The sequence below is a fragment of the Microcaecilia unicolor genome, chromosome 3, assembly GCF_901765095.1.
Source record: "Microcaecilia unicolor chromosome 3, aMicUni1.1, whole genome shotgun sequence".
Classification (NCBI taxonomy): Eukaryota; Metazoa; Chordata; class Amphibia; order Gymnophiona; family Siphonopidae; genus Microcaecilia; species Microcaecilia unicolor.
Window position 1 is genome coordinate 256,288,909 of NC_044033.1, and position 128,588 is coordinate 256,417,496.

Consider the following 128,588-nt stretch of genomic DNA (forward strand, 5'->3'; position numbering starts at 1 on the left):
ATCTTAAAACTTTTGCTCAGTTACAAGCTGAGTTTAATATTCCTAATTCTCAATTGTTACAGTGGTATCAGTTGTGTAGTGTAACTAAATCCAAAAAATGGAATCTAAACCATGCAATGCATGATATGGCTCTTACTGGCTTTATTGAAAGTCATTGCAGGTTGCAGCATAGGGCCTCATTTTATAAAGCAATGAAATCTAACATTACTGTTTCTTGTTGTTCTACACATGTATGGGAATTAGATCTCAAAGATTCATTGTCAGATACTCAATGGTCTCGTATATGGTTGACTGGCCCAAGGGCATCTTTGTCAGCTGAGCTAATACAGTCTCTTTTCTTTATGTACCACAGGGCCCTTTGGACGCCTAGAAAGAGTAAACTGGGTCCTCTAATAGTGATCTATGTTGGTCTTGCAAAAAAAACCAAACAAACAAACACTGGGACAGTGTCCATTTTTTCTTTCAGAAGATGATAAACTATTGTTTGATTTCTTAGTATCTGTCGCATTAAAATTAATTATATCGAATTGGAAAGATAACTCTCAAGTGAATGTTTACCTTTGGTGGAACTGCATCCTATTATACAAAAAGTATGAATAGTCTGTTACATATTCCTTGCCTGGTCCTAAAACTGGTCTTATGAAATGGAAAACTTTAGCCCTTTTTCTTTCTTCTATTGCCTAATTGTATAGTATTGTTTTTAGAACTCAGTTTTGCTTATTTCATTATGTTGTATTAAAGTATATGTTTTTCTTTCTTGTTTTTAATTTCAAATGATTTTTATTGAAAACTGTTGCAGATACATATAATATCAATTCCTCCACTTTAAGACAAATATATGCCCCTGAAGATCTCATGCTGTGAACTGTTTCCAAGAAAATTTTTTAACATTATAACTCTATTCCCTCCCCCTACTATGCATTTGAAACAGTTGAGCGTTTGCTCTATAACAACAAGTCAGTTACCTGTGACCTATGTGCGGCACTTCATTCCTAATACACATTTTATTTCAGAAAGGTACCCCCCCATATTTATCTTCCATGGAAATCTACTTTAAGACAATGATTATCATTCATCCAGTGTTCTGGTATTACTCACCCTGCCAACCTCTCCTTCTCCCTCAATCACACTTACACTCTCTAACAAATACAGCATACTAGTGCAGTAAATCTGCATTAATTAACAACTTCATTGCACCATCTACTTTCTTCTGTTTTTAAAATGCTTGTTGTATCTTTAAAAATTTTTAATAAAAATATTTGGAAAAAAAAAAGATATGCTATCTGCTTGCTGTCATCACATCCTCCAGCAGTGAGTTCCAGAGCTTAACTATTCTTTGAGTGAAAAAATATTTCTCTGAGGACTAGCAGGCTGCTTGTTCCCACATGTGGGTCGACGTCCGCGTCGGCCCAGGAATTGGCATTTTGCAAACAAAATATTAAAAAATGTTTTGCCAGACTTCTGGCAGGCGTGCAGCGCACACCGCGCAGACTGATTTCTCACCCGTTGCGTGAACGCGTTCCCTCAGTTTTCTTTTTTCCGTGTTGAGGTCCGGCAGTTTTTTTTCTGCGCTTCTCTCAGGCCCAGGAAAGAGTCTTTGACTTTTTGCTTTTTTCTCCTAATTTTTTCTTTATATTATGTCATTAAAAAAAAAAAGTTCCCATAGTGTACTTTTACTTTTGTCTCCTTTCAAGTTTCCTTTGTTTTTTCGTCGTGGCAGGCTTTTGGGCCACACAATCGGGTTATTCCCTTATTTTTGTGCCCTTTTTCTTTTATCAGGCACAATTGCGTGTTTTGATTTCGCCGAAGCCGTTTTCCCTTCCATGTCATAGAAGACACCCAGCGGCTTCAAACATTGTACTCGGTGCAACCGGACCATCTCAGGTACCGATACTCACGCCTGGTGTATCCAGTGCCTTGGGCCCGACCATAGCCCAGCTGCTTGCAGTCTGTGTCTTCGTATGAAGAAACGGACCCAAGCGCCTTGAGAAGCCCAAGGAGAAAAGCTTTTGGCACCCAGAATATTTATAAATGCCTAGCTGTAGTCACAGCGTCTCTTCACCAGCCAATCATTGAAATAAGGAAACACATGCACTCCTAGTCTGCATAGAGCACCTCGAAGGAAGGTGCTCTGGAGTCCATGCAAATGACTATTCAGGTGCTGGAGCTACTGGGGTTAATCATAAATTATCTCAAGTCCCATCTCACCCCAGTCCAAAAATTGGAATGCATTGGAGCTCTGCTGAACACTCAGACAGCTCGAGCTTATCTCCCCAAGGCAAGGGCGGACAACCTTCTGTCCCCGGTGTCCATGGTTCAAACGTCTCAGCAGGTCACAGCTCGGCAGATGTTGAGACTTCTGGGGCACATGGCCTCCACAGTTCATGTAACGCCCATGGCACGTCTACATATGAGATCAGCTCAATGGACCCTAGCTTCCCAGTGGTTCCAAGCTGCAGGGGATCTAGAGGATGTAATCCAACTGTCCACCGCCTTTTGGATCTCTCTTCAGTGGTGGACAATTCGATCCAATTTGACGATGGGGGTGATCATTCCAAGTTCCTCAGCCACGAAAAGTGCTGATGACAGATGCATCTCTCCTGGAGTGGGAAGCTCATGTAGATGGGAGCCTGGTCCTTTCAGGAAAGAGGTCTGCAGATCAACCTCCTGGAATTAAGAGTGATCTGGAACGCTCTAAAGGCTTTCACAGATCGGCTGTCCAACCAAATAATTTTGATTCAGACAATCAGGTTGCCATGTATTACACCAACAAGCAGGGGGTCAACCGGATCTCGCCCTCTGTGTCTTGAAGCCGTCCAGATGTGGCTTTGGGCACGCCATCACGGCATGTTTTCCAAGCCATTTATCTGGCAGGCGTAAACAACAGTCTGGCCGACAGTTTGAGCAGGATAATGCAACCTCACAAGTGGTCACTGAACATGGGCGTAGTCTGCAAGATCTTCCGAGCGTGGGGCACCCCCTCGGTGGATCTTTTTGCTACTCAGATCAATCACAAGGTCCCTCAGTTCTGTTCCAGGCATCAGGCCCACAACAGACTAGCGTCAGATGCTCTTCTTCTGTATGCATATCCTTCCATACCTCTGGTGGGGAGGACTTTGCTGAAACTCAAGCAAGACTGCGGAATGATCCTGATTGCACCCTTCTGGCCGTGTCAGATTTGGTTCCCTCTTCTTCTCAAGTTGTCCTCCGAGGAACTGTGGAGATTGGAATGTTTTCCAACCCTCATCACCCAGAACGAGAATGCACCTTATATCAAATATCATCACAACAGAGTAGTCCTCCGCACGCGCACCCTAAATTCCTGTCAAAGGTGGTGTCGGAGTTCCATCTGAACCAGTCAATTGTCTTGCCAACATTCTTTCACCATCCTCATACCCGCCCTGGCGAAAACAGTTTGCAATCCTTGGACTGCAAGAGAGCATTGGCCTTTTACGTGGAGTGGACAAAGCCCTTTAGACAGTCCGCCCAGTTGTTTTTCTTTCGATCCCAACAGGAGGGGAGTCGCCATCGGATAACGCACAATCTCCAATTGGCTAGCAGATTGCATTTTCTTCACTTACGCCCAAGCTGGGCTGACTCTGGAGGGCCATGTCACGGCTCATAATGTTAGAGCCATGGCCGCATCGGTGGCTCAGTCAGCCTCCATTGAAGAGATTTGCAAGGCTACAACGTGGTCTTCAGTCCACACATTCACATCTCACTACTGCCTTCAGCAGGATACCCAACGTGACAGTCAGTTTGGGCAGTCAGTGCTGCAGAATCTGTTCGTGGTTTAGAATCCAGCTCCACCACCCTAGACCCATTTTTGTTCTGTTCCAGGCTGCACTCTGTTAGTTGTTTATGGTTTCAGGTCAATCTAAGTTATGTCCTCCCCATTGCAAGGCCCAATTGACCAATGTTTGTTGTTTTGAGTGAGCCTGGCTGCTAGGGGTACCCCACATGAGCCTGCTTGTCCTCGGAGAAAGCGAAGATACCTGTAGCAGGTATTCTCCGAGGACAGCCAGGCTGATCTGACAAACCCGCCCACCTCCCCATTGGAGTTGTTATTGCTTCTTTTTATGCTTTTTGATTCAACTGAGGGAATGCGTTCACGTGACAGGTGGGAAATCAGTCTGCGCATGCATGCTGCATGTGCACCATTAGACTCTGGCAAAAATTTTTTTATATTTTGTTTCAAAATGCCGATTCCTGGGCCGACGCGGACATCGACCCACATGTGAGAACAATCAGCCTGCTGTCCTCGGAGAATACCTGCTACAGCTAAGTATCTTCGCTTTCCTCTTATTTGTTTTAATGAAGTTACATGGAAATACTTTTAAGTGTCCCCTAGTCTTTGTACGATTCACTTCTACTCATTCTACACCACTCAGGATTTTATAGACCTGAATCATATCCCCCCTCATCAGTCTCTTTTCCAAGCTGAACAGCCCTAACCTCTTTAGCCTTTCCTCAAACAAGAGGAGTTCCATCCCCTTTATCATTTTGGTCCCTCTTCTTTGAACCTTTTCTAATTCCACTATATCTTTTTTGTGAGAGATACAGCGACCAGAATGGAATGCAATACGCAAGGTAAGGTCACACCATGGAGTGATACAAAGGCATTATAATATTTTTGGTCTTATTTTGTAGGTTACAAAGCTGGATGGATGCTCTGGTGGTCCTAACTGGGCTAGGCCTTCTCCACTCTCGTGCCACCTTGCTCTAGCTGAGCTAGGCTAGAACCCTTGACTTTCTGTATTGGATCACAGCCCTTTAGCTACTGAGTGTTCTTTGTTTCTTCCCCATATCCCTTTCATTCCTTGATTTGGCTTTAAAATTCAAATATCTGGTCAGGCAGGGGATTTGAACCCTTGACCTTTAATAAAGAGATCACAGCCCTTTAGGCCTTCAGCTGTTGAACCACCACTCAGTTAGCTGCTGGGTGTTCTCCGGTTTCTTCCCCATGTCCCTTTCATTCCTTTGATTTGTGTTTAAAATTCAAATATCTAGTTAGGCAGGGGATTTGAATGGTGACCTCTAATATAAGATATCACAGTCCTTTAACCACATGTATTCACTGAAAGGATTTGAACTCACAACCCTTTGTTCCAAAAACAGGTGTATTTACCACTAGACCACCACTACCTTGACAATGTGTTGGTTGAATTTCCAACACCTTATTCCTCTCATTGCTTTGATTTTTCCAAATGAATAAAGACATTTATTCACTGAAAGGATTTGAACTCTCAACCCTTTGTTCCAAAAACAGGTGTATGTCCCACTAGACCACCACCCCAGTGGGACAGTTGAGTTTCCAATACCTTATATCACTCATTTATTTTGATTTTTCCTAATAAACAAATATTTATTTAGTGAAAGGATTGGAACTCACAACCCTTTGCTCTAAAAGCAGCTGTATGTCCCACTAGACCACCACTGCCTTGACAATGGGTTGGTTGAATTTCCAACACCTTATACCTCTCATTTCTTTGATTTTTTTCAAAATAAATAAAGCTAAGTTTCTTACCTAAAGCAGGTATTCTCCGAGGACAGCAGGCTGGATATTCTCACATGTGGGTGATGTCACATCGGCCCCGGATGATTTTCAAGCAAAAGCACCAAAAGTCTCTTCTAGAGCGTTCTGTCGCGTGAGGCGAACACACTGTGCATGCACGTGTACGATTTCCCACCCGCCGCGCGGACACACTCCTCAGTTGAATCCAAAAGTTGAAAGAAAAACAACTCCAAAGGGGAGGTGGGAGGGTTTGTGAGAATATCCAGCCTGCTGTCCTTGGCGAATACCTGCTTCAGGTAAGAAACTTCGCTTTCTCCAAGGACAAGCAGGCTGATATTCTCACATGTGGGGTATATCTCTAGCCCCCAGGCTCACTCAAAACAACAAACATTGGTCAATTGGACCTCACAACGGCGAGGACATAACAAAAATTGACCTGAAACAAGAAACATCTAACTGAGAGTGCAGCCTGGAACAGAATAAAAATGGGCCTAGGAGGGTTGGAGTTGGATTCTAAACCCCAAACAGATTCTGCAGCACCGACTGCCCAAACCGACTGTCACGTCGACTGTCCTGCTGAAGGCAGTAATGAGATGTGAATGTGTGGACTGATGACCACATCGCAGCCTTGCAGATCTCTTCAATAGTGGCTGACCTCAGATGAGCCACTGATGCAGCCATGGCTCTAACATTATGAGCCGTGACATGGCCCTCTAAAGTCAGCCCAGCTTGGGCATAAGTGAAGGAAATGCAATCTGCTAGCCAATTAGATATGGTGCGTTTCCCGACAGCAACTCCCCTCTTATTGGGATTAAAAGAAATAAACTGGGCGGACTGTCTGTGGGGGCTTGTCCGCTCCACGTAAAAGGCCAACGCTCTTTTGCAGTCCAAAGTGTGCAGCTTGCTTTTGCCAGGACTTGTATGAGGACGGGGAAAAAATGTGGGCAAGACAATTGACTGGTTCAGATGGAACTCCAACACCACCTTTGTTAAGCGGAAGACTACTCTGTTTTGATGAAATTTAAGGTAAGGAGCATGAACCACTAGAGCCTGAAGCTCACTGACCCTACGAGCTGAAGTAACAGCCACCAAGAAAATGACCTTCCAGGTCAAGTACTTCAGATGGCAGGAATTCAGTGGCTCGAAAGGGGGTTTCATCAGCTGGGTGAGAACGACATGAGATCCCATGACACAGGAGGAGGTTTGACAGGGGGCTTTGACAAAAGCAAACCTCTCATGAAGCGAACAACTAAAGGCTGTCCACAGATAGGCTGACCTTCTACACGTTGATGGTAAGCACTAATCGCACTAAGGTGAACTCTTAAGGAGTTGGTCTTGAGACCAGACTCTGATAAATGCAGAAGGTACTCAAGCAAGGTTTGTGTAGGACAAGAGAAGGGATCTAAGGCCCTGCTGTCACACCAGACGGTAAACCTCTTCCATTTAAAAGAGTAACATCTTTTAGTGGAATCTTTCCTGGAAGCAAGCAAGACTCGGGAGATACCCTCAGAAAGACCCAAGGAGGCGAAGGTTGGTATGCAGAAGCGCAAAACAGTCCAATCTCCATGGTTCTTCAGAGGACAACTCCAGAAGAAGAGGGAACCAGATCTGACGCAGCCAGAAAGGCGCAATCAGAATCATGGTTCTGCGGTCTTGCTTGAGTTTCAGCAAAGTCTTCCCCACCAGAGGTATGGGAGGATACGCATACAGAAGGCCTGTTCCCCAATGAAGGAGAAAGGCATCCGACACTAGCCTGCCGTGGGCCTGTAGTCTGGAACATAACTGAGGGACCTTGTGATTGAATTGAGTGGCAAAAAGATCCACCGTGACCACTCGTGAGGTTGCATTATCCTGCTCAACCTGTCGGCCAGACTGTTGTTTACGCCGGCTAGATAAATGGCTTGGAGAAACATGCCGTGTTGGCGAGCCCAAAGCCACATCTGTACGGCTTCCTGACACAAAGGGCGAGATCCGGTGCCCCCTTGCTTGTTTGTGTAGTACATCGCAACCTGATTGCCTGTTTGAATCAGAATAATTTGGTTGGATAACCGATCTCTGAAAGCCTTAAGAGCTTTCCAGATCACTCACAACTCCAGGAGGTTGATCTGACGACACTTTTCCTGAAGGGACCAAGCTCCTTGAGTGTGAAGCCCATCTACATGCGCTCCCCACCCGAGGAGCGAATTCGAAGAAACTTTCACTCCGGGGACCCAAAGAAAATGTGAAGTGCGGAAAGACAACTGAGGAGCGTGTCCGCCCGGTGGGCGGGAAATCGTACGTGCGCATGCGCAGTGTGTTCGTCTCGTGCGACGGAACGCTCTAGAAGAGACTTTTGGTGATTTTGCTTGAAAATCCTCCAGGGCCGACGTGACGCCACCCACATGTGCGAATATCAGCCTGCTTGTTCTCAGAGAGACATTTATTCACTGAGAGGATTTGAACACACAACCCTTTGTTCCAAAAGCAGGTGCACTTTCCACTAGGCCACCACTAACATCATAATGTGTTGGTTGAATTTCCAACACCTTATGCCTCTCATTTATGTTGATTTTCCCAATAAAGATTTATTCACTGAAAGGATTTGAACTTGCAGCCTTCTGTTCCAAAAGCAGGTGCATGTCCCACTAGACCAGCACTAACTTGACAATGAGTTAGTGGAATTTCCAACACCTTATACCTCTACTTCCCTGATTTGATTGTCCAAATAAATAATATCTATAGGCTGAAAGGCTTTGAATCAACCCTGCATTCTTTTAGATTGTAAGCTCTTTGAGCAGGGACTGTCCTTCTATGTTTAAATTGTACAGCGCTGCGTAACCCTAGTAGCGCTTTAGAAATGCTAGTTAGTAGTAGTAAAAACAGACATATAGCCCTTTGTAAAAGGGGGTGGGTGGAAATGGGTCAATTGGGCTTTGTTGCAGTGTGTATTTAATGTTATGTTGTTTTAAACATTTTATTTATTAGGATTTATTTACCACCTTTTTGAAGGAATTCACTCAAGGCGTTGTACAGTAAGAATAGAACAAAAATGAGCAATAGACAAGTACAGCAGTAAAAATATTCAAATAATACAATGTATAGCATAGTATTCTACTTACAATGTCAACACAATGCACAATAACAGAGGAATGGCCTAGTGGTTAGGGTGGTGGACTTTGGTCCTGGGGAACTGAGTTTGATTCCCACTTCAGGCACAGGCAGTTCCTTGTGACTCTGGGCAAGTCACTTAACCCGCCATTGCCCCATGTAAGCCGCATTGAGCCTGCCATGAGTGGGAAAGTGCAGGGTACAAATGTAACAAAAAAAAAAAAAAAATACAGCATTTTAACTGACAATGTAGGGTATAGGCAAAGATGGGTAAGAAATAGGAGTTAGAAGCAAGGTGAGTAATTTAAAGAAAAGTGCACATAAGGTCAGAGAGATGGTTAAATATTATCTCCGCTAGGGTAGGAGTGGATAAACATGTTCTGCTGCAGTATGATGTTGAGAACTTCTGTGTTTACGCTTTTTTTGATAATAAAGATTAAAATTTAAACAAGGATCTCATTCATGAAAGGATTATACAGCATTAGGAGGAAATGGGGGGGGGGGGGGGGGGGGGGGTCTTACCTTACTGCACCACCATAGCCATGGATCAGCTGCCCTTTGATTTGTGTTTTGATGATGAAGAAGCTACAGGCACTGGGTAGGACATTAGGAGGATTAAAACAGATCTCTTCCAACTGGAAGACATCCCCTCACCTCCTACACAATCCAGTTGTAATTAGTGGCGGCCTGTTGCTGGTGTTCTGCCAGGTGTGACAGCCCTGTATCTTGCTGGGCTTTCAGAGTGTGGCTAGCTCCTCTCTAGCCTTTACACTGATACATCTGCCCAGGGTGTCAGAGCCATGCAGTTGCTTGATGGATTTTCAAATGCCAACCACGTAGAAGTACTTCAGCAAGAACTTATCAACTGCACCAGGGAAAGGACCCAAGGACACGAGTTCCCAACTTTTTGGTGGCAGCACAACCCCTTTCCAGCATCCAAAAGTTTTTGGGACCCCTCCCCTTCCTTCTCATCCAAATCATTATCACACATAGAGCCAGCCCAAGTGTATCTGATGCCCTAGTTAAGCCTAAAACCATACACATGCACCCTTCCCCTCAGGTGGCATCTCCACTGTCTCTTACCCTTCCAAGCCCTCTGGGCCAGCACTTCCCCTACCCATCTAGCTCCCTGGGCCAGCATCATTCCTTCCCCTCCCTCCAAAGCCCAATATCTCCCCCTCCCCTCCTTCCAGTCTCAGATCTTTGGGATGTTGTGCTGAGGACTTACAGTTGTTTGAATTCTGCTGATTCTTTTTGGAAAAGGCATTGTGTGGTGACCACAACTGACTGCTAGAGAGTGCCGCCCTAGCGAGGAAACCCAACTGGTGAATGTGTAAAGAGGGCAGACAGAGAGAAGAGGCAGACAAAGGGCCCTATGTGGTCTGCAACGCAAGACACACTTCCCTGCTCTTTCATCTCCTTCCAGATTGTCTCTGCACTCACTTCACAATATTTCTGCTTTACCAGTACCAGAAGATAAACGTCCTTGTGGCTCTGCTAGCTCAGAAAGGGGCATCCTTGGTGAAGGTCTGCAGCGTTCTGGTAGCTATGCTGCGCAGACTGAAGGTAGGCACTGTAGGCTGGAAGAGGAGGAAAAGTTGGCGCTGCTCTGCCTGTAGCGCGTAACACTTGTGACTGCTGGAAGCAATGTAACACTCTGAGGCACTGTGAGAATATCCAGCCTGAAACTCCTCCAGAAGAGGAACTGTAAGGAGACAGAAAGGGGTAAAATGGTCATACTGATTTCCAGTGCCTCTCCTCTAGTCCCTCAGACGTGATCACCACTTTACAAACTGCAGGCAGTGATCTGAGGTACAAGTTAAAGGCTCTGTAGGCTGGGGCTGGTCATTTTTTAACACCTCCCTCCAAAATCCAGTACTAGGCATACCGAGAATACAAAACACTCAGGACCTATAGAGCAATTCTAGCATACCATAAGCAGTAATTTCTACGAGTCACACAAGGAAAAGGAAAGCATCGTAAACATTACAGTGAGCACTAGAACATCAATTCACTTATTGTAAAACGAAACCAGACAGAATAGTACAGATTGTCGATCCTGCACCGTCAATGCCAACTGAAAGCCATGTCTTTTTCACAAACACAGATACACCCTAATCCACTATAGAATAAGTAATCATAACCTTTCTATTTAGACAAAAATTAAACTGAACTCCCAGGATACCAGACTCTGCATACAATGCAACACCACAGAAACAGAAAATGTCCCCTAGTACTGTGCAAAATATAAAGACAGCAGATGTAAATTTGAAAAAACTAACAAATACCAATCACCACTTTACAAATTAACAAATAGAAATAAAACAAATATCCTACATAATAAAACACACCTCCAACGTTTGAAGCATCGTGCTCTCTTTAAGGTTGTATCCATCTCCTGAATTGACGTCATCATTCTTCCGGGTACGTCACACGCAACACTGACCAACCACAGGTGGGAGGGCGGGCACACGGCGGCGATTGGCTCTACCGTTCAGTGGGCGTGCACGCTGAGCTGTGCATGGCAGTGGAGGTTGGGCAGTTGGCAGAGGGGCAGAGATTTGGGCGGTGTGGTGCTGTAAGGGGAAGGAGAATCGCTGGGTGGCTGTGGGGGGGGGGGGGGCAGGGGAGATAGGTCAATCGCTGGGTGGCTGGAGGGGGGGCAGGGGACAGAGGAGAATCGCTGGGTGGCTGGAGGGAGGGCAGGGGAGAGAGGAGAATCACTGGGTGGCTGAAGAGAGAGCAGGGGAGAGAAGAGCATCGGTGGGTGGCTGGAGAGGGGAAAGAGAAAAAGTAGAATCGGTGGGTGGCTGGAGGGGGGAAGAGAAAAAGTAGAATCGCTGGGTGGCTGGAGAGGGGGCAGGGGAGAGAAGAGCATCATCGGTGGGTGGCTGGAGGGGGGGGAGGGAAAAAGTAGAATTGCTGGGTGGCTGGAGGGGGGGGGCAGGGGACAGAGGAGACACACTCGCACCCAGCAGTCTCACTTTCTCTCTGTCGCACATTCACTCTCTATTTCTCATACACAGTCAATCTCACACATACTCTCTTAAACATACACACTCCGAGGAAAACCTTGCGAGCGCCCGTTTCATTTGTGTCAGAAATGGGCCTGTTTTACTAGTAGAAAATAATACCATTTTATTGGACTAATACATTTAGCTGTCAGAGGCCAAAACCTTCTTCCTTAGGCCAATACAGTATAGTGCTGTTACAGTATCCTATCCTGACCTGAGGAAGGGGGGGTTTGTTCTCCAAAAGTTAGTCAAAATGTATTAAAATTAGTCCAATAAAAAGATTAACTTATTTACATGTTCTATTATAAACATTAACACAGCTACAATACTACTTTATCCTAAAGCAAAAAAATAAAAATATGTATTTTATTTACAGTTTGTTGTCTCTGGTTTCTGCTTTCCTCATCTTTTCACTGTCTTCTTTTTTTTTTTTTTTTTACTGTTTAAATATTTTATTAGGTAACATCACAATACAAACATTGTAGACATGAACAGTTTTATCCCATACATTTCTCCCTTCCCTCCCTCTCACTGTCTTCTTTCCATCCAGCATCTGTCTTCGCTCTCTCTCTGCCATCCAGTGTCTGCCATCCCCTCCATCCAATGTCTGCCCTCTCTCCCTGCCCTCTCCCTTCCATCCAAATCTGCCCTCTATCTCTGCCCCTTCCATCCACCCTCTCTCTCTCCCCCTTCCATCCACCGTCTGCCCTCTCTGCCCCTTCAATCCACCATTTGCCCTCCCTCTCGCTCCCCCTTCCATCCAGGATCTGTCCCCTCTCTCTCCGCCCCCTCTTTTCAGCCCCCAGTTTCAGCCCCAGCCCTTTTCTCCCACCAGTCCCGAGCTTCAGCCCCCAGCCACTTCTCCCTGTCCCCTTTTCAGCCCCTAGTCTCAACCCCAGCCCTTTTCTCCCACCAGTCCCCACAGTTTCCGCCCTTGCCCCTTTCAGCCCCCAGTTCCAGTACTAGCCCCCTTATCCCATCTACCCTCCTTTTCAGCCCCCAGTTCCAGTCCCCTTCATCCACATGCCTTGCATTATGGCCTCCCTTTTCAGCCCCAGGCCCATTCTCCCACCTGCCCCAGGCATGGCCTCATTCTCCCTCCTGCCCCTTCTCAGACCCAGTTCCAGGCCCCTTCTCCCATCTGAGCTCCCCCTCCCAGAGCCAGTCCCCCATCTAAGCCTCCCCCTCCCCAACCCAGACCCCATCTGCCTACCAGCTCCGTCGACAGAAGACCCTCTTCTCCTGCCACCCGGCACCCAGCCTTAAAAAGAAAAAAATTTGTGAAGCGCCTCACGTCTGCTCTGCTGTAATTGAAGCAAATCGCCTTGTCGCGTTGGCCCTTCCCTCACTGTGTCCCACCCTCTGATGTAACTTCATATTTCTGCGAGGGCGGAACACAGTGAGGGAAGGGCCAACGCGATGAGGTGATTTGCTTCATTTACAGCAGCGCAGACGCGAGGCGCTTCACTGATTTCTTTTTAAGGCTGGGTGCCGGGTGGCAGAAGAGGGTCGTCTGTTGATGGAACTGGTGGGCAGGTGCGGACTGCGGCACCAGCCGAGCACCCCCAACCTGCTGACACCCGGGGTGGACTGCCCCCACCGCGACAGTGTCCCCAGCTAATGTACAACCAGGTATTGAATGCCAGGCCATGTGTGCTTATCATTACTGAAAATTTGGGCCTGACCGATAGGAAGCAGCTGCAGATACCTAAGGCTGTCTCAGCTGACAACAAGCCAGGTATCTGGCCTTGTCCACACCCACCCCAACTGCAATAGCTACTCCTAACTAGAATCCCTCCACAGGCCTCTCTGGGCATATGTTTAAAATCCTTCTCTAGTGCAGTAACTGTTAATAGGTAGGTCCCACCATGGTAATAGTGAAATTGAGGCAATGGAGGGCAAAATGTTTCACCCAGGGTCACAAAAAACATTGGGGAAGGGGGGGGGGGGGGGAAAGAAACTTAATTTACCCTTCCAACATCAGGACACTCTGGAATGTACTATGTCCAGGTAAGCAAAACCAATGTTTCAGAACATGTTTCACTTATCCGGACAAAGCACAACCCGCCACGGAAGCCTAAGAGAACACGGGACACTCACGTGTTCTTTCATCCAATCGCTCAGGTGGGAAGTAATGTGTCACAGCTAACGTGTAGAAGGCACGCAGGACAGATCTTCGCTCTGGAAGGGAGAGCCCAACACCTGGGGAGAGGAGCCCAGATTAAACATAAAAAAAACCCATAAAAACCTGCACAGTCCATCCAGTCTTCTCAACGTGGCAGAGGAGAATCATCCTTATTAGCCAAGCACCCCATACCCCTGATCTTACCGTCTTTCGGTGGCTTTTCCCCTGGCTGAGCCTGCACCGTGAACAAGAGCCGGTTCTGATCTTGTTTAATTAATAACAGCCTAAAAAAGAACAAGACAGTAGCATGGACTGAGAAAAGACAGAGGTGATTCCAAAGAGCTCCATAAAACACAAACATATCGCTCTGACAGGACTTGCATTCATCTCTGTTCACCCACCCATAAAACCCTGGGAAACTAGGCCCATCCACATTACCCCAGAATTCCCTGGTGTAGAGGAATGGATGCTGGGAAAGATCGGAGCTGTACTCGCAGGCAGGCTTTCACTGGCTCCAGCAGGGGCTTCCAAAACACCTCCACCAGCTGCACAAAAGAATAACCCAGGGGGAAAAACAAACATCACGGCTGTGTTGAAAAAAAAAAATCAATAACCCACCAGATCCATGAACATTAACACCAACCTCGGTCTCCACTTTGTGCAGAGAGGGACTCGGCCCACACAGAACACAAACATCCACTCCAGGGACCAGCTGGAAGGTGAGAAGCCTGTGAGGGACCTGAGAACATTAGACAAAAAGGCAGGGAGCCTGTTAGGAACCAAGAACAAAATGATGACTCGCAACTGTTCTAAAAACCTAGTCACCATGTTTCGTTCAAACACAGCAATGATTGACTTGTATTTGAATTACTTTTGTATGGAGACTTATTTTGATGTTAAATGCTGATAGTGATAATAAGGAGTTTTGAAACACTGGATTTGAATTTTCCTGATTACAAATGTAAAATGTATGCACACTCAAAGGCTTATTTTTGAAAGAGAAGGACGGCCATCTTTCAACACAAATCGCAAGATTACTACTACTTATCATTTCTATAGCGCTACTAGACGTACGCAGCGCTGTACACTTGAACATGAAGAGACAGTCCCTGCTCGACAGAGCTTACAATCTAATTAGGACAGACAAACAGGACAAATAAGAGATAAGGGAATATTAAAGTGAGGATGATAAAATAAGGGTTCTGAACAAGTGAATAAGGGTTAGGAGTTAAAAGCAGCATCAAAAAGGTGGGCTTTTAGCTTAGACTTGAAGACGGCCAGAGATGGAGCTTGACGTACTGGTGTCCTTCTCACAGGGTCGCCCAAATCGGCATAATCAAAAGCCGATTTTGGGTGTCCTCAACTGCCTTCCGTCGCGGAGACGACCAAAGTTCACGGGGGTGTGTCGGAGGTGTAGCGAAGGCGGGACTGGGGTGTGCCTAACACATGGGCGTCCTCGACCGATAATGGAAAAAAGAAGGAAGTCCCTGACAAACACTTGGACGACATAACCTGGTCCTTTTTTTCTTACGGCCAAGCCACAAAAATGTGCCCTAAATGACCAGATGACCTCCCCTTACTCCCCCAGTGGTCACTAACCCCCTCCCACCCTCAAACATTTTTTTAAATATTTTTTCCAGCCTCTATGCCAGCCTCAAATACCATACCCAGCTCCATGACAGCAGTATGCAGGTCCCTGGAGCAGTTTTAGTGGGTGAAGTGCACTTCAGGCAACCGGACCCAGGCCCATCTCCCCCCTACATGTTACACTTGTGGTGGTAAATGTGAGCCCTTAACATGTAGGGCTATGGTAGTGGTGTACAGTTGTGGGGAGTGGGTTTTGGAGGGGGTTTGGGGGCTCAGCATACAAGGTAAGGGAGCTATGCATCTGGGAGCAATTTCTGAAGTCCACTGCAGTGCCCCCTAGGGTGCACGGTTTGTGTCTTGGCATGTCAGGGGGACCAGTGCACTACGAATGCTGCCTCCTCCCACGACCAAATGGCTTGGATTTGGTCATTTCCGAGAGGGAGGTCCTCAGTTTCCATTATCGCTAAACATTGAGGACAACCATCTCTAAGGACGACCATCTCTAAGGTTGACCTAAATTTCGCGATTTGGGCGTCCCCGACCGTATTATCGAAACAAAAGATGGACGCACATCTTGTTTCGATAATACGGGTTTCCCCGCCCGTTCGCTGGGACGCCCTGCGAGGACGTCCTCAGGAAAACTTGGGCGCCCCTTTCGATTATGCCCCTCTCAGTCTCTCAACCTCCCTCGGTTAGTCTTTCTCTTCATGCAGCCCCTCGGCTCCATTATATTTCACAAGGAGAAAGATTCTTTATGGCAAACTAAACTCAGAACATCCTCACTCCCTGCTCACACATTTTTTACGTAACCTGCATGAGAGCTGTTTCATCTTGTTCTTCCCATTCCTTGGTTCTGCAGAAGTAAAAACAGTAGCTGTATGGATTTGGACTAATGATTTACCCAGCTAAAAGGCCACATTTCAAAACAAACTATGTACCAGTGTGCACAGAAGCTACTTCGAAAGAATGAACAGAACGAGGCCATGCTGCCGCCACCATCTCCTCCTGGGGTTCGCATGGCTGAACACAGTATCTCCGCCCTGCATCGCCTTTCAGCTCCCTTGTAACACAGAAAGCAAGTGCCACTCCAGGCATCTGACTGCAGTGTCAGAAGCTAGATATCACCACTGGATCGTGGTAGGACAAATTTCAGTGTTTTTCAGTTATAACTAGGAAACCCAAATTCTTGGGGGTGTAATATCAGTGTTTTCTGATATAGCAGAAAATGAGAGCTTTAAACAGTAACACTGCAGGAGAAGAGCCTGTTAGGAAATACAAGAATTCGGTGTAGACAGAGCCGGGCTCTCTCTGGTTTCATGTCTTACTGTAGGGCTGCCATGTGGAAGGTACACCGGATAATCCCTTGACGAGCGTGGTGCCAGCGAAGCCACAAGCCAGGTCAGCAGCATCACTTCCTGAGCTGCCAGTCGCCACCATTTCTCTGTTGCCACCACTATTCTCCCCCGTGCCACCAGGCAGCCAAAGTCACTATCAGCAGCCCGGATGAACGCATCCAGGCACTCCTAGAAGATGAGATCTGCAGTCAGACGAAGCAGACACCCCTCCGCCCCTCCCATTCTATCCCAGAAGCACACACCATGCTGACTGGTTTTCTCTTACCTGGAGAACGGGGATGTCGTGTGCCATCACACAATCCACACACTGCACCAGGTCCCCAATCCTCTCTGACGCTAGCAGCAAACTGTCAATCAGTGGGTAGCAAGCCTACAGAAAAAGCAGATGGGCCTGGAACTGCAATTTTACTTCAGCATCAGTAAGAATATTTGAAAGACTCTGAATTCAATGAGTTGAGGGGTGAGCAGAGACGACTCCTATCTGCAAGAAGAGCAGGGTGTACAATACTGGAACAAACAGGCAGCCAAGAGCAGAGGGTCACTGTGCTTCTTATCTGCTACCAGAGGCCCCCCTTGATCTTTACAACTGCCGTCTCCTCCACCCTCTCAGGATCTGTCCCACCTAGGTTTAGTGAACGACCAGAAGAGATGTGCCCTAAATGACCAGATGCTCTACGTACATGCTGAAAGCTCTCGGGGAAATGCTCAGACACAGCAAACTGACGTACCCTCAAGTCTTTCTTCAGGCGCTCCACGTTCTTAATGTTAACCAGCTCGTCAAGGCCAATTACCATCACCTGGGATAGAAAGTCACACAGAAACATTTGAAAACACTGAAGGTACCCTTTATGTGAACAGAAATCGGGGTGACAGGTCACTTCCCCCACTGCAACTGATCTGTGCATCCCACTTCATGTCAGTTCTCATTGCTGGGTCGGTCACTGCTACATTAGGAAGTTCAGGGTGGGCATGCACATGGTAATGCAGACTTAAAGGGCAGGAGGTTTGGAGACACAAACTCACCATGGCATGAAACACGTTGTCCATAAGCCTGTGCAGATAATGGTCGCTGGCATCCTCCTCTGATGATATCACTATCAGGCTGATACTAAAAGTGAAAAAGCAGATCGTGTAAGAATGAAGAATGTCACAGAAGCAGTATCTCTCAGTTTCTTCATATCAAACGACTGTTTCATCTACACTCCATCATCTCTCCCACCTATCCACACCATTTTACTGGCATCTCCCTCTTCTTTCTTTCATACATGCGAGAGAAGCGACAGCGGTCAAGCAAGACATAGCTCACCTGTCATGGAAGGACTTCCAAAGCACCTTGACATTCTCAGTGCATGTGGCACTCAGCAACACGTCCTGGCTGTGACCAAACATGTGAACCCCATTTAGCGAGCCAATTACTGAGAAGGGGAGCTGTGAAATCAGGCAGGAAAAGAAAAAAAATTATGCCTGATCTGATCATTTGCTTTCCTTTAGTCCTACCGGACTAGTCCACGACCTGCGGGTCATGCCCATCAACCATCCACTAGTCCACATACTTAACCCACTTGTTCTGGTCTGGGCATTAAGGAAGGCACTGTTTATCCTGGTGCTTGCCACAGCTGCAATTTATGATCCACAAAGCCACTAATATGTCAACCTGAATATGAGTCAATCCTTCACTACACTGCATATTGCTAAACCTTAGAGAAAACAGCAAAGACTTCACTGCAAAACGAACCTGAAACACAATGTTTAATCCTAGGAAAACAAGGGGAAAGAGCAGCCAGAGCTGATGAATTCAGAGTGAGAAACAGCATCTGATTCTCCATCACTGTGCTCTTTCTAATTTTATTTTATTATTACTATCCTGCTGTACTGTGTAGCAGTACACACACACACACATATATATATATATACACACACACACACATGGTGTTGGGGGAGGAGTGTGTATCTCTGATGATGCAGAGCTGCCAAGTTACCCATTCCAGGAGGGAGACTTTTTGGCCGGTTCTGGTTTTAAACTTACATACCAAAGCAGCGCAGTATTTGCAGTCCATGATTCTATCCATTGATATTAGTGCTGCAGGTTCCATAGAAGGGGCGTAGCCAGACCTTGATGGGAGGGGGGTCCAGAGCCCAAGGTGGAGGGGGGCACATTTTAGCACGCCTCCACCGCCGCCTTCGACCCCCCCCGCAGGACATGCATGCAAGACGTCAGTCAGCAGTGAGCACTCGCAGCACAGATCAGCGAACATGCCAGAGACTGGTGCTGAAGACGACTAAGGCTAGCGGGGGTTGAAAGTGGTGGGAGAGGGCCGGCAGAGGGGGGGGGGGGGGGGGTCGAAAGTGGCCAGGGCTAAATCTGTGGGGGCACATGCCCCCGTAGCCCCACCTAGCTACGCTCCTGTTCCATTGTGCACCAGGATGAGGTTGGCAGGATTGGTCAAAAAGTCTCTCCTGGGATGGGTAACTTGGCAGCTCTGAATGATGGGTGAGTTGTGTCTATATAGTGCTGCTGAATGGGTGGGGGGGAGGGGCATATATAGATAATGATCAGGGACGCGTGTGTTTTAGTGTTCCCGGGTCACGGTGCTCCCTCCCCCTCCCTCCGTTCCCGGAAGAACCTGTCGCGCTGCTCCTCGGTGGCGGCTGTACACCGGGACTCCGCTTCCAGTCGTCAGACACAGCAAACACAGGCGCAGCCCCTCCATCCCGGCTCCGCAGCCTCATCTCCAGGCAACCAGGCACTGGCACCACCCCCCGCACTTCACTGCGCAGACTTAGCCCGGCAGCGTGCAACGTCACACACCCCGCCCCAAAAGACGGCCCCGCCTCCACTGGACTAGGCTGGTTCACATGAGTTTCTTCCTATTGTTGTCAGTGAGCACTTACGACGCCTAAGTTGGCCACGCCCCCGAATGACGTCGCTGCAAACGCATCTCCCTGCTTTCCGTTCTGAAGTCTCCGCCCCTCACTCACTAGCACTGCAGCGCGGGGGGGGGGGGGGGGGGGGGGGGGAAAGCGCTGTGTTCGTTGTCCAATACTGCGCTATTGCAACATCATACAGTGACAGACCATCCCCATCACGGCACTAGTGCAGCATTATTCACCTCCCAATCTCCATTACTGTACCGTCACACACCTCCCATTCACCATCATTGCACTAGTGCACTACTGCTTAATGGTTAGTACAGTAGAGTACCACTGCAGTTTCTTGTGACTGGGCAAGACACCTCTCTCTGTGGCACCAAGTACAAAATAACCACAGAAAGGCAGTATATCAAGTCCCATCCCCATTACTCCACTATCACAGCCCCGTCTTCCACTACTGCACCATCACACACCTACCATCCCCCATTACTGCACTAGAGCAGTATTACAAACCTCCCATCCCCCACTAGTGTAGCATTACACACCCCATCTCCCATTACTGCACTAGCACAACTTCATACATTTCCCATCCCCCATAATGCATCACTGCAGCATGACATACACCCCATCCTCCATTACTGCACTACAGCATCCCCCACCACTAGCCATACACCTCTCTCCCATTATTGCAACAATGCAGAACCACACACCCCTGTTCCCCATTACTGCACTAGTGGAGCATCATAAAAAAATGTACAGCTGATGGGTTGGGGAGGGGAGGTGGTGTATTTTCAATGGGAATTTTGTAGGGATGTGAAATGTGTGAGGGGGAAGTGGAGTTGGGTTTTAGTTAGTGAAAATTTGTATTAGCTTCAGAGGGTTGTTATTGTATTTTATTTGTTGTAATTGAACAGTGCACCTCTGGACATGGATTGTTATTTTCAATTTTTCAATAAAAATTTAAAGTAAAAAAAATGTACAATTATCTCCATTACTGCACTGTTGTAGCACTACTATATCACCCCTTCATATTGCCTAAGTATTATAGCACCACACACAACCCACCTCTATAAATGTATTTCTGCATTCATTCAAATACTACACAACTGCAGCAGTGTCTCACACACACCGTCACCATTCCAATATTACAGTACCGCAGTCACCCACCCCACCCCCAACATTACATCAGTACCTAACACTTTACTGCATCAGAAAAACACACACCTCCTCTATTACTGCACTACTACAGGTTCATATGCCCCAGTTCTTCATAACTGCTGCATCTCACAAAGCTTGACCCCACTACCAGCCCACCGGAGCAGCATCTAAGTGGCTGTGGGGTAACCCCAGAAGGGTGGCTAGGTGTTCCATGACACACACCCTCACATCTATTACTGCATTACTGCAGCATCACATAAAAACACACCCTTGCATTACTGCAGCACACACCCTCACATCTATTACTGCATTACTGCAACATCACATAAAAACACACCCTGCCTGGGGTTGCCCCACGGCCACTTAGACTGTCTATCCCCAGCATTTCCGCCTGCACCTGCCATTTGTGCTCTACAATTGCACCCTCCTCCCACTGACTGGTCACAACCTCCACTGGGCGAGTCTCCCGCTCTCAAATTATCCGCAGTGATTTCTAGGTTACTGGAGGCCACACTCCCAGTGGTCCCTCAGTTCCCAGACAGCACTCACAGACCCAACACTCAAACCACCAGGATTCTGTATCAGTTCAAATAGAGCGAGCAAACAATCGTGTTTATTCTCAGAACTTGGAACAGTGGACAAAAAAAAGTGCAAATAGCAAACAATAATAGGTAACTAAAATATTGATCAATTATAACACTAACTAAACATCTAGTACATAAGTAATGCCACACTGGGAAAAGACCAAGGGTCCATCGAGCCCAGCATCCTGTCCACGACAGCGGCCAATCCAGGCCAAGGGCACCTGGCAAGCTTCCCAAACGTACAAACATTCCACACATGTTATTCCTGGAATCTTGGATCTTTCCAAGTCCGTTTAGTAGCGGTTTATGGACTTGTCCTTTAGGAAACCGTCCAACCCCTTTTTAAACTCTGCTAAGCTAACCGCCTGCACCACTTTCTCCGGCAACGAATTCCAGAGTTTAATTACACGTTGGGTGAAGAAAATTTTTCTCCGATTTGTTTTAAATTTACTACACTGTAGTTTCATCGCATGCCCCCTAGTCCTAGTATTTTTGGAAAGCGTGAACAGAAGCTTCACATCCACCTGTTCCACTCCACTCATTATTTTATATACCTCTATCATGTCTCCCCTCAGCCGTCTCTTCTCCAAGCTGTATAGCCCTAGCCTCCTTAGTCTTTCTTCATAGGGAAGTCGTCCCATCCCCGCTATCATTTTAGTCGCCCTTCGCTGCACCTTTTCCAATTCTACTATATCTTTCTTGAGATGCGGCGACCAGAATTGAACACAATACTCAAGGTGCGGTCGCACCATGGAGCGATACAACGGCATTATAACATCCTCACACCTGTTTTCCATACCTTTCCTAATAATACCCAACATTCTATTCGCTTTCTTAGCCGCAGCAGCACACTGAGCAGAAGGTTTCAGTGTGTTATCGACGACGACACCCAGATCCCTTTCTTGGTCCGTAACTCCTAACGTGGAACCTTGCATGACGTAGCTATAATTCGGGTTCTTTTTTCCCACATGCATCACCTTGCACTTGCTCACATTAAACATCATCTGCCATTTAGCCGCCCAGTCTCCCAGTCTCGTAAGGTCCTCTTGTAATTTTTCACAATCCTGTCGTGATTTAACGACTTTGAATAACTTTGTGTCATCAGCAAATTTAATTACCTCGCTAGTTACTCCCATCTCTAAATCATTTATAAATATATTAAAAAGCAGCGGTCCTAGCACGGACCCCTGAGGAACCCCACTAACTACCCTTCTCCATTGTGAATACTGCCCATTTAACCCCACTCTCTGTTTCCTATCCTTCAACCAGTTTTTAATCCACAATAGGACATTTCCTCCTATCCCATGACCCTCCAATTTCCTCTGTAGCCTTTCATGAGGTACCTTGTCAAACGCCTTTTGAAAATCCAGATACACAATATCAACCGACTCCCCTTTGTCCACATGTTTGTTCACTCCTTCAAAGAATTGAAGTAAATTGGTCAGGCAAGATTTCCCCACACAAAAGCCATGCTGACTTGGTCTCAGTAATCCATGTCCTTGGATGTGCTCTGTAATTTTGTTTTTAATAATAGCCTCTACCATTTTCCCCGGCACCGACGTCAGACTCACCGGTCTATAATTTCCCGGATCTCCCCTGGAGCCTTTTTTAAAAATGGGCGTTACATTGGCCACCCTCCAATCTTCCGGTACCACGCTCGATTTTAAGGATAAGTTGCATATCACTAGCAGTAGCTCCGCAAGCTCGTTTTTCAGTTCTATCAGTACTCTAGGATGAATACCATCCGGTCCAGGAGATTTGCTACTCTTCAGTTTGCCGAACTGCCCCATTACGTCCTCCAGGTTTACCGTGAAGTCAGTAAGTTTCTCCGACTCGTCCGCTTGAAATACCATTTCCGACACCGGTAACCCACCCAAATCTTCCTCGTGAAGACCGAAGCAAAGAATTCATTCAGTCTCTCCGCTACGTCTTTGTCTTCCTTGATCGCCCCTTTTACCCCTCGGTCATCCAGCGGCCCAACCGATTCTTTTGCCGGCTTCCTGCTTTTAATATACCGAAAAAAATTTTTACTATGTTTTTTTGCCTCTAATGCTATCTTTTTTTCATACTCCCTCTTGGCCTTCTTAATCTGCGCCTTGCATTTGCTTTGACACTCCTTATGCTGTTTCTTGTTATTTTCAGACGGTTCCTTCTTCCATTTTCTGAAGGCGTTTCTTTTAGCCCTAATAGCTTCCTTCACCTCACTTTTCAACCAGGCCGGGTGTCTTTTGGACTTCCGTCTTTCTTTTCTAAACAGTACCTGGGAAGGTCAGGACATATACTTCACTGAGCCTCAGCAAAGAGATCTGTCTCTTTTTCTTCCTGGCTAAGACTGAAGCAACAGCCAGCATCTGCTGGGTAATTTCAAAACTCCAGGCCAATCAGAGCACAGAACAGTCAAGATTCAAATAAAAACTGGTTATATCACTACAGCCACTTCCTATTATCTGTGTGCCAACTAAAAGAAAGAGAAGTCAGTCCTCTGTAACAGCTTTAAGCATAAACATGCACCATCTGCTGGTCAAACAGGAGAAATACACTTCAGATACACTTCAGACATAATTAAAACAGGAAAATATCTATGTTACTATGTTATGTTACATTTTACAGGCTTAAAACACACTGTTTCTTTACACACACACACACACACACACACACACACACACACACACTCACCTCTATTACTGCTTTAATGCAGCATCACATAAACACATCCCTCACCTCTATAATTGCATTACTGCAGCAACACACACACCTTCACCTCTATTACTGAATTACTGCATCACATAAACATACACCCTCACCTCTATTACTGCAGCAAAACACACACCTTCACCTCTATTACTGCAGCATCACATAAAAACACACCCTCACATCTATTACTGCTTTACTGCAGCATCACATAAACACACCCCTCATTTCTATTACTGCAGCATCACATAAGCACATGTCACTTCTCTTACTGCATTGCTGCAGCATCACAAAAAAACACATCCTCCCATCTATTATTGCAGCATCACATAAACACACCCTTCACCTCTATAATTGCATTACTGCTGTAACACAAACACACACCTTCACCTCTATTACTGCATTATCACATAAACACACTCCTCACCTGTATTACTGCATTACTGTAGCATCACATAAACACGTCACCTCTCTTACTGCATTACTGCAGCATCACATAAACACAATTCCTCACCTCTATTACTGCATTACTGCAGCATCACAAATACACAACTTCAACTCTTACTGTAGCTTGACATAAATCAACAACTCTCACCCCCTTTGCTGGTGTTCTGCAGCAGGCCTCGTTTGTGAGACCTCTTTTTGCTCCTCTGATTGCTGTGGGGGTTTCATTTTCTGCTGCTTCTCTAGATATAATGAATGCACTCCCTTATATGCCCTCTGTCATCCCTGCCCCGGTGCCCCTCCGTAACCCTGGATCATTTCTGCCCCCCCCCCCCCCCCCATCCTGATATAGAACTGCTCAGGAGGATTACCACCAGAAAAAGACACACCACTCCCCCCCTTCTTCGGAATGCCTAATTCTTTCACTTTTTTTGTTACATTTGTACCCTGCGCTTTCCCACTCATGGCAGGCTCAATGAGGCTTACATGGGGTAATGGAGGGTTAAGTGACTTGCCCAGAGTCACAAGGAGCTGCCTGTGCCTGAAGTGGGAATTGAACTCAGATCCTCAGGACCAAAGTCCACCACCCTAACCACTAGGCCACTCCTCCACTGCATCTGTATAAAATGCCTTGTATTCAGCACACATGAGCTAAAATCACAAGGCACTGCTCTGTGTGCCCTTCAGTCTGGCACTCGTCCAACAGGAGTACCCACTCTCTGCTGTTGCCATCGCCAGAGTCCTGTGATCGGTCACATGGGTCCTTTCCCTCACAATCGTAAGAGACACTGCAGCCACAGTGGCATAAAAGACCAATCCGAGCCTGCTTGTGGTTGTACCAGGTCAAGGGAACTCCCCTTCATCTCAGAGCTAACACTCAAGAGCAGCAGAGGAGAGTGAAAAAGGAAGTTGGTTTCTCAGAGGCTTGAAACTTGCCAGGAAAAGAAATATGAAGTTCTTGCCATTCCTCTGCCTCATCCTGTCAGTAACGGCTCTGATCCGGTAAGTGAGAACTCACGAAGGGTTCTGTACCCACTGGCCCAGGAAGACAAGTTCAAGGCCACCTCCTGTCCTGCACGTCTGATGCTTCCTGTAGGTGGCTAGATGGGTTATGTCTGAGGCTTTGCTGTATAAGCTCAGGAAAGTACCTTTTAGGCCTTGGTCTGGGATCTGGAAACAGTACTCTGTGCTTAAGCACTGGGGGGGGGGGGGGGGGGTTACTGCTTGCACTCATGGCTCACTCGTGATGGGAGGGGGGGTCACTGCTTGCATTAGAAGCACACTGCTTGCACTGGGGGTCACTGCTTGCACTGGGGATTACTGCTAACACTGGGACTCACTCCTTGCACTGGGGGCTCAGTCTTGTACTGGGGAGTCACTGCTTGCATTAGAAGCACACTGCTTGCACTGGGGGTCACTGCTTGCACTGGGGCTCACTGCTAACACAGACTCATTTCTTGCACTGGGGGCTTAGTCTTGTACTGGGGAGTCACTGCTTGCATTAGAAGCATACTGCTTGCACTGGGGGTCACTGCTTGCATTATTATTATTATTATTACATTTGTATCCCACATTATCCCACCTTTTTGCAGGCTCAATGTGGCTTACAATTCATCGTGGATACTGTTATCAATAGAAATCAAACAAAATAAAACATGGAAAATAAAATAAGATGATACCTTTTTTATTGGACATAACTTAATACATTTCTTGATTAGCTTTCGAAGGTTGCCCTTCTTCGTCAGATCGGAAATAAGCAAATGTGCTAGCTGACAGTGTATATAAGTGAAAACATTCAAGCATAACACCCAACAGAAAGGACTTAACAAGGATCTGGGGTTCCTAGCCCATTATAAACCATAAAGCTGTATGTCTCTGTTGATCACCCCACCCCTCACCTATCCACACCCATCCTGTTAGAATATCAATGATATGCTTTGATGTCCCCATGCATACCTCCGACCCACCCCCATCCTCCCACCCTGTCAGACTGTCATAGTAATGCTTGAATGTTTTCACTTATATACACTGTCAGCTAGCACATTTGCTTATTTCCGATCTGACGGGCAACCTTCGAAAGCTAATCAAGAAATGTATTAAGTTATGTCCAATAAAAAAGGTATCATCTTATTTTCTTTTCCATGTTTTATTTTGTTTGATTTCTATTGATAACCTTAAGAGTGGACTAACATGACTACCACACTCCTCTACTTATCGTGGATACTGGAAATAGAAGAGAATGTACATTTGGTTTTACAGCGAGTTTTGGGTATATGATGGTGAAATACATAATATTAGAAATAGAAAAGAGTATACATTTGTTTTAGCAGAGGTTTTGGCTACATGATGGTAAAATACATAATAGTGTTAAAGCCATAGACATTAGGTGCATGATAGTGTGAAAGCAGAAGACAGTAAAGAACATTCCTGGGTAACTTAAAGAAAGTAGAGTTACGCGTGTTGTTCTTTATGATATATTTTGTTGAAGAGATAAGTTTTCAGGAGTTTGCGGAAATTGGTCATTTCGTAGATCGATTTCAGGTTACGTGGCAGTGAATTCCAGAGCTGTGTACTTGTATAGGAAAAGGTTGATGAATGCACTGATTTGTATTTCAAGCCTTTACATTTAGGAGGATGAAGATTGAGGAATGCGCGGGAGGATTTTTTTGCATTTCTGGGTGGTAGTTCTATTAGGTTCGACATGTAGGCTGGGGCGTCACCATGGATGATTTTATGGACCAAGGTACAGAGTTTGAACGTGATGCGTTCTTTGAGTGGGAGCCAGTGTAGTTTTTCGCGAAGGGGTGTTGCGCTTTCGTATGTTGGTTTGCCGAATATAAGTCTGGCTGCCGTGTTCTGGGCTGTTTGGAGTTTTTTGAGTATTGGCTCTTTGCAGCCAGCGTAGAGTGAATTACAATAGTCCAGATGACTAAGTACCAGCGATTGTACCAGGTATCGGAAGACGTTCCTTGGGAAAAATGGTCTGACTCGTTTTAGTTTCCACATTGCATGGAACATCTTTTTAGTTGTGTTTTTTGCATGGTTCTCAAGTGTTAGGTGTTGGTCGATGGTGACTCCAAGGATTTTTAGGGTGTCAGAGACTGGTAGACTTAGATTAGGTGTGTTGATGGTGGTGAATTCCTTCTTGTTGTATTGCGAGGTGAATACTAGGCATTGGGTTTTTTCGGCATTTAGTTTCAGTCGAAATGCATCTGCCCAGGAGTTCATAGTGTGTAGGCTTTGGTTGATTTCGTCAGAGATTTCTCTTAGATCTTGTTTGAAAGGGATAAAGATTGTTACATCATCAGCATATATGTGTGGGTTTAGGTTCTGATTCGATAATAGCTTAGCCAAGGGTGTCATCATTAGGTTGAATATGGTCGGTGAGAGGGGGGATCCCTGTGGAACTCCGCATTCAGGTGTCCATGTGGCTGATGTTGTCGAATTTGATGTCACTTGATATGAGCGGGTGGTTAGGAAACCCTTGAACCATCTGAGCACGTTACCTCTGATTCCGAAGTATTCGAGGATGTATAATAAAATTCCATGGTTGACCATGTCGAATGCGCTTGACATGTCAAATTGTAGCAGTAGTATGTTGTTGCCGTTTGCTATCAATTGTTTGAGTTTGGTCATAAGCGTGACTAGTACGGTTTCTGTGCTGTGGTTAGAGCGAAATCCTGACTGGCAGTCGTGCAGTATTGAGAACTTGTTTAGATACTCTGTGAGCACATTGCTTGTATTGAGGTCACTGTTTGCACTGGGGCAAATCATGGGTGGACAGAGGGGGTAGGTCATGGGCGGAGATGGGCAGGTCAGGGGAATGTCTCAGAGTTATGCAAGTAACTGATAGAATGAGTTATGCACTCTCAGGGCACAATCAGATGCCAACAGCTACAACAGCCATTGATTTGGCTTAACGGCACCTAAGACTGGGCACATTTTACCCTCTGAGGACTTGTTTTAAGTTTACGTCAGGGGCTGGATACCCCTACAGTGGTGGAAATAAGTATTTGATCCCTTGCTGATTTTGTAAGTTTGCCCACTGACAAAGACATGAGCAGCCCATAATTGAAGGGTAGGTTATTGGTAACAGTGAGAGATAGCACATCACAAATTAAATCCGGAAAATCACATTGTGGAAAGTATATGAATTTATTTGCATTCTGCAGAGGGAAATAAGTATTTAATCCCTCTGGCAAACAAGACCTAATACTTGGTGGCAAAACCCTTGTTGGCAAGCACAGCGGTCAGACGTCTTCTGTAGTTGATGATGAGGTTTGCACACATGTCAGGAGGAATTTTGGTCCACTCCTCTTTGCAGATCATCTCTAAATCATTAAGAGTTCTGGGCTGTCGCTTGGCAACTCGCAGCTTCAGCTCCCTCCATAAGTTTTCAATGGGATTAAGGTCTGGTGACTGGCTAGGCCACTCCATGACCCTAATGTGCTTCTTCCTGAGCCACTCCTTTGTTGCCTTGGCTGTATGTTTTGGGTCATTGTCGTGCTGGAAGACCCAGCCACGACCCATTTTTAAGGCCCTGGCGGAGGGAAGGAGGTTGTCACTCAGAATTGTACGGTACATGGCCCCATCCATTCTCCCATTGATGCGGTGAAGTAGTCCTGTGCCCTTAGCAGAGAAACACCCCCAAAACATAACATTTCCACCTCCATGCTTGACAGTGGGGACGGTGTTCTTTGGGTCATAGGCAGCATTTCTCTTCCTCCAAACACGGCGAGTTGAGTTCATGCCAAAGAGCTCAATTTTTGTCTCATCTGACCACAGCACCTTCTCCCAATCACTCTCGGCATCATCCAGGTGTTCACTGGCAAACTTCAGATGGGCCGTCACATGTGCCTTCCGGAGCAGGGGGACCTTGCGGGCACTGCAGGATTGCAATCCGTTATGTCGTAATGTGTTACCAATGGTTTTCGTGGTGACAGTGGTCCCAGCTGCCTTGAGATCATTGACAAGTTCCCCCCTTGTAGTTGTAGGCTGATTTCTAACCTTCCTCATGATCAAGGATACCCCACGAGGTGAGATTTTGCGTGGAGCCCCAGATCTTTATCGATTGACAGTCATTTTGTACTTCTTCCATTTTCTTACTATGGCACCAACAGTTGTCTCCTTCTCGCCCAGCGTCTTACTGATGGTTTTGTAGCCCATTCCAGCCTTGTGCAGGTGTATGATCTTGTCCCTGACATCCTTAGACAGCTCCTTGCTCTTGGCCATTTTGTAGAGGTTAGAGTCTGACTGATTCACTGAGTCTGTGGACAGGTGTCTTTCATACAGGTGACCATTGCCGACAGCTGTCTGTCATGCAGGTAACGAGTTGATTTGGAGCATCTACCTGGTCTGTAGGGGCCAGATCTCTTACTGGTTGGTGGGGGATCAAATACTTATTTCCCTCTGCAGAATGCAAATAAATTCATATACTTTCCACAATGTGATTTTCCGGATTTAATTTGTGATGTGCTATCTCTCACTGTTACCAATAACCTACCCTTCAATTATGGGCTGCTCATGTCTTTGTCAGTGGGCAAACTTACAAAATCAGCAAGGGATCAAATACTTATTTCCACCACTGTATATATGCAACCTTATACGCGCTTTAGGCGACTGCCTAGGTGGATTGTCTGTCCAGTTGCACCTTCAGATTTGCCCCTGAAGCAGACACTAGGTGCCAAAACATGTGGGGCAGATGTACTGTTATGTAAAGTGTTTTGGACGTAAGAATTCCACTTTCAATAAGGTTGTTTCATTAAATAATGTTTGAAAATAGCTCTGGGCTCAGTATTTGCTGCTCTGTGCTTTTTATATGATCGGACTGCAGCGTTTGGACCTCTTGTTTGTTTTTATCTAAATCTTAGCCCAAGTTGATTGAATTTGGCACCTAAGTGCGGAGGCTTCATTTAAAACTCCGGAGAACAGATGGCGGGAAAAGCTCCCCTTGCATTAGCCATGCGCCAGCCACGTCAGTCCTCATCTGAGAAGCCCAGAGCACCAGGCCACCAGATTCACTCATCTTTGATCTCCTCTTATTCATGAAAATTATATTTTTATTTCTGATACTAGACATTAGAGTGGTGAAAACTGCAATTGGAATTGGTATAATTATAAAAAAGAAGGTTCAAAAAAAGTTTAAAGTTTTTCACTCTTGAAGGTTGGGGTTAACTAGACCAGATGACGTCCCCCTCATCAAATATTTCAGGTGTTGTGGTGATTGGCCGCTATTCCGTTAAAATGTTGGACTGATGGTCCTTGATTACCAATAGAGGTGCTAGTCTCAAAACTTTAAAAAAATATATTTTTCTGTTAGTTGGTTGTCTTTACTAACAGGTGAACCTTCTTCGACTCTGTCTGTGCTGGGGCAGGGTGGGGTCAGATGTACGATCTCTCTGTGTTAAGTAACTGAGTTGCTCTTTGCAGTGTCCCCCTGAAGAAGTTCCGTTCCATCCGGCACACACTGAGCGACACCGGGCTGTCCATCGAGGGCCTTCAGTTAAGGGACAATGAGGTCGGCATTCCCGAGAAACTGACCAATTACCTGGATGTAAGTGCGCAGCCCAGGAGGTGTGAGGTTCACATAAATACTCTACAATTCGTGGCACGAGCTGACTCTATTCACCCTGGACATTCATTCAACACAGGCCAAACGTGTTCTGTATAAATGGAAAAAAGACCAGTATCTGTGCATAAAGGAGTGGGATAGAGGGAGGTGTTTTGGTTGGCTGGTTAGTTTATAACCACACGGGGGAAAGGATTTATCTCACAACCTTTATTAGCACTAGCTCAAGGGAAGCTACATCCAGGTACAGGAGGTATTTTCCTGTCTCGTGGGGGGGGGGGGGGGGGGGGGGGCTTATGCTCACGTTTGTACCACAAGTCATGGAGAGTTGCAGAACGGATTAGAACTCAGGCTTTCCTGCTCTAACTAGCAGCTTACTCCTTCTTGTAAATTGTTTCATGGCAGATAAATTGGTGATTTCAATCTACCGGGTGTCTCTTCTCTCTTTCCCATGATTAAACCAAGACCAGCTCCCTCCCCTCATTCATGTACCAAATGTATAACTGTGGTTCCTGGTGGCAGTGGCTTTTACCCTCATCCTCCCACTGGCCAGGCCTTTGAAAACTGCCTAGCAGGTTACGTCAGACCTCCTTGCATCCAGATCGGGTCCAGTGTCTCATCACCAGGCTTTGTGAACATCGTGTCATGCTTTCCTCCCACCCCCAGAGAGAGGAGATCACACAGGTGAAGCCCCACAGCCCCTCTACGAAGATTGCCAACTGGATCCAGATTCACCCAGCAGGGTTCATCCAGTCCTGGATTTATCCCATTGCATGCAGGGACCTGTAGTCTTGCTTTTCTTAGGGAATCCGGATTGGAAATCACAACCACAAGTCCCTGCATGTAATGGGGTAAACCAGGACTGGATCAGCCCTGGCGGGTGAATCTGGATCCAATTGGCAATCCTAGCCTTTACCTGGCAGCTCATTGCCCTTCTGCTCTTTTTTTAGGCACAGTATTACGGGGAAATCTCCATTGGCACACCACCTCAGCCGTTCTCCGTGGTGTTCGACACAGGCTCCTCCAATCTGTGGGTCCCCTCCAAGAAATGCTCCTTCCTGGACTTTGCTTGCTGTGAGTATGGAACTGCACAGGACACGGATGCTTGATCCTGCCCCTGGGTGGAAACTCTCTGCAGAGAGGTCGAAAATTACCCCTTGTAAACAGGCCCAGAAATTACCTTTATATACAGGACACTGGCCTTGAGTTCATCTGTATAGAATACCCCTCCCCTCCAGAAATCACCTTTTTCATTAAGGCTATAGGGTCTATCCATAGGGAACACACATTTACAGTCCCTTCGCCCTGCTAACTTTTTTTTTCATGGTTCTTCTTTATCATTCCACATTGTGAATTTTTCAGGGATCCATAAACGATTTAACTCAAAAACCTCCAGTACCTACAAGGAGAACAACACGGACTTCTCAATCAAATATGGGACGGGTAGCCTAACCGGATTCCTGAGTGAAGACACTGTTATGGTGAGCACGGAAATGTCCAGCTCTGAATCCCCAGACATCCCCTACATTGCTCTGATGAGTCTCTAGGTGGGGTTGAGAGGGATCTTCCCCTCTACCCTTGCACTGAGTCTGGGGTAAGTGATGGTGATCTCTTCTCCACCCACACACATCCTTTAGAACTAGCGAAAGGGTCCCCTCCCTCCTTCATCCTCACATCGTTTCTGGGGTAATTACAGATCCGTCTCCCCTCCTCACACTATCTTTGGGGTGAGAGACAGGTGGGAGTCACCCTAAAGCTGTTTCTGGGGTAACTATAGATCCATCTCCCCTCCTCTCTCACACTGTCTTTCGAGAGAGGGTGGGGCTCCCCCCTAATCAAGCTGTTTCTGGGGTAATTACAGATCTGTCTCCCCTCTTCCCTCACACTGTCTTTGGGGTGATAGGTGGGGCTCCCCCTAGTCAAGCCCTTTCTGGGGTAATTACAGATCTGTCTCCCCTCCTCTTTCACGCTGTCTTGGGGATGAGTGATAGGTGGAACTCCCCCCTAGTCAAGCTGTTTCTGGGGTAATTATAGGCAGGGTTTCCCCCCCCCCCCCCCCCCCCCCCACACCCATGTCTTGATTCCATACACCTCTGAACACAGTTAGGCTTAGGTCCATGTCTCTGCTTCTCATGTTACAGATTGGAGGGCTCAGCATCCTCAACCAGACTTTTGCAGAGGCAGTTAAGCAGCCGGGAATCACGTTTGTTTTCGCTCACTTCGATGGCATCCTGGGGATGGCATACCCCTCTATATCCGTGGATGGCGTGCTTCCTGTTTTTGACAATATCATGAAGCAGAACCTGCTAGAGAAAAACCTTTTCTCTTTCTACCTGAATAGGTGAGGCCCATGTGCAGGCACTGTTTGCCCAGGGCACATTTCAAAGGGAAAATCTGGGCGTATTTTCACTCTGAAAGTTGGTGCAGAATAAATGATTTGAAAATTACTCTCTAAGGGGGACAGTGTTATAAACCAGAGTATGTGTTAAAGAATAGTAAATTTTTAAAAATGGAAAATAAGGGAATAGCTTTTCACTGGACTAACGTAATGCATTTTTTTGGACTAGAGCACTCTGCCACTCAATTCTTTTGCAAGACTGATTACCCCAATTTATGGCACAATGACACCAGTACCGAAGTTAGCAGTCTTGCTTTAGAATTGCTTGGCAGGGTACAAGTGGCGTCACCAAATCTTTGAGGTCCCCCTTGAAATCGGAGCCCTCAAAATAGTGAAGCTGGAAGATTGGTGTGCAGAGATGCAGGCGATGCAAGCAAGAATAGATGTGCAGGAAAAAAGAATGAGAAAGAGAGGAGTTTCATAATGCTCAGGAAGAATAGAGACGGGAAACAGCAAGCATGGAGTGACATATGGAAACCCCTAGAACCATTGCTTGTGTAACCGGTGGTTAAACAAAGCAAAGCACCAAAGGAAAGCTCACCTTTCTGCAGGAAGGGCAGTGAGAGCCCCTAGGGTGCATCCTGCTGTTAGGGATCTGCCGTCCTGGTGCTGGAGTTGGGAGAAGCTGGCATCGAGGCAGCCACAGGCAGAGTCTGCAGCCAGCAGGCCCACGGGGGCTGGGGGGAGGCAGAGCCATGCACCAGCATCTGGAAATGACCTCAGAGGTGCAAGTTCGCAGCACTCCAGTTTCATGGAGAAGCAGGAGAGGTTTGGCATGGTCAGAGCCCGAAAGAGGGGGTCTGGTGAGTGGGAGAACCTCCAGGCCCCCTTGTGGTTAGAGGAGTGTCGGTTGGGTGGGTTTATGTGTTTGGGGGCCGTGGATCGGTGGGGGGCGTGATGTGTTTGGGAAGGTGAGGGGTATGGGGTTCACTGGACCACCAGAGCTGTGTGGGCCTGTCTTCCCCATTTCTCCCCTGCTCAACAAACCCCAACGCTAGCTCCGAGCTGGTGTAGAGTTTGTCACTGGAGCAGTGCCCTTGTTGAGTGCTCTGCCTGCTGAGCATTTGGGAGGAATGCAGGAGACCCTCTTTTGCATGCAATTAGCGGTCAGAGCCAGCGAGCTTTGCTTCATGTGCTTGCCGGCTCTGATCATCAAACGCTAGCCCAGTGCTAACGGCCTCCAGTGCAGAAATTAGCTAAGAAAGAAGAAGGACCTAAAGACTGAATTTGTGGCCTTTCGTTTCTGTTTTTATTAGCTGAGGTCCACGGTCTTATTATTGAAATTATTATATTTTCAGAGTTGTAAGTATATATTTTTAAAGCCTGCTCAACTTACAGTTTTTTTGGCTACTAAGCAGATCTAGCAGGAAGAGTAATGTCTGAGATTAGTTAGGTCTTTTTTCCTCTTTCGTCTATTCCTGGAGTGTTCTAAAAATCCTCCTTTTAAGTCTTGGATCTCCGTTATTGAGGACTTGAATAATAATATGCTCTGATTTGTTCGTAAAAATGTTTTCTTTCTTTGAAATTCAGTTCGTCCCTCAGATCTCACCCCTCTGCTGGAGCCTTACTGGGCTGGTGGCTGCTGTGCTGGACTTAGAGGGCTCTCTACTATCCTGCTTATTTTCGAAAGAGAAAAACACCTATAGTGCGACCTAAATCAGGAGATAGACGTTTATCTCACAAAGGCGCCCAAATCGGTATAATCGAAAGCCGATTTTGGGCGTTTCCAACTGCACTCCGTCGTGGAAACGAATAAAGTTGACGGGGGCGTGTCGGAGGCGTGGTGGAGGCGGAACTGGGGCGTGGTTATCGGCCGAGGAGAGATGGGTGTCTTTAGCTGATAATGGAAAAAAAAAGGCGTTTTTACCACGACTTTGGGTCACTTTTTTGGACCCTTTTTTTTCACGAAGAAGTCCCAAAAAAGTGCCCCAACTGCCCAGATAACCACTGGAGGGAATTGGGGATGACCTCCCCGGACTCCCCCAGTGGTCACTATCCCCCTCCCACCAAAAAGACCCCACTTTACAAACTTTTTTTCCAGCCTCTATGCCAGCCTCAAATGCCGTACCCACCTCCATGACAGCAGAATGTGTTCGATCCTGTCACAGCCTTTCCCTGGGTCAGATGTGGCTCTTGTGTGCAGTACAGGGTCACATCAGCATTGCATTGTGGTGGGTGTAGGGTATTGGGCTCCGTGATTTCATTAGCTTGTGTTGGTAGGTGGTCTCACGATGTTGGTAGGTGGTAGGCTCTTCTCCCATGGTGCTTTCCCCCTGCCTACTGGGTCAGAGTGTGCCCTGTTGTGTTTCCTGTTGTAGTCCATGCGGTAGTGGCCATTTTTGTAAGCCAGTTTTAGTTCCCTTTCCTGTGTTAGCCACGTTACAGAACTTAGTTCTTACCTTGAATGTGGCTGAAAGAGGGCATTGTACAGCATTCTGCCAGCTCTGACCTACTGCTCATCTCAGTACCAGGGAGACTCGTTGCCAGTGGGGCACAACCTCTGATCTGCAGTTAACTGTGAGTAAACGCGGTTATTCCAATAAAGGACGTTTTCGTAGAGATTAGTCTTCAGGTCTCAACTGGTGTGCCAATGTTATACAGCAGCAACAAGTCCTAGAGGCCTGCGTGTATGCAGGCCCCTGGAGCACTTTTAGTGGGTACCGCAGTGCACTTCAGCCAGGTGGTCCCAGGCCCATCCCCCCCCACTTGTAACACTTGTGCTGGTAAATGGGAGGCCTCCAAAACCCACTGTACCCACATGTAGGTGCCCCCTTCACCCCTAAGAGCTATGGTAGTGTTGTACATTTGTGGGGAGTGGGTTTTGGGGGAGGGGGGTTGGGAGCTCAGCACCCGTGGTAAGGGAGCTATGCATATTGGAGCTTTTTCTGAAGTCCACTGCACTGACCTAGGGTGCCCAGTTGGTGTCCTGGCATATCAGGGGGGCCAGTGTACTACGAATCGTGGCCCCTCCCACGACCAAATGGCTCGGATTAGGACGTTTTTGAGCTGCACGTTTTTAGTTTCCATTATCGCTAAAAAAAACAAACACCCAGCTCAAAAACGTCCATTTTTTTGAAAATACGGTTCGGCCCACCCCTTCATGGACCCGTTCTCAGAGATAAACGCCCATGGAGATAGGCGTTTCCATTCGACTATGCCCCTCTATGTTTACTAGAACCATCAGAGATAGTTTAGCATAGGATAAAGCTTCTAGAAAATCTTGGTCTCTATCAGGGTTGCCAGGTGGAAAAAGTTTTTCCCACCCAATCGAGCCCAAATCCTGCCCAAAGTCAAACCCCGCCCCTGACACCCCCACCCCCGCATCATCATCCCCGCCCCCGCCGTCATCATCCCCGCCCCCGCCATCATCAACCCCGCCCCCGCCATCATCGGTTCCGCCTCCCCCGTCACAGGCCCCACCCCCCGTCATTGGCCCCGCCCAAAATGTCATGAACCCCGCCCAAAACGTCACTAATCCCGCCCCCCACGGCCGAAAAAAATGCTTTTAAAACCGCCCAAACGACCCAAAAGCAGCCCAAAAAACCGCAACCCGCCGCGGGCAAAAATTTCCTGCGGCGGGTCGCGGAAAACCGCCCAATTGGGCGGTAAAACCGCCCACCTGGCAACACTGGTCTCTATCAGTGAATTCCCACCATGCCAGCAATTGCCCTCTCCCCTAAAGTCATGGGGGGCAGATCTTTCATTCCCTTTTAATTCCCTTAATCTGATCCTCCTCTCTCCATTCAGTGTGTGTGCATCATTTATTCCTACAAACTTTATTCCCTTCAGTGAATTAATCCCTTCATAATGCATGAAAGAGGCTCCCATCAACCTGTATATCAATATCTTAACAGCCTCCTGTACAGCTCATTTGCATGGAAAATAATAATATCTTAACAGCCACATTCCTGTACAGCTCCTGACATTTTACCAGGATTTCTTCTCTCTCCTTATTCTTAATAAAACCCACACTCAGGGAGGGTTCATTTATAGATTAGAAAATAATTTGAGAAATGTATTGCTCTTGATTGTAATTTTTCAGAGCATATAATCCTCACATTCAGTAACACCAATGGCCTTTTTTATTCTGTATCAGGCTGGCGTAATGTCCACAGTGTAGACCAGTATAAATCCTAATAAATAAATCATAATAATAAATAATAATCCTAATAATAAAATATCTGACCTCCATTACCCTATTTTAGTAAGAATCTACATCATGCTTGTCCTTAATCAGTTTTATAAGTAAATACAAAATGGGAAACATCTCTAAGCTACTTTCTCTTGTTACTTGTGCATAAAAAGCTGGTAATCATTATTATTATTTTTTTTTATATGTTCTCACAAAGGTCCTGTCTCAGAGGATATTTAACTACATCTACATTGACTTGGGAACCTAAACTTGCCAGACTTGTTGAGAAGTCCTTGTTCAAATGTTTCTCCCAGTTGTCAGCCTTCGCTTGCAGTTTCTGGGACAGGAGGGTAATAATCTCCTGTGGGTTTAGCAGAGGGACCTGACAATACCCACTGGGCATCATTGGTTGTCTGAATGTGAACCAACCTTTACTTTTCGGTTTCCACTGAAACCAGGCAATACGTTTCAGCTGCAGTTTTGGTTTTGGCCAAAAGTCTGTTTCAGTTTCGACCAGAAGTGAAAAAAGCAGGTTTTTATTTTGGTCTCTAATGTGGGATATCGTTACTTTTTATTCCAAGCTTACTTTTGAATAACAGGTTTCTCAAGTGACAAAGAAAGGCTTTTTCTGGCTTCATCGCATCTGTTCCATCAAGAGTTTCCTTGATTTTCCAGCTTTACCCACACTTATTCATGTTTTTGTGATCACTTGTATTGATTATTGTAATTCTATTTACTGTGGTATCTGGGGCTATCTTTGCCATCGTCTTCAAACACTCCATAACTCTGCTTGTTTTCTTTGTAATGCTAAATGATGTTACTATTAACTCGACACTTCTCTCCCAGCTACACTAGTTACTGATACGTTTTAGATGTTGGTTTAAGGTTCTCTGTTTGACCCACAAGGCTCTTTATCTTGGTTCTCCTTCTTATTTGTCTTCTGTCACTACAACTGGGGCATTCGGCACTGCTCGTTCGTCCACCCTCCTTTTACCACCAACAGAAGACACAGGACCAGCTGCTTCTTTGACAAATTTGGAATTTATTATGGCCACAGCCAAGCAGTTTGCATTACATCTCATAAATCGCATTTACTTCTGTTGCCAATTTCATAACTCATAGGAAACCCCTGGGTACACAGCTTGTCATTCGTTTCTTGCTCCTCGCGCTGCTAGTTGTGCCGTAAAAGCACACCCCCGGTGATTAGGGTGCCTCCCGTTTAAGGACGCACCCTGCATAATCTCAGGGTCCCCAGCCGTTTAAGCCAGGCGCCGACGCGATCACGCTAAATGGACTTCAACCTGGCCCCTTGCCGGTCATGAACTTGAACTTGACCTTGAACGTCAGCTCTTAGTTGCCGCCCCCGAGGAACTATTCTGTGCTGCCATGCTGTGTACCCGCCGTAGGTTTTTCTAATCCCTCTCCCTAACTGCTACAGCCCGCGGCAACGAAGCCTTGTTTGCCGGGGGCTCCCCCCTGTATGTGCTCCTTGGCTGCGGCATACCCGGTCCTGTAAACCCTAGTGCCCCTCCCCCCCAGTTTGTAGCTTCAATGTAATCCTGTAGGTCCAAATTAAAGATATCTAGCCCTATGTCTGATAGATGGACCCCGTCTGGTCTGTGCAACCCTGCAGAGGCTTCTGTGAGGAGGGGATGTGCAACAGCATGACCCTTCAGGGTGGCTAGAAACTTGGCCATCCACTTGTTAAGCTTCCTCCTAGTCTGGTCAACGGCCGCATGGGACCGCTCCCCTCGCCACACCCTGCGCGGTATAATATCAGACCACACCAACCGCAATTGTGGGTATGAGGATGCCAATTGTAACATATCGTGTTGCATTTTTTTTTTTTTAAAGGAGGATGCTATTTACCAGTGCTAGATCATTGCCCCCTAGGTGCACAATCAGGAGTTGATGGGGGGGGGGGGGGGGTGAGAGTTCAATCTCCATACCAAGGTTGGCAGCAACTGTGCCCATCGCATCCCTCGTAGTCCTAGCCAAGTGACTGTTACTTGCCCTCTGGGGAAACCCAAGTTCTCCCCGTGGGGCCGTACTGCTGCCCTCCTACGAGCCCAATGCACGAAGGAATGACCGCAGATCCATATTTCGCGCTCTTTCACCTGGGCACCTGCAATGTGTGAAGCAAGGTGTTATTGACAAGGGTAAATGCAATACATGAAATAAGTGATATTACAAGCAAAGCTAAAAGATGACATGAGAGCGGGCCCAGTAAGGCACAATACCCCTTTTGATAGGAAACCCCTTAGGCTTACCGGGTGCCCTGGTTGTTGGTGTACTAAGGTCTGATATAAGTCTTGTAGGCCTGCGACTTCCAGCGGCCCAGGTTCATAATTTGCTGCGCTGTCATCCCTTGGGCCGCCGCCGCCATCGCTGCTCCTATGAGAAAGGAATGGGGACTAAAACCGGTAGGCAACCCTGCTTGCTGTACACATAGAGCCAGCTGAAAACGAGTGAGTGGTGATCCGTTCTGATGGACTAGCAGCCACTCCCCCCTTGTGGGCCGAATCTGAAGGTACTTGGACAGTGACCGCACCGGGCATGTCCTCATGTCCTTTTGCTGATGTAAAGATAGGCAGGTTCCCTTAGACAGCTGGTCGGTTTTGGATTTTCTGATTGCTAAGGTTACGGAGCCCCCGTGCAAGGTGACATCCCTTAGCAATAGCCCCATCTCGGGGGAAGCGTTATGTGACTTAGCCACTAGCTCACTCACCCGCAGCGCCCCGAAAAATGCTAAAGAAAAGGCACAGCGGAACAGGCAAGTCTCATGGGGGGTGGCACATACTGCTCCAGTCGCCTGGGACAGTAGTAGCAGTTCGCCGTGCATAATGGGCCGCCTCCCATAGCGACGATGCCCTTCCTCCCTATGTCACCCTCGTAACAATCTAGTGACTACAAAACTGCGTGTCGGATTGTCTAGTCCCATCGCCTTTGCAAAGAAACCTATGGCCGCCAAGGTGACGGCCACTCGGCCCTTTCCGACCCCGTTCGCCCGGGATACCAGGAGATAGCGCACTATGGTGTCTACACTGAATGCCCTCGACTCTCCCTGACCGTCCAAGTCATCCAGGAAAGTCGCCAGGGCACTCAGGTATCTTCTCCTTGTGGCTTCTGACAGAGAGGACAGCATTAGTTCCCAAACTGCTACGGGCCAAACTGCCAGACGCTGGCCGGTATTGGAGTCGGCGATGGGTCCGCCGTCGGAGCTCGCATTCTGAATTCTGAAAACTTAAAACGAGACAAAGCATCAGCTACGGAGTTCTGCTTGCCTGGCACATGCTGCGCTTTGATCACTATATTCCCATGAAGACACTGCAACACTATGTCCCGCAACAAGTTAACTGTGCGTATCGTATGGGCGGACAACCTGTTGAGTGCTTCAACTACCGCCATGTTGTTTGAGTGGAACAGTAGTGCCTGATTTGCGAGTCTCTGGCCCCAAATGTGGAAAGTTGCCATAATGGGAAACAATTCGAGGAAGGTAATATCCTTCGTGGTCCCTGACTCCACCCACGTTGGGGGCCAGCGCGCCGCGCACCAGGCTCCTTGAAAATAAATGCCAAAACCTTCCCCCCCTGCCGCGTCCATGTACACCTGGAGAGCTGACAAAGGGGTAGGGGCATCATGCCAGAAGGAGATTCCGTTGAATTGCGTCAGGAATGTCTCCCAAACACTAAGATCAGCTTTGATGGCCTGAGTGACTCTTATGTGGTAATGAGGTTGTGTCACCCCCCTCGTTGCAAATGCTAATTTCCTTGCAAAGACTCAACCCCTGGGAATGACCCGCGTTGCGAAGCCTAAGAGACCCAGGACTTCTTGGAATTGTTGTAGCGTGGCTTTACGCAGTTGCCTCAGCTGCCACACTGCCGCCCTTAATTTGGCGATTTTGTCTCCCGGGAGCCGCGACAGTTGGCCTCTGACGTCTAATTCGATACCCAGAAAGGTGAGGTCCGTGCTAGGGCCGACCGTTTTGTCTGCTGCCAAGGGTATGCCAAATCTCTGGGCCACCTCCGAAAATGCTTGCAGCATGGCTGCGCACTGGCGGTTATCCCGGCCGATGCACAGGAAATCGTCAAGGTAATGGACCAGTGCCCCCCCTGGGGCCACCTGTTCCACCACCCATTGGACAAATGAACTAAATTGTTCGAAGTAGGCACAAGAAATTGAGCAGCCCATTGGCATATAGCGGTCAAAATAGTACTTGTCCTCGAAGCGAAAACCGAATAGGTGGAAGGAGTCTGGGGAAATCGGTAGCAATCGAAATGCCGACTCTATGTCGGCTTTCGCCAGATAGGCCTCGTGGCCATGTGCCCGAATGATTTTGATGGCCTGGTCTAAAGAAGTGTATTGCACTGAACACTCCTCCGGGTCAATAAAATCATTCACTGAGCGTCCTAATGAATAGGACAGGTTATGAATAAGCCTAAATTTACCCAGTTCCTTCTTTGGTATGATGCCAATGGGGGAAATTATTGCGGCTGAATAAGGGAGTGTGTCAAATGGGCCCGCTAACCGCTGGAGCCGCAGCTCCTTTTCTATCTTTTCCCTAGCTACCTGCTTGTAAGTATCTATGGACTTGGCATTTTTGGGGCACATGATCGATTGGAGCAGTTCCCCTTTGTAAGGAATTGGGTAGCCCATTTGAAATCCCTGCCTAATAGCGTCAGCACTCATCTCGTCTGGGTACTTAGCCAGCCAGTGCAACATGGGCTGCAGTTTAATGGGAGACGGGGCGAGCTCTGTCAAGCACTTGTGGGATGGGGTGCGAGGGGCCTCTTCTATCTTTTGGTGATCTGCACTGCACAAAAGGGTGACCGCCCCCACATTGTGAGCATGCATGGTGGAACTTACAGGGATGCCATGTACACTGTCCCCCGTTATATTGCCTGCATACCCCTTTACCTCCCTGGGGATTGATGGTTTTCCTCGCCCCCCCCCCGATCTGGAGAAAGGATTGCCCTTGCCTAGTATTCGTCTGCGCTGTTGTGTCCCAGAGACTATATCCTTTCTCTTGGGGAAAAGGCCGGTTAGTGGACATTTCTTCTAGCCATAGGTCCACCAATTTATGCTGCCATGTAATAGCTGGGTCATCGGCCATGCTCTTCCGGAATTTCGTATCATAATTGAGCCACGCCCACCCCCCATAGCGTTTGTGGGCTCCAATGATGGAGTCCATATATCGGATCAATTATTGGCTCATTCCGGGGTCTTTTTCGACTAACACTGACATGAGATATGGAACGTGGAAGTCCAGTTGTTAATGGACTTAACTACGCGCGGTTTTCTCTCCATACCAATGGTATTCAAAATTTTTTCCTGTACATTCCCGCCCTCCTCATCTGACTCCCGTAAAAGGAGCGAGAAAATATCAATGAACTCCCGTTTCCATATCTTTTCCTTCATTGTTTTAGAGACACATCTAGACAGTGTGAATACCTCGCAAACCACGTCAGCACGCGGATTAACCACCCCATGCTGAGAGACAGGATTGTCGAGGGCTTGAGCAGTGCGTGGGGCGAGTCTGTCCCGGCTAAGTGTGTCTTGGTCGATGCCGGGGTGGCCTCACTCCCTGCCTGGGACGGACTCAATATAGGGCGAGCGTCAAAGTCAGTTAGTACTTTCCTAAGGACCTCTATCATGGATGTATCCTTCGTGTGCTGTGGTGTATAGTAATTGGCAGACTCACCCGCTGCAGACAGCGCCTGAGGCACGTTGGTAGCTAAGGCTACCACCGGTGAAGGTCCATTTTCACGGGGCAGCAGCTGCTGGGGAGTCGATGCCGCTGATGTTGCTCCTCCCATGGACTGCAGCTTTTGTGTAACGGATGCCGCCCCGTGCTGATCAATACGTTTTTGTAGGTCGACCATCAGCGTGTCCGAGTCTTGGGAGTCTGCGTTCCGCGCCATCGTTGATCTCTTCCTGCTGGCGGGTGTCCGGGGCTTATTGGTGTGCTTCGCTGTCGCCGCGGTTCCTCCTCTGGGTTGCTGATTCCTGTTCGAAAGGACCTTTCCTTACCTGCTGACCCCTTTTATGTCTTCCCTCTCCGTCCCGCCCCCCCCTTTCCCTATTTTTCTTAACCCTTTCCTTCCCGCTGGCCTACAGCCCAGTTGTGTCCGGCCTCCCTAATTGGTTTGGCCTCCTCCTTTCCTTACACTCCTGCTCATTCATTTCAGTCCCTGGATTCTTACTGGCTAGTCCTTCTGTCCCCTAGAAATGCACACTACGAATTGATCCGGATATCGGCATATTATTTTTTTAATCCCCATCACTTTGGAATAGTCTCCCTCCGTATCTCTGTTCCGAACTCTCATTCTCTAAATGTAAAAGTTTACTAAAGGCTTTCTACTTTGAGCAGGCTTTTGGTTGCTCATTAAATTCTCTGTCTGTGGGGGTCAGTGGCTCTGCATTATTGCAATAAGTTTTAATTGGGGCTTTGGCTAATATAGGTGCTAGTATGCTTGTCATCCTGTCCTGTCATTTGATGGCGTTCTTTTCCAATTTTTATTTTTATACTGATTTTATTGTAATGCTGCCTTGACCTGATAACAGATTTGGTGGGATATCAAGCTCAAAATAAGCATAAACATAAACATACTGTTAACCTGTTATTAGCAACTAGGTTTTGTTGCATAAAATGAGACCTGTGTTAAAATAACCCGATTAACGGTAGCCCAGATTGGTAAATTCTCCCTTAAGAGTCCTAAGACAAATGGTGGATGGCGGGATGGATATAAGACTGATGGTGGTTTGGGTATATGACGGATGGCGGGTTGGATATGTGGGTTGGGTATAAGATGGATGGTGGGATAGGTATAGGGGCTATACTGTAGGTAGGAAGTATAACTTGCTTCTTCCATTTGTCTGAAGTATAACTTGCTTCTTCCATTTGTCTTTGCTGAAGGGATCCTACAGCAGAGGTGGGCGGAGAGCTGCTGTTGGGAGGCACAGACCCCAAGTACTACACTGGAGAATTCCATTACCTTAATGTCACTCACAAGGCTTACTGGCAGATCAAGGCTGACGAGTGAGTTCCTCCCACACCTCTTACTGTTCCCCTAGACCCATTATTTTATTATTTATTTATTGCATTTGTATCCCACATTCCCCCACCTATTTGCAGGCTCAATGTGGCTTACATAGATTTGAAACATTGTCATTGCAGGATATCAGATACAATTATTAATGTGTAATGATTAGGAGGGGTAAGAGAAGAAGGAAGAGAGTGATTAGGGTAGTTATAGAAGGTAGGCATTTCTAATTGAGTGGGTTAGTGGGGTGACTTAGTGAGGCTATAGGTTCTCATTGTGGGACTTGTAGAAGAAGAAGAAGAATGTCTTCAAGGATTTTCGAAGGATAAATGTTTTCATTGATTAGTTTAATGAGGCTATATGTTCTCATTGTAGGCCTTGTTGAAGAAGAATGTCTTCAGGGATTTTCGAAAGACAGTTGTTTCGCTGATTGCTTTCAGATCTGTAGGTAATGCATTCCACATCTGCGTGCTCATGTAGGAGAAGGTAGTGACATGCATCAGCTTGTATTTAAGTCCTTTGCAGCTGGGGTAGTGCAGGTTGAGAAATTTGCGGGATGATCTTGTGGCGTTTCTGGGAGGTAGGTCTACGAGGTTTAGCATGTAGATTGGGGCGTCTTTGTGAATGATTTTGTGTACTATCATGCAGATCTTGAACGCAATGCATTCCTTGAGTAGGAGCCAGTTTCTCTCTTAGGGGTTTTGCACTTTCATATTTAGTTTTTCCAAATATGAGTCTGGCGGCCGTGTTCTGGGCAGTTTGGAGTTTTTTGATTGTCTGTACTTTGCATCCGGCATACAGTGCATTGCAGTAATCCAGATGACTTATTACCATTGACTGTACCAGGGTGCGGAAGATGTATCTCGGGAAGAATGGTTTTATTCTTTTGAGTTTCCACATGGTGTAGAACATCTTTTTCGTCGTGTTTTTCACGTGGGTGTCAAGAGTGAGGTTTTGATCTAAGGTGACTCCAAGAATTTTCAAGTTTTGTGAAACAGGAAGAGAGCAGTATGGTGTGTTTATGGTGGAGAAGTTTTTTGTGTTATGTTGCGAGGTGAGAACAAGACATTGTGTTTTTTCTGCATTAAGTTTTAGTTGGAATGCATCTGCCCAAGTGTACATTGTTTGGAGGATTTGGTTGATCTCGTTGGTGATTTCATTTAGATCATGTTTGAATGGGATGTAAATTGTGACGTCATCTGCATCAATGTAGGGGTTAAGGTTTTGATTGGCTAGTAGCTTGGCTAGCGGTATCATCATTAAGTTGAATAATGGTGAGAAAGGTGATCCCTGGGGGACTCTGCACTCAGGTGTCCATGGAGGTGATCTGTCTGCGTTCGTTGTTACTTGGTATGATCTTGTGGTCAGGAATCCTTTGAACCATTTGAGAACTGTGCCTCCTATTCCGAAGTATTCTAGTATATGTATTAGTATATCATGATTAACCATATCAAAGGCACTGGACATGTCGATTTGCAGGAGGAGAATGTTGTTACCAGTCGCAATTGTCTGTTTGAATGAGTTCATTGCGGACACTAGTACAGTTTCGGTGCTGTGGTTCGACCGAAATCCTGATTGAGATTCGTGAAGAATTGAGTGTTTATTTAGGTATTCAGTAAGTTGTTTCGTTACTATGCCTTCCATGAGTTTGGTCATGAGTGGAATCGATTCTACTGGTCGATAGTTGGTTAGGTCCACTGTGCTTTTTTTAGCATCTTTCGGTAACGGGGTGAGTAGGATGTTTCCTTTATCCATGGGAAAGAGTCAGTTTTGAAGCCTGTAATTTATGTGGTTCGTGAGGTCTGTTTTGAATTGTTTGTGTGCGGATCTTATTAAACTGTTAGGGCAGATGTCTAATTTGCATTGTGATTTGGCGTATTTTCCGAGCCAGTGTGAGATTTCCTTTGATGAGAGCGTGTCAAAGTCGGTCCATGATCAGTCTGCTGGGCATTCTCCGGGGTTTGGGTCTAGACATTCAAGGATATTTGTGTAGTCCGTTGTGTTGGTGGGTATCATGAGTCGGAGCTTTATGATTTTTTCATTGAAATAGTTTGCCAGGTTGGTTGCTGATGGGGTATCTGAGTTGTTGGAGGTGACTTTGGTAGTATTTAGAAGATTGTTTACGAGTGAGAATAGTTTGTGTGTGTCCTTGTAGTTTGGTCCTATTTTGGTTTTATAATACATCCTTTTAGTTTGTCTGATAGCATATTTGTATTTTCTTTGTAGTTGTTTCCAGTCTTTGTGTGTGTTTTCGTCTTTTTTCTTGCTCCATGCTCTTTCTAATCTTCTGACCTGAGTTTTTAGTTCTTTCAGTTCTTCGTTGAACCATGGCATTGAGTTTTTTCTATGTGAGGTTCTGGTTTGAAGTGGTGCTATATTGTCTAGTATTGTTCTGCATCTGTTATCCAAGTTTTGAAGAAATTGGGGTGAGTCTGTAGGTATTGTCCCTTCGTCAGTGTAGAATTGTTGCCAGTGAGAAACAGGGAGCTGCCATATATGAGTGTGACTTGATAGTCAGAGATGGAGACTACAATGAAAGCAGCGGGGCAGGACGTCGTAGTGGTGAAGGTCATGGCTACTATGCTTGCGGGCCCTGCGATCTGTGAAGCTTTTGGTTTGACCCGCTGCAAGGACAAGTCCAGATTATCAGACTTTAAAAGTGCGGGAGGTCCCTGATGAAAACCTTCTGGTAGTATGTACTGATAGCAGGTTGTGTGTAAAATGTTAAGTGTTAATGTTGCGGTTATTAAACGGAACATACGTTGGGGAGTCAGGGAAGGGGAGGGAGGGGAAAAGGAAGGGGGCGAAGAAGCCGGAAGAGTTGGTGGTGTGTTAGGAGGGTGTGTGTGTTGTGAATTGGGTGAGCGAGGGGGAAAGTGTTTTGGGGGGGGGGGGGTTATTAAGATAGGGACCTGGATGGGGAAGAGGGAGGGTGGGGTTAGGGGGAGGGAACAGGGAGAGGGGGAAATGTTGGGATTGGCGGTTAATCAATTGAACAGCACTGGAATAACCACCAAGGGTTGGAGGTTTAGAGGATTAGTAGGTAGACAAGGCACAAGTTGGAAAGAGGCAGGAGCGAATGAATGGTCCGAGGGCTTAGCTGGGAGGCTCTTGGACTCTGCAAAGGGGATACATGCAAGGGGAGACGTTGAGTTGCAGTTGAATGGTTAATTTAAAGATTGTGACATTAAATGTTGACGGAGTGCACTCCCCAGTAAAGCGCACGAAAATATTGCAGGCACTCAGGAGGCAGAAGGCTGATATAGCTCTGCCGCAAGAGACCCACTTAAGTAAGATGGAACATTTAAAATTAAAAAGGGACTGGGTAGGAGATGTATTTTTTGCCTCCTACAATGGAAGACAACGAGGGGTAGCCATACTCTTTAAGAAATCCATTACCTTTGACTTACATAGAATGTACCAAGACCCAGATGGGAGATTTCTTATAGTAGCAGGAGAACTGCAGGACAAATGGGTGGGGTTGTGTAGTTTGTATGCACCCAATGTATGGTCCCACAGGTCCTTTACCTTGCTGACCGCTAAATTGGTAACATTTGATCAATATCAACTAGTAATAGGGGGGATTTTAACGTTGTCAGTAACCCTTCCATAGATTGTAAACCCCCAAGAAGGGTAGGCAAAGATCAAGACGATAGAGGGGTCAATCTTTTGATGAAGGAGTTAGATCTAGTGGATATATGGCAACATCAACACTTAGACAAGGCTGATTACACATTTTTCTCGCACCCTCATGGGACGCACTCTCGCCTTGACTATCTGCTAGTGCCTTACTTGGTAGCCCTGAGGGTGTGTCAATCGGGAATCGGACAGCCAGAGGTATCTGACCACTCACCGGTGTGGATGGAGTGGCAAGGAGGAGGACGGGAGGGGGCTGACCGGTGGCGTATGAACCTGACATTGTATCAAAGCAGGGAGTTCCATACTTATTTGAGAAAGAGCTGGATAGATTATATGGTAGAAAATGATGCACAGGATGTGACCCCAAGAGTATTCTGGGAGGCCTCAAAGGCAGTGCTACGAGGGAAGATCATCTCGTATATGGCCTCCCTGAATAAAAAACGAGGGGAGAGAATCCGAGCCCTTACCTCGCAACTGAGAGATGCTCGACGAGCACTCATTGGGTGTCCATCTGACTCCACTAGGAAGGCATATATGGAAAGTAGAAAAGAGGTGCAAAAAGTGTTGGAGGAAAGTGCACTCTATAACATCAAACTATATAAATACAAATTACACCAGTGGGGCAATAAAATGGTAAATTACTAGCATCCCTAGTGAAGCAGAGAATGGCAAAAAGATTTATAACTAAAATACGGAACAGGGAGGGTGAAGTCAGAACCCAGTTGTCCGACATTAAAAAAGAATTTGTTGAGTATTACTCAGCATTATACCAGGCAGGGGACTTCTCAGAAGACAAATGCCTGGAATTTTTTGAAGGGTTAGGGCTGCCCCGGATTTCTGAGGAACAGACGAGGGGGTTGAACGCACCTATTCAGGGTAAGGAAGTGCAACAAGTGATTAAGCGCCTCAAGTTGGCCAAGGTGCCAAGCCCGGATGGGCTAGGGGTGGAGTATTATAAAATCCTGCAGGATGTCATGGTGGCACCTTTTATAGCTATGTGTGAAGAGAGCAAGGAAAAGGGTGCGATGGGGGCGGTATTAAATCATGCGCATATTGTGCTGATCCCTAAACCGGGGAAAGATGAGGAATTGGTGGGTTCTTATAGGCCCATATCGCTGTTAAACCAAGACATAAAGATTCTGGCAGCGGTGCTAGCGGACAGATTGGGGAAGGTGGTTCCCGACCTGGTCCACCCGGACCAGGTAGGTTTTGTTAAAGGGAGGTATGCGTCAGCTAACATCCTGAAGGTGAGCCGAATATTAATGGAAGGTGCTGGCAGAAAGGGAGACGCCATAGTGGCAAGCCTTGACACAGAAAAGGCTTTCGACAAGGTCATCTGGCCTTTCTTGTTTTGGATCCTTGGACGCTTTGGCATCCAGGGAGACTTTCTGGGATGGGTTTGAGCGTTATACTGTCACCCGATGGCACAGCTCCTTGTCAATGACTCCCTGACTGACACATTTACTTTGGGATGGGGGACTAGGCAGGGTTGCCCCCTCTCACCGCTTACTTTCTCCTTACTTTAGAACCCCTGGCAGCAAAACTACGGCAGGACGCCACGTTGAAGGGACTAAAGGTGGGTGGGGAGGAATATATCATTAATTTATTTGCAGATGATATGCTGCTTTTGATGGATGAGGCAACTCGTACACTGCCACTGGTTATGTCATTTATCCGGGCATTTGGGGCTTTTTCGGGCCTCAGTATAAACTTTGACAAATCCGAGGCACTGCCGGTAAATGACCCGTGTATAAGTAGAACCTTACACTCCTTTCCATTACGTTGGGCCACAGAGGGTATTAAGTATTTGGGGATCTACATCAGTGTGAATCTGGCGTGGGTATACAAAAAAAAGTGTTAGACCGACTAGAAAAGATAAAAAACATATGCCAGAAATGGAAAGACCTACCAGTGAACTTTCTTGGACGCATAGCGCTGGTTAAAATGGTCCTATTGCCCAAGATACTTTACCCGTTACAAATGCTCCCTTTATGGATCAGGGCTTCGGAGGAGCGTTCCTATAAAAGTATTGTAGGCACCTTTATCTGGCATGCTAAATGTCCGCGGATAGCGTTCGCCAAGCTGACTAGGAACTCTGGGCAGGGGGGACTCCGACTCCCAGACCCACGAGTTTATAATGTAGCAGTATTGATGCAGTGGATACACGAACTGATCACAGAGAGGGTTTTTTTTTGCCCCCCTGGGTTTTTGGGAGAGCTGGTGCAGGCCAAATGATCCTTTTACGGTTTTAGAGTCCTGGGTAGTACAGGGGGCAAGAAAGAAAGTGGATAACCCCTATGTAGCAGCCCTTCAATTGGCTTGGAGATGGTGGAGAGGACAGGCGGGAATTACAGTGGGGGGTAAGCCTGTTCCTACCGCTGGTGGGAAATATGGCTTTCCCGGCGGGGATGGGAAGGTCAATCTTCTGTAAATGGAGGGACAAAGGTTGCAGATTTATAGGTCAGTTCCAGAAGGAGGGGGAAGATGTCTTTCCCACGTTTGCCACGGTGTGTAGTGAATTAGAGATCCCTGGCTCTCACTTCTTTGCATACCTTCAGGCACGAGATTACATACTGAGTGTGGAGCGTCAGAGCAAGGCTATAGCGTGATTTACACAGCTTGATCACACTTTTATGCAGACGACCCAGCCTCATAATAGGTTGACCAGCTGGTGTCAACTGATTAGGGAACAAATGCAATCCCCCCACTTAAAATCACTAGCGGCGGCATGGAGTAAGGATACTGTGGAAGAGATGTCGGTGGAGAGATTGAGTACAGTCTTCCGAGGTCTGCGGAGGCTCACTCCGAATGTGTCTTTGCAAGACACAGTATAGAATCCTTTACAGGGTACATATCACTAAAGTAAGGGGGAAAGCCCTGGGGATGTGCGATAGTGACACGTGTAACAAGTGTGGGGGGGGGGGGGCAGTGGGCACCTTTTTGCACTCTTTTATGGAATGCCCTAACCTGCAGGAACTATGGTCTGGGGCAATAAAAACCCTAGAAGAGATATTACAGCGGTCAGTGGAGTGGCAATATTCAATTACGTTAATGGGTTGTGGGCAGGCTCTTAAGGAGCAGGGGTTGAGAGTCCCACACTGTAAATTTGTATTGTTAGCCTTGATCTTGCTTAAAAAATGTGTGTTGAAACAGTGGGTACAGAGAGAGCCCCCGGCCTTAGCAGTTTGTAAGCATAGTATGCTTGAGATGGCTCACTGGGTGGCTATGAGATATAAATTTGTGACCTCTCTAGGTGCTCGTCAATATTGTGATTTGTGGGGAAGAACATGTGCCTTGCTCATGATGCCTGCATAAGAAGAGCATAACTGATTAAGTCTATGTGCTGACCAAGTGATAAGGGATAGGGGGAAGAAATGAAAGAATAAAACATGGAATTCAGTAGATTGTTGGCAGAGTTGTCATGACATGGTTTGTTTCTGTATTAATGTTGTTCTTGATGCCTGTAACTGAGTCCATGGAACAATAAAAATATTTAAAAAAAAAGAATTGTTGCCAAAATGTTAGTGGGTCTATTTTGCCTCTCGTAGTATATGTTTGTTGTTTTTGTTTTTGTTGTGTCTTTTTTGTTCTCCAGTGGAGGGAAAGGTTTGCACTGTAGTGGTTGGACCATGGCCTGGCTGTCCATTTTGTGTCTATTAGTGTGATATTTGGTTCTGCTGAGAATTTGTGGGTGATGATGTCTAGTGTATGTCCTTTGTTATGGGTGGTTTGTATGTTTGGCCAGTGGAGCTCCCATAGTTGCAGGAAGTCTTTACAGTCATGTACATTGTTTGAGCTTGTATCTTCAAGGTGGAGATTGATATCTCCTACTATGAGAAGGTTCTGGGTGGAAACACAAGTGTTCGATATAAAGTCCAGAAAATGCATTTGTGAGTCTTGCCAATTGCCCGGGGGTCTGTAGAATAAGATTAGGTTTAGGTGATCGCATAGGTTGGAGTGGTTGATTCTGACTGAGGCTATTTCGAGTTGGGGAAGAATAGATTCTGCTGTTGTTGTTACTGTGAATTGAGATTTATAAATTATTGCTATTCCTCCTCCTCTTTTTCCTTCTCTTGTCCAGTGGGTAATTTTGTATCCTGGAGGACAGAGCTCTAGTATTATTGGATCTTTGGGGTCATGGATCCAAGTTTCGCTGATAAGTAGGAAGTCGAGGTGGTCAGTTGTGATCTAGTAGGTCAGTATCGTGGTTTTATTGACTGCCGATCTGGCATTGATGTATCCTATTTGTATTTGTTGGTGGTGGTGTTCACTTGAGTTTGCAGTGGTGTTGATTTTTATTAGCTGTCTGTCTTCTTGATGTGTATGTTTGTTATGTCCATTCATTCCTTTCTGTTGGCAGTTATTCATCATGTTTCGGTATAATGCTATGAGTTGTGTCCCAACCTTTTGATCGATTAGCACCTCCCACTGTTTCTTCTACTGCTCCCCTACACCCATAAGAACATAAGCATTGCCATACTGGGCCAGACCAAAGGTCCACCAAACCCAGTATCTTGTTTCCAGCAGTGGCCAATCCAAGTTACAAGTACCTGGCAAGATCCCAGAACAGTAAAACAGATTTTATGCTGCTTATCCTAGAAATAAGCAGTGGATTTTCCCAAGTCCATCTGAATAATGACTTATGGACTTTTCTTTCAGGAAGTTATCCAAACCTTTTTTAAACCCTACTAAGCTAACTGCTTTTACCACATTCTCTGGCAACGAATTTCAGAGTTTAATTACACGCTGAGAGAAGAAATAATTTTCTCTGATTTGTTTTAAATTTACTACTTTGTAGCTTCTTCTTTTTTTTTTACTTTGTCTTTATTAACAGCAATACGAGGCAACGCTATACAATACATATCTAAACAGTACTTGATATTTCACTACATACACCGGCATTTATAGTATATAACAGCACTGTCCCCTTTTTGAACTTGTATAGCATCATCTTGAACAGCATTTTTCTATATATAACAAACTCCACACAACTCTCAAAACATTTGTAAACTGTTGTAACTCTACTTAAGGCCCTTACACTTCTGTCCATGCTCTCATTCCCTCCATTCATACTCACACACATTCTTTCCCCTGAACCCCCTCCCCTTCCCCTTTACTTCTTCTAATTACTTTCCATGTTTTTTTATCTCCTCAAGGAGTTTGTGCCAGTAGGATGCATACTGTCTATTAATTAGCTTTGGGGAGCGATTATAGATTGAATACTCATATTTGGCTAGGTCTGTTATGCGTGTTACCCAACCTGAGTATGGGACATCCTCCTCTGAGATCCAGAATTGTAAAATGGTCTTTTTAACTGCTAGCACTGACATGTACAAAAATCTTCTCTGTGGGTACGTCAACCCCTGTGTGACCAGATCTGTCTGGTCTCCTAGCAGCAGTGCCGAATATGACCACTCTACAGTCCTGTGCAGCACTTTATTGAGAATTTCGAATACCCTGTTCCACAGGGTCATTCCTGGGCATTCTAAAAATGAGTACACAAAAGTGCCTCTCCCTGAATGACACCTCTGGCATTGATCTGTGTCCCATAAGTCCATCTCTTTCCCTTTCGAGTGTGTAATATATGCTCTGTGGAGTAATTTATACTGAGACTCTTGCCAGTCTGCTGATTTAACCATATCACATAATGTGACATAAAGGAGATCAAATTGTGTTTGAGAGTAGTGCGTGCCCAGTTCTGTGTTCCATCTTATGGCAGTCAATCCTTCCTGCAGAGCAGTCTTTTTCACCACTCTATACCAGCTTGATAGCCTATTCCCGACAGTTGGCATACCTAGCATCAATTCATCCAGACCCCCGTATTTCCATGTCTCCCCATATTGTACCCTTTTTTGTTGCCAGTAATGTCTGACTTGCATGTAGTGTAACATTTGGTTATTGGGAATCTGCCATTTCTCTCTAGCTTGAGAGAATGACATAAAGGTGTCTTGCCCTTCAATAAACATGTGGCCTATGGTACTTTCTTCGCCCACATCTGAAATACTGACGGCCCCATGCCCGCCGGGAAATCCAACAAGCCAACCATTTTCATAAATGGGGAAGCATAGGGACTACGTGCCTGTTTAGTTTGCCACCATCTCCAGGCTGTGCATAATGGCCTAAGAAATGTGAATTGCCAGTTCAGCTTCGTCCCTGCTCCGGGTGCCGCATGTAACAGGTTTATAAATGTGTAAGGGGAACACCATCCCTCCCACCAAGCTGTCGGTGTAAACTTCGATTGGCCTATTATCCCTTCATATATTATGCGTAGTAATGCTGCTACATTATACATTGTTAGATCCGGCAGGTTGAGCCCACCATGTTCCTTGCTTTTAATCAATGTATTATAAGCTATTCGGGGTCTTTTGTGGTGCCATATAAATGAGCTCAGTGTAGATTTAAATAACCGCTCATCCTTTCGTTTAAGCCATATGGGCATGGTTTGCAGGGGGTATAATAGCTTCGGGAGTAATATCATCTTGGCTAGGGCCACCCTGCCCAAAAGGTACACAGGGAGATCCTTCCATCTATTGCATGTTTGCTTTATTTTTTCTATTTGATCTAATATGTTCTTTTTGTACATCACCTCCCTATTCGTGCTTAAATAAATCCCCAGGTACCTCATTGGGTGTGTGACTGGTGGTATGGGCAGTGCTGCAAATTCTAAGTGGTGCTGTTTGTCAGAGAGTGGGAGAAGCTCTGATTTGGTGCAGTTAACTCTCAATCCTGATATAGCTCCAAACTCTTTAACTATATGCAAGGCTTTCTCTAAGTGTGCTGGTGTGTTTGCCAGGTATAACAGTATATCATCTGCAAACAGATTTAGTTGAATCTCTTTTCCTCCTACTTGTAGCCCCTTAATCTGCTTGCTTTGGCGTATCTTAATTGCTAAAGGTTCTATGGCCAGTAAAAATAACAAGGGTGACATAGGACACCCCTGCCTTGTACCCCTCTTAAGAGCAAAGCGCTCTGTCAGCTTGTTGTTCACTAGAAGGCGTGCCTTGGGCGCAGTGTATATTATCTGGATCCATTCAAGAAACCTACCCTGCAACCCATACTGCTCTATGACCCAAAACAGGTATTGCCAAGATATATTATCGAATGCCTTTTCCATGTCTAATCCTGCAATAGCTTCTTTTCCCCCCCTTCCACTATAAACATGAATTGCAGCCATGGCTCTTGTGAGATTCATCGAGGCATATCTACCCGGTATGAAGCCCACTTGATCCCATGGATCACGCTCGGTAAGAAAGCATTCATTCTCTTAGCTAAGATGTTGGCTAATAATTTTACATCCTGATTGAGTAGGGATATAGGGCGATACGACCCCACCTGCTCTGGGTCTTTTCCAGGCTTGGGGAGCAGTATGATGTGCGCTAAATTTTGGTGTTGTCCCCCTCTCTTCTGGTTCAAACTATTGAACATGTTAGCCAGTGAAATGGCCATTACATCTGACAGTATTTTATAATATTCTGGCCCATACCCATCCGGGCCCGGAGCTTTTGTCAATTTAAGATTCTTTATTCCCTGTCTGACTTCGTTTACTGTGATGGGCCTATTCATGCTGTTCACCTGGTCCTGAGTAAACTTGGGGAGCACCACATCCCTAAAAAAGGCATCCCTTTGTTCAGGATCAAGTTCCCTCTCTCCATACAGTGTGCGGTAGTACTGAACAAACTGCTGTTGTATATGCTGTTCCTTATTGTATTTACGCCCCTAATTATCTGTGATAGATGTAATGATCTGTCTTTTTCTATATGGTCTCACCAAGTTTGCCATTATCTTCCCAGCCTTGCTGCCCCACTTGAATCTTTGATAGTAAACATCCCTTTCAGCTCTGCTTGTAAGCAGGTGATCAATTTGTGTTCGCAACTCTCCTAGCCGGTATTTTAATGGCTTATCTCTACATGTCACATGTTGACTTCTAAGAATCTGGTATTCCTGTGATAATTTAAGTAGTTCTACCTCTAGTCGTTTCTTCCTAGTTGCTGTGTAAGCTAAGATGTGCCCCCTCAATACTGCTTTGGACGCTTCCCACAAAGTGACAGCATCCACATCAGGTGTCTCGTTATATGTCTGGTATTCTAACCACTTTTCTCTTACATATGTGCAAAATACTGTGTCTGTCGCGTCCCTGTTGTTTCTTGGTTGGTGAGCCCTCAAGTTCCCCGAGGCCCCACAAGGCCCCAGAGGGCAGCCGAGCACCCCGAATCTTCACCCGCGGCGACCGGCGTTCACCGAGGGTTGAGCCCTCAGCTGCAGGCGGCCAGCAGGACTGCTGGAACCGCGGGGTGACGGCTGACCTGGCTGACAGTAAGCACGCAGTCTTTAAGGGAGGACTAGCAGAGGCGGCTAGGACTCCGAAAGGAGATTCAGGCTCTGGAGATGGCTAGCCGGATGGCTAGCTGAAAACACAGTCTCTGAAGGGGGCTAGCAGGACGGCTAGCTAAAGAGGAGAACTGTCTCTGGAGTTGGCTAGCAAGGACGGCTAGCGGAAGACACAGTCTCTGAAGGGGGCTAGCAGGACGGCTAGCTGAAGAGGAGCACTGTCTCTGGAGTTGGCTAGCAAGGACGGCTAGCGGAAGACACAGTCTCTGAAGGGGTCTAGCAGGACGGCTAGCTGAAGAGGAGCACTGTCTCTGGAGTTGGCTAGCAAGGACGGCTAGCGGAAGACACAGTCTCTGAAGGGGGCTAGCAGGACGGCTAGCTGAAGAGGAGCACTGTCTCTGGAGTTGGCTAGCAAGGACGGCTAGCGGAAGACACAGTCTCTGAAGGGGTCTAGCAGGACGGCTAGCTGAAGAGGAGCACTGTCTCTGGAGTTGGCTAGCAAGGACGGCTAGCGGAAGACACAGTCTCTGAAGGGGGCTAGCAGGACGGCTAGCTGAAGAGGAGCACTGTCTCTGGAGTTGGCTAGCAAGGACGGCTAGCGGAAGACACAGTCTCTGAAGGGGGCTAGCAGGACGGCTAGCTGAAGAGGAGCACTGTCTCTGGAGTTGGCTAGCAAGGACGGCTAGCGGAAGACACAGTCTCTGAAGGGGGCTAGCAGGACGGCTAGCTGAAGAGGAGCACTGTCTCTGGAGTTGGCTAGCAAGGACGGCTAGCGGAAGACACAGTCTCTGAAGGGGGCTAGCAGGACGCAACCCCTGTGTCGGCTTCTGACAAACAAAACGGAAGCGCTGGATCCCTTCCGTCTCGGGGTTTAAATCCCCCGCCCGTCCTTCCTCTGGTAACAGCTGGAGCCAATCCTCTTCGCCCAGGCAGGCAGAGGGGGCCCGGATTGGTCCCCCTGTCTGGCGGGCGGAGTCTCCCCGTTGGTGCGCCAATCCGGCGCAAGTGGGCGGAGCTGCCTCGCTGGTCCTGCTCCAACGAGGAGGACGACGACGCCGGCGCCGCCATCTTGGCCGGCGGATCTCCTTCTCCGAGGCCGGCGCTTGCTCCCTCGGATCGCCGGCCTCGGAGCAGCCAGCGGCAGCGCCGGCCCTGTCGGCAGCCTCATCCCGCCGTCCCGGATCCCGTGGGCGCCCCTGGTTACCGCTCCCTCCTGCGGGCCGCCAGGTAAGAGCCCGGGACGGGACAGTGTCATTGTAAAGTGCTGGAGAGAACTTCCACACCTTCTCTGTTCCCTCCACCGTGTACATTAAGGTTCGATAGATTGCCGAGTGGTCCGATAATATATTATCAAGTATGAGCACCTCTTTTGCTATGGAGAATAGGGAGTGCGATATAAGAAAGTAGTCCAGCCTTGAATATGTATTGTGTGGGTTGGAGTAAAAAGTGTAATCAGCATCATGGGGGTGTAACAATCGCCACACGTCCACTGTGCCCATTTGATTCAGTACAAAGTTTACCCCTTTATTTTCCCATCCTCTACTTTTTGGTTTTGCAGGTTTACAGTCAATGGTAGGGTCTGCGCATATGTTAAAATCTCCTCCTATCACAAGTTGGTATTCTGACTGCGTGCTCAGCTTAGCCACTACATCTGTGAAAAATTTATGGGAATATGTATTTGGACCGTACACATTGCAGAGACCCAGGTTTCTGCCCCATAACTCTCCCAATACTATAATGTAACTGCCTTCTTTGTCCGTTATGATTCTATGTCTATGGAGAGGGATCTGTTTGTGTATTAAAATGGTCACTCCTCTCTGCCTACTATTAAAGGCAGAGCTCACAACTTCGCCTACCCAGTCTCTCTTCAGCTTTGCATGTTCTGCATTGGACATGTGGGTTTCTTGTAAATAAGCTATATCCACCCTCTGCTTTTTTAACCATGATAATATTTTGGTTCGTTTAATTGGTGAGTGAATGCAATCCACATTAATAGAGATAAGTTTCAGATTAACCATAATCTACTACACATGCCGGCACACACACTTCATTCAGATCTTGAACTCCGTAGGCTTCCCAGCAGAGCCCACCGAGCTTTTGCTCTCTCCACTCCTTGCCCCATGTCACACTCGCACCCTCCCCTGAGCTTGACAATGTCTTTCCCCCCCTACATCCCATGTCACACTCCCCCCCCCCCAACTAGTCCTTCCCTCTCTCTACATACCCACTCACTCACTTCTTGCTTACCGACACATATTCCCATCCCTTCCCCGTTACCCTCTCCCCCCTGTTATACCCGTTCCCCCTGTTTGTTCTTTCCTCCACCATCCTCCACCTTCCCGACTCACGCAGCAAAAATAAACATTACCCGCCCCACTCCCTCTCAGCTTTGTAACCCACCCTTATTACCCAGAATAAGAGAGAAAAAAAGAACTCCCCCTCTCTTATTAAGTCCCGCTTATCCATAGCTGAATTATGTCCATTTCATTCATTCTGTTCATTTCTCTTCACCTCTCCGAACTGCTCTCTGTCCAGTCTCACCCTCAAAGTCTTCGAGGCCCCGATTTCCATTTTCGGTGTCTTTACCTGAAGTCTCATCAATTCCAGCATTTCTATGGGTTGTGTAGCACGTGCATAAACTTGAAACCAAATGTGTGCCATCAGTCAGCTCTCTTCCTCGGTTCCTCCCTGTTGATCTTGTCCAGGAACGCCTGTGCCTCTGCTACCTCCATGAATGCCATGGTTTTCCCTTCATGCCATACTCTCAATTTGGCGGGAAAGGCGAGCAAAAATCTAATGCCTTTTTTATACAGCGATGTACACGCTGGTGCCATGGCTCTGCGTTGTTGCGCTACGGCTGTGGAATAGTCATTGAAAAGCAATATCTTCTTTCCCCCGTATTCCAACACCTCCTTCCTTGCTCGAAAGGCCTTCAGTATTGATTCTTTTCCCAGCTAGTTAATGTAATGCGCAATAGCTGTACGCGGTCTTGCCTCTCCTTCTTTCCGCACTCCAATCTGGTGTGCCCTATCACACTGCCAGACATCCGATCTCCCTTCTGTTCCCAACTGCTGTGGAAACCAGATACTGAAAAATTGATACAGCTCTTGCTCTTGGACCACCTCTGGAAGGCCGATCACCCGCAGGTTGTTGCGGCGGTTTCTATTTTCCTGTTCATCTACACGCTCTCTCAGGGTTGCCGCTTCTTTCTGCAAGGCCACGATTTGGGATGCCATGCCCTGCGCAGCGTCTTCTTGTGCAGACACCCTCTGCTGCACTTCATCCAATCGCTTCGCCTGTGTATCAAATTTTTCGTTAATCTCGTCGACCACCGATTGTATTTTATTTAATCGATCTTCCAGCGCTGTCGCTACCGTTCTGGATATTTCTCTGGCCCATTCTCCTGCCTCTGTTGCTGTCGGTGGCTGGGTTTCCCGCTCCTCCGCCATATTTGGGAGTGTTGTTGGCTTCGCGGTTTTTCATTTCAGGCCTCTCTGGCTCTTCGTGGGCATACCCTCGGTCCCGCCGCTGTTTCTGTCGTTCTGCCGGTTCCCGTCAGCTTCCCAGGCACAGCGGGGTTCTGTCAGCGTTATTGGGGTGAAAATGTGCTGAATTATTGCTGATATTTAGCTAAGTCTCAGCGGAGCTCCGTCTTCCTGCTGCTGGTCAGGTTGCAGGCATCACGTGACCCCCACTTTGTAGCTTCATTGTGTGCTCCCTACTCCTAGTATTTTTGGAAAGAGTAAACATGCAATTCAGGTCTACCTGTTCCACTCCACTCAGGATTTTATACTTTCCACTATTACTCCTACTGCTCCCCCTACACTCATTAGTACCTCATACTATTATCACACATCCATAAGTATCTCCCACAATCCCTTTGGTCCTGCTGCTCCCAGTCTCTTTGCTCACACCCTGTTTATTTTTCTTTACTCTTTCCTCATCCTCACTTGTCTGTTTTCTTTCAGCTGTCTCCTAGCTCTTGTTTGCTGTTCCTATTTCTTTTCCATTATCCTTCCACCCCTAGCCCCCCCCCCCCCCCCCCAAGCAGTGCAAACAGGATATTGTGCCACAGTAACAACTCAAGACCAAAGCAGACCCTGGAAGTACTATGATCTTCCCAGAGTTACAAGGACCCTTCCTTTGGAGCCCCCCCCCCCCTCTTCTAGCAGTCCTGCTATTCTCTGCCTGGGAAGTTATGTTTGTTACTGTCTCTGCAGGGTGGCAGTGGGGGATCAGCTGACTCTGTGTAAGGGGGGCTGCCAAGCTATTCTGGACACGGGAACTTCTCTCATCACTGGTCCCACCGAGGAGATCCATGCGCTACACAAAGCCATCACAGCTATCCCACTCTTCAATGGGGAGGTAAGTACACAGGGGGAGGAAGAGGCAGAGGAGAGGAAGGGTGGGGAAATAAAAGAGAGAAAGGGGAAGACAGTGGGGTGAGAAAGGAAGAGAACGAGCATCACTGGTGAATGCCTGGACTGGGTTCTTCAATCTTGCATTTCTGAAAGTGGAAACAGTTGGGTGGGATGGGGGAAAGAAGGTGACTGTTGGTACTCACTCAGCCAAAAGAGCTCTTCACTGTCCTGACTGTGGTTCTCTCTCTGTCCCAGTACCTGATCGACTGTAAGATGATCCCGTCCCTGCCTGTTATAACTATTACTCTGGGAGGTGTGAGGTACAGTCTGAGCGGAGACCAGTATGTACTAAAGGTAAGGGCATTACATGTATTAACAATATCCACACATGCTTGCACACTGTCAAGTATCCACATGGACCCGCATCCTTACACATGCATTCACAGAGAGACAGTTACCCCTGAGCCCTCTTCCTCCCCCATGTCTCTACCAACTGCCCCCTCTGCTGTGGTAAACACTAATGGAGCCACTCTGTCTGTCTGTCCCAGGTGTCCCGACTCGGGGTGTCAATCTGTCTGAGCGGATTCATGGGCCTGGACATTCCTCCCCCCGCTGGCCCCCTTTGGATTCTGGGAGATGTCTTCATTGGTCAGTATTACACTGTCTTTGATCGTCAAAGCGACTGGATAGGTCTGGCAAAGGCAACATGAGCATGGAAGGAAGAGGATGAGGTGTCATCTAATCTGCTCCTGTCAAACAACAGCCCCCTCACCACCACCACCACCAGCCTTTTTCTCAGCTCTTCTAGCCTCTGCAGCTCTTCCTACTGACCACCCTCTTCAGACATAGAAACAAGGACGCTGATGAAAGATGAAAGAGAGGCAGGGAAATCATCTACTGACTTCACTGCCCCCCAAATCTCCTAAGTGACAATCCTTTGCTGTATTGATGTCTTGCTTGTGTTTTGTTCTGGGGATCAGACCAGTCTCATTTATTTTTCGATATAACGTTCTTCAAATAAAAACATCACAGTGGTTTACAATTAGAATAATAAATCCATCACTCACTCCCCGATGCTCCCTGGAGAACCTCCATTGCTCTGAGTATCCATTCCATCCATACCTTCTTCATCACTGCACAGAGTACAAAAACCCCTTTTTATCCTCACCCTATGGGGGGGACAGTTCCCACCACCCTCTTCAACCCATACAGTGGGAGACTCCCATACCTCTCACCACACCATGCACAGCCACCCCCTGCTTCCTATGTGATAAGAACGTAAGAACATAAGCATTGCCATACTGGGACAACCCGAAGGTCCATCAAGCCCAGCGTCCTGTTTCCAACAGTGGCCAATCCAGCTCACAAGTACCTGGCAAGATCCCAAAACAGTACATTTTATGCTGCTTATCCTAGAAATAATCAGTGGATTTTCCCTAAGTCCATCTTAGTAATGGCTTATGGACTTTTCTTTTAGGAAGTTATCCAAACCTTTTTAAACCCCGCTAAGCTAACCAATTTTACCACATTCTCTGGCAACAAATTCCAGAGTTTAATAACATGTTAAGAAATTTTCTCCAATTTGTTTTAAATGTACTACTTTGTAGCTTCATTGCGTGCCCCTTAGTCCTAGTATTGTTGGAAACAGTCCCCATCTCTTCCTTCACCATGTAGTGGATTGTGCTGCAGTCTCCTACTGCATAGACTGCTTTGTTGATGAATTCTCCTCTCCCCTAGCTGGACAGCTCTGCACCGGTGCCCAATCTGCTGCCATCACCCCTCATCCCCATGCATAGACTGCTCCACTGTAATCTGCTCCCTATGCATTCACTGCTCCACTGCAGGCTCCTTTGTCTCCTGTACATGAACTGTTCCACTGTGGGTCCCCCTCTATCCTGTGCACGGACTGCTCCACTGCAATCTGCTCCCTATGCATTCACTGCTCAGCTGCGGGTTCCACTGTGCGTCCCGCTTTGTCCTATTCATGGACTGATCCACTGCAGGTCTCCCTCTATCCTGTGCATGGACTGCTCCACAGTGGGTATCTCTCTATCCTGTGCATGGAGTGATCCACTGTGAGTTCTCCTCTATTCTGTGTATGGATTTCTCCACTGCAGGTCCCCCATATCCTGTGCATGGACTGCTCCACTGCAATCTGCTCCCTATGAATTCACTGCTCCACTGGGGGCTCCTCTGTCTCCTGTGCATGGACTGTTCCACTGCGGGTCCCCCTCTATCCTGTGCATGGACTGCTCCACTGCAATCTGCTCCCTATGCATTCACTGCTCAGCTGCGGGCTCCTCTCTGTCCAGTGCATGGACTGTTCCACTGTGCGTCCCACTTTGTCCTATTCATGGACTGATCCACTGCAGGTCCCCCTCTATCCTGTGCATGGACTGCTCCACTGCAATCTGCTCCCTATGCATTCACTGCTTCACTGTGGGCTCCTCTGTCTCCTCTGCATGGGCTGTTCCACTGCGGGTCCCCCTCTATCCTGTGCATGGACTGATCCACTGCTGGGTCCTCTCCTGTGGATATACTGCTCCACTGGGGATTCCCCTCTATCCAGTGCAGGGACTGCTCCATTGCAGGCTCCCTTGGTTCCTATGCACAAACTGCTTTCCTGTGATCCTGCTGCTGCCCCACTGCAGCTTCCAATAGTAATAGTTTATTCACTGATTCCTGGTTAATGCTTTCCATTTAAAATTAAATGTATGATAAGTGCAGTATGCTCTCTGGGGTCCTTCATTCCATCTTGTAAACACTTACTTGCCGCTCTGGGTCAATCTCTCCCTCTCTCCTTCACATGATACGTTATCAAATAATTTTATTTTTGCAGCATATCATTGGGCCTCTCAGAAATGAAAAGACAGTCCCTAGCTCATATTTCTGATTCTAGAGGTCCTGCAGTCTGAAGAGGTGGCTGAAGAGTTCCTGATTTTTAACAAAGCTAGTGAGCTGATAATTTGAGAACTGGGATGGGAATGGAATGGTGGAAGAAGCGGAAAGTGAAAGGACGAGGGGCGAGGAAGGAAAGTGTAAAAGAGGAAAGAGATTAAAAGAGGTTGAAAGGGAGTCATCAAACTCAGATGAAGAGAAGGAGGAGAAGAAGTGGAGACAGAAGGGCAGAAAGATTCAGGAGGAGGATGAAAGTGAGGGGAAGAAAGGTTCAGGAGAGGAAGGTGAGGGGCAGAGTCAGAAGCAATGACAAGGAGAGAGGGGCAGAAAGGATCAGGAGAGGAGGAGGAAGGAGGGACAGAAATATAAAAAAGGAGAGGAGGAAGACTACTCTCTCTGACCCCTCAAGACTCCACCATGCACTCTCTCTTACCCCTCTAGATTCCAGCAAGCACTCTCCCTTACCCCTCCATATCCCAGCATGCACTCTCTCTTACCCCTTCAGACCCCACTAAGCACTCTCTCTTACCCCTCCACATTTCAGTCCAGCAAGCACTGCATTGGCTGATGAAAGGAACAGCTGATGGTGTCACCTCTTGTCCTATATGGGCTGACACAGTTTCTGTGACTGATGATATCATGTGTTTCCCCCCCCCCCCCCCCTCCATCTGGGTACTGGACAATTGTGCCCTGTTTGCCTGGAGCTTTAATAGTGCTCTGGTGATCCTAATAATTTAGCAGCAGCAAACACTGGGGAGAAAGGCTAGCTCGACAATGAAATTAGTTTATGTAAAATATATTTTAGCAAATCATGGTACCACTGCAGAAAAGGTTCTGTGAACCCCTGGCTGGAGACCAAAACTGCGGTACACTGGTAGACATGTTTCCTGCTCTCTGAAATGATGGACTGGTCAGCCGACAGCCCAGGTCAGAAGCCTAGGCGTGGTGCCAAGGTGAAAGAAGAAGCAAGCCATGGAGGCTTTTAAGCAGAGAAAGTGCAAGGCTGAAAGAAATATCTGCACGGAGCACAGCCCCACAGTTAAGTAATCATTTCTAGAAATGCTACCGGCCCCCTATAATGGATCCCTGAAACCTCTGCAGAAAGACAAAGCGAGGAGGAAAGAGTCAGGGTCAGGCAGATTTCCAGCTCTGGGAGAAGAAGATGATCAGCAAGTAAGACCCTGAGACTGCATTGCTTAAAGGAGATGATTCCCTCTTGCTGTGCTTTAATTTAGGACAGGGAGCTGACGCTGTGCCAGGTGCCTGTGAGCTCCCCTCCACTGACAGAAATGATCGTCAGTCTTATTCTGCTTGATTGCTTATATTGCCCTGTAATAATAAAATGTTCAATTTTGCCAGTTATTGAGTGTTTTATTGAAAAAGCTGATAACACTGGTGCTGGGCAGCTGAGGTCTTACCTGGGAATATTAATATCATATGGGTCACCAGTCAGGTCCAGGGCTTCAGGGAAGAGGAGGGCTCCCTTTAAATGTGCCTAATGTGACGACAGAGGAATGAGTGGCTTAAATTCAACCCTATGTCATGTTCCTGCCCCTAGTCTTGTTACCCATAAGTATAAGGCAAACCCGGGTCTACCCTCTGGCTCTGCCAATCTCCTACAGATTCCTCTCTGAGCTCTTAGGCAAATCAATGTTTGGTGAACACATCACACTTACAACATGTATAAAAACAGACTTTCTGGCTGCCTGGGCGCAGCCGGTTTCCACCATGGGGTATTACAAAGTGTGCCAAAATACTTATTCCTACTACTTACTACTTATCATTTCTATAGCGCTACTAGACGTACGCAGCGCTGTACACTGGGAACATGAAGAGACAGTCCCTGCTCGACAGAGCTTACAATCTAATTAGGACAGACAAACAGGACAAACAAGAGATAAGGGAATATTAAAGCGAGGATGATAAAATAAGGGTTCTGAACAAGTGAATAAGGGTTAGGAGTTAAAAGCAGCATCAAAAGGTGGGCTTTTAGCTTAGATTCCTCAGAGTGCAGTTTTAAGGTGGTACAGCTCTCATACCCGAGGGGGTGCTGGCTGCTCCCAACCTCTCCAGAAACCACAGCTTTACATTCACAGGCGCCAATGTACTAATGCCATTAATATTAATGACATGGTTATCAATAGAAATCAAACAAAATAAAACATGGAAAAGAAAATAAGATGATACCTTTTTTTATTGGACATAACTTAATACATTTCTTGATTAGCTTTCGAAGGTTGCCCTTCTTCCTCAGATCGGAAAAACGAAGAAGGGCAACCTTCGAAAGCTAATCAAGAAATGTATTAAGTTATGTCCAATAAAAAAGGTATCATCTTATTTTCTTTTCCATGTTTTATTTTATTTGATTTCTATTGATAACCTTTAAGAGTGGACTAACACGGCTACCACACCTCTCATATTAATGACATGAAAACAAGGTTTGTGCTAGTTTGCTAATATTAAAGTTAGTACGTTAACTAGACCTGATCACAAAATGCAGTTCCACCTCGCTGTGCATTATTTTTCTCTGCCCTAATCATTCAAATTCTAGCGACTAATTAGTGAGCATTAAGGGTGCTGATGCTCAACAGTAAACGCAGATGCTAGAGGTTATTTGCGCTGTACTAGCGCCCGCATTTACTTGCACAGAATGTTCAGGAGCGTGGGAACAAACGAGAACGCAGATGAACAATGCAAGTAGCATGCAAATGTATTCAAGGTCATGTAAATGAGGTCATTTTGCATTCCTCCTCAAAGGAAAACTGCCATACCGCTGCAAAAAAATCACGTCACGTCGGAGCAGGCATTAGGGCGTTGGAAGAGAGGACTTCTCATGCTTCTTTCTGCAAAAGCTGCCGGTTTTGATTGCTTTTGAAAGTAGAAGGAAGCCCATGCAAGCCGTTAAGTGCTGGTTCTGAGAAACAGCAGACCCAAGTGAAACGCATATGTTGGCTTCTGTTTCCTGTGTCTAAATTTAAAGCATCCATGCTAAAAAAAAAAAATTAAATGCCTAGAGTGAACACGCACATTGGTATCTGTTTCCTGCATCTAAACATAAGCATCCAAGCTAAAAAAGTAAAATTTAAACGCTTGTATTTAGGCCGCAGAAAACAGACGCCAATGTGTGGTTCATGTTTCGGGTTTTACCAGGTGCATGCACACAGGAGTCGACCTTACTGCAGAACTCTTCTGCATATGCTCCAAGCACAATCCTCCGCCAAACTCCCTAATGATCAATGCTATGAGGTCCCCTATATTTTATCTATTTATTTGTTACATTTGTATCCCACATTTTCCCACATATTTGTAGGCTCAATGTGGCTTACATAGTACCGGAGAGGCTTTTGCAGACTCCGGTGAGAACAAATACAAAGTGATGTGGTAAGATGAAGTTCATGTGGCACAGCCACGTTAGGGAAACGTACATTGGAAGAGTTGTGTTTTGTCCATTATGTACTTTAGTTTTGTTGTGTTGAAGGGATCAGGCATTTAAGTTGGATCGATGGGGTATGTCTTTTTGAACAGGTTAGTTTTTAGTGATTTCCAGAAGTTTAGGTGGTCGTACGTTGATTTCAAGGCTTTTGGCAATGCATTCCATAGTTGTGTGCTTATGTAGGAGAAGCAGGATGCGTAAGTTGATTTGTATTTAAGTCCTTTGCAGCTTGGGTAGTGCAGATTTAGATATTTGCATCTCATTAGCGTTGAGCATTAGGGCATTGTTTTGTGCTGTTCCTGCAGTATTCTTATGGCGCTATTCAGAATAGCGCTGAGGTTTTGAGGATCGTGGCCTAAAAGCGCTGCTAAGTAATGACAATCGCTAAAGCGTTCACTCCTTTAGTACCTTAGAAGCTGATGCCAGCATTAAAAACTGGCTAGTGCCGGATTTGCATAAACATTATTGTGTACCGAATGCTTACAAGGCTCAAGCACGCACGTTAACGTGTGTTCTAAAGATGGCCACAAAGTGCACTGAAATTATTGAAATGAATGCAAATGAGGTCAGTAAACATTCTTTCGCAATGCACAGAAGGAAATGACGACCTATAACACCAAAAAGCATTCGCCAGGTCGGGGGCAGCGTCAAAGGTTTTCAGAAGAAGATTTTTTGTCAATATGTCACATTGACCTGTGGGTTTCATTTTCTTTTACAAGCAGAAGGAAGCCCGTGCATGCTTTAAGCACTGATAGTGAGAAGCAAACACACCTGCGAGTCCGAGATGAACCGAAAGGGAAAGCACACATCTGCGTGTGTTTTTCCGAACTTAAATATGAGCTTTTCAAAAATTAGAAGTGCAAGCAATTTCGGAAAGGCTCATATTTAAAAGCGCAGAAGAACAGTGCCGATGTGTGCTTCTGGTTCTATCTTGTAAGCGCACAAAAGCCTCGCTTGCCAGAAAACCTTTGTTTTCCAGCAATGTTCCTCCCCTTCGTGCAAATTTACCATGTATATCATTTGCAGTGATTTCTTTTGACCATCGTGTTGCTATTTTTTGTTTGCATTGCTGTTGTGTAATGAGCTTTTGAGTTCTAAGGTGCTACACTAATGAGATGCAAATATAGGCACGCTCACAGTGTTGAGCATTAGGGAGTTTGGCGGGAGGATTGTGCTTGGCACATCCGCAGAAGGATTCCATGCTAAGCTCGGACATTGGCGTCTGTTTCTGTGGCCTAAATATAAGCATTTAAAACAATTTTTTAAAGCTTGGACGCTTATATTTAGATGTAGGAAACAGATACCAATATGTGCTTTCACTGGGCATTTTAATTTTTTTTTTTTCATGGACACTTTAAATTTAGATGCAAGAAACAGACGCCAACTTGTGTTTTCTCTTGGGTCTGCTGTTTCTCATGACCAGGGCAAAAGGGCTTGCACAGGCTTCTTTCGGCTTCCAAAAGCAATCAAAACTGGCAGATTTTGAAGAAAGAATCATGAGAAATCCTGTCTTCCAACGCCCTAACGCCTGCTTCGACCTGGTGTTATTTTTTTGCAGCGGTAAGGCAGTTTTGTTTCGGACGCTCTTCTGAGCATTGGGGAGCAATACAAAATGACCTCATTTACATGAGCTTGACTACATTTGCATGCTATTTACGCAAGTGCTGGGACTCTCGTTGATTCCCGCGCTAGACCCCTCTGAACATTCTGCACAGGTAAATGTGGTGATAGTAACGTGCTAATGGCCTCTAGCACCCACATTTACTTTTGAGCATGGGGGGGGGGGGGGGGCTTAATTTCATAGTAGCTCATGACTTTATACCTTGTTCCCAAACAAAAACATGCATTCAGCAGTTTCTCAGCAAAATGCCTTAGACACTTGAAGTTATAGGAGTCAGCTCTCTCGGTGCTTGAACACCTCCCCCCCCCCCCCCATACTGTGTCCAGGGAGAGAGGATTTCCATTGGATTTAGCACCCAATCATTTTGAAAAGTTGGTTCCCATGCTTGAAGTCCCGGTAACTTCTTTTACTGCCTCCCCTCCCTTTTTATTTCCGATTCTCCCCCCCCCCCCCCACCCAAGTCTGCAGTAAGATGCTCCTCTTACCTTGCACGGGAAAGGGGGGGTCCCGCCTTCACCCCAGCTATGAAACCTCCCTGGCTTAACCTTCTTAAGATGGATTCTCCCACCCCCACCCGCAGTCCCTCTCCCCACTCCACAACGCCTGCAGGGCTACAATAACCAACACTCAAACACCGTCAGCTGGAGACCGAAAGAACGATCAGGACCGAGGACAGGGAATCGGGCAAGTCACCTGAGTCACCTATTCCCCCTCCCCTCTTTCTGCATTCGGTTAGAAGCGGGAAGCCAGCCGGAACCTGCAATTCCACCTTAAGAGGCGGCTGACGTCAGAAGACGGTCTGCAGTAGACTGGGCACAACCCCATTCTGCATCGTGCAAGCCTGCAAGAGGGAGAGCAGTCCCGGGTCCGTCCGGCAGGCCCTGCAGCCGGCTGTACCCCAGCCCCCCACTGCCAAGTAAGTGCGCCCTTCTCTCCCCTGCCCGGGTCTCCAGTGCATGGGAGGCAGCCACAAGACACCAGGGAGCTCTCTGAATGGCCACAGATGTGTGCGGACGTGTCAGATTCCCTAGATTTGTCTGGCCCTGGGCACAGTTTGGAAAGGGATCAGCCCCGAGGCAGCAAAATGGCAATCTAGGAATCAGATTCCCCTAAATACTAAGACCACCCTATAAATCCCCCCCTTTTCCGGATTTTATCTGTGGAAGCACGGCTGCAGTATACGCGGCTTCTGAAAATAAGCCGTAAACTGAACGGTGCCCTGCATGGCCCCAGCCAGCCTGCTTGGGTATAACACTGCTGCACTGTGTGCTGGGAAGACCGGGGAAGGAGGGCAAAGACGGGGCAAGTTGGACCCTGCTTGCTTGGCCAATTTAGAGTAGGGTTTAGCTATGAAAGGAAGGGAGCTCCTCCGGACCGGATGGCCTGATGTTTTAAAAAATGAGAGAGAGAGAGAGCGAGAAACTTCGGAGATGCCTTCATAGTCCAAACATTTGACATAACTGGAACTGTGAAAAGAACAAAAGAGAGGAGAGGCAATATTAGAAGGGAGGGATCAGGGCCCGAGGCAAGAGTATCAGAAATAGAAAGGAGAGAGAAAAGAGAAGGGTTATTTCTGGAGGAGAGGGTGGGGGGAGAGTTAGCGGAAGGAGGAGCTGGCTCATTCACATTTCAAGCAAAGGTGAGAAAGAGAGACTGGGGCATTTATATACAGAGAGGAGCCAAGGCAGAAAACGCCCCTCCAGCACTGGCCTCTCCCCAGACCCAATCTCCTCTCCCTAGGCTCTTTCTACCGGGGGGGGGGGGGGGGGGGGAGGTCGCTTGGCTTCCCTATTAGGTCAGCAGGAAGGTGGTAGCTCTTACATGTGGGGAGGTAGGAGATCAGTATTCTCCAGGGTTCAAGAAAGAAAAAAAACCAGGGCCTGGGTTGGGAAGTGACAGGGAAGGCAGAGTAGGGAATCCCTACCTCCCCTCTCTCACCTGCCCCTTCTGCTTCTCTCTATTCCACCTACAGCTTCCCTTGAGGTAGGACTGGACAGAGGAGAGGGAGGCCAGATGCCGAGAGGCGATAGAAAGGAAAGGGGGGGGGGGGAGAGAGGTGAGAGCATCATCCTTTCAAAAAGTATTCTAACATTTCTCCCAGCTAACACCAAAACTTCAGAAGGGGAAAAAAGGGGAGGGGTAGAGACGGAAAACTTGCAGATAAGACCCCAAGCCCTGGAAACAGAATCAGAGCACCCTGGTGTGACCAGTCACAGAAACACACATGATGAGCACATATAGTGACAGGTACCTTCACACACAGCCACAGACATGTTTGCACACATACAATCACCTTTACATACAGATGTCTGTACACAGATAAAATCACATTTACACACATACACTCACATATGCACACACAATTACCTTTAATCACACACACACTCAGGTACTCAGCCACAGTGACCTTCACACACCTCGCCTCAGCACTTTCTTGTCCCAGGCACAATGCAGTCCATTACTTTGTTCTAAAGTGGTAGTGACTGCATTTTTAACACCCCCCCCCCCCCCCACTCCTCGGTTGCCAGTCCAGCCTCCAAGAGGAATCCGGTTGCAGCTAGAGCCCCGGCTTTCCAGGGGGGACAGACTGTTCTGGAAAGAGACAGGACCGAGGGGATGGGAAGGACGGGGAGAGCAAGTGCAAGACAAGAAAATGATGTGCAAGAAAGCCAGAACAGCCAGACCGACCTTTTCCTTCTCTTTCTCCTCTTAGATCGAGCTTTTCGGGACACCTGGAAGCTGAGCCTCGTCTTCCTCCTCCGGAGCAAGACATTGATTTGGGGGAGAAGAGAGCAACGCATCGAGCAGCAGCCTCCTGTCCAGGCTTTTGACACCTCTGAATGCCCTTTTGAGGAGGGGGGGGGGGGGGGCTGGAGGTGTGAGATCGTGGGGGGGAGCGATGACGCCTCCAGTCTGAGAGCAGCTGATTCGATGCTCCAGTGAAACCTGATCTGGGCTTGCGGATTTCTCCGGGAAAAAAAAATAAAAAAGGATTACAAAACTAGAAAAGGACCCGAGGCACCTATGATCAGCTCAGTTTGCGTTTCCTCTTTCCGCGGGCGAAAGTCTGGCAACAAGCCGGCGTCCAAGTCATGTTTGAAAGGAGACATGGGCAAGACGGAGGACAGCGACAAGATCGTGATCAATGTAGGGGGGGTCCGGCATGAGACCTACCGTAGCACCCTCAAGACCCTGCCTGGCACCCGCCTGTCCTGGCTCACCGAGCCCGATGCCTTCAGTAACTTCGATTACGACCCCAAGGCGGACGAGTTCTTCTTCGACCGCCACCCGCAAGTCTTCGCCTATGTACTAAACTATTACCGCACCGGGAAGCTGCATTGCCCGGCCGACGTGTGTGGCCCCCTCTACGAAGAGGAGCTGGCCTTCTGGGGCATCGACGAGACGGACGTGGAAGCCTGCTGCTGGATGAATTACCGGCAGCACCGGGACGCCGAGGAGGCGCTGGACAGCTTCGAGACCCCGGAGCCCACCGAAGAGGAGGAGGAGGGCGTGGGGGGCGACCTGAGGAGGCTGTGCTTGCAGGAGGATGGCCGCAGGCTGGGCTGGTGGAAGAGGCTGCAGCCCAAGATCTGGGCGCTCTTCGAGGACCCCTACTCTTCCAAGGCTGCCAGGGTACAGTCGCTCATGTTTTTAATGGGGGGGGGGAATGGGGGGGGATGGAGGGAAGGGGAAAAGTCCGCACACAGGGCAACGGGGGCACAAGAGGTAGAGTAGGGCACATGGGGAGGGTCCCTCAGCTTCTGCAGCAGGAGGCGCTGTCCAGGCCCTAGGGGGACCCATATACAACAGAAAGCGTTGGGAGCTGCAACCTCAGCAGAGTCCCTTAGTAGTTTCTCTACTCCGCCGGCCCGAGGTGGGGGGGGGGGGGGAGAAAAGATGCTGAAGCAGGAAGTGTTGAGATGGTGCAGGGAGAGGAGCTGTACTGGTGTGAAAGGGGACAGGGACGGGGGCTCTGCAGTGCAGTACTGAAACCAATAAAGCTAGCACTTACTCTAAGACCAAGAATCCCCTCCTCCACCCCTCGACCTGGTTTCTTTCAATGCAATATAAGACTCAGGTCCCCAAAGTCCCTTGGACAGAATGAAGTAGGGAGAGGGAGGGACGGTGCTGCATAGCTGTGGAGAAACGCTGAGCCGGCAGAGTGTCCTTTTAGGGTTAATCTTTAATCACCTTCCTGCTTAACACCGAAAGATCCTCCTGTAGGAAAGGAAAACTAACAAGAACCTAAAATTGGTTATATCGGCAAGCCACATTACAGCGTATTAGTTAGAAGGCATAGTGATTTCTGGTCCTTACTGCCGCAGTACTGGGTAAACAGTACACAAAAACATTTTAAAAAAGCTAACTTCAAGAAGTCCCTACTCTCTCCCTCTAAAACCCAAAGACGAGCTTAAGGCACACATATACACATACACACACACACACACACACACAATGCAGCCAGAGGGGACTTCTGGGAGGTCGTCACAGGAAGGCCCGGGCTGTTTTTTTTTTTCTCCATTAGGACTGTAATGTGCAAATGAGAGACTTACAGTTTGCAGCCTTCTGAGGCTCTGATTACGAGTGAAGGGGAGCCTGCAGACTTAGCCCTTCCTTTCAACCTTCTCAGCTAGTCCCAAAAATAAAAACTTGCGTTTTACCGACTGTGCAAATAATGAAGTCAAAACATTTATAGGAAGCCTATACGTAATGCAGAGTGAAACAGTCAACACACATTCTATGAGCCGCACAGAATAGTCTGAGACTCCTACAATATACAGTAAGAGGGACACACACACACACACACACACACACACACACACACACACACACACACACACACACACACACACACACACACACACACACTGTACAGGGAGAAAGCCGCACTCAACTAGCAAGGGGGGAGGAGGAAGAGAGAACCGAACTGCAGCAAACTCTGCAGATTTCCTTGTCTCTCTTCCCCTCCTATTCATGATCTTCTCTGTCTTCCTGGGTGATTAAGTTTAAAGAAATGCAAGAATCGATACTCTGGGAAGAGCACACAAGCACAGATTGATGCATGCAGAGATTGGCATGGTATGGTGCAAAGAAAGCTTTGTAGGGCTAGGAGAGAGAGATATGCAAGCTGGGCTGTAGGTACGCAAAGACCTCCTTTTCCAAAACAGCTGATGTTGGAATGAGGCCGGTCGGGACGGCGGTGCTGCAGGGAAACCGCTGCACTGAAGAAGTCGAAGAAGCACCGGGAGCTCTCCGAGGTGCTGAAGCGCAGCCTGCCCTAGGGCACCGGGGGCTCTCCGCGGTTCTGAACTAAAACCTGAGGAAGGGCACCGGGAGCTCTCCGAGGTGCAGGAAGGCAGCCGCCCACAATTCCCCCCTTGGCACCAGCAGACCAGCAGGCTCCTGTTTTAGGTTTTACCTCTGGATTTGAGTTATTTTTAGAGAGTGGACATATATCAAGCAGGGGGTGAGTGAGGCCTACACACAGAAGCATTTCTCATTTAAGATAAAGGTATGCAGTAAGAAGCAACCTGGCATGGATCATGGAGGGATGTGGGGAAAAAAAGAATTTTTAATCACTAAAATGTTACATGCCATTGTCTTCAGATAGCCTCCAAAAGTAGTTTTTAAATGCCTAATATGTCATGAATATTACTGTACTGAAGGGCAACAGAAGAGTAAAGGATAAAATGGACTGAAGAGGGCAATGCAGGGTATGGTAACTGCCAAGGGGGAAAAGATGAGCAAGAAGGGAGAATGCAGGGGCATTAACCAGAGATACAGGAACTTCTGAGGAAGGGGTGGAGTGAGAGTGAGGGAAGGAGGGTGAAAAGCAGGGGCAATAACAAGAGATATAGGAACTGTTGAGGAGAAAGAGGGACAGGAGGGAAAAGCAGGGTTAATAACCAGAGATACAGGAGCTCCTGAGGGGAGAGAGAGGGATAGGAGGGGAAAAGCAGAAGCAATAATCAGAGATACAGTAACTGCTGAGGAGGAGAGAGGTATAGGGAGAGGGGAAAGCAGGTGCAATAACCAAAGATACAGGTACTGCTGGGGGGGGGGGGGGGGGGGAGAGAGAGAGAGAGAGAGAGAGACAAGGAGTGTGGAAAACAGGAGCAATAACCAAACTTAGAAGCAGCTGAGAGAGAGAGAGGTGTAGGGAGGGGAAAAAGCAGGAGCAATAGCCAGAGATACAGGTACTGTTGGGGGGTCCAGAGAGAGAGAGAGAGAGAGAGAGAGGCAATTATTAAAGATACATGAACTGCAGAAGAATGAGAGACAGGGAAGGGGGAAAGCAGGGGCAACAATCACATATACAGGAACTGCTGAGAAGGGAGAGAGAGAGAGAGAGAGAGAGAGAGGCAGAGAGGAGAAAAGTAGAGACAATAACCAGATATACTTGAACTGCTAAGGATAGACAGGGTTAGGGAGGGGAAAGCAGAGGCAATAACCAGAGATGGATGGATTGGTGAGGCTGAAAAATAAAACTGCTGAGGGGAAGGCATGGTTGGGAGTCAAGGACAATAAAGAGAGATAATTTGCTGAGGTGAGGCAACAGGACAGAAATGGAGAAAGCAATTATGGAAGCAAAATAATTTGTCTACTGTACAATTGTAACAGGAAAACCCTTTCACTGTTCTTGAGCTCCTGTCTCATTACACTGAAAGAATGTTTGAATTTAAAAAAAAATGTTCAGCTCCCTTCAGATGGATGTGTTTTTTATTTCTTTGTGTCTTATATGGAAAAGTAGACTCTGGGCAAAAGGAGGTATTTGAGGACAGTATGTTCCTCAACGCACACAGTACCAAATACCATCTGAGATAATAATTCATAGTGAGGCAGAATTAACAGTTTTATGACATCACACAGGAATAAAACTGATAATCAGGAACACAGACTATGAATAGATCAAATATTAAAAATCCATATGACTGATGAATATTTGATAATTGGGACAAGTACGATCCTGGGTTCTAGGCAGCCTTCCTACAGTTTATTCTCCTGTTTTCTGGAGAATCATGGGATGCAAATTAGATAATTGGAATAAGTCCTGGTCTGGGTTCTAGGCAGCCTTCCTTCCATTTATTCTCCTGTTTTCTGGAGAATCATGGGCTGTGTATTAGACAATTGGAAGAAGTCCTGGTCTGGGTTTTAGGCAGGTTTTCTTTCTTCAGTCTTCTGCAGAACCCTGAGACTGGTGAACATTAAGCAGCCAAAAAAAAAAAAAAAAGAAGAAGCCTGACGTGTTCTGAATTTACATGTTCTAGTCAGTCTTTTTGTGTAACAAAGAGAGGGAACTAAGCACAAGCAAAGTCCAAGCAAAAAAAAAAACAGCACAAAGGGCCTTTAAAAACAAAAGGGACAACTTATATTGAAAAACCTTTTAATGATCTTTAAAAACAAAAGGGACACAAAACTTATATTGAAAAACCTTTTACTGATCAAATTTGTGTCCCTTTTGTTTTTAAAGGCCCTTTGTGCTGTTTTTTTGCCATTTTTCCTTCATTCTTTTGAATGTTCCTGAGACTGATGGGTTTTAAGACATATGAAGAAGACCTGTCCCGCCTTCTGATTTTAGGCATTCCCATGCACCTTCCTGTTATTTATCTTTCCATCTTCTCGAGAGGTGAGTGAATGGTGGAGATTAAGCCATAGGAAGAATTCAGCAACTACTTCCTATGGATAACATTCCATCTTTGTGTCTGTGGTTTTCCTCCCTTTCTTCCCTCCTTCTTTCCTCCTTTTTATATCCTTTCATTTTCTTCCATTTTTTTCAGTTTATCCCTCTCTTCTTTTCTATACAGACACATCACCCTCCTGCCCATTTCTCCATCAACTGGAGGGCATAAGTGATGGAGATTAATGGTTTAGCAAATGCTTGTGTAGGATTCCATGCTTACTGCTATAGCCACAGCCACCTTCTATCCTATCTACCTTCCTCTCCTTACTTGCTCCTCTGTCCTGTTTGCCTTCCTTCTCTGTGACCTTCCACTGTTCTCCTGCCATACAGCCCTTCCCCATCTCTCCTAGCCTGTGAGTCTCTCCTTCTCTGCACTTTGCTCTCCTGCTTTGTAACCAACTTATGCTGCATTCCTCTCCTCTCCACCTCTGATGCTCTAATCCCATGTACTCCTTTCCTGCTCTCCTTTCCTAATTTGCACCTCACTGCTGCTACCCTTCTTTCCTCTGCAGTCCTCTCTGGACCTTCACCCCTTTCCTGTTCTCCTGTTTTTCTCTACACGCTTCTCTTGCCCTCCTGTTCTGCACCCTGATCCTACTCTCATGGATGTTCTGCTGAAAATTTCCAAGGGAATTACAGAAGCAGTTCTAATATGGTCTCGGAGAAATGTCCTGTTACAGAGGCTGCATTGCGCTGCCGAGCACAACATAGAAAGAAAGCCTGTTACAGCTTCTTAGTATGTGTGTGCTTATGTACACTTATGTATGAATGTGTATATAAACACATAAACCTTGTACTTGCATGTTTATATTGATTTCTGCACATATGAATGAACACAGCAAAGTGCAGGGCAGCCCACTCTCCATAAAAGTGAAATAGAGCAGTCTCATCAGATTTTGTACTGGCTGCAAAGGTGGAATACAGCAGTCTTACCAGTCTTTGTACTGGTTGAGAAGGTACATAAGTATTGCCATACTGGGACAGACCAAAGGTCCATCAAGCCCAGAATTCTGTTTCCAACAGTGGCCAATCCAGGTCACAAATACCTGGCAAGATCCCAAAACAGTACAATACATTTTATGCTGCTCATTCTAGAAATAAGCAGTGGATTTTCCCCAAGTCCATTTTAATAATGGTCTAAGGACTTTTCCTTTAGGAAGCCATCCAAACCTTTAAACCCCGCTAAGCTAACTGCTCTTACTACATTCTCTGGCAATGAATTCCAGAGTTTAATTACATGTTGAATGAAGAAATATTTTCTCTGATTTGTTTTAAATTTACTACTTTGTAGCTTCATTGCATGCCCCCTAGTCCTAGTATTTTTGGAAACAATAAACAAGCGATTCATGTCTACCCATTCTACTCCACTCATTATTTTATAGACCTCTATCATATCTCCCCTCAGCCATCTTTTCTCCAAGCTGAAAATCCCTAGCCGCTTTAGCCTTTCCTCATAGGGAAGTCATCCCATCCCCTTTATCATTCTCGTCGCCCTTCTCTGTATCTTTTCTAATTCCACTATATCATTTTTGAGATGTAGTGACCAGAATTGAACACAATATTCGAGGTGTGATCACACCATGGAGCGACACAAAGGCATTATAATGTCCTCATCTTTGTTTTCCATCCTTTTCCTAATAATATCTAACATTCTATTTTCCTTCTTAGCCGCCGCCGCACACTGAGCAGAGGGTTTCAATGTATCATCAACGATGACGCCTAGATTCCTTTCCTGGTCGGTGAATCCTAACGTGGAAACTTGATATACGTAGCTATAATTTTGGTTCCTCTTTCCCACATGCATCACTTTGCACTTGCTCACATTAAACGTCATTTCCCTTTTAGATGCCCAGTCTCTCAAGGTCCTCTTGTAATTTTTCACAATCCTCTTACTATTTACAAACTTTGAATAACTTTGTGTCATCAGCAAATTTAATTACCTCACTAGTTACCCCTATCTCTAGATCATTTATAAATATATTATAAAGCAGAGGTCCCAGCACAGACCCCTGGGGAACCCCACTGTCTACCGTTCTCCATTGAGAATACTGACCATTTAACCTTACCCTCTGTTTTCTATCTTTTAACCAGTTTTTTTATTCGCAATAGGACACTACCTCCTATCCCATGACTCTCCAATTTCCTCTGGAGTCTTTCATGAGGTACTTTGTCAAATGCCTTTTGAAAATCTAGATACACAATATCGACCGGCTCACCTTTATCCACATGTTTGTTCACCCCTTCAAAGAAATGTAATAGATTGGTGAGGCAAGGTTTCCCTTCACTAAATCCATGTTGGCTTTGTCTCTCCTCTTGTTGTCCTAATTAGAATAATTGACTATAAATGAAGAGTTGAGCTAGGGGTGGGAATGAGGACCAAACTAGGCCCTACTGTGTCTTCTGTTAATGCTGTGGCAGAAAATTCAAGTTTTAAAACTATGGGGGGAAAGGGTATAGATATTAGCTAGTCTCTATACCCTTTTCCCCATAATTTTAAAACTTGAATTTACATCTATTTACATCTTGCAAGATAAAGTTTGCTTTTTTTAATAAAGCAGCTTTTTGGCTGTGAAGGTGGAATAGAGCAGTCTCACAAGCCTTTTTACTGGCTGTGAAGGTGGACTAGTGCAGTTTCACCAGCCTTTGTACTGGTCACTCTGTAGTATGTTTGAGGAATGGGTGGTAGACAGCTCAGCAGAGATCCCTTATTACTACTGGTGCATTAATCTTTCTTCCCATGAGAGGAGCCCTGAGAATTCATGAGAATATCCCAGACTAAAGGAGCCCAAATGTGCAAAATGATGCTGGGGGTGTTCAGCATGATAAGATTCACTCCAGGGTTACACAAGAGCAGGGGATTAGATTTGAGGCAGAGGGAGGTTATGTGATCCCCCATCACCACCACACACACACAGGGACAAAGCTGTGGATTAGAGCTGAGGCATGAAGGGATAAAGTGATTCACCTCAGGGTCACACATAGAGAGTCAGTGACAGAGCCATGGATTAGAACTGAGGCAGAGGGTTGGTGGCAGAGCCGGGGATTAGAGCTGAGGCAGAGGGGGGTAAAATGTCAATAAGATGCCTGACAGTATGTGCCAGCCCTTTTCAGTCTGCAACAATCTGACCTTCAAGATGAAGCTATCTACATATTTCATGTCTGAAAATCTGTTGGTAGGTTAGATAAAATGTCGATACTTGAATTCTCCTCCAATGGAAGTGTGAAGTATAAGGTTAATTATAAGAATATATTTTTGAAACCTCAATATATATGTGTCATTTACTTCCCCAAGCATGTCACACCATGGGGTACCTCTTTCAATGCTGAAAATCTACTTAAACCTTTGAACGTTTATTCTATAAATCCCATAAATGAGATAGGAAACTAAACAAAACACCTTCTTTTGGCCTGAGCACCCCTACTGGGATTAGAACTCAAGGACCCCAGTCGTTCTCCTTCCCTGTAGCCCCCGGGGTCACATTCACCCCTGCCTGATTTCCTTCACAGAATGCCTTCACTGTAAATTCAGCTTGATATTTAAGGAAAGGTGTGATTTCACACAAATGTGTTATCCTTCCCGGAACTGGGCGATCAGGATTCATTCATATCTATAAACATCTTGGAGAAGCTATTTCTGTAGGTGTGAGAGAGTGGGCGATTGAGATCAGTTTTCAGAGTGCCTCTCAGCTGATGCGCTTGCAGCCCCTAAGGGGTTTCGGGAGGTGCTCTCTTCTCCCTGCATCTGTGCCAGAGCAGGGAAGGATTTGGGGCTTGGCCATCAGCCTGGTGAGACCATGCTGTCCAGTCACTGTTGAGATGAAAGGTGAAAGGGAACAGGGCATTATACAGGAGTGAGACATGGGGGATCTCTTCAAGCATTAAAGCTTGTGCAGATGCTCGACTGGTCTGTGAGCTCTAGCATAGGTCACTGAGAAAGCTTAGTGACCCTAAAATTCTAGAAACTGTGCACACAGCTACAGTATGTACACAATTGCGCATTACCACATAAGAACATAACTAAATTGACCTTGACTGGCGCTATCAATTGGCCAAAACTAACACTAATTGGCAGTAATTTGGAGCTACAGTCGTGAGTTATGATCCTATTCTGTAAAGTGTGTGCATAAATAGTCTAGCATGTAACTATGGAGGAAAAGTTCACATGGGCAGAGCATGGGTCTTCTGGCTATCCTAGTGCACACTTTTAGAATGCCATCAGTTGCGTGTGCACAAGGTGCGGCATTTAGGCGTGCACATTTATACCTGCCATTGACATGCTGAAATGTTGATGCATAAATGTCGACTTACACAAGAATTCTAAAATGGAATTAGGCGCTTAATCGTACTTATAGAATGCTTAGTGCGTGAAATGTAGGCGCTTGACTTGTAGGCGATGTTTCTTGAATTGACCCCTTATACAGACAACAATGAAATATTAATCTGCCTCAATAAGTCAGCTCTGCAACTTGCACTAAGCATCCCCAAGTGATCTGGAAGACATTAAAACAGATGCAAATGCTAATTAATAATGCAGACATGGGTTTTAACTTCAAGGGAAATAATTGCAAGTTCTACACCCCCCTCCCCAATTCTCTTCTGAAAGTATCTGATCTCTGTGCTGTTTGGGAGATAGGGGATACCTGCTACAGAACAGTACCGGATAAACTCTTCATACATTGAAAATGTCAGTTCTTTGCAATAATCAGTATCAAAGCTCAATACAGTTTATTTTTATTTATTTATTTATTAGGAAAGTAAGGTGACTAATTTAAAGAAAGTTGCACATGAGTTCAGACAGATGGTTAAATATTATCTCAGGGCAGGCGTGGATAAACATGTCCTGTTGTAGTATGTGCAGCCCATCTCATCCCTTGTGTGTGTGAGTGAGACTAACAAGTTAGTTACTTCTTCCATTAAAGGCCTGGTTGAAGAGCCAAGCTTTCACCTGCTTCCCGAAGTAGAGATAGTCTTGTGTTAAGTGGAGCCTTTCAGGGAGTGCATTCCAGAGTGTGGGGACTACTCTGGAGAAGGCTCGCTTGTGGGTATCACATTGTATAATGAATTTTGGAGAGGGTGTTGTTAGTGATAGTCCTTGAGAGGATCTTAATATCCTTGGACGTGTAGAGGATCATCCTATTCTTCAGGTACTCGGGGCCATTTCCTTTAAAGGTCTTGAAGGTCAGACAGAGTTTTAAATTTAGCCCTGTATTGTACTGGTAGCCAGTGAAGTTTTTTCAAAAATGGTGTGATGTGGTCACATCGCTTGCAACCTTTTATTAGTCTTGCTGCAGCATTCTGAATCAATTGGAGCTGGTACAGGCCCTTTGTAGTCAGACCAGTGTAAAGTGCATTACACTAATCCAGTTGAAGCACTAGAGAGACATATCCAAACCGTCTGACTGCTAGGGAAAGCTAAAAGTTGTCTTTTGCTAAAGTTCTATTTTTTTTCTCTCTCTGCTTTCTTTTTTTCATATTTGTGATGGCAGTATATCGCATTTGCTTCCCTCTTCTTCATCCTCATCTCCATCACCACCTTTTGCCTAGAGACCCATGAGGCATTCAACAAGATCAAAAACAAGACGGAAACATATACAAATGGGAATGACACCCGGGTCGAGATCAACATAGAGATGGAGACAGAACCGTTCCTCACCTACGTGGAAGGCATATGTGTCATCTGGTTTACCTTTGAGTTCCTCATGCGTGTCCTCTTTTGCCCTGACAAGATAGAGTTCATAAAAAGTAGCTTGAACATTATTGACTTTGTAGCCATCCTACCGTTCTACCTGGAAGTTGGCTTAAGTGGCCTTTCTTCTAAGGCTGCCAAGGATGTCCTGGGTTTCTTAAGGGTTGTCCGATTTGTCAGGATCCTGAGGATCTTCAAGCTGACCCGTCACTTTGTTGGGCTCAGGGTTCTTGGTCACACCCTCAGGGCCAGCACCAATGAATTCCTTCTTCTTATCATATTCCTGGCCCTAGGGGTCTTGATCTTTGCCACCATGATTTACTACGCAGAGAGGATTGGAGCTAAGCCAGGTGACATCACAGGCAGTGCGCACACCAACTTTAAGAACATCCCCATTGGATTTTGGTGGGCCGTGGTAACTATGACAACTTTGGGCTATGGGGACATGTATCCGGTGACCTGGTCTGGAATGTTGGTGGGGGCCCTTTGTGCTCTGGCTGGTGTGCTGACCATTGCAATGCCGGTGCCTGTCATTGTCAATAATTTTGGAATGTACTACTCTCTCGCCATGGCCAAGCAGAAACTACCAAAGAAAAAAAATAAGCATATCCCACGGCCCCCGCAACCTGGATCCCCCAACTATTGCAAGCCTGACATGCAGTCACCCCACAGAGGTACTCCGGGAGATGCCTGCCCACTAGCTCAAGAGGAAATCATTGAAATCAACCGAGCAGGTAAGAAAGCTCAATGCAGTGACTTGCTAGCTACAGTAGCTTCACCCCATATTTCTGGATGGTGCTGCTGGGACTCTCTGACATACTTGCATCTCAGCACCAATGTCTCTCACACCCTTTCTATTCATTTGCGCATTCCACAGCCCTACTCAGTCCCCTCACCAGTGCAAGGGTCTGACAAGGAGATTTCAGTGGGGAGGGAAGGGGATCAGCTCCGCTTTCCAGTATCTAGCCCACACAGTGAGAAAACAGAAGGGCTTCTTTAATAAGATGCTCAATGGACCGTGGTTGTGCTCTAAACCTGGGATTCCCAAGGGGCAGAAGTCCCTCTCCAGTGCTGGGCATAGAGATGGATGGAGCCAGCTTCACCTTGATGGGACTGACTGTACATAGGGTTTTCTTTTCTTTAACCTTCATTGCCAAAGCATTCCTGAATATTGAATGCTGGTTTTGCAGCTGGGAAACAGAATGCCTAGAGGAGAAGGAGTGGAATACCTCCTAGCATGAGCACTCTAACAATACCTACTGTAGCTGGCTAACATGAGGTCTAAGCTGCCACCCTCCCAACCTCCTTTAAAGCTGGCTTCTCAAACAGTGGTACAGAGCCCTCTGCTGACGAGGCAGGGGTCAGAATGATTATAGGGTGCATCTGAGTCCTCTGAGAACAACCTCAGTTGTGGGACTGAGATGAAAGACAGGAATGTTCTGTACAAGATACCAGGTCACTGTCAGCTACAAGAAAGCAGAAGAGATTTGCTGCAGCTACTCCCACAGGGATCACACTTACCTTACAAGCAGAAAGCACTGTTCAGTTTCATTATAAAGACTAATGAAAAAGGTCAGTTATGGCAGAGGACACGGGTTTGCAAACCTCCAGCTTCTCAAAATCTTTATGCAAAGTTTTCAGTTTCCAACAGCAGGAATTCCACTGAGCAGCCACCCCTTGGCTGCCCTGCCATGGGGTTTAATCCCTGTGTCTTGCCTAGGCCCACTTTCTTGCAAGGTGTGTTGAATGTCACACTGCAATGCAGACAGTCACACCCCAGCACTCATCAGATGACCGCGAGAGCCTGAGATTCAAAAAATCCTGAGCTTCAAAAAATCCTGAGCTTGTAAGTCTAGACACTTAGATTAGGTTAGTAAGTTCGCTGCTTATTTTCTGCTGAACGTAGGAGGCTGTTTTTAGAAACTGGGTATCCTACAAGGAAAGAGTCATTTTTTAAATAATATGCTGGATACACTTATGAAAGCAGATGCAGCAGGCAGCAATCCGACACACACTTTTAAAACATTGTGTAAGTGGGAGTCCCGGGGTACAGCAAGGCAGGGTTTAGGGTTTACACACATCTTTTGATGGAAGATATGCACACGTATATTTCCCGTGGCTCATGAACAAGCGTAAATATACAGAGTGCCTGCTGCCACAAGATACACACATGTCAATTTAAGAAGAGAACCTATACATGCAACCTTTCTAAAGCTACCACAGTGAACGTTTATGCTGGTTGCATTTCTTTAAGTTTGAATCTTTTTTTATTGAACATCCAAAATCACATGATATAACTTAGGTATAACACTTCAAATATTTATAGCAATTTGCATAGAACAGAATTCCACATAACCTTGAAGGATCCAAACAGTATACAGTCCTTAACATACACCCGAATCCCCACTCTATCCCTTCTTCCTCCTTCCCCACCCCCCCACCCCACCAAACTCTCCCTATTTCTTGCCCTATAACCTTCCAGTCTAAAATCAGGTATCATTACTAATTTACGGGAAATTTAAAATTCTGATAGAAGTTGTGGGTGTAGGAGTAGTTCAAAAGGATTACCAAATCTTGCAAAAAACAAACATTCTCCTCGCACAGAATTGATATCTGTAATTCCATCTCTCTCCAAGTTGAGCAGCTGTATCATTTGAGTTTGCCATAACTATGTAAAGTTTAAACAAATTCCTGCTTGCCTTCCATAAGCGTAACAATTGAGGAAGGGATCCCTGTGGATTACAGAATACAACCAACAAATCGTCAGCAAAAGTTAACGCTTTAATCCATGTGGTCTCCAAGGCAATCCCTCCACATCCCTGGCTGCCCATATGCTACACATTAAGGGCTCTAATGACATTCGACAGCCCTGTCGAGTATCTACCCCCACCCCATTAACTAATAAAGAGGCAGTTGGTGAGTTTTAATGGCCACTAAAAACCAGCCAGCTAAAACACTGGACCCTATGAAATGCCTCTAAACTAATCAACAGAGAAGGCACTTTGAACTTCTGACAATGGGCCATGGCCAATAAGAGCTCCCTAACATTGTGGACCGACTGCCTACTTCAGACAAAGCCTATTTGGAGGGACATAATTGAATGGCGCCGGCCATCTCTATGGGCGGCTATATCCGAGGCCGGCGCCGTAAGTGGGCGGAGCCAACCGTATTTTCAAAAAAGATGGCCGGCCATCTTTTTCTTCGCTAATACAGTTGGGCCCGGCCAAATGTCAGAGTTTGCTGGGTTTGAGATGGCCGGCATCAGTTTTCTGCCATAATGGAAAATAATGCCGGCCATCTCAAACCCGGCCAAATCCAAGGCATTTGGTCATGGGAGAAGCCAGCATTTGTAGTGCACTGGCCCCCCTCACATGCCAGGACACCAACTGGGCACCCTAGGGGGCACGTCTAAAAATTATTTAAAAAAATAAAAATAGCTCCCAAGTGCATAGCTCCCTTCCCTTGGTTTTTTAGTTCCCCAAATCCCCCCCAAAACTCACTCCCCACAACTCTACACCATTACCATAGCCCTAAGGGGTGAAGGGGGGCACCTACATGTGGGTACAGTGGGGTTTGGGTGGGGTTTGGAGGGCTCCCATTTACCACCACAAGTGTAACCGCAGGGGGGGGATGGGCCTGGGTCCACCTGTCTGAAGTGCACTGCACCCACTAAAAACTGCTCCAGGGACTTGCATACTGCTATCAGGGAGCTGGGTATGACATTTGAGGCTGGCATAGAGGCTGGCAAAAAAGTTTTTTTTTGGGGGGTGGGGGGGGGGGGGGGGGGTTGGTGACCACTGGGGGAGTAAGGGGAGGTCATCCCTGATTCCCTCCGGTGGTCATTTGGTCAGTTGGGGCTCCTTTTTGAAGCTTGGTCGTGAAAAAAAAGGGACCAAGTAAAGCCGGTGAAATGCTTGTCAAGCCTGGCTTTTTTTTCCCATTATTGGGCGAAGCTGGCCATCTTGTGAGCACGGCCCTGTCCCGCCTTCACTACCCTACCGACACGCCCCCTTGATGTCTTGCCGGCTCTGCGACGGAAAGCAGTTGAACCCAGCCAAAATCGGCTTTCGATTATACCAATTTGGCCGGGTTCAGGAGATCGCCGGCCATCTCCCAATTTGTGTAGGAAGATGGCCGGCAATCACTTTTGAAAATGAGCTGGTGGTCCCCTCCGATAATAGTTGGCAAATGCACTGACAGACACTCTGCTCTAATTTTGGTTGCATTTCTTTATACAGTCCTCAAAATTCTCAGCTGAAAATTCACCTAAGTTTGCAAGTTTATTTAAAATTTGCTAAATTTAGCTCCACTGTTAATTTGCTTAAATTAGGTTCCTAGTGCTGAAAATCACTGGCAAGCTCCTAGCTTTTTCACCCATCCATATTCTACCCCCACAGCCACTCACTTTTTAGACTTTTAAATTTAGATACTCAGCTATAAAACAATTTCAAAGAGGTCAGTTGGAATGCAACTCTCCAAGAAATATCGGCCTCCAAGAATATCGGCCTCTGAACATCAAGAGAACAATTCTGACAGCTGCTTTTCCAGGTGACTAGTGATTAACCCAGTTATTTTGCCTCTGAAAATGAACCTTGCTCAAACTGGCTAAGAGGAACAGGAAATGGACTCTAGAAGATCAAACACCAATCTGCACAGGTTACTTTCCAAATAAATTTGGCCAACAGGGAAAGATGACAGTCTCCATACATGGCCAAATTCATAGGGACACTACGCATGGACATTACCTCCAAAAACCACAAACAAAGTCCAGTGTCATAAAATACTTGTTCACACAGCAGCGAGGGGAATGGTATGAAAAATGCACCCCAATCAGGAAGGGATCATTGCATTATTAATGAGGACACTGATCTCCTAATCAATAAGTGATTACTGTATTATTAATGAGGTCACTGATCTCCTAATCAATAAGTGATCACTTTATTAATGAGGTCACTGCTCTCCTAATCAATAACTGATCATTGCATTATTAATGAGGATGCTGATCTCCTAATCAATAAGTGATCACTATTATTAATGAGGCCGCTGATCTCCTAATCAATAAGTGATCACTGCATTACTAATGACACTGCACTCCTAATCAATAATTGATCACTGCATTATTGAGGTTGCTGTCCTCCTAATCAGGAAGTGGTCAGTACATTATTAGTGAATGAAACATTATTAGAAGATCACTGTTAAAAAATTAGATCATTTTAACAGTAATTATGCTACTGTATTTAGAATCATATGATTGGTAATTATGCAGACAATGTATGCCAACAAAGCGCATGCTAACGAAAGTATTTACCAGTGGCTCTGCGCATCTAACTTTGGGAGCCATTTATAGAATTTGGAGGTCAATGCACCATTGGTAGGTGTGTGTTGAGGTTGTAAGGTGCAACAAGCTATGAAGACTCTTTAGTTCTGCTTAATTAAAAGCATAAACCCTTTTATAGCCCAGGCTCTCACTCCTTTGCCAGACCATGTCTTATGTAGGGTAGCTTGAGGTGAGTGGATATGCTGAGAAGGTGTGACATGTTGCCTCTGTGTACATGAGGACTAGGGGAAAAGAAAAAGGAAGGATAATGGACTGGTTGAAGTGATGAGTACAAAGTACCAGTCCACTGAAGGATCTTTTCTAAAGCAGGGAAGTTACCAATTCCCAGAGTTCAAAGATTACCTTTGATGTTAGGTGCTTTGAATTACAGACATGAATAGGCTGAAATGGTGGTCACTTAAGCCGAGTCAGATTCAAATGGGGTAATTGTACAAAGTAGCTCTTTAACTTACTTATTTTAATTTGCTTAATCACCTAACCAGCACGGTAACAGAATCATAATTGCAATAAGGCAAAGACAATGAACAGTCATAGAATCAAATCCAAATGCAATACTGTAAAATAATCTGAAGTAAGAAGAAATGCTTTTAAGTATTCTCTCCAGTTGAAGCACTTCCAGAGCAGAAAAAGTGATAAGAGCATTGTGATAAGCCTTAGAAGAGAAAGAAGGCGGCGAAGCTGACCTCACTAAATAAGAAGGAACATACTACTACTACTACTTATCATTTCTAAAGCGCTACTAGACGTACGCAGGAACATACACCTTTAGCTTATCCAAACAATAATCAGGACCACGGAGGGCCTTAAAAAGCAAACATTGAGTCCTGAAAGTTATGGGTGGCTAGTAAAGAATATGCAATGCCAAGCAGATATGACCCTTACAAGAGATCCCCAAAATCAAATGAGTTGCTGCCTTTTGTGGTAAATGGAGAGACCGCACACATTTTTTGGCAAACCCAATAACAAATGACTGCAAAGCTCACTCTGAGAAATGACAAATGATGGAACTTCGCAGGGGTGAAGAAAAAAAAGACAGATTGACTGCAATATCATACTTTTGACAAAGGATGTAGATGACAAATGTTAAACCAACTGAGGAACGTCATCCAAATTCTCAACCCACAAACCCTCCATCTTGGATGGATTTAAATGTAATCTGAGAACTCTTCTAATTAAACATTAACTTTCTGACACAAGACAATATAATCCTTAGATGTAGTCCATTACATAAGAACATAAGAGTAGCCATACTGGGTCAGACTAATAGTCCATCTAGCCCAGTATCCTGCTTCCAGCAGTGGCCAATCCAGGTCACAAGTACCTGGTATAAACCCAATTAGCAGCAATCAGTTGCAGTAAGCAGGATGGACCTAGCAAGTTTTGTAAAATTTGAAAAGAAGATATTTTACAAAACTTATCTGAAAGGATGTCAGCTCAGGGGGATATTATTCCGACATGATTCGTGTTTTGCACAAGGCTTTCTCAAGGAACCCCCTTTCAACTTGCTAGGTCCATCCTGCTTACTGCAACTGATTGCTGCTAATTGGGTTTATGCCAGGTACTTGTGACCTGGATTGGCCACTGCTGGAAGCAGGATACTGGGCTAGATGGACTATTAGTCTGACCCAGTATGGCTACTCTTATGTTCTTATGTAATGGACTACATCTAAGGATTATATTGTCTTGTGTCAGAAAGTTAATGTTTAATTAGAAGAGTTCTTAGATTACATTTAAATCCATCCAAGATGGAGGGTTTGTGGGTTGAGAATTTGGATGACGTTCCTCAGTTGGTTTAACATTTGTCATCTACATCCTTTGTCAAAAGTATGATATTGCAGTCAATCTGTCTTTTAAGTCTTTTCTTCACCCCTGCGAAGTTCCATCTTCTTTTCAAAAGTGATTTGAGATTGAAGAATTCTTAAAAGATAACGTTGTTTTTAAGGAGCCGATGAGGAGGTTGGTGGATGAAGCTTGATGGAAACATATAATGCCAAGTACCACCACTGAGGTTACTTATATTATATTACTATATTCAAAATATAGGTTACAATTCAAGTGACATTATAATACTTTGTGGTCTGTTAGCAAGTATTTGTGGCAATTGACTACAATATACATTTTTGCCAATTTGATTCCACCCTTAAGAAAGCCACAGAGCCACTGCAGCTCTTGACAACTGTGTAAATGAAATAGAATCATCCACAGAACGTGTAACTACTGCTACTACTACTTATCATTTCTAAAGCGCTACTAGATGTATGCAGCGCTGTACATTTCAACATGAAGAGACAGTCCCTGCTCGACAGAGCTTACAATCTAATTAGGACAGACAAACAGGACAAACAAGAGATAAGGGAATGTTAAAGTGAGGGTGATAAAATAAGGGTTCTGAACAAGTGAATAAGGGTTAGGAGTTAAAAGCAGCATCAAAAAGGTGGGCTTTTAGCTTAGATTTGAAGACAGCCAGAGATGGAGCTTGACGTACCGGCTCAGGAAGTCTATTCCAGGCATATGGTGCAGCAAGATAAAAGGAACGGAGTCTGGAGTTAGCAGTGGAGGAGAAGGGTGCAGATAAAAGAGATTTACCCAGTGAACAGAGTTCCCGGGGAGGAATGTAGGGAGAGATGAGAGTGGAGAGGTATTGAGGAGCTGCAGAGTGAATGCACTTATAGGTCAATAAGAGGAGTTTGAACTGTATGCGGAAACGGATAGGAAGCCAGTGAAGTGACTTGAGGAGAGGGCTAATATGAGCATAACGACACTGGCAGAATATTAGTCGTGCAGCAGAATTTTGAACAGATTGAAGAGGAGAGAGATGGCTAAGTGGGAGACCTGTGAGAAGCAAGTTGCAATAGTCTAAGCGAGAGGTTATAAGAGTGTGGATGAGTGTTCTGGTAGTGTGCTCAGAAAGGAAAGGGTGAATTTTGGTGATATTATAGAGAAAGAAATGACAGGTTTTAGCAGTCTGCTGAATATGTGCAGAGAAGGAGAGGGAGGAGTCAAAGATGACCCCAAGCTTATGAGCTGATGAGACAGGAAGGATGAGAGTGTTATCCACAGAAATAGAGAATGGGGGAGGAGGAGAGGTTGGTTTAGGGGGAAAGATAAGAAGCTCAGTCTTGGTCATGTTTAGTTTCAGATGGCACTGAGACATCCAGGCAGCAATGTCAGACAGGCAGGCTGATACTTTGGCCTGGATTTCGGCTGAGATTTCTGGTGTGGAGAGGTAGATCTGGGAGTCATCAGCATAAAGATGATACTGAAAACCATGGGATGAGATCAGAGTACCAAGGGAAGAAGTATAGATGGAGAAAAGAAGAGGTCCCAGGACAGATCCCTGAGGTACACCAACTGATAGTGGGATAGAAGTAGAGGAGAATCCACTAGAGTATACACTAAAGGTATGCTGGGAGAGATAAGAAGAAAACCAGGAAAGAACAGAGCCCTGAAATCCAAGTGAGGACAGCGTATCAAGGAGTAGGCTGTGATCAACAGTGTCAAAAGCAGCAGATAGATCGAGAAGGATGAGGATAGAATAGAGACCTTTGGATCCGGCCAGGAATAGATCATTGGAGACTTTAGCAAGCGCTGTTTCAGTTGAATGAAGGGGGCAAAAGCCAGATTGAAATGGATCAAGAATAGCTTGAGATGAAAGAAAGTCAAGGCAACGGCGGCGAACAGCAAGTTCAAGTATCTTGGATAGGAAAGGGAGGAGGGAGATGGGGCGATAGTTGGAAGGACAGGTAGGGTCCAATGAAGGTTTTTTAAGGAGTGGTGTGACTATGGCATGTTTGAAGGCATCAGGAACAGTCACAGTGGACAGTGAAAGATTGAGGATATGACAGATAACAGGGATGACAGTAGGAGAGATAGTGTTGGGTAGGAATAGGATCAGAGGAACAGGTAGTTAGTTTTGAGGAGGAAATAAGATGTGTAGTTTCCTCTTTAGTGATTTCAGAAAAGGAAGAAAAGGAGGCAGGGGTTGGAGGGTTGAGAGAATGGACTAAGGGAAGGAGAGGTGGAGGTGACCTGGTTGAGAATTCAAGTTTAATCTTGTGAACCTTATCATGAAAGAACTCAGCCAGAGTCTGGGGGGAAACTGAAGGAGGAGTTGGAGGTTAAGGCACTTTGAGTTCAGTGTGGCAAAGAGACGTCGAGGGTTTGAGCCAAGAGATGTAATAGTCCTGTTTGGCAAGTAAAAGAGCAGACTGGAAGGAGGTCAGCAAGAATTTGAAATGTATGAAGTCAGCATGGGCACGAGATTTCAGCCAAAGGCGTTCGGCAGAGCGAGCACAGGAATGTATGTAGTGGATTCTAGAAGTCAGCCAAGGCTGGGGTTTGGTACGTTTTACAGAACGGGGGGAATGGGAGGAGCAAGAGTATCCAGAGCAGAGGAGAGAATAGTATTACAGGAAGAGACAGCCTCATTGACAGACTTGGATAACACAGTGATAGAGAAGAGATTTGAAACACTGGAGGACACAGTAGAAGGGTCAATAGCCTGAAGATTCCTAAATGTATTGGTTAAGATTGGACGGGACTGGGGAGGAGGGTGTTTAAGTGTGAAAGTTATCAGATGATGGTCAGAGAGGGGAAGAGATGAGGCACAGAAACTGGAGAGTGAGCAGTTTGAGAAGAGGATAAGATCAAGACAGTGGCCATTCTGGTGAGTGGGGGCAGTGGAGCACAGTTGAAGATTGAAAGAGGATGTTAAAGCAAGAAACTGAGAAGCATAAGAGTCAGAGGGATCGTTAACATGAATGTTAAAATCCCCAAGAATGAGGGAAGGAGATGACGGTTCAAGAAAGAAGGAAAGCCAGGCATCAAAGTCAGTGAGAAGAAGAAAGGGACTTATCAGGGGGTCGATAAATGACTGCTACTCGGAGAGGCAGAGGAGCAAATAGACGGATGGAGTGGACTTCGAAGGAAGAAAAACAGTGAGACTGAGGTGGAAGAAGAGGTTGAAATCTACAAGAGGGTGAAAGTAGTAGCCCGACACCACCTCCGCGGCCAACTGGGCAAGGAGTATGGGAGAAAAGATGACCTCCATGGCATAGGGCCACGACTGAAGCAGAGACTTCAGGGTAAAGCCAAGTTTCAGTTAGGGCAAGCAGATGGAGAGTACGAGAGATAAAGAGGTCATGGATGTAGGAAAGTTTGTTACAGACAGAGCAGGCATTCCACAGAGCGCAAGAGAAAGGCAGGGAAGAAGAGGGGAGGAGAGGAACAGAAATTAGATTGGAGATATCACGGTGTGACCTGCACAAATAGGATGAGAGCTGATGTGGAGGATCAGGATTGGGATTAATGTCCCCAGCAGAGAGCAGGAGAAGGAGCAAGAGAGTATGCAGGAGAGGTATGATGACAGCGACTAAGGCGAGATGTACTCAGATAGAAAGGAGATGGATGAATGGAAGGAAGGAAATGTTGAAGGTTGAGAGCTGAGAAAAAGGAAGAGGAAAAAAAAGAGATGGTGAGATGATGAATACGGAGGGTGGACAATGTGTTCCTGCAGTGTACAGTGGTTTCAGATGGAGAAACATATTAGGAAGGGACAGTACCAAGAAGAAAAAGTGTACTGGAGCCATAAGTAGTAACTGGAAGAAAATAAATGTAAAGAGAAAAAATAGGGTAACTGAGGGTCATTGAGCTCTCAGCAGTAGGAGTAGAGGGTTTCAGGCATGTAATGTTATTAGAATGAAAGAACATCCTCTGGTGTTGATATTAACAGGACTGATGCATGGGATACAGTAGGTTTATCATTCAGTGTATCAAAAATACATCTTCTGCTATTCTGCATCTGGAGGATGCCAGCAAGCAACTTGAGCATTGAATGACCTTCATGTAGTTCTGCTCAGCTTATCTGCTAGCTTATTGCTGATTCTGTACGTAGGTCACTCTGAGAAGGGCTGACTGCAGCATAAACCACTGCCAGATTCTACAATTTCTAGACACACTGGGTAGAAGCTCATTCACCCTTGCTTGTTGGTATAAGACATGGCCAACTGCTTTTTCTGTTTGCTGAAGGATTACTCTGCCAGATAAAAGGTAATGGAAGGCTGCCAGGCCAACTTTATGGAGGGCTCACAATCTAAGTTTGTACCTAAGGTTAAGTGCCTAGAGGGTTAAGTGCCTTGCATGTTAAAAGATGCCTGGAATCTTGTCCTGAATCATCTTTCTGAGGTCTTCCTTTTGGACCACCAGACGTGCCAGGAGGGGGTGAAAGGAAGAAGAAGTCCTATTGTGAGACTAATGGAGATCCAGGCATGGAGGTTACTGAAGAAGGCAAATTCTGATTGCATACCATGCATGACACCAAGGATAGCATTAGCAAGGACGCTGATGCCGTGGATATTGACACCAGCTTCAATAGATTCATGGTGAATACTGGGGCACTGAGGTTTATATTAATGGACTTATCGTTGAGCGGCAGGAACTTTTATCAGGAGAGTCTCTGTAGGCATTGATGCCTCAGATGCTGAAGTAGCTGTAATATTAACTACCTGGATGGACCTCTCTTGTCAGCCCCAAAGGGATAGCTGGGACTGGCAGGCTCTACAAACTTCATAGTCTTGAAGACTCACTTCCTCACTAGATTGTGCCTTACAGCACATAGGGTAGCTTGAGGAGAGTGGATGTGTTTAGAAGTTGTGGTGGCCTTTCTCGCCATTGAGTGTTCACCAGAGTTTGACTTAGAGGGTCTGAAAAATACCCTGGAATCTGGGTCCTTGCAGTCTCATGGTCTTCGCAACAAACGTTTCTTTCCATTGTGATCTACTCCTAGAACATGCGGGCACACTTTGAGGGCAACTTATAAACCATTTTTGTTCATAACATCCTGCTTTAGAAACATAAATGGGCCCTTGTAAAATTAGGCCATGCCCAAAAGTATGCACAATGCAATCAGCATGTGCTTGAATCTGGATGCAGCATGGGTGGAGTCACAATTTATTTTACAGCATTCATGCTAATATTTCACCTTCTCTTGGGCGGCATAATGTCTGTGCCTTGAATACGGCTGCTGTTATTGCTGGATCTGAGTTATATTTATAAAGAAACAGAGGGCCTGATATGCAATAAAAAGAACCAAGCTCCTAAATTTAGGCTTCTAAGTCTCTGCTCTATTTTCAGCCAAACGTACGAGCATGTTCTCAAGTGAAGTCATGTTAATTAGGAGCTTAAAAGTTATGGGCCACGGAGGTAAGCAGCTTGTAAGCCATGGGCTGAACTAACCCTGGGGCATGTGTCTATACCTAGGTGGATCACATTGTACACATACACAATCGTCTAAAAAAAATAACAGAACAAAACAAACACAATTTACATAAAATCACTAAACACCAAAAAACATAAAATGAGGAAAAAAACACAAGCTTTGCTCTAAAATGTTTCATTTAGCTCAAATTCAAATGCCTATAAGCTGGGCTGAACTAACCCTGGGGCATGCATGGCTTCTGGCACTGATTATCCAGGTATATGTGGTCACCCGGAAGTTAACCAGGCACCAGCCGATATTCGGTTTCATGCCTGGTTAACTCAGCGCATGAACTTAGGACAAGTCTTTCTGCTGTCCTACATGCCTACTTAGCTGGTTAGTAGAGTGAATATCGCCACTAACCGTCTAAGTTGCAGAACATAACAAACACGATTTACATAAAATCACTAAACACCCCAAAAACATAAAATGAGGAAAAGCCACATGCCTTACCCATAAGCCCTTTGAAAATAAAAAACTTTTTAAAAGTTTCTTAAATTTACCAGTATGAGCCTAATTTATAAGCCTAGTGCTGAAAATCAGGGCTAAGCGACTATTCCCCCTCCAAATATGCCCCGTTACCACCCACTTTTTATGCTCCTAAATATTGAATATACATGTAAAGTTAGGCCCACAGCCTTAGTAAATTTTCAAAGAGACCAATAGGAGCATAAATCCTTTGAATATCGGGCCCAGCAGGCCTAAATTTATAACTTTAAGCTCCTAAATTAACATGAATGTTCAGCTTAAAACTATAGTTCCTAAGTTTACCTGAAAATAAGGTACAGATTTTGGAGCTCACCTTTTTTTTAATGTCTGGCCCAGTGTTTTTAGTGCAAAGTATTCGACAGGGTTCATCTTGCAACAGAATAAGTTCATGGTCTTTGTATTTATTTGAGATTTGATATACTGCACTAACAGAACCAGTATCAATGCAGTTTACATACCGAGATCAACTGCATTTTAAGTAAAAAATAGCTTGACAATATCTAGACAATGAGGTCAAGACACTACTGAAAATAGAAGGTTAAGGAAGCCATAGATTAAAACCTATAGATGGTGTTACTGTTATGTAACAAACTGGAGCCACACTAGGGATACCTTCAGGTTCCTTAATCAAAGAAACTAAATCTTGTGAAGAAAGCCAGTTCAAATAGCCAAGTCTTGAGGCTAGACTTGAAGTGAATCAAAGGAGGGTCTGAGCGCAAAAAAATTGGTAACTGGTTCCATAGCAAGAAAAGGCCATATCACAGTAGGTATCCAAACCAACAACTCTGTAAGATGAAACAGTCAATAGATTTATATTACAAGAACGAGGCATTCTGGTTGGATGGTATGGGACGAACGATCTTGTTACATAAGGAGGTTGATGCTATAATAAGCCTTTTGGGTTAGAGGAGGAATGTTGAATTGAATTCTCTCTCAGTTGGCAGCCAGTTTCAACCTTGCGCATAGTCTTTAGGGTTGGTGTAGCAAGTAGACCCTCTTGAAAAGATGGAAAGGACAAGCGACAGGATAGAAATGTAATATTGTGTGCAGATAAACAGGAACATAACCATGCCAAGATTTAAAGAGTAAAACCCCAAATGGCGTAGCTAATGCAGTTTGAAGAAAAGGCATAACATGATGATATCACCGACTGCAATGCCTTTATCGATAACAGCAAGTATGCCATACTAAACAGCTTTACACCAATCAAGAACTAAAAGGCAGAAAAATCTAATGGAAGAGAAGTGCTTTCAATCTGTATATCATTTGCAATAAAAAAAGTTTTGAATTAATAATTGTATTTAGAGGACAAAGGAATCATCCCAGTTGAATGATAATTGACTGAGGGGACCTTGCTCGAACATGAAGCATGAGTGGCATGTTGCAAGTACTCAATGGGGCAAGAAACATTGAGCTCAGAGTTAGAGCCCATCCATCCATGGCGCCATCGGATGATGCCACCCACAAAAGTGTGACTGACTTTCCTGCTTGTCCATGGAACACATTAATTGTGCCTATACAGCACCACCAGGATCACTACATTCATAATATCGGCACTCTGTTACTAAGATTATCGCGGTAGTACCAATCCAGTTCCTGTAACTGGTGATCCTCTTTCAAGCCAGTTGTTCCACACACTGGCCACGGGAGCTGGGTCTAGGTTTGGTGTGATTATATGTGAAGTGCAGAGTCCTGCACTAATCCTCTATACCTTACACCTGCAGTGATGTTTCCCAGTCTTAACCCTTCACCTGGCACAGACAGCAGGGGAATCTGAAAAATTAGGGAAAAGAACCGAAGTTGGGGAGGACCAACAAAAAAGTGAAAAAAGGAACTCTTGGTGTCAAATGACAAATGTCAAGTTTATTGTAAAAAAATCATTTAAAAAAGTGGACTAATAGGTCTACTTAAAACAAATCCTCAAAGACAAGGACTCGACACGGAGCCGTATTTCATTGCAACCGCCTGCCTCAGGAATCACAACGATCTGAAAACTTCTGAACACAAGTGTCTGTAGTTCGGGGGTTAAATCATCCTTAAGGGAAATTATCGGTTTAAGTGTTTTCTCTGCTAAACGCTCCAAAAAAGGTTTAGTATACGACACACTTTCACTGTAAAAACAAAACCATATCCAAATTCAGGATGCTTAGAATTAATCCTAGGGACAGGTAACTGTTAAGAATGACAGAGGACATCAACAACATTTTCTTTGTTGTTTCCTGTCATTGGCAAAATGAAAATGGGTAGGGTTTCATTTGCCAATAACAAATTTGGCAATAGCAGACCTCTGGCATTTTTAAGCCCCCCTCTTCTGAACTTCCTCTCAGTGGCTGCCCCTTCCAACCCCACCCCATCCACTTGAGACCCCCCCCCCCCAACTCCCCACAGGCTTACCTCAATCTCTTGAGGGCCAGCAAAGTACTGTTGGGGCAGGAATGATGTCCATTCACTGCTGCCCATGTATGGAGCCACATCTAAAATTGCAGCCACAACCTTTCAGCCTAGTGTCGCGTATCACAGACATAGGCAGGAGGAAATGGGAATCACTCCTGCCTAAACGATCGCCCACTGGACCAGCAAAGGTTGAGATAGACCCAGGGGGACCTATAGGGAGTTGAGGGGCAGGGTCAGAAGAGGAGATTGCAGGGAGGGGCAGAAGAGGGGAGGCCAGAACATTTTTGTGAGAACCCGAGAAAACAGAAATTCCCTCAAACAACACCGGAAATGACATGAAAATGAAAAAACTTTGGCTGCCCATCTCTAATGAATAACCTAACAAAATCCACACCTCCGCCCTCCTTGCATGTTTCTGATATATCCCAGCTACCCTCTACCCACCTCAGTGGCACTCAATGCTCTATCCACTCTGCATGTCCCTTACATCCCAACTAATTCATACCCACCCTGTTAGTAATCATGTCCCTTATGACCATTCCCGACATCCTAGCTACCTCCTATCCACCCCAATGCCAATCAGGCCTCTTATGCCCATCCCTAACATCCCAGCTATCCACCCCAGTACCAATCATACCCTATCCTTTCTACATGCCCCTGTCCAGGTTCTCCATCCCTACCCAAGTGCCAATCAGTTCCTACCCTGCCTGCATGACTTTCACATGTCTCAGATACTCTCTACCAATATTAGTGTCAGCCACACATCTACGCACTTGCATGTCATTGTGATGCCTCACAACTAGAGACTTACAACAGCTTGACTCTACACTGTCCTCCACCCTTTTGTTTAAGATTCTAAACAGAACGGGGATGCTGCGAAGGCGGCGTTGGCCAATGAGGACTGCCCGACCATAGACCAGGCTCTGTCTCCAGAGGAGAAATCCCCTGTTACCCCAGGCTCCAGAGAAAGGTACAATCGAGATCGAGCCTGTTTCCTGTTGTCTACCGGAGATTTTGCACACTCCCCTGATGGCAACATCCGCAAAGGTATTCAGGGCTGATGTACGTTTTTGCACCATCACCCTCCTCATCCTCCTACCTCCATTCCATCAGCACCACTAAGGACATCTTCAACCATTGCAGCTATTTCTCTTGTCTCCCTTATGCCAGCATCCATAAGAATGTGTTTGACATCCCAGCTCTTCATTCCCCCTTTACATCAGTACCTACCACTGAAAATATGTCTGATCATCCCAGTTCTCCATCCTGTCTCTCTTCATACTAAACTGGTAAAAAACCCATCATCTAGATGCACATTTTTCAACTCCCTCACTCCTGGTGTCTAGGGGATAAGTCTCCATTTCATTCCTGCTCCTTGCTCTTATCACACAGGAGAACTTAGTCTATATCCATTTACTCCTTTACCTCAGTAGTGGAGAATTCTGGGTCTATATCTCTTCTGCTCCATCACACCCGACACTCAGGGGAGTTTGGTCTATATCCCTTCCACTCTATGACAGCTGGCACTCAGGGAAGTCTGGTGTATATCAATTCTATTCCATGATTCCTGACACAGAGGAAGTTGATTCAGTACAATAGAAAGGATAAAAATGCTTGGGGGTGGTCTTTATTCCCTGCATCGTGTAATACAGTAAGATAGAAGGGATAGAAATGCCTGGGGGTGGTCTTTATTCCCTGAACCGTGTGATACAGTGAAACAGAAGGGATAGAAATGTTTGGGGATGGTCTTTATTCCCTGCACCGTGTGATACAGTGAAACAGAAGGGATAGAAATGCCTGGGTATAGTCTTTATTCTCTGCACTGTTAAACACCACAGATTACAGAGCAGCCCTGTAACTAGACAGCCCATCTCGATATTCAGCCGGTGACGGACAGCGCTTTTGCTGTCCACCGCCATATTAAACCTGAATAGTCAATGCTGGACCTGGCCGCCAGCACTGCATACCTGGGGGGGGGTTACCACTTAAGAGTTTATTGGTTATGGTTTATTATAATTTAATGAATTTCCTCATTTGATAACAAGATGATGTAGCATAAGATTAAAATAAAATGAGTATTAAGAATTGGAAAGAAAGAGAGAAGGAGGAGGAAGTAACTGAAGGTAATAGAAGGATTTCTGGCTAGTGAATTCCCCCAGATCCATCTGGACCCTCCTGAACCACGTGTGACTTTTCGAATAGATGCATTTTTAATAGAGTCTCACATTTCGGGTAGGATTGTTGGAGACGAATTACAGCTGGAAGGGAATTGCAGAGCGAACTGTGCGCCAGAGAACGGTTGGACTCCTGCTAGCAGTTAATGATGGGATTCCTATTTATGTGCCAGACTTAAGCGCTAAACTTATCCGATTAAGTGCTGGATAACCACAAATATTCAGCAAAAATAACCAGTTAAATGCCGCTGAATATTTTCGCCTGGGTGCTGATAAGTGGCTGTTTCTGGCCGGTTAACTAGTTTTGAATACTGAGCAGTGCCTGGTATACAAATCAACCACTTACTACTGCAGTGTACACCAGTTTCTCCCTCCGCCGATATCCAAGACCACCCTCTCCCTCCTCACTAGCCCATATCAATTTGTGGACACAAGATAGATAACCACACTTATTTATTCAGGGAACTTATTGGAAAGAGGTCAGCTTAGGAAGCCAATGCTGTCCCGTTTCTCTCATTTTTCAACAGACCAAACTGTAAAAAGTATGGCATTGAAATGGGAGACTCCAGAATAATGAGGGTGTACGTTAGGGGTGCCTGTCCTTGTGTTTGAACATAAAGACCCTGGAGTCATATGAAATCAGCACCGCAGGTCCTAGGATGCATCAGCATGGGGGCAGTCAGAAATGCAGCTTGGTTCCATGTTTCCCTTCTTGAACAGCACCGAAAATGGTGACTAGATGTTGCTGTACATGGAGGGAGTGGGGGGGGGGGGGGGGGGGCGGGTGCAGAGCTTCTCTGGCAGGTAAATTCATGCAAGTAAATGATAGTTTGATTAGAATGTGTTTGCTAGAAATTCCTGTCCTTGATGAAGCAACAATGAGATTAAAACACCTCTGACTGCGTAAAACCCACTCTGTGAACAACAGCACAGTGACCGTGTCATCACATGGATGTCACCTTCGCATGTCATTCTTTGTCACTCAAGTGATATATTTAGCATAATGAAAAGACCTCCTATATATATATATATATATATACATATATAGAAATATATATATATAAATCCAAGTCTTCACATTATCCTGGCCTGGCATTCCTCCAAAACTCTAGCACAGGACCCCTGCAAAACCCTTCGGCACAAGATCCAAGCCACTTCCTGTGCACACCTTTAGCATTATACCTCAACCACCCCCCTAGCACTACTGCCCAGCCACTCCTTACACACCCCTCTAGCACTATACCCCAGGTGCTTCTTGTACATGCCTCTAGCATTGGACTCCAGTACTCCTCTAGCACTATACCCAGCCACTCCTTACACACTCCTCTAGCACTGGACTCGTCACTCCTTTAGCACTATACCCCAGCCACTCCTTACATACTCCTCTAGCACTATACCCCAGCCACCCCTTACACACTGCTCTAGCACTGGACATGTCACTCCTTACACACTCCTCTAGCACTATACCCCAGCCACTCCTTATGCACTCCTCTAGCACTGAATTCGTCACGCACTCCTCTAACATTATACCTTAGCCACTCCTTACACTCTTCTAGCACTATACTCCAGCCACTCCTTACACACTCCTCTAGCACTATACCCCAGCCACTCCTTACACAGTCCTCTAGCACTATATCCCAGCCACTCCTTACACAGTCCTCTAGCACTATACCCCAGCCACTCCTTACACACTCCTCTAGCACTCTACCGCAGTCATTCCTTGCACACTCTTCCTGCACTGGAGTCCAGCTGCCCCTTGAACACTCCTCTAGCACTGAACTGATTCTTGCACACTAGCACCAGATTTCAGATGGCCCCAGTGACTGCTCCAGCTCCCTCTTTGTCCTGTCCATCTAAACTTTTCTGGGGTTCTGGGAGGGGTGTCTGGTGACCTCTTACTTAGTTCATGAAAGGCTGTGATTTTTCTGCTATGCCAGTCAGAGATGCCAGAACCTAGGAACAGTTGAGGCACTGCATTTTCTGATGAATGAGAAAAGCTTTCAGTCATCTACATGAGATCATGTTTTCTTTTATTTCCATCCTCATCCATGCTCCATTGTCATTGTGTGCACCCTGGGCTCTGCAGCTGCCTATGCCTGCACTCCATCACCTCAGAACAGCGACGACTGGTTCAAACAGGACTTTGCCCTCCTGCATGACCTCAATTGCAATGCTGCCTCTTGGATCCAGCAGTAGGATTCATGATGTCATAGGGGTGAGTAGCCTGGATGGGGGCGCACCCTGCTCCCACCCTCACTGAACTTGTAGCTACAATGCTTTGCTTCCCCCACCCCCACCCCCATTACAAGGCAGTGTGTGAGCTCCAGCCTCCCTCCCCAAGTGCTTCTTCTGTCACAGTGTGGGTTTAGGTGCTTCACATCACAAGGTCAAGCCTGCTTTCTGCTTTTTATCTAGGCAGCTGTCAACATCAGGCTACCAGAAAGGGCAACATTTATTTCGTACTGCTTAACTCTAACTGGGGCGGGAAGTGGCAGGAGGAGATGGGGGACTTACAATATCATGGGTAGGAATGGGTAGGAAACTGTAGGATTCTGGAGCCACTAAAAATCATATTCCAAAAACAAAAATACATTTTATCTTTTCCTTGCTAAATTAAACTTTGAAATGGAGTCTGACTATGGAATGCAAGCAGTGCCTTCCTGCCCATTGCTCTTCTTACACATGACATCATCAGTCAGTGACTCACTTATTGCTCACTCAGCCCATGACATAATCAAATGGTGACTGATAGTTATTGCTCTTCCTGCCCAAGACATTATGAGACAATGACAGATTTTGCTCTCTGGCCATGACATCAGAGGGTGACTCACTCATTGCTCTTCCAAGCTGTGATATCATCAAGGAATTGATGCATTTCTCTTCCTTCCCATGACATCATCAGAAGGTGACTGATATGTTATCTGATGTAGTAGTTACCATGAACAGGGAGAAAGGTAGCTTGAGGTTTATTAAACTAAATCCTCCCAATCCCACCTCCATTCCTTCCCCCTTAGGCATCATGTTTTCACCTGGAGATAATGTCACTGCCTCACCAGGCCTTTCCCCATCATCCTCCTCCCACCTATATAATGAACTGCCAAGCTTGTCTTAGACAAAACTGGAATATCAGGATCATAGATACCATGGGACATTCGTGGGTTTGGCCTATGTCAAGAAATGGTCCTACACACTGGGGCTGGCTTTGTGTGTGCTGGTTTCGGCTCAGTCCTGTTGGTCCATGTGTTTTCTGTATGCACGTGCACACATATGCGTGTGTATGTAGGCAGTTGGGTAACAGATGTCTGAGAGCACAACTGCATTTCTATGGATGGATTTTTGTTGCTGGGGGAGAAGATATTCTTACAACTTCACAGACATAAACCCTGTCCATGCTAACCACACACTCAACAGCATTGCAGCACTTCTGCTGCCATGAGTCAGCACTGCAGTGTCCAGCGGTCAGTTCTGTGCCTCAGACCCAGCTGCCCTCTGATGGTGTCACATTCTGCACACATCAGCAATCTGCAACTATAGGAAAAAAAAAGGCAAAACGGGTTGCTTTTGGGTATAGCCATGCCTGCATACTGCCTCCTCTTAATATGCATCCTTTTGGGGGCAGCAGGGGGAGCGAGCGACAGCAGCCCTGCTTGATCACTACTCCATTTGCGTCAAAATTGCCCAGAATTCTGTGCCTCTCAGCTTCACAGACCCCATGATTTGATTCGCAGGCTCTCCTCAGGTCGTCCTTTGATCATTCAAGCCTTCCCACTCCCATCCCCATGGAAGCCTAGAGATATGGAAGTTTTTCAAGGCTTGTCTTTTGATTGTCTGTTCTATGTTGTTAATTGTACTTCCATCTGTGAAGCAAATATTAACTGGACAAGTCGTGGCAAATGCAGTCATAGCTCCTATGGGAATCTGAACCAAGCTGTGAGCATGGAGTCATCTTCAAAAGGCCCAGACACAGCAAAGTGACACCCTGAATAACCAAAGGATCCAACATTCCCCTATGTAGGTAAAGGCACTTGGAAGCAGTATATATATATATATATATATATATATATATATAGCTCACACCTTGGAAAGGTTTCTCAAGAGCAGTATACCAACCATTTAATAAACTTGAAACTTGACTGGTAGTTTAAGGCAAGTTATATCTGAGTATAGAAGGTGTTTCCCTGTCCTCAGAGAGAGTTTACAAACTAGCTTTGTACCTGAGGCAATAGAGAGTTAAGTGGATTGCCCAAGATCACAAGAAGCATCAATGGGATTTGAACCAGGCTCACCTGGTTCTCAGTCTGCTGATCTAACCACTATGCTACGCCTGCTCTCCACATGTAGACTGAAGAGAGGACAGTGATGAACTGATCCTTCAAAGTGATGTGTTTTAGTTCCATATCTGCTAATATCTTTCACTTCTCTTGAAAATGTCCTGTGAAAGTGTACACAAGCAAGGTCACGAGGCAGAAGTTTCGTAAGTCATAAAAAGGTCTACTACAGCTGCCGAGAACCACAGGCTGCTAAGTTCAATTATCCTATGCGAGGAAGTACTTCTAAAGTGAGACCTGTCTTCTACCCTGGACTACCCCAGTCCTTTGCAGTGTCCCTACCCAGTGAGACACATCCCCCTCTTTCTGAAACAGATACCATGGAGCGGCAATACAGAGAACTGCCAATGAGGTAGACGCAAGCATCTTTAGAGACCGACAGGCCTCAGAATGACTCTCGCTGTTCTTGTAGGTGACAAAAGAAATTAATAAAAAAGTGACTGAAGAGGCTCTGCTGCACATCCCCGTCCGTCTCCAGTGTCATTCAGTCATCACTAAAAAAATGATATAGAGGTCCTTCAAACTGAGTTTGGTCAAAGCATGGAACAAAGGGTGGAGAGTTTGGGGAAGAAAGGTGAAAGTCTTTTCAAGAAACCTGCATTCACCATGCAAGAGATTGTCAATATTTGAATTCTATTAATATCCCCATTTCCACCATCTTGTAGGGTCCATCCATAGTCCCCATAGTGTTACTAAGGCATGAACAAGGTACGTATATCCAACTCTTGAAATGTGCAGATGTATACATATGCACAGTGTAAAAACATATTGTACTCGAATATTGATAAGATGGTAGCAGGGATGTGAGTTTTCCTGTCGGTGGGGATTACAGTCCCTGAAAATAAACCAAAGGACAGCCTGGGATGATTGAATTTCTCCCTCTATCTCTGAATAAGGCTACCCTAAATCAGTAAAGGTGCATACAGCTGGTAGACTTGTATCCCACAAAAGGATACAGCACCTTCAACCATTCACAGCCACTTCAAATCTTTGATTTGACATCTTTAAAAAGTTGATCCTAAAACCACTGGTTCAACTTTCTTCATTTTATACCTTATTATCTGTTTCCTCATAGCTATGATAAACCCCTGATGATGTCCCACCCCCTCTGAAAAAGGGCACCTCTCTGCCCATTCTTCATAGACCAGCAGTATGTGGGGGTAAGAGGACTGTGAGCTCTTCTTATCCCAATCAGTTACCCACATGATTTCAACATTTACTAAGAGAGTAAAGGTAACAGGAGATGGGCCCAGCAAAGTGAACTGCCCTGTACATGCAACAGACTCTAATATTAGTGGTCACAAACATGAGCAGCTTCGGAAACTGAGCACAGCAAGCATTTCCTGGGAACAAGAGAATAGGAATCCAAGACTTCCTGGGGAAGAAAAGAAGCTGTTTCTGGGGAGGAAATAAAACAGTTCCTGGAGATTAAAGGAACAACTTCCTCAACATTAAAGGAAACAGTTCCTGGGGAGAAAGGGAAAAGGTTTCTAGAAATTCAAGAAAACAGTTCCTGGGGATGAAAAGAAACACTTCTTAGAGATTAAAGGAAGCAATTCCCGGGGAGGAAAGAAAACAGTTCCTGGAGGTTAAAGGAATCAGTTTCAGGAGAGGAAAGGAAAGCACTTCCTCAAGATTAAAGGAAACATTTCCTTGGGAGGAAAGGAAACAGTTTCTAGAGATTAAAGAAAATAGTTCCTGGGGAGGAATGAAAGCAGTTCCTGGAGATTATAGGAAGCAGTTCCTGGAGAGGAAATGAAACAGTTCCTATAGAGGCTGTAAGGTAACTTTGCTTTCTTTGAGGACAAGCAGGACAGCGGTATGCTTACATCTGGGAATCCCTAGGACTCTCCGAAAACAACGTTTAAGGAGAACAGAGTCTCGCAATGGCGAGACTATCTTGAACCAATTATCCTGAAAACAAATTGAAAACTATTTGTGGAGGTGCAGCCTGAACTAAACAAAATGGGCCCTCGGAGGGTGGAGTTGAATTCTAGACACTAAAAATTCTACAGAACTATCTGACCAAACCTACTGTCACACTGGGTAACTTGCTCGAGGCAGTAATGAGATGTGAATGTGTGAACTGAAGACCATGTTGCAGCCTTGCAAATCTCCCCAATGGAAGCTGACCTCAAGTGGACTACCGCCACAGCCATGGCTCTGATATTATGAGCTGAGACATGACCCTCCAGAGTCAGCCCAGCCTGGATATAAGTGGAGGAGATACAATCTGCTATCCAACTGAATAAAATGCGCTTACCAATGGTTGGGTGGACTGGATATAAGCCATTTCCTTAAAAAAAAAGGGTGGATAAATGAAATGGGCTCAGGTGGAAACTTCTCCTCTCATCACGTGGAAAAGGATCTATGCTATAAGATCCCTTCTCCAAGAGGTAGTCTACTCTTCCTCAGACTTGGCAAAAAGGTCTTGATGAAACTGCTTTTGTCTCAGCTGGCTGGAGGTATGTCTAGGCCTTGGGGTCAGGTGCTGAGGTGCCAGCTCACACCTTAAGGGAGCTTCCTCTCCTAATAGTAAGTGGTGCCGTGCATGGGGAGGCACTGACACCAATGCCTCTTGAGGCTTATGAGTTGGAGACTGCTCCACAGAGGTGCCATGGACCTCGAGATCAGGGTGGCTGAGTGCTGCAGCTGGCACAAACACCTTCAACGCCTGAACAATTAGGAGCTGTAGCAATCCTGCCAACTCCTCTCTCAGCATGGTCCGGAACCAGTCACCAAGGACAGGCATCAGTAAAACTGGGGCCGGTGTGGAGACAGCCTGCTGAGTTGTTGATGCTGTATCGGAAATGAGGTCCTGGCTGCATGGGCGCTGTGGTGACAGCACCAGGTTTACAGAGGGGGAGAAGTCCTCTCAGCACTGATGCTTCTCGGGTGCCAGCGATGCCGATGCCCCAGAGCTTCAGGCACCATGCGTCAAAGGGGACCGATGCTTCTTGGTGATTGACTGATAATTGGCATCAATGGCAATGAGGATGACGTCAAATCCACTTGTGTCCTCGGTCCAGGGGCTTGCTACCAGTGCCTGAGGTCAAGGGAGGTGGAGACCTCCTCGATGCTGGTGCACCCCAGTGCCGGGTGAAGCCCTGGCAGTCATCAGGATTGATGCTTCCAATGCCGATGTCGAGGGAACAGACTTACAAGATCAAAAATGTTCCCTCTGGTGGGTCTGACGCGCCTTTTTCTGCTTTTGTAAGCAAAGACAACAGTCAGATCATGGTCAGGCCCCAAAGACCCCACACACCAATTGTGTGAATCAGTGCAGGATATCACCTGATTACACTGGGTGCATCTCTTAAAGCCGCTGGGGGTCTTCTGAGGCATGTCAAAAAGCACCGTGGCCAAATCAAAAGGTTCAATGGTGAGGCCAAAAAGGGGTTTACCTCAAATTGAGCTCAGTGCTCCGGCCTAAGAGGGCCTCTGGAGCCCCGAAAATTAAAGAAAACTTAAAAATGTCAAAAACACTAATAAAATATAAGGAAGAGAAGAAACTAAACTTTTATGAAGGAAAATAGATACATTTTAAAACCCCATACAGGAAGACACAAAAAAAAAAACACAAAGAAGGAGAGACACAAAATTCAATCTAGCTCTGTGGAAAAAAGATGAATGAGGGTCCTGCACTCACACTTGGGTGGGAAGGCACTGGCCCATGTGCAATGGGGCTGCTGCCAAAAGCCTCTTAAAGTTACAGAACACAGGGTAGCATCCCGCACCAGGCTCTGTTGGGATGACATCACCCAGATGTAAGGATACCACTGTCCTGCTTGTCCTCAGAGAAAAGGAATTATTTCACAGGGAGAAACTGAGCTGGGGGGAGGGAGGAATTATTTCCTGGGAAGGCACTGAGGAGGAAGGGAGTCTCTACTTGAAAGAAGAGTTCATTTTGGAGCACTAACAGAGCACAAGGGCTTGTTGGGCAGATAAGGTCAGGGAGGGGCCGTAAGTACTCAGATTTTACTGGAATAGTGTGGGAGCACTTATTGTACTGAAAGAGAGAGCAGAAAACCCCAGACTTCACTGTATACAGGATAATTCTTAATAGCTTAACTCAAAAGAACATCAAAGGGTTTCACATCTAGTCCCTGAGCAAGAAGGGTTAACACTGCATTCTTGAAAAAATAATAGGTTTGTGTGTGCTGCTATGAATTTGGTCACCTTCTCCCTTGCAAACAGAGGGAGTGAGGTGCCACAGTGAGAAGTTTGGAAGAAGGAGTCAGTGGCCACAGTGCGAGGTATGGAACGAGTCAGTGGCCAGAGCGAGAGGTTTAGAAGGAGTGAGTGGTTGAAGGTAGAGGTACGGAAGGAGTGAGTGGCTGCAGTGAGAGGTACGAAAGGAGTGAGTGGCTGCAGTGAGCGGTACGAAAGGAGTGGCTGCAGTGAGAGGTACGGAAGGAGTGAGTGGCTGCAGTGAGAGGTACGAAAGGAGTGAGTGGCTGCAGTGAGAGGTATGAAAGGAAGGAATGATTGCAGTGAGATGTATGAAAGGAGCGAGTGGCTGCACTGAGATGTTTGGAAGGAGTGAGTGGTTGAAGTGAGAGGTATGGAAGGAGTGAGTGATTGCAGTGAGATGTTTGGAAGGAGTGAGTGGTTGCAGTGAGAGGTATGAAGGAGTGAGTATTTGCACTGAGATGTTTGGAAGGAGTGAGTGGCTGCACTGAGATGTTTGGAAGGAGTGAGTGGTTGCAGTGAGAGGTATGAAAGGAGTGAGTGGTTCCAGTGAGAGGTATGAAAGGAGTGAGTGGCTGCAATTAGATGTTTGGAAGGAGTGAGTGGCTGCAGTGAGATGTTTGGAAGGAGTGAGTGTTTGCAGTGAGAGGTATGAAAGGAGCGAGTGGCTGCACTGAGATGTTTGGAAGGAGTGAGTGGTTGAAGTGAGAGGTATGGAAGGAGTGAGTGATTGCAGTGAGATGTTTGGAAGGAGTGAGTGGTTGCAGTGAGAGGTATGAAGGAGTGAGTATTTGCACTGAGATGTTTGGAAGGAGTGAGTGGCTGCACTGAGATGTTTGGAAGGAGTGAGTGGTTGCAGTGAGAGGTATGAAAGGAGTGAGTGGTTCCAGTGAGAGGTATGAAAGGAGTGAGTGGCTGCAATTAGATGTTTGGAAGGAGTGAGTGGCTGCAGTGAGATGTTTGGAAGGAGTGAGTGTTTGCAGTGAGAGGTATGAAAGGAGCGAGTGGCTGCACTGAGATGTTTGGAAGGAGTGAGTGGTTGAAGTGAGAGGTATGGAAGGAGTGAGTGATTGCAGTGAGATGTTTGGAAGGAGTGAGTGGTTGCAGTGAGAGGTATGAAGGAGTGAGTATTTGCACTGAGATGTTTGGAAGGAGTGAGTGGCTGCACTGAGATGTTTGGAAGGAGTGAGTGGTTGCAGTGAGAGGTATGAAAGGAGTGAGTGGTTCCAGTGAGAGGTATGAAAGGAGTGAGTGGCTGCAATTAGATGTTTGGAAGGAGTGAGTGGCTGCAGTGAGATGTTTGGAAGGAGTGAGTGGTTGCAGTGACAGGTATGGAAGAAGTGAGTGACTGCAGTGAGATGTTTAGAAGGAGTCAGTGGCTGCAGTGACATGTTTAGGAGGAGTCAGTGGCTGCAGTGAGAGGTATGAAGAAGTGAGTGGTTGCAGTGAGATGTTTGGAAGGAGTGAGTGGTTGCACTGAGATGTTTAGAAGGAGTCAGTGGCCTGCAGTAAGTGGCCTGGAAGGAGTCAGTGGTTGCAGTGAGATGTTTGGAAGGAGTAGCTGAAGTGCTGCCAATTAAATCAGACCGTTGGAAACTAGCTGTGGCCATCCATAGAGGACAACTCTGCCCCCCTTCTCTTCCCCCATGTCTGTTCCTCCATGTCTTGTCTACATATGTATCTATCAGCATCTGCTTTTCTGCATGTCTGCTTGCTGGTTCTTCTCATATTTGCCAAAGCAACATCAAAGAAGGTGTACCGCATCCGAGCACAGGCAGTAAGGGACAGGCACCTAAAAACCAGCTGTGGCAGAATAGAAGACAGTGTGGGGGAAGGGGTAGAAACATGCCAGTCAGATGTGGTGGATTCTGCACCTGTCTCACTGCAAATTTAAGTCACCAGTGGTACATTCACTATCAAAATGGGTCCCACACACTCAGAATCTTGAGGCACTGAAAAAAGACCCAGATTACCTTAAATATCAATCCACAAGCCAAACTGTAACTTCAAATGAGGGAATTCATTAAAACTGTGGCTGAGTGGAGAGGAGAGAGCTGGGGGTGGGGCGGGGGGGGGGGGTGCAGTTTTGAGTTCCTTATGTTTTCTAGACTATGTTATCCTGCTCAGAGACACAGCAAGATGCTCCAGTCTCACTTCCACAGCCCACATCCTCTCTTATCCAGTGAAAATGACAAGATGCAATGCAGAGGGGAGGCTGGAATGATGATGGAGGGAGGAGATGCTGCATATAGGGAGAGAAGAAGGTACAGTCTGGGAAAGGGAGTTTGGATAACTAGAATTAAACACGAGAGGTTTTAAGCTCTGATCCTTGCTGCGTCTCTGAGCTGTCACCATTTTACTCCTGACTTTACAATATTTCCCTCACCTCAAAGTAAAGGATGCAATCCATAATTCTCACGGCTTTGTTTCTTGTCCCTTCTTCCCCCTTTTCCTTTACTCTGTGTGTGTGTGGTTTTTGTTTCTTTTTCTTCATTTATGCCATCATGGATGAGAAGGACATGCAAAGTCCCGGAGTCTAAACAGCATAGCAGCACCCAGAGCGTCTCCTCTCACCACCCCCTTCGGGTCCCTGTGCGCAGGGAGACGCCCGCACTCAGCTATCCCTGCCATCCTATAGAATGGACTCTACAAACCAGGATGAAACGCTTTTATACATTCAACTATTTTAAAGTAAAGATTATATACCTCTCTCTTGAGAGAGATGAACAAGAGATGGAATTTGCACTTTCCTATCTCCCTCCTCCTCCTCCCACTGGACCTAGGAGTGTGCTGGAGGATAGGGGAGGAGGGAGAACACCTTCAGATGTGTGTGTGGGGGGGGGGGGGATCAGGAGGGCTTATATTAAGGCTCTTCTCCCCCACAAACATACACACGGACATTGCTTTTCAAAGTTAAAACGCAGGGGGAGAAGGGGAGGATAGAGCATAAGGAAGAGCAGAAAAGGAAAGATTTCACTGCAAAGAGGTGTGGTGTAGAGGAACCAATTTCTTGACCCAAAATGGCCCCCTTCCCCTCCCTCTTTGGGTCTGGTGCTCTCTCTGTCTCTCTGCTCCTCTTTCACAAATAGACATCCATCTCCTTTCTCCCTCTGTCCTTGTCTCTCCATCCTCCTCTCTACTCTCCTCTCCCTTCTGTCTCTTCTTGTCTGGTCAGTCTGTCTCTCTCTTCATAATTTTGCGAATCAGCCGTAAGAGTTCTCTCTTTTCTCTGCTACATAATTCTTTTATTTCACTCTCTTCTTCTTTCCCCCTTTTTTTTTCTCCAATGCCACGTTCTCAGGATTCTATGAGCCATATCTAAACACAAATAAGTATTGATTCATTATCAGCCTGGTGATAGAGACTGCGACACAGGGAGACAGAACAAAATCAAGCTAAAAAAACAAAAAACAAAACCACACACATACACACAAATGGACAAGAAGAAGAACCCGAAAGTGAAATGCTAAGGATGCAGTAGGGCCCTGCTCCCTTCCTCTCCGTAATCCTCTCTGTGCATGGACTATGACTGCAAGCAATAAACGGCTACGCTGCCTGTCTGCATGTTCTCAAAGGAAAAATAATGAACCATTTCCAGGACAAATATACTGTTTTCTGATGTGTAAATACTTCAAGCGGACATGCACGTAGACGCTGAGGGAGCTTTGGAGGGCTGGATCCCGAGGCAGTTCTGCTAACTTTAGAAGAAAAATTGGCTGCTGGATGATTGCTAAAGCCTTCCTCTTCCTGATTTTAACTCTCCTTTTTCTTTGCGGGTTTTTTGTTTGTTTTTGTGCTTTTTTTTTTAAATTATTACTCTTTTTCAGTTATTATCTTCCAAAACTTAGAAAGATATTAGGAAAGCCCCGTCCTTGTCCGATATATGCAGACAGAAGCTGTCACTGTGAGTTAACTAAAAACACACACAAAACCCTGATCAAAGAAACAAACCCTCAGATAAAGTCTCTCCTTCAGATGCCTTTAACTTTTGGAACCCAGACAAAGACATAATGCAGGCACTTGTGAAGAAATGACAATACTGGAAAGATCAACATCCAGGTCCATTTAAAATCCAAAAAATAAAACTTAAAAAAGATACAAACTCCAAGAAGGTGAAGAACAACCAAAAAAACAAAACAGAGAGACAAATGAGAACCACAGGAGGAGAGAGAAGGACCTGAAAAAGTGGAAGAGATGTGCATTTGAGTCCAGCTCTGCTTCTTCTCTCCTCCTGCAGGAAGTTCACGAGATGCATCAGAAGAAACGGCCAACAAAATCCCACTGACAAGGCAGAAGAAACAAGAGAATACCAAGACAGGTTCTATTTAAAGGTTGCATTTTCCTAAGCAGCATGAGTTTGCATGTGATACTGTAATAATACTATTTAATGCTATATGCAAAAAGAAAAGTTCTATTTTCCTTCTAGACTGACCATAAAGAACCATCTAGAATTCAGCCAGCCAGTGAATGACCTCGGAGCGACAGCCTGGCTGGGCAAGGGCACAGAAAAGTCCTCAAACTGGATGAGTAATAACGGGCCACTTCTTTCATTGTTTGGGTATTTGTACTCTATAGATATTTGCCACTTTCCTGACTGGATAAGTTCCTATCTGTGAAGGACGGGCCAAGGCTTTGCATCACTGGTGGTTCTGAGTGGCAGCGTGATGGGGTGGGGGAGGGAGATGAGGAGGGCAGAAGAAGCAGGCACTGCCATGGCTGCCCCTGGTAGAGGCAGAACCTTTTCATGGGTATCCTCTACCTTACAACCACCCCAACCTGCTATAAATGCCTGGAGGGGCAGCTCAGACCGGGGGTATCTTTTCTTTGTTTCTAAGGGGAAAGCCCAGGGTGGGTGTGCCATGGGCTCTTCCCAAGACAAATGACAACCCTGCAGTGGCAGCACTGCTGGGGGCTGCTGTGCCTTGGGGAATGTGGGAGCCTAATAACAGTCAGGAACTTTATCACGGTTTATCCCTTGGTTTCTCTAATGTTCCCTTTATCTGAGTTACTATTCCGTAGCTAATTTGATTTTGGGTAAATTCAACAGCTGCAACCTCAGCAGAAAACAGATATGCCCCTAATGTTTGAGGAAAACCACAATAACCTCAGCTGAAGTCTTCCTACTCTTGCCAAATGTACATTAAAGGAAGGGAAGACAACATGTGTGACTGTCTAGCTTTTGTCCTCTTGAGATAATTCCTTGTGTTCTAATACTCCAGCTAGTGACCCTAAAGCATTCATGCCATTCCCGCCTCATACCAACCAACCCTTTCCCTCTAAGCCTCATTGTCAACGAGACCAACAACTTCTTTCCTTCATTAATCATATTCACCATCATTCCCATCAACCCTATCCTCCCTTCATCATCATTCCAACCAACCCACTCTTCCTCATCATTATCAATATTACTAACCACTTCCTTTATTCATTATTCTCATTCTAATCAATCATATCCATTATCATACCAACCAACACACTCCTCCCTCCACCATCATTCCAACCAACCAACCTATTTACTCATTATCAATGAGACCAACCAATTCCTTTATTCATTAATCTCATTCTGATTAATCGTATTTACCATCATTCCCACCAACCCTCTCCTCCATTCATCATCATTCAAAACCAACTCTCTTTACTCATTATCAGAGAGACCAACCAATTCCTTTATTCATTGATCTCATTCTGATTAATTGTATTCACCTATATAAACGCTTGGACTCACAAGAGTGCAAACTAGTTTGCACTCTTGAGAGTCTTATATAAGTTATCTAGAAAGCAAGCAGCAAGTTATCAGACATCACCTACATCTTATTAAACCTATAAAAATATCAGCATACATCCAATTAAGGACTCCTGAGGAAGGCCTTTTTAGGCCAAAACATGACTTGGGTCGAGTCTTGGATGTTACAATAAAGGCAATTGTTTGAACATTGTCTGCTGCTCCTTTCTTTGTCACCCTCGCTATGATTGATTTGTTTGTGTGACTGCAAGGGTTACTGTTCTGTTTTCTTGCCATGTCATAATTGTATTCACCATCATTCCCACCAACCCTCTCTTCCCTCCATCATCATTCTAACCAACCCTCTGCTCAATACACCATCATTCCAGCCAACCCTCTCTCCCTCATTATTAATGATACCAACCACTTCATTTATTCTAATCAATCATATCCATCGTCATTCCAATCAACCCTCTCCTCCCTCCACTACCAAGTAATTCTCTTTACTCATTGTCAATGAGACCAACCACTTCCTTTCTAGTTTATCCTCTTATAGTCAATCAAATCTACCAGCATTCCAAACATCCCTTTCCTCCCCTTCATAATCATTACAACCACCTTCTCTTCCCTCCACCATTTCAACCCTTTGCTCTCTCCTCATTATCAATGGTACCAACCCTTTCCCATTTTCCTCATTCTAACCTATCATATCCACCAGTATTCCAAATAACACTCTCCTCCCTCCATCATCATTCCAACAAGTTCCACTCCTGCTTATGCAACATCATTAATATGACCAATCACTTCTTTCTTTCATTATCCTCATTCCATCCAATAGTATCCATCATCAATCCTCTCTTTCCTCCATCATCACTCCAATCAGCCCTACTCTTCCCAACTCCGGATTAGCAATATGACCAACCACTTCCTGTCTTCATTTTTTTCACTCTGACCAATTATGTCCACCATCATTCCATTCAACTGCACTAATCCCTATTCCACATTATCAATCTGAACCTCTCCCTCCCTTCATCATACTCATTCCAACCAACCCCTCCTCCCTCTATCATCTTTCCCACCAGCCCCCTACACATGGTGAAATCAGATATAGAGACCAATGTGACTTAGGATCACTATCTCAGGTAAATTTAGGCTCCTCCCCTGCTAAAGACGACAAGCATACCTCACCTTCCAATTACACACCAAACTCCGCATGTTGTATTTTAACATTTGGTGTTTCCATTCCATTTTATTTAGGAATATGATGTTATTTTTTATTTAACAAAAGCAGCATAAGTGAAAATGGGCAGCCGGGAAACCCCATATCTTTCTCCCCTGTACTGAGCAAACCTTTACCAAACAGAGGCGCATGGCGCTCAATGTCTTCCTGTATGCAATGCAACTAATTCTATGCAAATGTACTGTGCCTCTTCTCTGCCCCCTTCAAAATGTCCCTCCCCTTTCTCAGTACAAAAGTGCCAGAACCTTCCTCTGTCTCTTTTAGGCCCCCTTTCCTGCAGATTTTTAAAAAACGTAATTCTTCTTACACTCCGTAGCAGCAAAAAGGAGAGTGCTTCACCCCTTCTGAAACTGAGCTCCTGGCTGCAGTCCTAGATGTGGTCTGAAGTACATAAGAGTAGCCATACTGGGTCAGATCAATGGTCCATCTAGCCCGGTATCATGTTTTCCAAAAAGTGGCCAAGCCAGGTCACAAGTACCTGGCAGAAACCCAAATCATGGCAACACTTCATACTACAAATCCCAGGTCAAGTAGTTGCTTCCCATGTCTGCCTCAATAGCAGACTATGAACTTTTCCTCCAGGAATTTGTCAAAACCTTTTTTTAAACACTTCTGGAGGAAATGTCCATAGTCTGCTATTGAGGCAGACATGGGAAGCAACTGCTTGACCTGGGATTTGTAGTATGGAGTGTTGCCACGATTTGGGTTTCTGCCAAGTTGTGACCTGGCATGGCCACTGTTTGGAAAACAGGATACTGGGCTAGATGGACCATTGGTCTGACTCAGTATGGCTATTCTTATGTTCTTATGTACTTCAGACCACATCCAGGACTGCAGCCAGTCATGTAGAAAGAATGCTCAGGACTCGCTTCTCTGCTACAGCACTGATTGTAGGAGGGGCATTTTGAGGATTTCTTGTAGAGCAAGAAGGATTGTCTCCAGAGATGTTGATCACATTCTCCTTTTGCCCCACTGCATCTAAGACTTATACTTCCTCTTTCTCCAGGAAAGGCAAGTCCATAGATGCAATGGCGTAAAAACCCCTAACAAGATCGACCTGTACAAGAGCAAACAACCAGGTGTTATACCTTCCCCAGGTACAAAGGGGAAGAGGTTGTCCCTCAGCTCCTCAGGAGCCACCAGTGAACACAAAAACCGAGGGCTCTGTCCTGGAACTGAGGGGGAGCAAGTTGTGAAATGGATAATCGGTCATATTGACTGTAAATTCTTCTCTCTTTCTCTTTCTATGGCACGATCATTACAAAGTTAGAAATGTTTGAATAAACAGTCTGCGTGTTCTTTCCTTACCTTATTCCCAGTGCTGCCCCTCTAATGTCTGACAAGGGGGGGGGGGGGGTCTTCCTATACTGGCTCCGTTTGACTGCCCTTCAGTTGCTGCAATATGATGATGCCTTGGTAACTGTTGCTTTTCTTTACAAGATGTGTTGAAGACTCTTTTTATAATATTTAATTATCAATTTGCTTCTATATAGAAGATTAGGGCTGTTGTTTTATACGCATATATTGTTGCATTCAGTACACTGGTTAAGTTCTTCACATTGGTTTCACTTTATAATACAGTATATAAACACACAGCCAAACCACAGTTCAAAGGCAGCAAGACAAATCTTGTGCAGTTAGGTGCCTGTCTTCCTCTTCAGCAAACATAGAGACTTGGTTGCTAAGAGGTCTACCAGTTCAGCTTCAACACTCTGCTAGGTCCACACACAAGAGCCTGCCCTACCTAGCAGTCCCTCAGCTATCACTGCCAGGGTCTTTGAGGCTTTCTTCAGCTACTCCCAGGGCCTCCCTGACCTTCCCTTGCTCAAAAGTCCTATCCTTCCTGATCTGGGCCACACCCTCCTGTTTAGGCTTCTTCTACTCGGCTCTGTTAAGGTGGCCTGGGGAAGATATGCTTTTAAGGGATAGGGATTTGTCTAGGCATTTCCTCAAAAAACTATATAAAATAATGCCCATCCCCCATATAGTGTGTGCAAGTACCTTGTGTCCAAGTGGCTGGTTTTGTGCAGGCTCATTCGTGCACACAAGCAATGATTATCCATTATGAACTGTCTGGGAAACCCAGGTTGGAAAATAATGAGCCCCAAGGAGGTAATAGTGGTTGATAGTGGATTATAAGTGGCTCTTCCCACCTCTCTCATCAGCTGGAGATGGTTCTGTTTCATGACGAGTCTATGATGGTAAGTTACCTTCTGCAGGAGACCGCCTGGACTCAAGGAAGGATAATTTGAAACAAAATAGGTACTTTCATACACAAAAGGGGGTGATTCTAGAACTGGGCCCCTCCATTTAGGCATCCTGAGGGGGCACAGCCAGAAAGTATTGTATAAAGGTGCTTAGGTTCCTTTATTGAACAATAGAGCAGCTTAGTATCGATGCGTCTGACGTTGAGGTGCTCACACTCATGCCAGCCATAGACGTGTAAGTGTAGCAGGGACGGCCATAACTTGCAGCATTCTGTGAGGTCCATGTCTAAATGGGAGCCCAGTCCAGCCCATGTTCCACCCCTGCAAATGTGCAATGTAAGCTGAGCGGGTACTTGCAAAAGAGTGCTTACGAATCCTGCTCACACTGACACAGGGAGGTGAACGCAAACGGGCAGAGTGCTAGTATTCTAAATATTCAGGTGAGTAACACTGGGTTATAAAAACTGCCCTTCATACTGCTAATGACCCATTTCAGAATTTGCTGCAGCAGTGGAGGTGAGAGGTCACACCGGTCCAGTGTCAACCCCCAAGTGGGTGATGCTCCCCCACTCGCTGATTCCTGCAAGAGGCTCCCCCACTCACTGATCTCTGCATGAGGCTCACAGGGTGATGCTCCCCCACTCGCTGATTCCTGCATGAGGCTCACGGGGCGATGCTCCCCCACTCGCTGATCCCTGCATGAGCCTCACAGGGCGATGCACCCCCACTCGCTGATCCCTGCATGAGGCTCACGGGGCGATGCGCCCCCACTTGCTGATCCCTGCATGAGGCTCATGGGGCAATGCTTCCCCACTCACTAATCTTTGCATGAGGCTCACGGGGTGATGCTCCCCCACCCGCTGATCCCTGCATGAGGCTCATGGGGTGAGTCTCCCCCACTTTCTGGCCCCTGTGCTCTACTTGATTCTGTGCAAGGGAGTCATGCATTCACAGCTGTGCGTAACAGTGCAGGGAAGGGACCTGGTGATATTTGCTCTCCCTGTGCCATTTGTACCACTGCTACTGAGACATTAGCATGTACTAAGAACCCCCTCATTCGTTATATCCCCCCCCCCCCCCCCATGTAGTTCAATAAAAGAAATATTTTACAGGGAAGCAAAACTCATATTCAGGTGAGTAACACTGGGTTATAAAAACTGCCCTTCATACTGCTAATGACCCATTTCAGAATTTGCTGCAGCAGTGGAGGTGAGAGGTCACACCGGTCCAGTGTCAACCCCCAAGTGGGTGATGCTCCCCCACTCGCTGATTCCTGCAAGAGGCTCCCCCACTCACTGATCTCTGCATGAGGCTCACAGGGTGATGCTCCCCCACTCGCTGATTCCTGCATGAGGCTCACGGGGCGATGCTCCCCCACTCGCTGATCCCTGCATGAGCCTCACAGGGCGATGCACCCCCACTCGCTGATCCCTGCATGAGGCTCACGGGGCGATGCGCCCCCACTCGCTGATCCCTGCATGAGGCTCATGGGGCAATGCTTCCCCACTCACTAATCTTTGCATGAGGCTAACGGGGTGATGCTCCCCCACCCGCTGATCCCTGCATGAGGCTCACGGGGCAATGCTTTGCCACTTGCTGATCCCTGCATGAGGCTCATGGGGTGAGTCTCCCCCACTTTCTGGCCCCTGTGCTCTACTTGATTCTGTGCAAGGGAGTCATGCATTCACAGCTGTGCGTAACAGTGCAGGGAAGGGACCTGGTGATATTTGCTCTCCCTGTGCCATTTGTACCACTGCTACTGAGACGTTAGCATGTACTAAGAACCCCCTCATTCGTTATATCCCCCCCCCCCCCCCCATGTAGTTCAATAAAAGAAATATTTTACAGGGAAGCAAAACTCAAAATCTGATAAAAATGGAAATCGTAGATCATTTTCAGGGCATTATTCTCCTTTCCACGTCACTGCTCTGCTGCTGCGATAGTAATATACTCTTACTGGAATATTACTCTGTATTTTCTATTCCGGAAATGGCGGTTGCCACTATGGTATTTGTAAGCCACATTGAGCCTGCAAAGAGGTGGGAAATGTGGGATATAATGCAGAAAATAAATAAATACAAAGATGCAATTCATAGCACCTTTACCCAGGTGAGCAATAGTTATCGGGCTTATCTCTTTCCCCCAGCATTACGGGGGCCCTGCCCCCACTTCCAGCCACCTCCTCCCCCCAAAAAACATCTGCTCTGCTCAGAATCTGTAGGCCAGCTGTGGAGACCCCTGTCTGCTCCAGGATCTCTTTTCAGGAGATTAAAATGTGGCTCTGGGTAATCCACGACAGGTCAAATGAGACCTGCTTCCCAAACCTGTCCTGGGTATCTTGCAATTAGTTCAGTTCTTACAATAGGCATGAGCCAGCTCTAGACACACTGCTTCCATCGTATGGCAATTCATCTCATGCATATTCACCTAAAAACCCAAATGAGGGCGGGGCAGCAGGACATGTTTGGGACCCCCATGGTGGCATCGCTTTGCTTGGTGGTATGCCAGGGGCTAGAAGTGCTGCTCAGGGGTCGGAACAGGTATCAGGTCTCTGAAAAAAGAAGCTCTGATTGCAGGTGATAACGGAGAAACCTGGATGAAGGGAACAAGGATTTTTTTCAGGTGGGCCACTAAAAGGTCTGTTTTTTAAAGCAGCTGAAGATGAACTGCTTAAGTTCTTAAGCCTTGCCCCATCACACTTGTGTTTTCATTGCAGAAGAAAGTGGTGAGAGATACAGGGATTGGAGGCCTCTCCTTTCTCAGTTTAAGCACTTTGCAGGTCTTCTCTCATTCCTGGCACCAGCCAGAGGCAGGTAAAACACTTCCTTTCCCTTTCAGCACGGTGAGAAAGGAAGAAGAGAGCCCTTCAGCATTTTGACACCCACAGATTCATCACCCCAAAAGGTTTTAAACACTTCTCTCCAAACCAATAGAAAAGTGACCTTCAGCGCAGGTGACAGCAGAGCTTGTCTACCTGCATGACACATGATAAAAGCAGTGCACAGAGGAGCCTCGTCAGCTGTAGCAAAGAGAACCAAGGCAGCAACTGGGCACTGTTGTAATAAGAATAATAACGGGAAGAATGATATTTATTTTATATTAAATGAGGAAAATGAAATGCAATTACAAAAGTAACTATTTTCAAACTGGGTAATCCAGTACAGAAAACTATTTTGTAGATTAAATGGATTTGCATACATAGCCATAAGCACAGGGCGAGCACTCCTGCTTCCTCACTGAGCAATGGAGAGAGCTCCATACCAGGAAAAGGGGAGGAGGGGGAAAACTAGAAGGACGCACACCTTCATTAGCTCCTGTCCCTGGTGCTACATAGCCTGTTCCTCATATCATAACTGTCACAGGGAAAGAAAAAACAGATACGCTTAAGGAAGAGAATTACTGCCCCCCCCTCCAACTGCTCCGATTCTACAGAAAAAAGGAGACCCAAGAACTGTAAAGAAAGAGCAGTACTGCCCCTTTCCAACCTCTCCGATTCTACTGGAGACCCAAGTACTGTAAAGAAAGAGCATTACTGCCCCTTCCCAACCTCTCCAATTCTAACCGAGTACTATAAAGAGCATTACTGCCCCTTCCCAACCTCTCCAATTGTACTGGAGACCCAAGTACTGTAAAGAAAGAGCATTACTGCCCCTTCCCAACCTCTCCCATTCTACTGGAGACCCAAGTACTGTAAAGAAAGAGCATTACTCTGACCTCACATGCAACTTTCTTCAAATCAATCACCTTACTCTCTAATTCTTCCTATTTTCTTACTCATCTATATGTTACAACTTTGCCTTACCCTTCACTACCAATTATAATGTTCTAGTACATATTGTGTTGTCATTACAAGTAGTATACTATGCCATACTTTGTATTGTTCAAATATTTTTACTGCTCTAATTGCCTCCTGCTCATGTTTGATCTATTCTTACTGTACACCACCTTGAGTGAATTCTTTCAAAAAGGCGGTAAATGAATCCTAATAATAAAGGTTCCAAATCATGCACTCATGGGCGGATGCATTTCAACTAAAACTCAACGCAGAAAAAACACGTCTTATAATCACCTCACAACACAACATAAATAAATTCACCACCATAACCACCCGAAACTTCTCCCTTCCCGTCTCAAACAATCTGAAAATTTTGGGTGTTACCATTGACAGAAATCTCATACTTGAAAACCACGTGAAGAACACAACTAAGAAAATGTTCCATTCCATGTGGAAACTCAAAAGAGTAAAACCTTTCTTCCCAAGGGCCATTTTTCGGAACCTGGTACAGTCAATGGTATTAAGTCACCTGGATTATTGCAATGCACTCTATGTTGGCTGTAAAGAACAGACCATCAAAAAACTTTAACCAGCCCAGAATACAGCAGCTAGACTCATATTTGGGAAAACAAAATATGAAAGTGCAAAACCCCTGAGAAAGAAACTACACTGGCTCCCACTTAAAGAACGTACTGCATTCAAGATCTGCATGATTGTTCATAAAATCATTTATGGAGATGCCCCGACCTACATGCTAGACCTAGTGGACCCACCACCCAGAAACGCTAAAAAATTTTCCCGCACCTTTCTCAACCTACACTTCCCCAGCTGTAAAGGATTAAAATACAAATTAACGCATGCAACCAGCTTTTCTTATATGGGCACACAGCTGTGGCATGCACTTCCAACTCACCTGAGAACGATCAATGAATTAACCAACTTCATCAAATCTCTGAAGACTTACCTCTTTAACAAAGCTAACGATAACACAACACCTTTCCAACTTTAGTCAGAATGTATCTCTCTACAACTGCTTGATCAAATCCTCTTGTCTTCCTTGACTTCTTTGTAACACCAAATGTATATCCTGTTATGGCGATGCCACAACAGGTCTTTGTAAGCCACATTGAGCCTGCAAATAGGTGGGAAAATGTGGGATACAAATAAAATGAAATAAATAAATAAATACTGCCCCTTACCAACCTTTCCGATTGTACTGGAGAAAGGAGACCCGAGTACTTTAAAGAAAGAGCATTACTGACCCTTCCCAACCTCTCCAATTCTACTGGAGACCCAAGTACCGTAAAGAAAGAGCATTACTGCCCCATCCCAACCATTCCTATTCTACTGGAGAAAGGAGACCTGGGTACTGTAAAGAAAGAACATTACTGACCTCATTAGACTGGGTATAGAAAGAAATGTGAATGAAAATGAGAAAATACAAAGAATGTGTGTGTCTGTCTCTGTGCACCTGTACCGAGTGTGCATTCACCTGCAGGTTCACACGAGTCTGTTTGTGTATGTGTTTTGTATGGGGAGGGAGGGGTAGCAATTCACAAGTGTGTTTTTAGTTGCAGGTACACACACAAGTCTTTCCCTTAGCGTGCTTGCGCTAGGGTAACTATTCATATGTGCGTTCAGTACATAGACACAGGTATACATGTCTGAGTAGTATGCATTTGTGTACATATTTGAGTGTACCCACAAATCTGTAATGCATATGGGTGTAAACCTGTAACAGAAAGAAACACACATACATATGAGCATACATGCAAGTCCATGCAGTGTGTGTGTTTACATGCATGTGAAACCATATAGTGTAGCTGCAGATATGTAATGCCAGCTCATTGAGTTTGTGCTATAAACACTCACATGTGTGGTCTTTTCTCAGAACCTTAAAAGAATCTACAAGTGAAAGCTTCAGAGAATTGAAAAAATGCTGACCTTGGGTAACTGCTTCTTTTCACTGCTCAGCTTAATAGAAATCCCATTTATAATTCTATCTTAGTGTGGACAAGTTTACAGCACAAATACAATAATCACTGCTCAGCAGAAACATCTTCTGCCTGGGAGAAAGTGGACAGCAGCGAGGAGTAGATAGAAGGGAAAAGTGGCGGAGATGGCAGGAGATGGAAAACATGGAGGGGCTAGGAGATGGGATGGCAGAAGAGGAAGATGGAGAAACTGGAACGGCCAGGGGATGGGATGACAGAAGAGGGGGATGGAAAAAGTGGAGGAACTGGAAGAGAGGACTGCAGTAGAAGGGAAGGAAAGGGAAGGTGGTGGGAGAGGAACGCAGAATGGGGAGGGAGAAGTTGAGGAAGTGGATAGCAACAGAGGGGAGAGGGAAAGTGGAAGAACTGAAAGGCAAGACAGAAGAAGAGGGGAGGGAGGACAGGAAAAGAGGGGGAAATTAAGGAGTTGGAGAAAACAGCGTTTTCATAGTGGAGATCCTGAAACTTGACTGGCTGGATTGTGTCCCAAGGACTGGGTTAAGAAACCCTGTGCTAGACTATGTGAAGAGAACAGCTCGGCACAAACTCCATTTCCAGAGGTTATCCATGAGCTGGCACTCACTCTGACCTAGGCCCTGGCCGTCAGTCTGTGTATGTGTCTGACTGGAGTTTTCTTCTTTCAGGGGCAGGGATTTTAGAAAGCAGAGCTCTTTCTACAGCACCAGCTAGCAGAGGGGAGCAAAGCCAGAGTCAGACCAGGAGAGACAGGAGCTGCGAACAGTTGTCCCACTTCCTTCAGCGAGTGTCCAGAAAGAGCAGGCCCTCCTTCTGAGACAAAACCTACAGTCTATTCAAACAGCAGGGCCAGGGACCACTTAGTATATTACTGTCACTACCTGGACACCATGATAAAGTGGAAGGGGGAATGCAGAAGGGGGAGCGGTCAAAAGTAGAGGGATAATCTGGAGTAGGAGGCATCAGGCAGGACCCTCAAAAGAATTTATGTTCAATATTTTTTATTATTGATGATATACAACTGAAAAAAAAAAAAAACATATTCCGTGTTCAACAAAACCATTCATGCTATCATCAGAACTTTCCATTAAGAAACAACAATTCTAACTTCCATCATCAAAAACTGTTTTGTTTTATAACAAACTACTCCCAATCCTCCCCCCCCCCGCCCAACTGACCCTCCCCCCCCCACATCCTGCTACTGTAACTCATTCCCGAGGTGCTCTTCACCCTGTGTGCCCCCAAGGGAGCCGATTCATTACTTGACTACGTGCCCTGGGTGATAAAATATTTAAGTATTGTGTCCAAATTGCCAAGAATTTTCTCTGTCTCTTGGGTGTGAGGCTCGCCCCTCTTGCTTCAAATAACATTAATTGATGCATCTTATTTCTCCAGTACCAATAGGAGGGGGCCGCCTCCGTTGTCCAATGGTTGAGGATGCATTTTTTCCCCACTATGCAGGACTTGCTAAGAAACATTTTTTCCCCTTGTGTGCCTGATCCCCAACGGCTAATGATAGTGAACATCATTCTTTCAAAAGTGAGGGCAACCGGGAATCCCAATACCCTACTCAGAAATCGGGCCATGGATTTCCAGAAGGATTGAATAGTTCTACACTGCCATACGCAGTGCATAAATGTTGCACCTGTCTGTGTACATTTTTGACATTTATCAGTTTCTACAACTCCTGCATGGTATGCTTGCCCCTGGGAGAAGTATGCTCTGTGCACTGTTCTAAAGTGACACTCCTGTAGCTCTGCGCTGTGTATGATCTGTGAGACCCCTACTAATGCCTTTCTTATAAGGGATTCCGATATTGGTTTCAGCGCCTCTTGACTCCATCGCATTGCCACTTCCTGTACCCGTCTCTCCGGTTGCCCTTTCCCCAACTCCCTGCGGAACCAGGACACCGAGCCCTCAAAAGAATTTAAAGCAGAGGCCACAACCCACTCGGGTTTTCAGGATTTCACCAAATGAATTTGCATGAGATCGATTTGCATGCACACAGATCTCATGCATATTTATTGGGAAAATCCTGAAAACCTAAGTGGGCGGTGGCCCTGATTTAATGGTGGCATGAAAGGCAGGGGTCCTTTGGCATGTGCCACTGACCTGCCTGCCTAGCATTCCAGCAGCAGGAACATGTGTCAGGTGAAAGGATTCCGTGTCATTAGGTATGGCAGGTCCTGGGCAGCAGCCAGCGTGTTAGGGAGAGACCAGACAAAAAAAAAATGCTGGGCAGAGCTGGAGAGACATGGGCGAGGTTGTAAATCACTGCCTGGCCACCAGCACCTGGCTGAAGGTAGAACGCCTTTGGGCTAGGGAGGCAACATTTCAGCCCAATTATCTGGGGACAGTTGTTTAATCACAGCTGTGACCTTTTCTTTCAGAAACCAGTGCTGGAATCAAAGGGTTCGTGGAAGGAAGGTACAGTGTGAATTAGTTTAAGAAATGAGATGTGTGAGAGAGGAGGGAGAGAGAAAAGAGGAGAAGGAATGAACAAAAAAACAGGAGGGGAGAGAAAATGGAAAAGCGATGAAGTATTCGTCCACAGCTCCTTTCCAACTTTTGCTGATTCCGCTGCTAGCAATATTAACTGCAAAACTGACATTATTTATTTACTCAACACTGTGTCCAATTTACCAATTCATCCAAAAGTCAGAGGGAACGGAGAGGAAGAGGGAAGGACCTGCAGCTTGCAGCAGCACCTCTGTCCACAGAAACTCCCTCAAGTGCAGAAAAAATGAGTGAGTTGAACGGGTAGATGTGAAGCGTCTGTTTACGCTTTCCAAAAATACTAGGACTAGGGGGCATGCAATGAAGCTACATTGTAGTAAATTTAAAACAAATCGGAGAAAATGTTTCTTCACTCAACGTGTAATTAAACTCTGGAATTCGTTGCCAGAGAATGTGGTAAAGGCAGTTAGCTTAGCGGAGTTTAAAAAAGGCTTGGACGGCTTCCTAAAGGAAACATCCATAGACCATTATTGAATGGGCTTGGGGAAAATCCACTATTTCTGGGATAAGCAGTATAAAATATTTTGTACTTTTTTGGGATCTTGCCCGTTATATTGTGAGCTTGATTTGCCCACTGTTGGAAACAGGATGCTGGGCTTGTTGGACCTTTGGTCTTTCCCAGTATGGCAATACTTATGTACTTATACATAAGTACATAAGTAATACCACACTGGGAAAAGACCAAAGGTCCATCGCGCCCAGCATCCTGTCCACAACAGCGGCCAATCCAGGCCAAGGGCATCTGGCGAGCTTCCCAAACATACAAACATTCTATACATGTTATTCCTGGAATTGTGGATTTTTCCCAAGTCCATTTAGTAGTGGTTTATGAACTTGTCCTTTAGGAAACCGTCTAGCCCCTTTTTAAACTCTAAGCTAACCGCCTTCACCACGTTCTCCGGCAACAAATTCCAGAGTTTAATTATGACTATGACCAAATAGAATACAAGAATATAGTCCGAATGTTCAAGATAACAGCAATATCCAACACAGATATAGCATTTGTCTAGAGAAGACAAAATCATCATCATTTCCTTATTAATATAGAAAGAAACCCATTCCCCACCTGTTACAATGCCTTTGTATCACTCCATGGTGTGACCGCACCTCGAATATTGTGTTCAATTCTGGTCACCACATCTCAAAAAAGATATAATGGAATTACAAAAGGTACAGAGAAGGGTGACAAAAATGATAAAGGGGGTGGGATGACTTCCCTAAAAGGAAAGACTGAAGCAGCTAGGGCTCTTCAGCTTGGCAAAAACACGGCCGAGGGGAGATATGATAGAGGTCTATAAAAAAATGAGTGGAATGGAATGGGTAGACGTGAATCGCTTGTTTACTCTTTCCAAAAATACTAGGACTAGGGGGCACGCAATGAAGCTACAACGTAGTAAATTTAAAACAAATTGGAGAAAATCTCTTTGCTCAACATGTAATTAAACTTTGGAATTCATTTCCAGAGACTGTAGTAAAAGCAGTTAGCTTAGCAGGGTTGAAAAAAAGGTTTGGATGGATTCCTAAAAGTCCATAGACCATTATTAAAATGACTTGGGGAAAATCCACTGCTTATTTCTAGGATAAGCAGCATAAAATATACTGTTTTGGGATCTTGCCAGGTACTTGTAACCTGGATTGGCTACTGTGGGAAACAGGATGCTGGGCTTGATGGACCTTTGGTCTGTCCCAGTATGGCAACACTTATGTACTTATAAACTTAGAAATAAAGTCACTCATAGCTTGAAGAAAAATTCTATTTAACCATCAACAAAAATACTGATTATATAGCTCAGCATTTCCTAAAGTCCATATAAAAATAAGAGTTCATCAACCATTTCAGGTTTCAGCCGTGTTCTTGATCACCTCTGGTAAGTCCAGTGAGTGAAAATGTCCTTTCAGACGAGGTACTGGCTGCTGGAACAGCTGAAAGATATTTTGCAAAGCTGACTCAGTTTAGGCCAAAGCATTTCCTTCCTCTGCCACAATGACAAAACATTCGCACAAAGTTTTGAGTTTTAGTAGCTGTCAAGCAGGGACCGTCTCTTATGTGTTCAGTGTAAAGCGCTGTGTACGACTAGGAGCACTATGAAATTTGAGGGTGCATGTTATGGCAGAGGGCAGATGCGTGCATAGCTCCTAATTACTGCCAATTACCTCCAATAATTGATTGATGGTTAGTGCCTCATTGGCTAGTTTACACACACATCTGTAATCCACTCCCAAATCTGGGCGTCTTGTAGAGGATGTGGGGCTGGGGACTATTTTCATCACCATGTCACGTTGTAGTCTGCAGCTTCCCCAAAACCTTGATACTAAAAGTCAACCATCATGATCAGCACACAAAGTTTTTAAAAATGCAGGTTACTTTTTCTTTGACTGCAGCTGCTCCTTGCTGGTCTCCTAGGCAACTGCCTAGGTCTTGCCTAATGTTCTGGCTGGCCCTGGAAACCCCTGGAGAAATGGAGGGTACCCAAGGAACCCTGTGTGCAGTGTTTGCACATCCTGGAGCCACACATTTTCACACCCTCCTGTGCCTGGTTCAAGTAACAGAGATGTCCCAGAGCTACCACTAAGGGAGGCAGAGAGTAGATGGGGCTTTTGCACCTCACTTGCTGTCACAGTTCCGTGTTCACTAAGGAAACAGAACATGAGGTTTTCTCCAGAGCCTCCAAACCACTGCATGCATAATTAGCTGAACCTTATTATCATTTTTAAATCTCAGGAGTGGCCAGCAGTGCATCACATTTTTAAGATCAGATCAATGTGTCT

The 128,588-nt window shown here is 45.9% G+C and overlaps 3 protein-coding genes and 1 long non-coding RNA gene across 5 annotated transcripts; 3 read left to right on the forward strand and 1 right to left on the reverse strand.

The window, feature by feature from the left end:
- Window positions 1-9,137: 9,137 nt before the first annotated feature.
- Window positions 9,138-19,413, reverse strand: FUZ (fuzzy planar cell polarity protein). 2 transcript variants are annotated; one of them, XM_030195425.1, is made up of 11 exons: window positions 19,308-19,413; window positions 17,990-18,111; window positions 17,707-17,791; window positions 17,412-17,480; window positions 16,949-17,053; window positions 16,654-16,851; window positions 14,385-14,480; window positions 14,180-14,286; window positions 13,946-14,025; window positions 13,717-13,812; window positions 9,138-10,307 (listed from the first exon to the last, which is right to left on the reverse strand). In XM_030195425.1, exons 1-11 carry the CDS (start codon window positions 19,392-19,394, stop codon window positions 10,105-10,107), a joined length of 1,248 nt encoding a protein of 415 aa, XP_030051285.1. In that variant the 5' UTR covers window positions 19,395-19,413; the 3' UTR covers window positions 9,138-10,104. The 2 variants fall into 2 exon arrangements, with proteins under 2 accessions (XP_030051285.1, XP_030051284.1); XM_030195424.1 differs by having other exon boundaries at window positions 13,717-13,818.
- A 5,715-nt stretch (window positions 19,414-25,128) lies between these two features.
- LOC115466622 (cathepsin D-like) lies at window positions 25,129-62,236 on the forward strand. The gene is made up of 9 exons (XM_030197986.1): window positions 25,129-25,433; window positions 30,861-30,984; window positions 31,950-32,073; window positions 32,362-32,480; window positions 33,141-33,340; window positions 44,446-44,568; window positions 60,760-60,904; window positions 61,156-61,254; window positions 61,449-62,236. The coding sequence occupies exons 1-9, from the start codon at window positions 25,381-25,383 to the stop codon at window positions 61,608-61,610; spliced, it is 1,149 nt and encodes a 382-aa protein (XP_030053846.1). The 5' UTR covers window positions 25,129-25,380; the 3' UTR covers window positions 61,611-62,236.
- Window positions 62,237-62,471: 235 nt separating this feature from the next.
- On the forward strand, window positions 62,472-63,623 carry LOC115466623. Its single transcript, XR_003941566.1, has 2 exons — window positions 62,472-62,861; window positions 63,018-63,623. It is a non-coding gene; the product is annotated as an uncharacterized LOC115466623 (long non-coding RNA).
- An 8,253-nt stretch (window positions 63,624-71,876) lies between these two features.
- LOC115465028 (potassium voltage-gated channel subfamily C member 1-like) lies at window positions 71,877-111,026 on the forward strand. Its single transcript, XM_030195426.1, has 3 exons — window positions 71,877-72,485; window positions 82,020-82,953; window positions 110,905-111,026. Exons 1-3 carry the CDS (start codon window positions 71,877-71,879, stop codon window positions 111,024-111,026), a joined length of 1,665 nt encoding a protein of 554 aa, XP_030051286.1.
- The last annotated feature ends 17,562 nt before the right edge of the window (window positions 111,027-128,588 follow it).

Excerpts from the sequence above, each read along its gene's own strand:
- FUZ (XM_030195424.1), bottom strand. The coding sequence starts at position 19,394 with ATGGAGGGGCTGCGCCTGTGTTTGCTGTGTCTGACGACTGGAAGCGGA. Across the intron at positions 17,481-17,706 it reads ACAACGTGTTTCATGCCATG|GTGATGGTAATTGGCCTTGA; the intron begins GTGAGTTTGTGT and ends TTTCTATCCCAG. Across the intron at positions 16,852-16,948 it reads ACGACATCCCCGTTCTCCAG|GAGTGCCTGGATGCGTTCAT; the intron begins GTAAGAGAAAAC and ends CTCATCTTCTAG.
- LOC115466622 (XM_030197986.1), top strand. The coding sequence starts at position 25,381 with ATGAAGTTCTTGCCATTCCTCTGCCTCATCCTGTCAGTAACGGCTCTG. Across the intron at positions 44,569-60,759 it reads TGGCAGATCAAGGCTGACGA|GGTGGCAGTGGGGGATCAGC; the intron begins GTGAGTTCCTCC and ends CTGTCTCTGCAG. Across the intron at positions 61,255-61,448 it reads GAGACCAGTATGTACTAAAG|GTGTCCCGACTCGGGGTGTC; the intron begins GTAAGGGCATTA and ends TGTCTGTCCCAG.
- LOC115465028 (XM_030195426.1), top strand. The coding sequence starts at position 71,877 with ATGATCAGCTCAGTTTGCGTTTCCTCTTTCCGCGGGCGAAAGTCTGGC. Across the intron at positions 72,486-82,019 it reads ACTCTTCCAAGGCTGCCAGG|TATATCGCATTTGCTTCCCT; the intron begins GTACAGTCGCTC and ends TTGTGATGGCAG. Across the intron at positions 82,954-110,904 it reads CATTGAAATCAACCGAGCAG|GACATGCAAAGTCCCGGAGT; the intron begins GTAAGAAAGCTC and ends ATGGATGAGAAG.